The sequence below is a fragment of the Lampris incognitus genome, chromosome 17 (assembly GCF_029633865.1).
Source record: "Lampris incognitus isolate fLamInc1 chromosome 17, fLamInc1.hap2, whole genome shotgun sequence".
Classification (NCBI taxonomy): domain Eukaryota; kingdom Metazoa; phylum Chordata; class Actinopteri; order Lampriformes; family Lampridae; genus Lampris; species Lampris incognitus.
The window spans coordinates 5,023,358-5,154,529 of record NC_079227.1 but is presented as its reverse complement, the minus strand read 5'-3'; the positions used below and the strand labels follow the sequence as shown (position 1 = coordinate 5,154,529).

At 46.7% G+C, this 131,172-nt stretch overlaps 2 protein-coding genes across 2 annotated transcripts; both read left to right on the top strand.

Annotated features, from left to right (window-relative positions):
* The first annotated feature begins 19,867 nt into the window (after window positions 1-19,867).
* ercc4 (excision repair cross-complementation group 4) lies at window positions 19,868-41,243 on the top strand. Its single transcript, XM_056297497.1, has 11 exons — window positions 19,868-20,044; window positions 21,634-21,814; window positions 24,075-24,270; window positions 24,442-24,649; window positions 26,870-27,050; window positions 28,007-28,135; window positions 29,840-29,938; window positions 31,128-31,731; window positions 34,714-34,806; window positions 38,964-39,076; window positions 40,011-41,243. Exons 1-11 carry the CDS (start codon window positions 19,868-19,870, stop codon window positions 40,757-40,759), a joined length of 2,730 nt encoding a protein of 909 aa, XP_056153472.1. The 3' UTR covers window positions 40,760-41,243.
* A 10,436-nt stretch (window positions 41,244-51,679) lies between these two features.
* Window positions 51,680-110,133, top strand: mrtfba (myocardin related transcription factor Ba). Its single transcript, XM_056296873.1, has 16 exons — window positions 51,680-51,821; window positions 74,051-74,304; window positions 84,519-84,584; window positions 85,861-85,916; window positions 86,809-86,884; window positions 88,280-88,441; window positions 88,922-89,094; window positions 91,978-92,121; window positions 92,994-93,241; window positions 94,932-95,109; window positions 97,649-98,689; window positions 99,751-99,843; window positions 102,368-102,520; window positions 106,206-106,343; window positions 106,544-106,604; window positions 107,762-110,133. The coding sequence occupies exons 2-16, from the start codon at window positions 74,142-74,144 to the stop codon at window positions 108,277-108,279; spliced, it is 3,270 nt and encodes a 1,089-aa protein (XP_056152848.1). The 5' UTR covers window positions 51,680-51,821; window positions 74,051-74,141; the 3' UTR covers window positions 108,280-110,133.
* The last annotated feature ends 21,039 nt before the right edge of the window (window positions 110,134-131,172 follow it).

Below are 131,172 nucleotides of genomic sequence, written 5' to 3'. Positions count from 1 at the left end.
GGGGTCACTGGACCGGCCCTGTCGGGTTGTGTTTGTGCCGCTTGTTGTGTGCTGCTGCGCTAGTGCAGCATAGATAGGGTGTTATGTGCACCATGCTTGTTGATCTATTTGTTCTTATTTCTTCTTCATCTTTGATTTCTGTTGGTTTCTGTCTCTGTTTTCCTATCTTGTTAGTTTCTAGTTATTAGAGCGCGAGTGTCTGTCATAGAACCCAGTCTCCCCTCGGGGATGAATAAAGTGTCCTGATTCTGATTCTGATGACAAACAAAGTGTCCTGATTCTGATTCTGATTCTGATGACAAAGTGTCCTGATTCTGAATCTGATGACAAACAAAGTGTCCTGATTCTGATTCTGATTCTGATGACAAACAACGTGTCCTGATTCTGAATCTGATGACAAACAAAGTGTTCTGATTCTGAATCTGATGACAAAGTCTCCTGATTCTGATTCTGATTCTGATGACAAACAAAGTGTTCTGATTCTGATTCTGATGACAAACAAAGTGTCCTGATTCTGATTCTGATGACAAAGTCTCCTGATTCTGATTCTGATGACAAACAAAGTGTTCTGATTCTGATTCTGATGACAAACAATATGTCCTGATTCTGATTCTGAATCTGATGACAAACAAAGTGTCCTGATTCTGAATCTGATGACAAACAAAGTGTTCTGATTCTGATTCTGATGACAAACAATATGTCCTGATGTTGATTCTGATGACAAACAGTGTCCTGATTCTGATTCTGATGACAAACAACTTGTCCTGATTCTGATTCTGATGACAAACAATATGTCCTGATTCTGATTCTGAATCTGATGACAAAGTGTCCTGATTCTGAATCTGATGACAAACAAAGTGTTCTGATTCTGATGACAAACAATATGTCCTGATTCTGATTCTGATGACAAACAGTGTCCTGATTCTGATTCTGATGACAAACAACTTGTCCTGATTCTGATTCTGATGACAAACAATATGTCCTGATTCTGATTCTGAATCTGATGACAATTAACGTGTCCTGATTCCTGGTTACAGTCAAATCTGAAAACGGTTTCCGTCACGTGAAGTCAGTACAGTTTTCAGTTTTTGAACGTAGAGACGCCCGCCCAAGCCGAGCCGAGCCGAGCCGAACCGAGCCGAGCCGAACCGAGCCAGAGGTAACACGGGGATTCGAACCCGAGAGCTGCGTGTTGGTAGGCCGCGGAATAGACCGCTGTGCTGCCCAGACGCCCTGAAGTTACGTTTCCTACCGTAAATGGCAGATGGGTTTGGTCTGGGGGGGAGGTGGTGTTACTCTACGCCAGGAGGTGGTAGGCTACGTCACAGACGGGCTGTTTCTCCACGAGCCCTCGGCGGAGGCGGTGTCTGGTCCACACCTTGTTTTTGGGCAACACCTTTCAAATGAGATTGGTGTGAGGATCTCTGTTGTTGTGGGACTGAGTCATTTCTGGGTGACATTTACCCACGATGCCGTTCTTCACACCTGCACAGACTGAACCCCCACTCCCCCGAAGGGAGGTGGGGCGCTTGTTCACCATCTGTTCAAACTGACAACAACTTTTTCCTCCTTTTCCACCTTCAGCGAGCAACCGGCTGCGGCCTGCCGGTACCTGACTGGACTCCGCCGGAGTCCAGTCAGCTCGGGGGGGGGTGATGCTGGGGGGGGGCTGGGGGAGGGGGGGTCATGGCTTATAACGTGTCTTCAAGCATACCTGGAGATTAAAGCTACGGTCCGGTGATGTGAACAACCGCGCTTGTTGACCCTGTCCACGTTTGAGACAGCCGTTCACCCACCGAGGTCCACTTAATGGCCACTGTCTCGTGGACTTCACAGTGACATGAATTCTTCACCACAGCAGACAAACGAGGAAGAGGAGGGGAGTAAGCAGCCACTTTGAGGATAGAATCGTTGTGGCCGACCAGCCTCGGGTCTCAATATGTTTCGGTCTGATCTTCAGATGTGGATTTAATTCTGCTTCCTGTGTGTCTCGTTGTGTTTTGGTTGTCCTTCGGGCGCCCGGGTGGCGTGCCGGTCTATTCCGTTGCCTACCAACACGGGGGTCGCCAGTTCAAATCCCCTTGTTGCCTCCGGCTTAGGCGGGTATGTGTCCTGGTCGCTGCACTAGCGCCTCCTCTGATCGGTCGGGGCGCCTGTTCGGGAGGGGGGAGGGAGTAGCGTGATCCTCCCCTGCACTACGTCCCCCTGGTGAAACTCCTCACTGTCAGGTGAGAAGAAGCGGCTGGAGACTCCACATGTGTCGGAGGAGACTCGGTAGTCTGCAGCCCTCCTCGGCTCAGCAGAGGGGGTGGAGCAGGGGACGGCTCGGAAGAGTGGGGTAATTGGACAGGTACAACTGGGGAGAATGGGGGTGGGGTGGGGTGGGGGTGGGGGGGGTATGTTTACAGCATGGTGATGAGGAAACACCTTCTGACACGCCACCACAGGTCCTGACGGCTTCCATTAGCGGCCCGGTGGACTGCAGCTCGTCGGCGTTCTCGGCAGATTCACTGTTCAACGGAGGAGGAGGAGGAGAGTTCCTCCTACGGCCGCTGTCTCTCAGCGACGAAGGGATGGAAACCAATGGCACACACACACACACACACACACACACACACACATGCACACACACACTGCAGTGTGTGTGTTTTTAGCAGGAGTTAGGAACAATTTATTGTCATTTGTTTCGTGGATGACTTGTTGCCTCCAGTGAAGGAGTTCAAGTATCTCGGGGTCTTGTTCAGGAGTGACGGTAGGATGGAGCGCGAGATTGACAGGCGGATTGGTGCAGCATCAGAAGTAATGTGGACGTTGTACCGGACCGTTGTGGTGAAGAAGGAGCTGAACCGGAAGGCAAAGCTCTCAGTTTACCAGTCAGTCTTGGTTCCAGCCCTCACCTGTGGTCATGAGCTTTGGGTAGTGACCGAAAGGGGGAGATGGTGGATACAAGAGGCTGAAATGAGTTTCCTCCGTAGGGAGTCTGGGCTCAGCCTTAGAGATAGGGTGAGGAGCTCAGACATCCGGAGGGAGCTCGGAGTAGAGCTGCTGTAGAGCCGGAGTAGAGCCAGTTGAGGTGGTTCGGGCATCTGATCAGGATGCCTCCTGGGCTCCTTCCTTTGGAGGTTTACTGGGCACGTCCAACTGGGAGGGTAGACCCAGAACTCGCTGGAGGGACTACATGTCCAATCTGGTCTGGGAACGTCTTGGATCCCCCAGGAGGAGCTGGAGGGTGTTGCTGGGGAGAGGGACGTCTGGAGAGCCCTACTTAGCTTGCTGCCACTGTGACCCCACCCCGGAGAAGCTGCTGTGATGAGATGAGATGAGATGAACTTCTGTACACGGTTAACAACACAGTCCAAAACTTCCTCTGTCCAGGAGAAGGAACACCAGCCAGGAGGACTGTCAGAACCGCCGGTCTGCATGGGCTAGCAGTTAGCTTAGCCTGCCCCGCTTCCACGTCCTGTCAGGCCGCCCTCGTGTCTCCTCTCGGGCACAGCTCCAGGCAGGGCCGTGGTCCCTGGGCCCACAGGACGCAGCAGACCAGGCTCTCCCAGCAGATCCAGCACCAAGTCTCCCAGCAGATCCAGCACCAGCTCTCCCAGCAGATCCAACACCAGCTCTCCGAGCAGATCCAACACCAGCTGTCCCAACAGATCCAGCACCAGCTCTCCAGCAGATCCAACACCAGTTGTCCCAACAGATCCAGCACCAGCTCTCCCAGCAGATCCAGCACCAGCTCTCCCAGCAGATCCAGCACCAGATCTCTCAGCAGATCCAGCACCAGGTCTCCCAGCAGATCCAGCACCAGCTCTCCCAGCAGATCCAGCACCAGGTCTCCCAGCAGATCCAGCACCAGCTCTCCCAGCCGTCACACGAAGACACAACAAACACTGCAGGGACGGTACTGGGTGATACATGGTGTGCTATATGGACATATAAGAAAATACACACACACAGTTTTGCACATGCACAGACACACATACAGACACACGAGCATACAGTTTGACACACATTTAAACACAAACACACACACACTCAAACATACACGTGTACACACAAAACGCCTCGTCTGTAACAATTCTAATTAATCCGGATATCTTTTCCCACACAGGATATACCCCTTTCATCCCCTCCCCAATTAGACCGAACTTCCGCCTGTTGTGTTAGCGTTGTGTTAGCGTTGGGATTAGTGGGAATTACGGCGGAATGCCAGCTTCTGAAATCCTGCTCTGCCTTGGACCTGCTGCATCAGGCTCTTGACAGCCATCAGGGTTTTAATTGGTGTGTGTGTGTGTGTGTGTGTGTGTGTGTGTGTGTGTGTGTGTGTGTGTGTGTGTGTGTGTGTGTGTGTGTGTGTGTGTGTGTGCGTGCTGCTAAACCCTCCACTAACCCCACAGCAGATTCTCCTCTTCCTCTCTCCGCCTCTCTTCTCCCCCCTGCTGCGGTGGAAAGGGTCAAAGCAGGAGCGAGCGGCTCATCAGACGGGGTCTGTCCGCTCAGCGGCCCGATCTCGGGAGGGGGAGGTAAATAAAGCTCTCCGCTAGAAGTTCAGTCGGGAAGACTTTTCCTCACCCTCCGTTAACCCGCGGTTACCCTCTCTCCCACCAGAACCCAAGATGGCGGCCCGCTGGTTCCGATGAGAGCTGCTCACCCGGCCAGCACGTAAGGCTGGTGTGACCCCAGCCAAGGCGAAGGACACCTCCATTTTGGATTTTGTCAAAGTCATCCAAATTCGTAGGTCAAAGGTCAGCATAGATCAGCTTTGTGTAAAGACGGAGGGGCGAAGCTGCTTGAACTCTGGAGCTGGTGCTGTTCCTGCAGCCTGAGCGCGGGGTGGGAGGGTAGTAACCGGTAGGCGAAGCAACTTTTCACGGTTTCTGTAGACCAGTGTTTCTCGACCCAGTCCTCCAGGACCCCCTATCCTGCATGTTTTCTGTGCAACCCTGAATAGGTACCTGTTTGTAGTTATTCAACCAATCAGCGATGCATTTTGTCAGAGGCTGCACACCTTGCATAATTAAGTGCTGCGAGATGATTGGTCGAGTAAGTACAAGCAGGGCTACCTATGCAGGGTCACAATGAAGATCTGCAGGATAGGGGGGGTCCTTGAGGACTGGGTTGAGAACCACTGGTGTAGATGTAACCGGCCTGCGGCGGCGTCACCGGTGTTACCGCAGGGGACTCCCTATTTGTACGGCATCTTACCCGGATCACGCCACCCTAACCATTGCAGACCTCAACACGGGGATCGCCGGTTCGAATCCCCGTGTTACCTCCGGCTGGTTGGGCGTCCCTGCAGACACAGTTGGCTGTGTCTGCAGGTGGGAAGCCAGATGTGGGTATGTATCCTGGTCGCTGCACTCACTAGCGCCTCCTCTGGTCGGTCAGGCGCCTGTTCAGGAGGGGGAACTGGGGGGAATAGCGGGATCCTCTCACACGCTACGTCCCCCTGGTGAAACTCCTCACTGTCAGGTGAAAAGAAGCGGCTGGTGAGTCCACATGTGCTGGAGGAGGCATGTGGTAGTCTGCAGCCCTCCCCGGATCAGCAGAGGGGGTGGAGCAGAGACCGGGACGGCTCGGAAGAGTGGGGTAATTGGACAGGAACAGTTGGGGGGAAGAATGATAAAGAAAACCCCGTTGCGGACCTTATGACATCACCGTGACTCTCTGCTGGTGGATAACCGCCCCCTGTGACGCGTGCGGGGTTAGGATTCATGTGATTGACAGGTCGGTGGGTTTGGGGTGAGCGGGTCGTGATCCGAGAGGATGAGGGGCGGGGCAGCCCTGCACGCAGGTGACCTCTCCCGTCTTGATGCACGTCTCACCTGAGCGAAGGGGAGGAATCCGGACCGAGCCGTGTCCGACCCAAAGCGATGGCTGTGCAGCGACTGAGGCGTGAGCGAGGAACGCCGACCGAGAGGCGGGTTATTAAATTTACCCCTCGGGGCTTTCTTCTCCCTCCCCTACCGGTGTGGTGTCAGTTTCAGTCCTGCGTGTGAAACAGCTCCTACGTGTTGTGCGCCACTATGCTAATGGACCCTCAACTCTCAATGGGAGTCGCCTCCCACTGTGCGGCTACTGCTCTGTTCTTGGCAGTTCTCTGCCGCTCTCATCCCTCTGGTCTCTCTAACACACACACACACACGCACACGCACACACACACACACACACACACACACACACACACACACTGACACTCAGAATCTCACGTCAGAATCAGGAACACTTTGTTGTTTCATTTCATGCACATGAAATGAAAGGAAACGTGGCTCCCCCAGCCCACAGCAGTGCAACACAAAGACAACAACACACATCCAAAATCTCCCCAAAACGACACCACCAGAAACACACAACAACACAGAGAACAAAGCAAATAAATAAGCAAACACAGACCGTTAACAACACAGTCCAAACATTCCACTGTCCAGGAGAAGGAACGCCAGCCAGCATGACTGTCAGAACTGCCGGTCTGCATGGGCTAGCGGTTAGCTTAGCCTGCCCCGCTTCCGCATCCTGTCAGACCGCCTTCGAAGCTCCGGGCAGGGCTGTGGTCCCTGGGCCCACCGGATACAGCAGACCAGGCTCCCCCCCGGCCAATCCAATGCTAGCTCTCTCAGTCAGACACCTTCGACACACCTCCCCTTACTCCACACGACGACACCAAAAACACAGTCGACGCCAGGCGAGGCCGCCGCCAGACCGCCCTCGGTGTTATCGGAACTGGCGGTCTGCATGGGCTAGCGGTTAGCTTAGCCTGCCCCACTTCCGCGTCCTGTCAGACCGCCCTCTGTGCCTCCTCTTCGGGCTCAGCTCCAGGCAGGGCCGTGGTCCCTGGGCCCACAGGACGCAGCAGACCAGGCTCCCCCAGCTGATCCAGCTCCAGCTCTCCCAGCCATCAAACCAAGACACAAACTTAGACACAGACGTGGACAAAGACACTGCATGGAAGGTACCGGGTGAGGCCTCCGCAAACGTGAGTTCACGTCGCCATCTTCCCACCCAGGAAGTGGAAATGCTTGCTTGCACATGCAAATACCTTTGTACGTGCACACACTCATTTATACAAACACAAAACTGAAATACATGTGCACAGAAAAACACACAAACAGGCACGCACAGGCATACAAACAGCCCCATATACATACTTCACACACACACACACACACACTCTGAATGAGTATTCCTTCAAATGCATCATTGACACCAACTTCGTGCTTTAAATGGGCCTCTCATTGCCAGCAGTGAAAATGCCCTCCAGAACCTCCCGCCAGGCGGCCATATTGAATTATTCATCTAATATGCTCTTACACAAAGCTAGCTGCACACTCGTCCGCCAACATTACAGACACAGAGTGTTTATTTCTCTCCTTTTCCCACTCCCTCGGCCCCCCTACACTAGCCTCCTGTGTGTGTGTGCGTGTGTGTGTGTCCGTCTAATCTTTATTGCCATCCGGTGTCATGGTGATTTGCTAAAGTGGATGTGACAGGCAGGGAGCCTCGTTCGTGCCTCTTATAAAAGCCATACGTTTTGCTTTAATGGACTCTCCGTTGCCTTTGCCTCCTCTCTCACCTCCTGCTTCACGTACATTCTGTGTGTTAACCACAGCGAAGGACTATCCCTCCGTCTTCTGTCGTGTTTGTTTCCCTCGGTCGCCTGCAACATGTATTCACTTAGCAGATCTGGATGAAGTCGTCTCTGCAGGAGCGGCTTGACATGTTTGTGAAGTCAAATTCTGCCAATATGCTCCTCTTGCTCATCTATTTTTCAGACTGCACAGGGAGGACTGTCATGAGCTTGGTTTGTGCGTACACGGAGGCGACGGCCTGCCACTTCCAGGCCTCATAATCCTCACTCACATTCACATCACGTGCTGGGAGAAACCAGCCGACGCTCATCATGGATTGGGATGCAAACCACACAGCACCTGCACCAATGCATGCAGCACCATTTGTGCCTTTTTTCTTGTTGTGCGAGCAGTATGAATGGGAAAAGAGTCTAAAATCTCATTTCACACAAAGTTATCTTCAGAGTTCCTCTACATCTTCAGAGTTCTTCTACCTCTACATCTTCAGAGTTCTTCTGCATCTTCAGAGTCCCTCTACATCTTCAGAGTTGTTCTACCTCTTCAGAGTTCCTCTACATCTTCAAAGTTCTTCTGCATCTTCAGAGTCCCTCTACATCTTCAGAGTTCTTCTACCTCTTCAGAGTTCCCCTACATCTTCAGAGATCCTCCACATCTTCAGAGTTCTTCTACATCTTCAGAGTTCTTCTACCTCTTCAGAGTTCCCCTACATCTTCAGAGTTCCTCCACATCTTCAGAGTTCTTCTGCATCTTCAGAGTCCCTATACATCTTCAGAGTCCCTCTACATCTTCAGAGTTCCCCTACATCTTCAGAGTTCCCCTACATCTTCAGAGTTCCCCTACATCTTCAGAGTTCCCCTACATCTTCAGAGTTCCTCTACATCTTCAGAGTTCCTCTACATCTTCAGAGTTCCTCTACATCTTCAGAGTTCTTCTGCATCGTCAGAGTTCCCCTACATCTTCAGAGTTCTTCTGCATCTTCAGAGTCCCTCTACATCTTCAGAGTTCCTCTACATCTTCGGAGTTCTTCTACACCTTCAGAGTTCCTCTACTTCTTCAGAGTTCCTCTACATCTTCAGAGTTCCCCTACATCTTCAGAGTTCCTCTACATCTTCAGAGTCCCTCTACATCTTCAGAGTTCCTCTACATCTAACCGGTGAAAAGAGACCTCTGCAAGTCACGGAGTCCATTGTACTGAATGTCGTGTCTAACGGTGCCCTTTGGTTCTGGTTTGGGGTTGCAGGCTGGACCTGAAAAAAAAGTGTGTGCTGATATGGCTAACACAGTCAGACACACATAAGACCCTGCCGGATTTTCTTATTCCTCTTTCTGCTAATGAGATGTTGGAGTGAAGGCGCAGGCCGATAGCCGTTTCCTGCGAGATCTCTCTCTCCCTCTGCCTCCTCCGCTGCAGTCAGCAGGCAGCATTAAGTATCTCGTCTTATTTCAGCCCCCAGCCTGTCATCAATTTCAAGCTGTTCTCCTCTCATTTACAGCAGCGCCACACAATCCATAACGACACCAGGACGCACCACGGCATCAGCTGCCGAACACACACTTTGACTCATCTCCTTTACTCTGAGAGTATGTGTGTGCGTGTGCGTGCATACATACGAATGGCTCTTCTGTGTGTTGCTTCACACGCATGTCCCAGCCCACCGCCCACATCCATGGGGTCACGCTTCCTCGTCCAGGCATGTTTACGGGTCATTTGATTCAATTCCATGCACGATAAAAGTGCAATAAAGACGGAATCGATGATGTAGCAAGTGTTTTCCTCTCCTCTCAGCACTGATGGCGTCTAATAATATGACACACACACACACACCCCCGCCCGTCCTCCACCCTACTGCCTTCACACGTCACCTTTTCAATCCCGACCTCAAACTGCTGATCATCACGAGACACACCACGGATGTGCGGGTACACATTTGGACTCATTTGAGGTCACACAGCCAAAACCATGAGGCCGACTCCTGACTGACCCACGACAAGTCTCCCACAGCGCCCTACTGCCATCTGCAGCACGGCCCCGGCATGGCGTCAGTCAGACTGAGCCCCTCAGCCGATGCACCCCCAAACCTTTTAGTTTTCTCAGAATGAGGGAGATTCTCATTCCTGTGACTGTACTGCCGGGGTCTGTATTGCCAGGGTCTGTACTGCCAGGGTCTGTACTGCCGAGGTCTGTATTGCCAGGGTCTGTACTGCCAGGGTCTGTACTGCCAGGGTCTGTACTGCCGAGTTCTGTACTGCTGAGGTCTGTACTGCCGAGGTCTGTAGTGCCGGGGTCTGTACTGCCGGGGTCTGTACTGCAAGGGTCTGTACTGCCGGGGTCTGTACTGCCGGGGTCTGTACTGCCGAGGTCTGTACTGCCGGGGTCTGTAGTGCCGGGGTCTGTACTGCAAGGGTCTGTACTGCCGGGGTCTGTACTGCCGAGGTCTGTACTGCCGGGGTCTGTAGTGCCGGGGTCTGTACTGCAAGGGTCTGTACTGCCGGGGTCTGTACTGCCAGGGTCTGTACTGCCGGGGTCTGTACTGCCAGGGTCTGTACTGCCGGGGTCTGTACTGCCGGGGTCTGTACTGCCAAGCTCTGTACGGCCAAGGTCTGTACTGCCGAGGTCTGTACTGCCGGGGTCTGTACTGCCGGGGTCTGTACTGCCAGGGTCTGTACTGCCAGGGTCTGTACTGCCAGGGTCTGTACTGCCGAGGTCTGTACTGCCGGGGTCTGTACTGCCGGGGTCTGTACTGCCAAGCTCTGTACGGCCAAGGTCTGTACTGCCGAGGTCTGTACTGCCGGGGTCTGTACTGCCGGGGTCTGTACTACCGGGGTCTGTACTGCCGGGGTCTGTACGGCCAAGGTCTGTACGGCCAAGGTCTGTACTGCCGAGGTCTGTACTGCCGGGGTCTGTACTGCCGGGGTCTGTACTGCCGGGGTCTGTACTGCCAAGCTCTGTACGGCCGAGGTCTGTACTGCCGAGGTCTGTACTGCCGGGGTCTGTACTGCCGGGGTCTGTACTGCCAGGGTCTGTACTGCCGAGGTCTGTACTACCGGGGTCTGTACTGCCGGGGTCTGTACTGCCGGGGTCTGTACTGCCGGGGTCTGTACTGCCGGGGTCTGCCCTGCACCCAACACCATGTTGGTGGTGGAACATCAGGTTGCCGTAGGCTGGACTGTACAGCCCTGATGTGGGGATGCTGCTCCAGGCTGCTTTTCGGTGTAAGCTGGAGTTTAGAGACGAGGCCTGTGAAGACAGAAACCCCCCTGGCAGACATGTTGGTTGCTTTTTGGCCACAGGCAGCAATGTCTCTCTCTCTCTCACTGTCTTTGTCTCTGTCCGTCTGCCCCTCTGTCTCTCTCCCTCTCTCTGTCTGTCTCTCTCTCCCTCTGTCTGTCTCTCTCTCCCTCTCTCTGTCTGTCTCTCTCTCCCTCTCTCTGTCTGTCTCTCTCTCCCTCTCTCTGTCTCACCCTCTCTCTCCTCCCTCTCCCACTCTCTTCTTCTCTCTGTCTGTTTGTGTCTGTCTGTCTGCCTCTGTCTGTCTATCTGTCTCTCTCTGTCTCTCTCCCTCTCTCTCCCTCTCTCTCCCCCTCTCTCTGTATCTGTCTGTCTGTCTGTCTGTCTGTCTGTCTGTCTGTCTGTCTGTCTGTCTGTCTGTCTCCATCTCGCTCCCTCTCTCTCGCTCCCTCTCTCTCTCCCCCTCTCTCTGTCTCTCTGTCGCTGTCTGTCTGTTTGTCTCTGTTTCTCGCTCGCCCCCCCCCACTCTCTGTCTGTCTCTCTCCCTCTCTCTGTCTGTCTCTCTCTCCCTCTCTCTGTCTCACCCTCTCTCTCCTCCCTCTCCCACTCTCTCTCTTCTTCTCTCTGTCTGTCTGTGTCTGTCTGTCTGCCTCTGTCTGTCTATCTGTCTCTCTCCCTCTCTCTCCCCCTCCCCCTCTCTCTGTCTCTGTCTCTGTCTGTCTGTCTGTCTGTCTGTCTGTCTGTCTGTCTGTCTGTCTGTCTCCCTCTCGCTCCCTCTCTCTCTCCCCCTCTCTCTGTCTCTGTCTGTCTGTCTGTCTGTCTGTCTGTCTCCCTCTCGCTCCCTCTCTCTCTCCCCCTCCCTCTGTCTCCCTCTCGCTCCCTCTCTCTCTCCCCTCTCTCGGTCTCCCTCTCGCTCCCTCTCTCTCTCCCCCTCTCTCTGTCTCTCTGTCGCTGTCTGTCTGTTTGTCTCTGTTTCTCGCTCGCTCCCCCCCTCTCTGTCTCTCTCTCTCTCTCTCTCTCTCTCCTCAGAACACTGCATCATGTGGACACATCCTGCAGTTTGCTGTGAACCTCTGTGAGTGAGATGAAGTGAAGGGTGTGGCCACATATGAAACAAATTACACCCGGTTATTCTTGTTAACGAGCGGCTGTGGTGATTAACAGTCTAAGTAACAGGGTAATTATAAGCTCTTATAACACACTTGTAAAAATTAGCAGATGGTTTAAAAATGTCCATCTTATACCTTTTAAGTAAATATTAATCAGAGTTACAAACCTGAAGGTTAAGTTTAGACACCAAGTCCTAAATGGTTCAGTTCAGGACAGATCTGTCGGTCTTGACAGTCTAGTCTGGTAAACAGTTCAGGACAGATCTGTCGGTCTGGACAGTCTGGTCTGGTAAACAGTTCAGGACAGATCTGTCGGTCTGGACAGTCTGGTAAACAGTTCAGGACAGACCTGTCAGTCTGGACAGTCTGGTCTGGCAAACAGTTCAGGACAGATCTGTATGCCTGGACAGTCTGGTCCGGCAAACAGTTCAGGACAGATCTGTTGGTCTGGACAGTCTCTGGTCCGGCAAACAGTTCAGGACAGATCTGTTGGTCTGGACAGTCTGGTCTGGTAAACAGTTCAGGACAGATCTGTTTGTCTGGACAGTCTGGTCTGGTAAACAGTTCAGGACAGATCTGTTGGTCTGGACAGTCTGGTCCGGCAAACAGTTCAGGACAGATCCGTAGGTCTGGACAGTCTCTGGCCTGGTAAACAGTTCAGGACAGATCTGTTGGTCTGGACAGTCTGGTCTGGTAAACAGTTCAGGGAAGATCTGTTTGTCTGGACAGTCTGGTCTGGTAAACAGTTCAGGACAGATCTGTTGGTCTGGACAGTCTGGTCTGGTAAACAGTTCAGGACAGATCTGTTTGTCTGGACAGTCTGGTCTGGTAAACAGTTCAGGACAGACCTGTTGGTCTGGACAGTCTCTGGCCTGGTAAACAGTTCAGGACAGATCTGTTGGTCTGGACAGTCTGGTCTGGTAAACAGTTCAGGACAGATCTGTTTGTCTGGACAGTCTGGTCTGGCAAACAGTTCAGGACAGACCTGTTGGTCTGGACAGTCTCTGGCCTGGTAAACAGTTCAGGACAGATCTGTTGGTCTGGACAGTCTGGTCTGGTAAACAGTTCAGGACAGATCTGTTTGTCTGGACAGTCTGGTCTGGTAAACAGTTCAGGACAGACCTGTTGGTCTGGACAGTCTGGTCCGGTAAACAGTACAAGAAACAACACTTAAGGAATGTGGAGACTCAAATTCAGATTCAAAGACATTCAACAGCTGTTACAGCTCTGGAGACGTCAACTTGAATATGTGTGTACTTGAGCTTTACTTGTACTTTTAAATTTCTTTGACATTTTATAGTTTTTGCAAAACTATCACAGTAAGGCTGGTATGGTCCTATAATTGGAAAATGATTTTATTAATTTCTTAAAATTATTTTTATTTTATTATTATTCATTTATTTTAATAATATTTTATTATTTTTATGTTATTTATTTATTTATTTATTTGTATTCATTATTTTATTTTATTATTTTAATTATTTTATTACTTAATTCTGAAACTATATTGTACTAAATTGTCCCTAAGTGTGAATGTGTGTGTGTGAGTGTGTGTGTGTGTGTGTGTGTGTGTGTGTGTGTGTGTGTGTGTGTGTGTGTGTGTGTGTGTGTGGGCCCTGTGATGGTCTGGCGGCCTGTCCAGGGTGTCTCCCCGCCTGCCACCCAATGACTGCTGGGATAGGCTCCAGCATCCTCGTGGCCCTGAGAGCAGGATGAGCGGTTGGGATAATGGATGGATGGATGGATGGTGGATGGATGGATGGATGGATGGATGGATGGATGGATGGATGGATGGATGGGTGGATGGATGGATGGATGGATGGATGATGGATGGATGGATGGATAGATGAATGATGGATGGATGGATGGACATTCAAAGGTTTGATAAGCCAAATACTCAAAGCATGTCCAAACCATCTCCATCTTGTCTCTCTTGCTTTGTCTCCAAACCGTCCAACCTGAGCTGTCCCTCTAATATACTCCTCCCTAATCCTGTCCTTCTTCATCACTCCCAGTGAAAATCTCATCATCTTCATCTCTGCCACCTCCAGCTCCACCTCCTGTCTTTTCATCAGTGCCACTGTCTCCAAACCATATAACATAGCTGGTCTCACAACCATCTTGTAAACCTTCCCTTTAACTCTTGCTGGTACCCTTCTGTCACTCATCACTCCTGACACTCTTCTCCACCCACTCCACCCTGCCTGCACTCTCTTCTCCACCTCTCTTCTGCACTCCCCGTTACTTTGGACAGTTGACCCCAAGTATTTAAACTCATACGCCTTCATCACCTCTAATCTTTGCATCCTCACCATTCCACTGTCCTCCCTCTCTTTCATGTATATGTATTCCGTGTTGCTCCTACTGACTTTCATTCCTCTTCTCTCCAGTGCATACCTCCACCTCTCCAGGCTCTCCTCCACCTGCACGCTACTCTCACTACAGATCACAATGTCATCCGCAAACATCATAGTCCACAGAGACTCCTGCCTGATCTTGTCCGTCAACCTGTCCATCACCATTGCAAACAGGAAAGGGCTCAGAGCCGATCCTTGATGTAATCCCACCTCCACCTTGAACCCATCCGTCATTCCAACCACACCCCTCACCACTGTCACCCTTCCCTCATACATATCCTGCACCACTCCTACACAGAGCCGGCCCAAGGCTTTATGGGGCCCTAAGCAGGATTTGATTTGGGGGCCCCCCTCCGCCCACCCTCCAGGCTAAACCCACCTCCCACCACCGACAATATGATGTCCATGCCTGATCGTTACCATAGCAGTGTCATGACTTACTACTGCGCTGGAAAGTCTTAAAATAAACCAGCAGACAATGCACCTACTGAACAAGTTGACTATTTTAATTGCTTTTGAACTGCGGAAATGATTAAACCAGAAGCATTCATTTGACACTCTGTTAACAACATGATATCAAAATATTTAGTTTTACTACTGATATGATATATCACACATACAAAAATATATATATTTATCAACCTGTCGTGTTTGACATTTCAAGCGCCCTTGGGGGCTCCCTGCTGGCGCGGGGGCCCTAAGCGACCACTTAGTTCGCTTATGCCTTGGGCCGGCTCTGCTCCTACATACTTCTCTGCCATACGTTGGACCCTTCTCTGCCATACACTGTTTCTCAGAAACAACCAATAATGCCGATTTGACCAATAGGTTATGCTTTATCTCTTTTTTGCAGGCAGTGGTTCTGAGGTACAGCCCGCACCGTCCAGATGTCAAGTCTCCCCAAACCCCTCGTGGCTGGCTTGCCATTTAAAGGTGGGAGAATTTTCTTCTCAACACATTGTGAATCGAAGTCAATTAATCAAGGTTCAAGAGACAATAAATCGTTGTCCAATACTTACAAGTCTGATGTGTGCAGGTTTATTGTTAATAGTCCGCAAAGGGGTACAACAATATACCAAGCTGGTCCATGGAGCAACTGAACAACCTGTCTAAAGCACTCTCTCAGTGATGTGCAGGCAGGGGGGGGGCAGTGCCTCACCCAGGCTAATAAGGGAAAAAGAAGGAAATATTATGATAGTTACCAAAAAATATGTATTTATTTTTTATTTTAGTTTTAAAAAAATGATTTGAAAAACATGTAAAACTTGTTGATTTATCAATAAAAGGCATGCCTTAGTCAGGATGGCTTGCTCCCAAAGCCAGCATTCGTGAATGCAGGCTGCTGAGGGTCTGCAGAGTCTGCTTGTGCCTCTCTCTGGCACAAATATAGTATATAGTTCACTGCCTACCCAGCCATGGACCTCACCGCACGTTACTGCACTCTCTTCTATACCCTATTTAGCCCCCTCCTATTGTGGAGCTTAACTTTAGACCACACCTTTGATTTCAGATCATATATCCCCATGTTCCTGTACAACAGAAGAGCACTCGCATGCTCAAAAAATGCTTCATTGATAAGAACACAATTGAAACCTTTCAGAAAACCGTAAATGAGTTGTCGCCGTTCATGTCATCACAAACTGAGGATCTTGTGAACGACTTCAACTCAAACATACGGAATATCTTTGACAACATTGCACCTGTTAAAACTAAAAACACAGAAAAACAAGAAGCCCCCTGGAGAAGTGGAGTGGTTGTTAGGCTGCTTAAGAGAGACTGTCGCCAAGCAGAAGGACAGTGGAAAAGGCTAAACTTCAGGTTCACCATGACATTTACAAGGACAGACTGAACAAGTACTGCAAAGAAATGAAACGGGCCAGACAGTCTGTTTTCTCTAAAATCATTAATGAAAATATTAACAATAGTAAAGTGCTTCTCTCCACTATTTACCGACTTATTAATCCTCCATCTCCAAACCCATCAGAGATGCTGGCCACTCAAACATGTGAGCAATTCGCTGCATTCTTCAATAACACAATTACTGCCTTTAGACAGAACATTAGTGCCTCAAGATCCAGTAATGAACCTGCCCTCCAGTTCTCCAGAAATATCACTGGCGCCATGTCTCACTTTGACACTCGAGACCTTAAAAGTCTAGACAATGTTGTTAGGCGGCTCAGGTCGTCCACTTGCTGCTTTGATCCTCTCTCTACCACAGTTTTTAAAAATGTTTTTAATTGCTTAGCACATGGCGTTTTAGAAAGTATTAACTACTCTCTTCAGGCAGGTATATTTCCTGCAGCACTTGAGACAGCTGTCGTTAAACCACTTCTGAAGAAGAGTAATCTTGATGCGACAGTTATTGTCAACTACAGGCCCATCTCCAACTTACCATTCCTCAGCAAAATCCTTGAAAAAACAGTTTATTCTCAAGTTAATAACTATTTAATACCTAACAACCTTCTAGGCATTTGTCAGTCGGGTTTTCGATCTCACCATAGCACAGAAACAGCACCTATCAAAGTTGTGAACCATCTGCATATGAACTCTGATTCTAATAAATTGTCTGTTCTTGTGCTCCTATCTCAGTGCCGCTTTCGACACTGTTGATCATGATATTTTGCTAGAGAGATTAGAAAAATGGGTCGGCCTTTCTGGCCCGGTTCTCAACTGGTTTAGAACCTACCTTCAGGACAGGCGGTTCTTTGTGTCTATTGGAGACTTTTCCTCGGACAAAGTGGGTATAATGTGTGGGCTACCCCAAGGTTCGATTCTTGGACCACTACTATTCAATCCCTGTATGCTCCCACTTGCACATGTTATACAGAAACACAAAATAAATTACCACAATTATGCAGATGATTCACAACTGTACATATTTCTATCCTCTGATGACCTAGATCCCAAACGTTCCCTCATTCAGTGTATTGGTGATATTAATCTATAGATGTCAGAGAACTTTTTACAAGTGAACAAAGACAAGACAGAAATACCTATTTTTGGTGCAAAGACTCAGCGACAGAGACTTGCAGCTCATCTCAGCTCTCTGTCTCTGGAGTGCAAAGGTGAAGCTAGAAATCTGGGTGTAATCGTGGACAGTGATCTACATTTTCAGAGCCACATCAATCATCTCACAAGATCAGCCTTCTACCACCTTAAAAACATTTCAAAACTAAGGGGCTTTCTATCAATATCAGACTGTGAGAAATTAATCCATGCTTTTATAACAAGTAGACTAGACTACTGCGATGGACTATTCACCGGCCCCCTAAAATCAGTTGTGCACCAACTATAATTAATTCAAAATGCGGCAGCACGTGTTCTCACCAGAGCTAAAAAGTATGAACACATTACACCTGTTCTTACATCTCTCCATTGGCTCCTCGTTAAAACTTGAATTGATTTTAAAATTCTTTTAATTGTATACAAAGCGCTAAATGGCCTTGCACCACGCTATATAGAAGATATGTTAATTCCCTATAAACCAGCAAGACCTCTCAGATCCAATGGCAGTGGTCTTTTAACCATCCCTTGTGCAGGTCTAGAGCAGGGGAAGCTGCGTCTTCTATTACGCCCCAAGGATATGGAACGCCCTGCCTGAGGACCTGAGAGAGGCCCCCACACTGGACACCCTGCCTGAGGAGCTGAGAGAGGCCCCCACACTGGACGCCCTGCCTGAGGACCTGAGAGAGGCCCCCACACTGGACGCCCTGCCTGAGGACCTGAGAGAGGCCCCCACACTGGACACCTTTAAAAGCAGGTTAAAAACCTTACTTTTTAAAACAGCCTACAGCTAATTCATAGTGTGTGTGTGTGTGTGTGTGTGTTTTATATATTTTACTATTTTTATATATTCTGCTCTGTTGTTACTTTTAACTAATCAGTGTTTATGGCACTTTTACTTATTTATTTCACTAACTCGGTTTTAAACTTGTTTGTACTTTTCTAGAATTTGCCTTTACTTTTATTTATTTGTTTTTTGTAGGGGGGGGTTTATTGATTTTATTGTGTGAAACACTTTGTGTTACAGTTGTTTGTATGACAAGTGCCATACAAATAAAATCTGATGATTGATTGATACATTATTATTCTCTTGTTAAGACATTGTTCTGGGTTTCCAGTTCTACTGGTGTCTCAAATCTCCAAGCACTGAGGTCTGATGTGGCCTATTTCACAAACTGCTCTCTAGTGGTCTTGTCAGTATACTACAGTTCCTTTATTTTTTTCATTCATTCATTCATTCATTCATTCATTCATTCATTCATTCATTCATTCATTATCCAAACCGCTTATCCATCTTCATGGTCGCGAGGATGCTGGAGACTATCCCAGCAGTCCTTGGGTGGCATCACCATTATTTCCACAATTCACATATAGTTAATAAAAAATAATTGATTACCTATAATTATAATCAAGCGTTGATTCTTGATTAATAAAAATAATCACACATTGTATAAAATAAGCCTATTGATTGTAGATGCTTGAATTATTAAATTGAATTATTTCCCACAATAGTTAGCTAGCTAGCTAGATAAAAACAAATAGCAATTGAATGGCAAAGACATGTAGACACAATATAAAACCAAAACTTAAATATATGCAAAAAATATGACTATGAGGCACCTACATGGAACAAGATAAATACAAATCAAAATATCCACATGTGAAAAAGTAATATAAAATTATGTAAATACAACAAAAGATTAATGGAAAATAGAGTTCATCACTTTGTGATTATTGTACATATTTTCAAAACATGGTGAGGTAAGGCAAGATTATATAGATGGTCTATTTCACATGCAAAAGCAATTCAAAGTTCTTTACATAATAATAATAATAATAATTATTATTATTATGTACAAAGTACTTTTCTAAAAAATGTTACAAAGTGGTTCACAAAGAAATAAAACCAGACACATCAGGCAAAAAAGATAATAAATAAGAAGTACAGCACGAGATGGGAGGAAATTAAAAGAAATTAAAAGATATAAATGTAATAAGATAAATAGAAATTACAAAAAAAAGAACTCTAAATGGCTTCCGCATCTTTTCATATTCAAGCTGCTATACCCTTCCGCGCCTGCGGGCGACGCTGCCTCCTCTTTCGTTCACCCGGCTTCAGACACGGACGGTGTGATTTTTTTTTTTTTTAACTGCCTGGTTGGCTAGTACTCTGATTGGCTAGTACTCGTTGCCTCCGTTGGTTAGGTTGGTTTAGCCAATCAGAGCTAGAGTAGGGGCGGGTCTTATCGGAATGCGGGTGGGAACAACAATAACGGCTCCAACTCCAGGAAAACACGCCCCCCCTATTCCGCTTCTGATTGGCTAACCTTAATCTTAACCGAGTACTGACCAATCAGACGCAAAATAGGGCGGGTCTTCGCGAAATACGGGTGCGAACATAAGTCACGCGTTGTTCTTCCGTGTCATCTGACCGGATGTGCAAATTCAAAACATTTCATAACATGGCGCGTTAAGCTGCCGGCCGTTTTAACGATGTCTCCCGTGTTTAGGTAGCGTTTAACTCCGTCCGCCTCAAGCACCGCACGCTGTCGGAGTTGTTTGTTGCTCCGCTGTGGTTCCGACATGGCGGCCCCTCTGCTGGAGTTTGAGACCGAGATGTTTCTGGCTCTGTTCGGATCGGACGGGCTGCTGGTGGTGGCGGAGGGCATGGGCATCGACCGCATCCTGCTGCACTTCATGCGGGTTTACTCCGAGGAGGGCAGCCTGGTTCTGCTGCTCAACACGACCACTGCCGAACAGGTCAGCCTGCATGCAGGTCATCCATCCATTATCCGAACCCATCCTTCTCTCAGGGTCGCGGGGAGGCTGCAGCCTCTCCCAGCAGTCAAGTGTAGTATCATGCAGGTCACCTATAACGTCAAATACATAATACATTGAAGATAAACGGTGCGATTGTTCTGGCCGGTCATTCAGTATCGTCGTTTATCGCCCTCTAGTGGTGCTGCATTAGAATGACGTTTGCATATTGTTATGTCGTGATACAGTTTCGGTGTGTAAACTACTACTACTACTTTCGGCTGCTGCCGTTAGGGGTCGCCCTAGCGGATCACGATACAGTTTCGGTGTGTAAACTGACAATGAGAATCTGTGACCCAAAATTTCTCACAAGAAGAAGTCTGAAATATTTTAGGGAGTATTATCTGAAAATCAGTTTTGGTTTGATATTATAATGGGTAATATTATACTTTACCTACCAGTTCAATGTGATAAACCTCGGATGGATTCTTAAACATGGGGCTTTTGGATATGGCAGCAGATATTGTGGTTTGTATGTATAAATATCGATATTGTTTAAAAGTGAAAGTGCACAGATAAAAGGAGGGTAATGACAAAAAATGAAAATATTAAAGAAAAATAAGTGTATGCAGGGAAAATAAAACACTGTCACGAATCTCCATGAAAGCTCTAGTTACTTCGTTGTAGTGATGTACCAGTAACAACAGAGCAGAAACCACTACTGTACAGAAGCCCGACCCTCTGCCGGGGTGTGGTGGACTAAGCAGAAGTCAAGTCACGTCAATTTTATTTGCACAGCCCAATGTCAAAAATTACAAATTTGCCTCGGAGCTTTACGGCAACACAACATCCTGTCCTTAGACCCTCGCATCGGATAAGGAACAACTCCCTAAAAGCCTTGAACAGGAGAAAAAACAGGAAGAACCCTCAGGGAGAGCAACAGAGGAGGATCTCTCTCCCCCAAGACGCACAACGTGCAATTATGTTGTATTTACACAATTTACACAACACAACATTGAAAGAGGCTAACAGAATTTTAATGGAATCATAAAATTTATGAAGAATATGATGAGGAGGATGCCAAGCAGTGTCCAAACGCCACCGGAACAGCCCAGGGCCCAAACCACACGACCAGCATCACCATGTAAAAAAAAAAAAAAAATTAGTCACACATCTTCGTGAGGGAAGGATATAACATTGAAACAGGATAACAAAGTTAGCTTATGGATTTATGAGATATATAAAAAGAAAATGTGATGAGGGGAATGCCAGGCAGCATGTAGGTGGTGAACACCGTCACCACGGAGACCTGGGAGGAGAACCGACTGCACGTGCCCACAAAGGAGACTCACATGACCCCATTCACACACAGAAAAAGAGAAAGGAGAAGACATCGTTCAGAGAGAGAGAAAAGACATGTGAGACAAGACAACAGTTTGCAGTAGTCATTAGCTATAATCAATTAAGTCATCAATTAGTCATAATCTATACGCTATAATCTCGTCAGCAGAACAGTGCTTGGTAAATTCATTGAGACAGACCACTACAGACCCATCGTATATGCACGCTGACCCAGAAAAACCTCATTTCAGGAGTATCTTACGGAGCAGTTGCGGCTTGAGGGAGTGACCCACCTGCCCAGGACCGTCACCAGTGACGTCCAGAACACGGAGCGCTACCAGGTCTACACGCAGGGTGGCGTCCTCTTCGTCACCAGCAGGATCTTGGTCGTTGATTTTCTCACCGATCGCATCCCGGCTCATCTCATATCAGGTGAGTGGCCGCAGGACCAAGAGCTTTCCAAACCAGTGCTGCAACGAATATCTGTAGACCAGGGGTTCTCAGTTCAGGTGCTCGGTTAGCACCAGTGCTGTTCGTTTTCAGTTCTTCGGCTAGGTCATTACCTTCACCTGTTGTTACAGGTGTAAAACCTCTCTGATGGGAAGCTGAACAACGGGTGAATGTAATGAGCTACCTGGTGGAATAGAAAACCTGCCTTGATGGTGGTACCTGAGGACCGGATTGAGAACCCCCGCTAATCATAATGTGGTTGTTGTCATTCACTGAGGCAGATGTGTATCATTGGTCTTAGGAACTTTATTTATGCTCCTTGTAAATGTTCAACTACCACGAGTGTTTTAACAAATTCAGTTTAGATGTGCTGAAGGGGCCACATTCTGCAGTCATTACATATGCTGACTTAAATACAAACAAATGTTGTATTTGGCCGAGCTTTGTAGAATTTTGGGGCAGCCCAGCTCTACAGAAGGATTTGTTGTGAGCTGTGGGTCTAAGTGTAAAGACATTCTGAACATTGTGGATTAGGGAGAGCTCTGATCTTTAAATTCAGAGAGGAATAACTTTGCTTTCAAGCTTATTTTCGCCCCATTGAGAGCCCTTTTGGCATAGAGATCAATCAGTCAATCAAGCTGCATTTTATATAGCGCTTTTCTAGCTGCAACAGCCACTCAAAGCGCTGAATATTACTCATTAGTAGTCACAGTTATAGTTTTTGTGGACATTTCCATTTAAACCCTTGTCATTTTAAAGCTTCAGTCCTGGCTTTTTTAGCACCACAGATGTGATGTTTACTTTGAGAGTGTTGATGGAGAAGTATAGAGAAGGTCAGAAGGAGTCACATTGTATCTTTGTGGGTTTAGAGAAAGCATATGACAGGGTGCAAAGAGAGGAGGTGTGGTATTGTATGAGGAAGTCAGGAGTTGCAGAGAAGTATGTAGGAGTGGTGCAGGATATGTATGAAGGAAGTGTGACAGTGGTGAGGTGTGTGGTTGGAATGACGGATGGGTTCAAGGTGGAGGTGGGATTACATCAAGGATCGGCTCTGAGCCCTTTCTTGTTTGCAGTGGTGATGGACAGGTTGACGGACGAGATCAGGCAGGAGTCTCCGTGGACGGTGATGTTTGCGGATGACATTGGGATCTGTAGTGAGAGTAGGGTGCAGGTGGAGGAGAGCCTGGAGAGGTGGAGGTATGCACTGGAGAGAAGAGGAATGAAAGTCAGTAGGAGCAAGACAGAATACATATACATGAATGAGAGGGAGGACAGTGGAATGGTGAGGATGCAAGGAGTAGAGGTGACAATGGCGTATGAGCTAAATTACTTGGGGTCAACTGTCCAAAGTAACAGGGAGTGCAGAAGAGAGGTGAAGAAGAGAGTACAGGCAGGGTGGAGTGGGTGGAGAAGAGTGTCAGGAGTGATGTGTGACAGAAGGGTACCAGCAAGAGTTAAAGGGAAGGTTTACAAGATGGTAGTGAGACCAGCTATGTTGTATGGTTTGGAGACAGTGGCACTGATGAAGAGACAGGAGGAGGAGCTGGAGGTGGCAGAGATGAAGATGATAAGATTTCACTGGGACTGATGAAGAAGGACAGGATTAGGAACGAGTATATTAGAGGGACAGCTCAGGTTGGACGGTTTGGAGACAAAGCAAGAGAGACAAGATTGAGATGGTCTGGACATGTGTGGAGGAGAGATGCTGGGTATACTGGGAGAAGGATGCTGAATATGGAGCTGCCAGGGAAGAGGAGAAGAGGAAGGCCAAAGAGGAGGTTTATGGATGTGGTGAGGGAGGACATGCAGGTGGCTGGTGTGACAGAGGAAGATGCAGAGGACAGGAAGAGATGGAAACGGATGATCCGCAGTGGCGCCCCCTAACGGGAGCAGCCAAAAGTAGTGGTAGTAGTAGTAGTAGTCCTGGCTTTTTAGCAGTAAAGCTCACAATAGGTTGTCTCTGTTTGCTGTTGTAGACCTGTACAGTATTATAACAGGGCTGAACTACAACAATAGCAGGTGTTTTTTGTGTCACACTTACCGTGGCTCTGATTATTCTGATTTGTAGCATCATAAGCTATCACAATATACTGCATTGTAACACTTGTATCGTGATACAAGTCGTACCTCCAGCTTCTTAGGGTTAGGTTTAGGGTTAACCCTAACCCTAACCCTAACAAAACCCTACATGAAACTTCTCATATTGGATTCACACACTTCTCTTGTCCCGCCCCGTCCGCAGGCATCCTGGTTTTCCGGGCCCATAAGATAATCGATTCGTGCCAGGAGGCCTTCATCCTGCGTCTGTTCCGGCAGAAAAACAAGACAGGCTTCATTAAGGCCTTCACTGACAAAGCCAGTGCCTTCTCCTCCGGCTTCTGCCAGGTGGAGCGTGTCATGAGGAACCTGTTTGTTAAGAAGCTCTTCCTGTGGCCCAGGTAGAAAGGACAGGCTGGGCGAGGATCAGTATTCCTGATTTCTATGAGTTTTTTTTTTATTATTATCGTTTTCTAGAACCATAACAATACTATGTCGTCACCACCTGTATGTCACATTTACTGTTGTCAAGTCTCTCTCTCTCTCTCGCTCTTGCGCTCTCTCTCTCTCAGGTTCCAGGCGTCGGTAAACAGCGTTTTGGACAGACACAAGCCGGAGGTGGTGGAGCTCCTTGTGTCGTTGACGCCGGCCATGAGGGCCATCGAGAGCTCCATCCTGGAAATAATGGGCGCCTGCCTGAAGGAGCTGAAGCGCTACAACCCGACGCTGGAAGCCGAGGACCTGTCGCTGGAGAACACACTGGGCAGTGCCTTTGAGAAGGTCAGAGGGCGCTGTCGGCTTAGACCTCCACTGCGTCATCAACAGGAACGCACGTGAAGAGAGACTTAACGTCATAAGAGACCACTGTTTCATCCTCCTCCTCCATAATGACGTCCCTCACCTTATCCACAACATCCATAGTGTTCTGAGTGTGATGTTCATTACTGCCTACCAACGGGCTCAGAAGAGATGCCAGAAACTTAGAGATGCTGTAGGTCACTGAGTTAATCATACAAACAATAGGTCATAGTGGCACATCCTGTTTATGTATCTTAGGTGAACCATACACAGTAGGTGTAGCGCCCCCTGGCTATAATCTGTGGTACCAAATTCTGTCAGTAGCATTGTCCTGTTCTAACAGCTTCAGACAATCTATCACCTTTTTCTTGCGACCACTGCCCTGATCTGGTTTCAGGGGCTCCTAAGTATTCATGTCGCTAAGTAACGTCCTAACGTTCTCATGACAGTCTGTCTGCTTTAATACAACAGTGCATCTGCCTTTGTCTGCCAGAAGGAGGCTGATGTTATTGTCCTTACTGATGAGCGTTCCTCTCATCTCTACTGATGTTGGACGGCGGCGTCTTCGCATTGCTGAGGCAGACTGAACCTTTCGTCTGCACTTGTTCCGCTTGCGGGTCCACGACGTTGTTTTTACGGATCGCTGATGCCGTGGCTGTGATCGGTTCCACTAGCGGGATTTGCCTCGGTGTGACAGCAAAATTACGCCCCTTAGCAAGGATGTCTTTCTCCCCCTGGGGGAGTTGTCTGTCAGACAGATTGTTCACCCACTTGTCCACATCGTCGGCGTGTGTCTGGCGTCTGTCTCTCTGTCTGCCGATGTCTCTGGCGTGCAGCAAGTAGGTCGAATTTCTTTGGCTGCCTGCTTTTCGACTTTCTGTGTTGTGTTAGACGAGCCGTCTCGCTGGAAAGTGGTCTCGTCTAGACGTGAGGTGAGCCTCTGTTGGATCTGCTCCTCTTTGGCTTTCGAAGCGTTGATGGTAAAATTGGCTTGTCTCACCCGTTCGTTCAACAGCTGGGTGTGTCTTCTGGAGGATCTTGTTCGCTCAGTGACCCTTGACCGAAGATTTAATTTGCAGGCTCTTAGGTGTAATCCTGCTGTCTGCATCCGAGACTGGATCTCAGGTGGTTCCTGTAGTCTGCCATCTTGTGCGCCATTTGCTCGTACCCATGTAGAGGTTTAAGGCAGTCCTCGCCAAAATTAGTCTCTTACCTGGATTATTGAGCATGCATAAAGACGTGTTTCTTTGTACGTTCTGTGTCATTATAAAAACTCTCGTGATTTTTTTTATTCATCAGTAGTTTAGAACAGTGGTTCTCAACTTTTTTGAGCTGCGACCCCCCAGAATAATCATACTGAGGGCCAGCGCAGCATGCACCGCCTTTTATATTGTGACGGCAACGCAATTAAAGAGACAGTACACCTATTTTTCACATCGAGTGCGCAGTGGGTCTGGACAGTTCATGCTGGTTTTCTCCACAACCATCTGGCGACCCCTGGAATGTATCTCCTCCAGGGGAGATCTCTCTCTCTCTCTCATCATCAGCCACTTCTCCGGGGTCGGGTCGTGGTGGCAGCAAGCCAAGTAGGGCCCTCCAGACGTCCCTCTCCCCAGCAATACCCTCCAGCTTTTCCTGGGGGATCCCAAGGCGTTCCCAGGCCAGGACGGACATGTAGTCCCTCCAGTGAGTTCTAGGTCTACCCTGGGGTCTCCACCCAGCTGGTCCTCCTGGACCAGTCTGTGATGCTGGAAGTCAGCACACCACGGTCCCCGCCTTTGCCTGCTGCCTGGCCTGCATTGCACCCTACCCCAATGCTCATCCCTGTGGGTGGTGGGTCCACGGGGTCCTGGCGGGGATAATAACATATTTTAAGCAATTATTGACCAATATCAATGAGCTGACGAATACATTGTGCGCCGCTAGTGAGTGTTTTTTTTTTCTATCTTAGGCACTTGTTTCATCACCCCAAATACTCTCCAAATGAACTAAACCTAAACTAAGTAAAACTAAAGTCAACATTATCCCTTACCCCTCTCTCTGTTCAGAAACTCTCATATGTCCCCCGGACACGGTTCATTCCAGTGAACACTGCACATTTAGAAAATACTGAAGTTTGCAATTCGTATGGCAGCTGTGTTGTAAGTCTGTTGTGTTGTGTCTCTGACGTGTTGTTCACAATCTCCCCCTCCGCCCATCCAGACCATCCGTCACTACCTGGACCCCCTGTGGCACCAGCTGGGGGCCAAGACGAAAGCCCTGGTCCAGGACCTGAAGGTGCTGCGGGTCCTGTTGCTCTATCTCACCCAGTACGACTGCGTCACCTTCCTCAACCTCCTTGAGTCGCTGCGGTCCAGCCAGAAAAACTTCGGCTGCAACTCCGGTGAGGCCGAATCAAAGCTGCTCCTCCGCCTGCTGAAAACAGTCTCCAAAATATGAGACCAACTTCAGTGTTCCCACATGTCCTGAGAAATCTGAAATTTATAAACTGGAATTATCAAATTGGCCAAATCTCCCTGAAATATCAGAGGTCAGGAATTTGTGAAATTAGGTTGTAAAATCATGTTTATACTTGCTGAGATTTAATATGTGTAGTGTAATTCCCCCCCCCCCCCCTTTTGCTCCACCCCCTCTGCTGATCCGGGCAGGGCTGCAGACTACCACATGCCTCCTCCCATACATGTGGAGTCACCAGCTGCTTCTTTTCACCTGACAGTGAGGAGTTTCACCAGCGGGACGTAGTGTGTGGGAGGATCACGCTATTCCCCCAGTTCCCCCTCCCCCTTGAACAGATGCCCTGACCGACCAGAGTAGGCGCTAGTGCAGAGACCAGGACACATGCCCATATCCGGCTCCCACCCACAGACACGGCCAATTGTATCTGTAGGGACACCCGACCAAGCCGGACGTAACACGGGGACTCGAACCGTGTTGGTGGGCAACAGAATAGACCGCCGCGCCACCCGGGTGCCCCGTTTAGTGTAATTTTTAGCTGACATGATTTTTTCCTCCTTATGTTTGTGTTGAGATGTGACATCGGCGTGTGAAGTCTGGGTGGTATGTTCAGTCACACAGTCCATTTAGAGACTGTTGAGACTTCCCCTGATATTTAATGCTGAATAATATGACCTTCTGTCCACCATGCCTGGCATGGATGTAAAAGATAAGAGTCCTGGAAAGTCATAAAAATAAGTGGGAACACTGAACTTGCTGTGTGGATGTCTGAATGATATAAAACTGCTGGTACAAATCTGACGCATTCACATCTCCCATGAAGCAAACGTTATCTACTCGGCTCCTTCCTGTGTGAGTGACCTCCTTTGGGTTTTCCTCCATCAGCGTGGCTGTTCCTGGACTCCAGCACCTCCATGTTTGTGAACGCCAGGAGCCGAGTGTACCGCGTCGCCGAGAGCAGGAAGAAGAGGAAAATGGCAACTGAGTCTGGGAAGCAGCCTGTGTCTGCCACAGGTAAGGTTAATATGTCTAACGACCACAGTGACTTCAGATAACTTCCTGTATTCATCCATATCAGATATTCTGATGTTCTTCTAACAGCAGGACATCTTTAACCTGTGCTGTCGGCAGGCTTGGCATACAGCACAAGGGATTTGTACGCCGATGTGCTGTAGACAGAGTTCATCTGCAAGTGGAGTTCAGGTTCTCCACCTGCGAAGGCAGTCTTTATGAAAGCTAGGATAGGGAATTTACTGTAGTAGAATCTTTTTTTGTTGTTCTTATATTTGTTGAAACTGTCTTTACATCCTGACAGCAGTCAGTACTGGGTACAGACATCTGCTGATGCCCCTGGACACATCTTCAGTGATGTTCCTGGACTCATCAGGGGTTTCGGGTCTTTCAACATCATACACCCTACTCCAGGTGACCGAGCCGGGGCTGATCAGACCCCAGCTCGTGTCTAGATGGCTAGCTACTTATGACTCTGTGGCTCTCCTCTTTTGAGTCACAACCATCTTGAGGCCCTCTCTGCTGTATCGGTGGTACTGTGGATGGCTCTCCTCTTCCTCTTTCCCTCGACGCCCAAATCTCTGGAGGCTCTGATCACCTCTCATAGCTCAGAAGAGTGGGGTAATTGGCCGGATACAATTGGGGAGAAAAGGGGGGGTGGGGATCCAAAAAAAAAGAAAAGAATGAAAGAGATATAGAATAGAATGGAATATTCTTTATTAGTCATTGTGTACATACATACAAATAAGTATATTAGAGGGACAGCTCAGGTTGGACGGTTTGGAGACAAAGCAAGAGAGGCAAGATGGAGATGGTTTGGACATGTGTGGAGGAGAGATGCTGGGTATACTGGGAGAAGGATGCTGAATATGGAGCTGCCAGGGAAGAGGAGAAGAGGAAGGCTGAAGAGGAGGTTTATGGATGTGGTGAGGGAGGACATGCAGGTGGCTGGTGTGACAGAGGAAGATGCAGAGGACAGGAAGAGATGGAGACAGATGATCCGCTGTGGCGCCCCCTAACGGGAGCAGCCAAAAGTAGTAGTAGTAGTACATACATACAAATGAAATTTACTTTCTACATTTAACCCATCCTAGCTGTTTAGCTAGGAGCAGTAGGCAGCTGCCGTGCAGCACCCGGGGACCAACTCCAGTTATTTCTTCCTTTTGCCCTGTTCAGGGGCCCAGGCAGGAGTATTAACCCTCATATGCATGTCTTTTTGATGGTGGGAGGAAACTGGAGCACCCGGAGGAAACCCACGCAGACATGGGCAGAACATGCAAACTCCACACAGAAAGGACCTGGGATGGCCTGGGGTTCGAACCCAGGACCTTCTTGCTGTGAGGCAACAGTGCTAACCACTGGGCCACCGTGCCGTCCATAGACCCAGTTCATCAGTCTGTGTAAGATAGGTGTAGTTCCTATATAGCAAAGAAAGGTTTTCTTCTCCTTTACCTTCATTTGTGCTGTTGCTGTGTAACGATAAAGCTATGGGCCCACGTATCTGCACACAGAACTGAGAAACGGATAAGCATAAACAGAACATTGTGACGGACAAGAAGACAAAACTGAACGTAGAACATCTGAAAATCAAACATCCAGCGGGACAGTGAGTAATGAGAGAGCATAGAAAATCATTAAAAGCACACTTGTGTTTTAACGATCGTGTGTGTGTGTGTGTGTGTGTGTGTGTGTGTGTGTGTGTGTCAGAGCGGGAGCTAGTGCTGGAGAAGAGTCCTAAATGGGAGGCCCTGACGGAGGTGCTTCAGGAGATAGAGAAGGAGAACAAGGCCTCTCCGCTTGAACCAGGTGAGATGTTAAGGTCTTTTTTTCCCACTTTAAACTTGAAGCAGATTTGGTACAGAAGAGACCATTGGCAGAATAATAAGTGACACAGCAATCCACCAATCAGCACTTAGCAACTTGTCTTTACTTCCTCTGATGCTCAACTTCGACGCCCCACTGAAGGTATCACACAATGAAAATGTAAAGTGAGTCAGAATTTTATGTCATTACCACAACATAAATTTACACAAAAATTACACACGCTCTTTGAGATTATTATGATACATAACCACATCTCTAATGATGCCTATGTGACATCTTGATGTGATAATTGCATCCGGTTAGCATCGCGGTCTATTCCGTTGCCTACCAACACGGGGATCGCCAGTTCGAATCCCCGTGTTGCTTCCGGCTTGGTCGGGCATCCCAACAGACACAATTGGCCGTGTCTGCGGGTGGGAAGCCGGATGTGGATATGTGTGCTGGTCGCTGCACTAGCGCCTCCTGTGGTCAGTTGGGGTGCCTGTTCGGGGGGCAGGGGGAACTGGGGGCAACAGCATGATCCTCCCATGCGCTGCGTCCCCCTGGTGAAACTCCTCACTGTCAGGTGAAAAGAAGCGGCTGGTGACTCCACATGTATGGGAGGAGGCATGGGGTAGTCTGCAGCCCTCCCCGGATCAGCAGAGGGGGTGGAGCAGAGACCGGGACGGCTCGGAAGGGTGGGGTAATTGGCCAAGTGCAACTGGGGACAAAAGGGGGGGGGGGTTAAAAAAAAATTTGATATGATAATCTAGATGTCACGCTCATAGCAGCCAAATGAGGAAGAAGAAGGCAGGTGGTGTTGAGTTTGAAGAAGAGGTGAAGTTGTTGTGTCTGACGAAGCAGATATGACAGAACAAGCTGGTAGAAGACCTTTACCAACAGACGGTACAGCGTCAACAATTAAAATTCAAGTTCAACCAGGTTTTTTGGTTTGTTTCTTACACAACAGCCCTGCTGCTTCTCATTCATTCTGAATGGATTTCTGGTCTTTAGAGGGCTCAAACGGTTTCTGTAGATGTCAGTAATTTAAAACATAAACGATGACTTCCAGGATGTGGCGTTCAGATGACAGCAGCTCAAAAAATAATCCAGGGAACTGTTTCAACCACTGTGCAACTTTAGTAGCTATTATCATACGTCTGTCCATCTGCCGTGTGTGTGCCATCACCAGGTCGAGTGTTGATCTGTGCCAGCGACGACCGGACGTGTGCTCAGCTCCAGCAGTACATACGTAATGGGTCCGACTGGCTCCTCAACCGACTGTATACTCGCACTATCAGCAAACGGGATGCCGCTGCCACCGGAGTAGGAGGAGCAGCTTTGGGACTTGAACCAAACAAGCATGGCCACAAAAGTTGGGCGAAGAAGCGACCTGAGAAAGGGGCCAAGGGGAGGAAGGACACTCAGCAGACAACTAAACAGACCTCCAAATGTAAGAACAGACCATCTCTCACCCTGACTCAGATGGTGGGGAACGACAAGAAGGAGGAAGCAGACGGGATGGGCAGCAGTGGAGATGAAGATGGAGTGATGGAGGAAGACGAGGGTGAGGAGGAAGAGCCAGTGAAACTGGATTTGTCGTCGGACGCCTACTACGGTGTCCTGAAGGAGCCGCTGACCGTTCTTCACCCGCTGAAGGGCTGCAGCGACCCCTACAGCCTGACACGGGTACTGCATGAGGTGGAGCCAAGTTTTGTTGTGCTGTATGATGCCGAGCCCAGCTTTGTCCGCCAGCTGGAGATCTACAAAGCCAGCCGGCCCGGGAAGCCGCTCAGGTCAGTGGTTTTGCCTCCTGTTCCAAGGCATGGTAGTTTAGATTGGATGATGTCCTTTATTTTTAGTCCAACTGCATAATAAGACAACATTCAAAAAAGTCATCGATGGTATTGCAAAACCAGTTAAACTTAAATTTGCCATTTAAAACTGGTAAATTTCCAAGCAAAATGAAAATTGCAAAAGTTATACCATTATATAAAACTGGAGATAGACACCACAAATTATAGGCCTGTTTCTTTACTTGGCCAACTCTCCAAGATATTGGAAAAACTCCTTACTGACAGATTAGATTCATTGAGAAGCACAAATTGCTAATTGGCGCTAATTGAATTAATAGAAGAACTTACTAATTGCATAGAAAAAAAGAATGCAGTAGGAATATTTATAGATCTAAAAGAAAACCTTTTGATACCACTGATCACAATATATTACTTGATAAATTGGAAAGGTATGGTCAAGTCAATTTTAATTGTATAGCCCAGTATCACGAATTACAAATTTGCCTCAAGGCGCTTTACAGCAACACAACTAATGGTTTGAGAAGCTATTTAGTTTAGTTTAGATTGTTTATTAGCCACACGACCAAGGCCGGTGGAATTTATTTTCGGTACAGCATGTTAAACTCTGCAGCACAGTACATCCATGATCAACAGCAGACACTCCACATATTATCACGAACAATACAGTCACACAATAGCAGAAACAAATTTCCCACACAGCAATCAGGAGAATGGTGGTATTTATGCCAGTGGTGTGTGAGGAGGGGACTACAGGGAGGAATTCAGAGTTCTGATAGCTAGGGGAAAAAAATGTGAAGCATTTAGTCTTAGTGGACAGTGACCTGTAGTGCCTCCGTGAGGGAAGGAGCTGAAAGAGGTGATGAGCAGGATGTGAGGGGTCAGAGATGATCTTTGCTCGCTTTACAGTCCAGTGAGAATGTAGAGATTCAACTCAGGGGGGTGGGTTGCCTAGGATTTTGGATGCCTTGTTGATAATCCACTGCAGTTTTTTCCATGTTTGACCGTCCGTACCGCTGTACCATACTGTAATAGAAGATGTTATTATGGACTCGATAATGGCTGAGTAAAATAAAATGAGAAGTTGTTTGATTCGGTATTCTTCAAGCTGCCTAAGAAAGTTAAGTCATTGTTGGGCTTTTGCAATGATGTGTTCAGTGTTAATTTTCAATTTTCAACTTGCTGATGTATGTTCCAAGTAATTTAATTTAACAATAAAAGTTAAGAAACGGGCAAGAATTTGTGAAGATAAGGGAGCATAAATCAACATGCATGGATATTAATTATGGAGTCCCTCAGGGGTCAGTATTAGGCCCGTAATTGTTTATTCTGTACATAAATGCTATATACAGAGTATCAAAAATATTGAAATTTGTTCTATTTGCAGACAACACCAGTATTTTCTGTTCTGGGGAGAATTTACAGCAGCTTTTGGAGGTGATCCAGTGTTGTAGTCGAGTCACTAAACCTTGAGGTCGAGTCTCGAGTCCCCAGTGTTCGAGTCCAAGACCGACTCCCCAAAGAAGAGTCAGAGTCAAGTCCCCATTACCCGAGTCTGAGTCATCAAGGTTGAGTCTGAGTCGAGTTCCAAGATGGGCTCCAGTGCTCCACTCTGGCACCGTAAAAAAGCTGACATACAAATAAAAAAAGTCTACATTAAACAAAAATGACACAGCTGTCACCACTTCAGAGGGAGTTTATTTACTTTGTAACACAACGGCCAAACAAATGCACCCACAAGCATGTGCACACACAGCAGTGTTGCAGTCGAGTCACTAAACCTCGAGTCCAAGTCGAGTCACAAGTCCTGAAAATCAGGACTCAAGTCGGACTCGAGTCCGAGCCCTGGACTCGAGTACTACAAAACTGAGGTGATTATAACAGAAATGAGAAAATTAAAAATGTGATTTGATTAAATTTGAACAAAAATATTGTTGTCTGGAAATGGTAGCATAATCATTCAAATACAAATGATGATCGACATGATAGACAGTGTCAACACAGAGTATATGAAGATTCTAGGTTTGATAACAGACCACAAAATCTGCTGGAAACCTCATATGCGTGAGCAAAGCTGGCACAGAGCATTGCAGTCCTGGGAAAAACAAGGCACATTCTGGATCATAAAGCATTGTACACACTATGTTTTTCACTTGTATTGCCATATCCGAATTACTGTGTGGAGGTATGGGGTAGCACCTACAAAAGCAACCTACATCCAGTATGCATACTGCAAAAAAAGGGTCGTAGGTACAATTAACAATGTAGGATTATGCGAACACACTAACACACTGTTTTTAAAGTCATATACCCTGAAGTTCATTGATCTCGTAGAATTTAACACAGCACAAATAATGTATAAAGCAAGAAATTTACTACCAGTTAATATACAAAAATGTTATTCGATGGGGGGGGTTATAATTTGAGAGCAAAGTTTAGTTTAAAGAAACGCTGTGTTCGTACAACTATGAAGAGTATGTGTATTTTGATCTGTGGGGTGAATTTGTGGAATAGTTTGGACGTGGAACTTGAGCAAAATACGAACATTCAGTTCAAAAAGATGTACAAAAAAATTTAATTTTTAAGAGGTATAGGGATGAGGAAGGGTTGTGATAACTCTTAAGTTTTATATTATTGACACTGGGTGATATTTGGGTTGTACATAGAATTGGGATAATTGTCTATAAATTTTATGGAAGATAAAGATTATGAATTAATTGGTGAGTAGTGGAGAAGCCTAGTAATATACAAGTGTATACTTCCTCCTACTCCTTTTGAATTTTGAACATGCAATATTTAATTTGTGTTGTTTATTGAGTTTGATGTATAGGTTTATTGTTCATTTTATTGTTCATTTCAATTTAATATTATTGTTTAGCTTTTATCTGGTTTTTTGTTGTTTCTTTTTTTAAATGTTCAAAAGAAATCAAGTCATATCTAATTACCTTCTTTTGCCTCTCTCAGGGTGTACTTCCTCATCTATAGAGGCTCCACTGAGGAACAGAAGTATTTGACCACGCTTTCTAAGGAGAAGAAAGCCTTCGAACATCTCATCAGGTCAAACCACATTTCTTGTATCTTTTTTCACTTGCGTCTGAATTAGAGTTGAACATTTCCTCACTTTATTTTGTTGTCTTGATGCATGCTGAATAATCCTGGTGTAGAAACCCCAGAAAGTTGAGTCAGTTCAGTGGAAACGTTCATCACTCATCCAAATGACTTCGTCAGTCTCAGCTGACTGCAGTATCCCCAACCTTAAGGCTGTGACACGCCAGTCCGACGGCCGGTGTCGGGCTGTCAGTGAGCGTCTGTGGCCCTAGTTTTTGCGGTGGGTCTCGCACTGTTGGCGCTAGTCGAACCCCTGTCGGCAGCTTTTCGGCCGAGTCAGCATGTTGAATTGGCAGCGGAGCCCGTCGGTGAGAGAGATCACTCTGATTGGCTGTTCAGCTTAGCGAGTCGGTGCACGAGAAGAGAAACGGAAGTTACAAAAGCCAAGCAAACGACGAAGTCAAGAGGCCACACACACAGAAGGCTCTGAACAGGAAAGAGCCGAGCGAAACTTTTAAAATCGGAGGTTTCATTTATCTCCAGCTCTCGACACAGGTTCGGGAAAGCCCCTTGAGCCTGTCGCTGTAGTAGCCATGATTTCCCCCATTTAGTACGATTTGTCCTTATTTTTCACCCCCACCTCTTCCTTTCCTTTCCCACAAGCAAAAGACCAAGTGCTGACAACGCTAGTGCCATTTGCAGCTTTTTATCAGACGTGTTCTCCATTAGAAGTAGCTGTATTACCACACCGTCTGTAGTGAGCGAGAGTTGAGAGACAATGGTAAGCAAACACTGCTTTGTTTACAGTTCGTACATCCGCAGTGTCCTGGGTCTTCAGCTTTCACATTTTGGATGACGAATACAGACTGCCGCCACCTGCTGGTATGGAGAGTTGTTTCCTCTCACGCAGTGCAGAACATATATGCTAGTTGGCCGTTGGCTGAAGTCCTTGTGGTGTGTTCAAGTGCTACTTTTTGGCCCAGACGCAGGCGGCGTGAGGCGATGCAACAGTCGGCCTTCGTCGCCGCTAGTTTTCTTATGTCGGTTTGGTGTGTCTGGGCCCTTATAACCAGCACAGTTGCATAACGACCGAAACTGGCGATCTAACACAGGTTTCAATCGCTGTGACCATTAATTCGAGTTACAATGGCCACATGTACTGTTCACAGGGGATTGGGTAATAGCTGCAGTCACAGCGTTGTAAGATGGTGACAGATGAACTCTTAGCCCCACTTCTCGGTTCAGGGATGGTCGTTCCCTCTTCACATAGATGGCCTCTTTGACTCCCTGTTCAAACCAGCGTTCCTCTTTATCAAGGATATGCACGTCCTCATCGTGGCCACTGGCCTGTAGATGGTGTAGACTGTGGAGTCCTGGCCTGACGTGTTAGTTCTTCTGTGTTGTGCCATCCACTTCACCAGAGTCTGTTTGGTTTCCCTGATGTAAGTCACGGCAATCCTCCCAGTAGCATACAATATGTTTCTCTGTCTGTGCTGGGGAACCCGATCCTTGCGGGCCAACTTCTGGCGCAGCGTGTTTTTGGGTTTGAAAGCAACCGAGACACGGTGTTCGGGAAATATACATCTCAACTGTTCCGACACTCCCGCCACATACGGAATTAACACTGGGTTTCACAGCCGTTGTCCTTCTCCTGTCTCCGATCGGTTGGTGCACTGTTTGGGCGTCTTCCTGGCTTTGAGAAATGCCCAGTTGGGATAACCACACTTAACCAGGGCCTGTTTAATGTGGGATTTCTCCCCTTACCCGGCCGCTGTGTCGGTGGGGACATTGTCAGCTCGGTGGTGCAGCATGCTGATGACTGCTAGTTTGTGCTCCAGTGGATGATGAGAATCAAACCCTAAGTACGGATCAGTATGAGTTGCTTTGCAGTACAAATCAACTATCAAATGCCCCGGAAGGAAAACTAACCTGTCATTTTTCACATCGCCCCTGGGGAACTTGATGCAGTTGTCCACCAAGTTGATGTGGTCGGTGAAATGTGCTACATCCTGAGATTTAATTTTAACCTAGGTGTCGTCCACCAATCTGAACCGATGGCTAGGTGGTGTCCCTGGATAGGACGTCAGAGCCCTCTTTTCCATTTCCTCCATATGCAAGTTGGCCACTATAGGTGAAACTGGTGAACCCATGGGGCAGCCATGCTTCTGCCTATTATACTGCCCCCTGTATGTGAAGTACATGGACCGAAGACACAGCTTCAGGAGCAGACACACCTGATAAGTGTTAAGGGTGGTCCTATTGCTAAAGGTGGGGTCGCCCTTTAATTTCATACAGACTACCTCCACCGCTTCAGCAACGGGAACGCACATGAAGAGAGATGTGACATCATAAGGGCCCTGACACACTGTCGGCCAATGTCGGGCCGTTGGTGAGCGTCTGTGGCCCTAGTTTTTGCGGTGTGTCCTGCACCGTCAGCACTAGTCGCACCCGTCGGCAGCTTTTGGGCCGATTCAGCATGTTGAACCAGCGGAGCCCGTCGGTGAGAGAGATCACTCCGATTGGCTGTTCAGCTTAGCGAATCAGTGCAGAGCGTACATGCTAGTTGGCCGTCGGCTGTAGTCTTTGCAGTGTGTTCAAGTGCTACTTTTTGGCCCAGACGGCAGGCGATGCAGCGGTCGGCCTTCGTCACCACTAGTCGGTTTGATGAGTCTGGGCCCTAAGAGACCATCGTTTCATCCGTCTCCATGATGATGTCCCTCATTTTATCCACAAAATCTATAGTGTTTTGGATGTGATGTTCAGTACTGCCTACCAGCGGGTTAAGAACAGATGCCAGAAACTTGGTGTTTTAAGTCACTGAGTTAATCAGACTAGCAATGTCACATCTTACTTGGGTAAACCATACAGACTAGGTGTAGCTTGCCCTGTGTATAATCTGTTACAGAATTCTGTCCATAGCATTGGTGTGTTCCAACAGCTTCAGACAATCAATCACCTTTCTCTTGGAACCACTGCCTGGATCTCATTTCAGGGGCTCCTAAGTGTTTATGTCTCTAGGTAATGTCATACATTTCTCATGATAATCTATCTGGTTTAATAAAACAGCGCACCTACCTTTGTCTGCCGAAAGGATGATGATGTTATTGTCCTTACTGAGAGTGATGAGAGCATTCCTCTCATCTCTACTGATGTTGGACGGAAGTGGGTGTGCCTTGCTGAGGCACGCTGAACTTTAGTCTGCAGTTGCTCCGCTAACAGGTCTGTGATGTGGTCGTTTTGGACCGCTGACTCCTTTGCTGTAATCACTTGCCTTGGCATGACAACAAAATCCAGCCCCTTCACAAGGATGTCTGTCACTGCCTGGGTGAGCTGTCTGTCGGTCAGATCTTCACCCATTTCTCCACATTGCTGACGTATGTCTGGCGTCCGTCTGTCTACCTTTTAGGGTGCAGTCCGTCGCCTGGCCGTTGTAACGTTGTAAGTTGGACTGATGGTCACAGCAATTTGCATATGAAACCGTTGTTAGATCATCAGTTTCGGCAGTTACGCGACTGTGCGGTTTATCAGGTTGGGGATACCTGCAATCAGCTGAGACTGACGAAGTCACTTAGATGAGCGATCAATTCCAGATGAGTTCACGTCCAGATGAACTGATTAAACATTCTGGTATTTATTTATTTATTTATTTTTTTAGATTTCCCCCCCTTTTCTCCCAAATTGTACCCGGCCAATTACCCCACTCTTCCGAGCCGTCCTGGTCGCTGCTCCACCCCCTCTGCTGATCCGGGGAGGGCAGCAGACTACCACATGCCTCCTCCGATACATGTGGAGTCGCCAGCCACTTTTCACCTGACAGTGAGGAGTTTCACCAGGGGGCGTAGCACGTGGGAGGATCACGCTATTCCCCCCAGTCCCCCCCCGCCAAACAGGCGCCCCGACCGACCAGAGGTGGTGCTAGTGCAGGGACCAGGACACATACCCACATCCGGCTTCCCACCCGCAGACACGGCCAATTGTGTCTGTGGGGACACCCGACCAAGCCGGAGGTAACACGGGGATTCGAACCAGCGATTCCCGTGTTGGTAGGCAACGGAATAGACCGCTACACTACCTGGATGCCCTAGTATTTATTTTGTTGTATTGTGTTTTGGTAACGTGTGAGTTTTTCATGAAGGTGGGTGTGGTTTTTTTTTATCATTCTGCAGGGAAAAGGCCACAATGGTTGTCCCAGAGGAGAGAGAGGGGCGAGAGGACACCAACCTGGACCTGGCCAGAGGTCTGGAGCCCGCCAACGCCACCGTCAACACCCGCAAAGCAGGCAGGTCCATTATCGTCGTCATCGTACTCTGATGCTTTAGTGATGGCATGTTTGACCGTCATGGCTCCCCGCTTTTAACAAATATCGCTCTGGTCTGAGACTTTTTCAGATGGGAAACTCCTCATGAACCAATTCTAATTCACGCTCCCAAGCTAACATTTAGTCTGAGGTTTAGCTGCACCATCTGAGTAGATTTGGCAGAGGGGGCAACCCCTGCGAAAGACGTTTGAGTACATCTGAAAATATATGCTGTTGTAAGAATTTAGATGTGGCGCTTTTTTTAATTAATATTATAAACCTTATTGGTAGAAAAAAAAAAATTGGTAAAATCTTTTTTGTGGCGTCCGGGTAGCATCTATTTGGTCTATTTTGTTGCCTACCAACATGGGGATCGCCGGTTCGAATCCCCGTGTTACCTCCGGCTTGGTCGGGCGTCCCTACAGTCACAACTGGCCGTGTCTGCGGGTGGGAAGCCGGATGTGGGTATGTTTCCTGGTCGCTGCACTAGCGCCTCCTCTGGTCGGTCGGGGCGCCTTTTCAGGGGGGAGGGGGAACTGGGGGGAACAGCGTGATCCTCCCACGTGCTACGTCCCCCTGGCGAAACTCATCACTGTCAGGTGAAAAGAAGCCGCTGGCGACTCCACGTGTATGGGAGGAGGCGTGTAGTAGTCTGCAGCCCTCCCTGGATCAGCAGAGGGGGGGGGGGGGGCAGTGACCAGGACGGCTGGGAAGGGTGGGGTAATTGGCCAAGTACAATTGGGTTGAAAAAAGGGGACAAATCCAAAAAGAAAATATGCAATCAATACGAGACCTACTTCCAGTTACAAACTTAATGATCCCGTCTCATTTTGTTCACAACAAAGTCGCTCAACAGCTGTGATTCACATCCATGACACTGATCAGCTCACATCTGTATTTCCTGTGTGATAACCAGGCGGCCAGGAACAGCCCAAAGAGCCTATGCGGGTAGTCGTGGACATGCGAGAGTTTCGCAGTGAGCTCCCCTCATTGCTCCACCGGCGAGGCCTCGACATCGAACCTGTCACCCTGGAAGTCGGCGATTATATCCTGACCTCCGAGACCTGTGTGGAACGCAAAAGTGTCAGTGACCTGATTGGGTCGCTGCAAAGCGGCCGCCTCTATACCCAGTGCCTGTCCATGACAAGGTACTACAGGAAGCCCGTGCTGCTCATTGAGTTTGACCCGGCTAAACCCTTTTCCTTGGTGGCCCGGTCGGCTTTCCGTCAGGAGATTTCGGCCAATGATGTCACCTCAAAGCTCACCCTCCTCACCCTGCACTTCCCCCGGCTCCGTATTCTCTGGTGCCCCTCCCCCCACGTCACAGCCGAGCTTTTCGAGGAACTGAAGCGGGGCCGTCCTGAACCGGATGCGGCGGCAGCACAGGCCATCACAGCTGAATCGGACACGGTGGCCGAATCCGCTGACCTCTACAACCCCGGGCCATATGACTTCCTGTTAAAAATGCCCGGAGTCAACGCAAAGAACTACAGGGCTCTGGTAAACAATGCTGACAGCCTGGCAGACCTGGCAAAATTTAGCCAGGACAAGTTAGCACAGATACTTGGAAATCTGAGCAATGCTAAGAAGCTCTTTGAATTTCTGCATAATGTTTCTGACGTCCCTGCCCCTGTCCAAAAGGGAAGGCCGGTGCCACAGACATGAAAGTGGTGATTTGGACTCTTTTCCCATCTGGATTGGCTTTGCTTGGTGTAACTTGGTGAAAGCTCCCTTGGTGTGGAGTCCACTGACTTGACAGGCGTCTCCTCACTCGCAGCAGATATGAACAATTTTAATTATTTTTTTGTACAGAATTAATCGCAAAACTATTTTGCATTTGTGAAACTGTAGGCCTCATTTGCATGTTGTGAAAGTTTAAAATCAGCTTAATGTTAAACAATGAAATATTTTTGTCGTAGTAAAAAAAATTTTTAGGAATAAAGTATTTAAGAATAACCTGGAGGTTCCTTTTGGTAATTATCTTTAATTCTGAAGAATAAGAATTAATTATATACTCATCTGTTAAAAATGACTCGAAGAAGAAACCTTTCAGTCACACCAGAGCCCAGTGAAAGCAAATCTACTCCTCCATATAGCAAAGACAACAGAATGAGCTCATCTGGACACAAATAGTAATCACATAAACACATAAAACCACATAAAACACTTACAAAACATTTAATAACAACTGACAATCTGCACACAGTGCCTGATGGGTAAAACGGGATAATTGGCACAATTCTGACGGGGTAGCAACTTCGCTACAGTATGATGATTTACTTTGAACATGTTCACAGGCAGGATATAACATACAGATTAGCCAGAGCCAATAAATCTGAAGTGATTATTGAGGGTAGCGGATGTAAACAGGCTCAATAAGCTGATCCACAAGGCCGGTGACGTTGTGGGGGTGGAGCTGGATTCTCAGGCGGCGGTTTCTGAGAGGAGGACGCTGTTGAAATGACGTGCCATCATGGACAACGTCTCCCACCCACTCCATGACGTGCTGGTTGGGCACAGGAGTACTTTTAGTAATAGACTCATTCTGCCGAAAAGCACCACAGAGCACCACAGGACCTCCTCCCTGCCTGTGGCCGTCAAACTTTACACCTCCTCCCTCAGACTCAGACACTCGGGGTTAGGGGTCACTGGACCGGCCCTGTCGGGTTGTGTTTGTGCCACTTGTGTGCTGCGGTAGTAAAGTATAGATAGGGTGTTATGTCCACCATGCTTGTTGATCTATTTTGTTCTTCTTTCTATTTCTTATTTATCTTTTATTTCTATTTGTCTCTGTTTGTATTTTCTTATCTTGTGTCTTGTTAGTTTTTAGTTATTAGAGCGTGAGTGTCTGTAATAGAACCCAGTCTCCCCTCGGGGATGAATAAAGTGTTCTGATTCTGATTCTGATGATTGATCAACAAATCTCCATATACATCAGATTATTAGGGGGCGCCACAGCAGATCATCCGTTTCCATCTCTTCCTGTCCTCTGCGTCTTCCTCTGTCACACCAGCCACCTGCATGTCCTCCCTCACCACATCCATAAACCTCCTCTTTGGCCTTCCTCTTCCCTGGCAGCTCCATATTCAGCATCCTTCTCCCAGTATACCCAGCATCTCTCCTCCACACATAAAATACACAAAAATAGCAGGGCAATAATTGTTGTATACTGTTACTACCACTAGATGGCAGTCTAACAGGCCACATTATGCTACATTGCCTGAAAGGATTGAGACGCCGTTAGAATCTGGAAACCAAGACAACGTCTTGATAAGAAAATAATGGTGTATGGTGGGATGTGATCTAGAGTCAAAAGGTGTGGTCTAAGGTTAACCTCCACAATAGGTGGGGTTAAGTTACAGTGTAAACGAGTGTGCTTTGGACAGGGCACCAGCTCGGTATATTGTATCCTTTTGTGGATTATTAACTATAAACCTACTCACGTTAGACTTGTAGTGTTGGACATTGATTGATTGACTCTGGGACATTGATTGATTGACTTTGATCAACAGTGTATTGAGAAGAATGTCTCCCACACAGTTTCATATGCAAATAGACGTAACCATTAACCAGAGTTTCAGTGGCCATGTGTATTATTCACAGAGGGTTTGGGAATGTTTGCAGTCACAGCATTGTGAGATGGCGACAGATGTGCAGAATCCCCTCGGTTCAGGGATGGTCGTGCCCTCTTCACATAATGTCCTCTTTGACCCCCCCCCCTCCCCCCCGTTCAAACCAGTGTTCCTCCCTATCAAGACTGAAGAAGTCACTTAGATGAGTGATGAAACGTTTCCGTCAGTAAACCCTGTATCCAGATGAACTGATTCAGCTTTCTTTGACTTGCTTACCTGGATTATTGAATATGCATGAAGACACTACTTCATGAAGTAATACTATGATATGATTACTACTACTACTACTACCACTACTACTACTGCTACTTTCAGCTGCTCCCGTCAGGGGGCGCCACAGCGGACCATCTGTTTCCATCTCTTCCTGTCCTCTGAATCTTCCTGTCACACCAGCCACCTGCATGTCCTCCCTCACCACCTCCATAAACCTCCTCTTTGGCCTTCCTCTTCTCCTCTTCCCCAGCAGCTCCATATTCAGCATCCTTCTCCCAGTATACCCAGCATCTCTCCTCCTCCACGCATGTCCAAACCATCTCAATCTTGCCTCTCTTGCTTTGTCTCCAAACCGTCCAACCTGAGCTGTCCCTCTAATATACTCCTTCCTAATCCTGTCCTTCTTCATCACTCCCAGTGAAAATCTTATCATCTTCATCTCTGCCACCTCCAGCTCCTCCTGTCTTTTCATCAGTGCCACTGTCTCCAAACCATATAACATAGCTGGTCTCACAACCATCCTGTAAACTTTCCCTTTAACTCTTGCTGGTACCCTTCTGTCACACATCACTCCTGACACTCTTCTCCACCCGCTCCACCCTGCCTGTACTCTCTTCTTCACCTCTCTCCTGCACTCCCTGTTACTTTGGACAGTTGACCCCAAGTATTTAAACTCATCCACCTTCATCACCTCTACTCCTTGCATCCTCCCCATTCTGCTGTCCTCCCTCTCATTCATGTATATGTATTCTGTCTTGCTCCTACTGACTTTCATTCCTCTTCTCTCCAGTGCATACCTCCACCTCTCCAGGCTCTCCTCCACCTGCTCCCTACTCTCACTACAGATCACAATGTCATCCGCGAACATCATCGTCCATGGAGACTCCTGCCTGATCTCGTCCGTCAACCTGTCCATCACCACTGCAAACAAGAAAGGGCTCAGAGCCGATCCTTGATGTAATCCCACCTCCACCTTGAACCCATCTGTCACTCCAACCACACACCTCTCCACTGTCACACTTCCCTCATACGTATCCTGCACCACTCCTACATACTTCTCCTCCACTCCCGACTTCCTCATACAATACCACACCTCCTCCCTCGGCACCCTGTCATATGCTTTCTCTAAACCCACAAAGACACAAACTAACTCCTTCTGGTCTTCTCTGTACTTCTCCATCAACACTCTTAAAGTTAAACATCACATCTGTGGTGCTCTTTCCTGGCATGAACCCATACTGCTGCTGCTGATCATCACCTCTCCTCCTCTTAACCTAGCTTCTATTACTCTTTCATCATCACCACCTCTCCTCCTCTTAACCTAGCTTCTATTACTCTTTCATCATCATCACCTCTCCTCCTCTTAACCTAGCTTCTATTACTCTTTCATCATCATCACCTCTCCTCCTCCTAACCTAGCTTCTATTACTCTTTCATCATCATCACCTCTCCTCCTCTTAACCTAGCTTCTATTACTCTTTCATCATCACCACCTCTCCTCCTCTTAACCTAGCTTCTATTACTCTTTCATCATCATCACCTCTCCTCCTCCTAACCTAGCTTCTATTACTCTTTCATCATCGTCACCTCTCCTCCTCCTAACCTAGCTTCTATTACTCTTTCATCATCATCACCTCTCCTCCTCCTAACCTAGCTTCTATTACTCTTTCATCATCGTCACCTCTCCTCCTCCTAACCTAGCTTCTATTACTCTTTCATCATCACCACCTCTCCTCCTCCTAACCTAGCTTCTATTACTCTTTCATCACCATCACCTCTCCTCCTCCTAACCTAGCTTCTATTACTCTTTCATCATCACCTCTCCTCCTCTTAACCTAGCTTCTATTACTCTTTCATCATCATCACCTCTCCTCCTCTTAACCTAGCTTCTATTACTCTTTCATCATCACCACCTCTCCTCCTGTTAACCTAGCTTCTATTGCTCTTTCATCATCACCACCTCTCCTCCTCCTAACCTAGCTTCTATTACTCTTTCATCATCACCACCTCTCCTCCTCTTAACCTAGCTTCTATTACTCTTTCATCATCATCACCTCTCCTCCTCCTAACCTAGCTTCTATTACTCTTTCATCATCGTCACCTCTCCTCCTCCTAACCTAGCTTCTATTACTCTTTCATCATCACCACCTCTCCTCCTCTTAACCTAGCTTCTATTACTCTTTCATCATCATCACCTCTCCTCCTCTTAACCCAGCTTTTATTACTCTTTCATCATCATCACCTCTCCTCCTCCTAACCTAGCTTCTATTACTCTTTCATCACCACCTCTCCTCCTCCTAACCTAGCTTCTATTACTCTTTCATCACCATCACCTCTCCTCCTCCTAACCTAGCTTCTATTACTCTTTCATCATCACCTCTCCTCCTCTTAACCTAGCTTCTATTACTCTTTCATCATCATCACCTCTCCTCCTCTTAACCTAGCTTCTATTACTCTTTCATCATCACCACCTCTCCTCCTGTTAACCTAGCTTCTATTACTCTTTCATCATCACCACCTCTCCTCCTCCTAACCTAGCTTCTATTACTCTTTCATCATCACCACCTCTCCTCCTCTTAACCTAGCTTCTATTACTCTTTCATCATCATCACCTCTCCTCCTCTTAACCTAGCTTCTATTACTCTTTCATCATCATCACCTCTCCTCCTCTTAACCCAGCTTCTATTACTCTTTCATCATCATCACCTCTCCCCCTCCTAACCTAGCTTCTATTACTCTTTCATCATCGTCACCTCTCCTCCTCCTAACCTAGCTTCTATTACTCTTTCATCATCATCACCTCTCCTCCTCTTAACCCAGCTTTTATTACTCTTTCATCATCATCACCTCTCCTCCTCTTAACCCAGCTTCTATTACTCTTTCATCACCACCTCTCCTCCTCCTAACCTAGCTTCTATTACTCTTTCATCACCATCACCTCTCCTCCTCCTAACCTAGCTTCTATTACTCTTTCATCATCACCTCTCCTCCTCTTAACCTAGCTTCTATTACTCTTTCATCATCACCACCTCTCCTCCTCCTAACCTAGCTTCTATTACTCTTTCATCATCACCACCTCTCCTCCTCTTAACCTAGCTTCTATTACTCTTTCATCATCATCACCTCTCCTCCTCTTAACCTAGCTTCTATTACTCTTTCATCATCATCACCTCTCCTCCTCCTAACCTAGCTTCTATTACTCTTTCATCATCATCACCTCTCCTCCTCTTAACCCAGCTTCTATTACTCTTTCATCATCATCACCTCTCCCCCTCCTAACCTAGCTTCTATTACTCTTTCATCACCACCTCTCCTCCTCCTAACCTAGCTTCTATTACTCTTTCATCATCATCACCTCTCCTCCTCTTAACCTAGCTTCTATTACTCTTTCATCATCACCACCTCTCCTCCTGTTAACCTAGCTTCTATTACTCTTTCATCATCACCACCTCTCCTCCTCCTAACCTAGCTTCTATTACTCTTTCATCATCACCACCTCTCCTCCTCTTAACCTAGCTTCTATTACTCTTTCATCATCATCACCTCTCCTCCTCTTAACCTAGCTTCTATTACTCTTTCATCATCATCACCTCTCCTCCTCCTAACCTAGCTTCTATTACTCTTTCATCATCATCACCTCTCCTCCTCTTAACCCAGCTTCTATTACTCTTTCATCATCATCACCTCTCCCCCTCCTAACCTAGCTTCTATTACTCTTTCATCATCGTCACCTCTCCTCCTCCTAACCTAGCTTCTATTACTCTTTCATCATCATCACCTCTCCTCCTCTTAACCCAGCTTTTATTACTCTTTCATCATCATCACCTCTCCTCCTCTTAACCCAGCTTCTATTACTCTTTCATCACCACCTCTCCTCCTCCTAACCTAGCTTCTATTACTCTTTCATCACCATCACCTCTCCTCCTCCTAACCTAGCTTCTATTACTCTTTCATCATCACCTCTCCTCCTCTTAACCTAGCTTCTATTACTCTTTCATCATCATCACCTCTCCTCCTCTTAACCTAGCTTCTATTACTCTTTCATCATCACCTCTCCTCCTCCTAACCTAGCTTCTATTACTCTTTCATCATCACCTCTCCTCCTCCTAACCTAGCTTCTATTACTCTTTCATCATCACCTCTCCTCCTCCTAACCTAGCTTCTATTACTCTTTCATCACCACCTCTCCTCCTCCTAACCTAGCTTCTATTACTCTTTCCCAAATCTTCATGCTGTGGCTGATCAACTTTAACAAAACAACATACTGTAACAAAATACTGCTGTTACTTCATATAGTACTATGATATGATTACTATGTAACAAGTAATGCTACTACTTCATATAGTACTACTATATGATTACTATTTAGCAAATGTACTGCTACTTTTTGACATAGTAGTACTACTACGTTGCAATTACTATGTAACAAATATACCATTACAACTACTACTACGTCACATAGTACTAAGTGGCAAATGTACTACTGTTTCTACTTCATATTCTACTACTATGATGTGATTACTACATAGCACATGCACTGCTACTACCTCACAGTAACACCATATGATTACTGTATAGCAAATATACCACTACTACTATAGTACTATGTGGCAAATGTACTACTGTTTCTACTTCATATTCTGCTACTATGATGTGATTAGCACATGCACTGCTACTACTTCACAGTAATACTATATGATTACTATGTACCAAATATACCACTACTACTACTACTACTTCATATAGTACTATGTGGCAAATGTACTACTGTTTCTACTTCATATTCTACTACTATGATGTGATTAGCACATGCACTACTACTACTTCACAGTAATACTACATGATTACTATGTAGCAAATATACCACTACTACTACTACTTCATATAGTACTATGTGGCAAATGTACTACTGTTTCTACTTCGTATTCTGCTACTATGATGTGATTAGCACATGCACTGCTACTACTTCACAGTAATACTATATGATTACTATGTAGCAAATATACCACTACTACTACTACTTCATATAGTACTATGTGGCAAATGTACTACTGTTTCTACTTCGTATTCTGCTACTATGATGTGATTAGCACATGCACTGCTACTACTTCACAGTAATACTATATGATTACTATGTAGTAAAAATACCACTACTACCACTACTTCATATAGTACTATGTGGCAAATGTACTACTGTTTCTACTTCATATTCTGCTACTATGATGTGATTAGCACATGCACTGCTACTACTTCACAGTAATACTATATGGTTACTATGTAGCAAATATACCACTACTACTACTACTTCATATAGTACTATGTGGCAAATGTACTACTGTTTCTACTTCATATTCTGCTACTATGATGTGATTAGCACATGCACTGCTACTACTTCACAGTAATACTATATGGTTACTACGTAGCAAATATACCACTACTACTACTACTACTTCATATAGTACTATGTGGCAAATGTACTACTGTTTCTACTTCATATTCTGCTACTATGATGTGATTAGCACATGCACTGCTACTACTTCACAGTAATACTATATGATTACTACGTAGCAAATATACCACTACTACTACTACTTCATATAGTACTATGTGGCAAATGTACTACTGTTTCTACTTCATATTCTGCTACTATGATGTGATTAGCACATGCACTGCTACTACTTCACAGTAATAATATATGATTACTATGTAGCAAATATACCACTACTACTACTACTTCATATAGTACTATGTGGCAAATGTACTACTGTTTTACTTCATATTCTGCTACTATGATGTGATTAGTACATGCACTGCTACTACTTCACAGTAATACCATATGGTTACTATGTAGCAAATATACCACTACTACCACTACTTCATATAGTACTATGTGGCGAATGTACTACTGTTTCTACTTCATATTCTGCTACTATGATGTGATTAGCACATGCACTGCTACTACTTCACAGTAATACCATATGATTACTATGTAGCAAATATACCACTACTACTACTACTTCATATAGTACTATGTGGCAAATGTACTACTGTTTCTACTTCATATCCTGCTACTATGATGTGATTAGCACATGCACTGCTACTACTTCACAGTAATACCATATGGTTACTATGTAGCAAATATACCACTACTACTACTACTTCATATGGTACTATGTGGCAAATGTACTACTGTTTCTACTTCATATTCTGCTACTATGATGTGATTAGCACATGCACTGCTACTACTTCACAGTAATACTATATGATTACTATGTAGCAAATATACCACTACTACTACTACTTCATATAGTACTATGTGGCAAATGTACTACTGTTTCTACTTCATATTCTGCTACTATGATGTGATTAGCACATGCACTGCTACTACTTCACAGTAATACTATATGATTACTATGTAGCAAATATACCACTACTACTACTACTTCATATAGTACTATGTGGCAAATGTACTACTGTTTCTACTTCGTATTCTGCTACATGATGTGATTAGCACATGCACTGCTACTACTTCACAGTAATACCATATGGTTACTATGTAGCAAATATACCACTACTACTACTACTTCATATAGTACTATGTGGCAAATGTACTACTGTTTCTACTTCATATTCTGCTACTATGATGTGATTAGCACATGCACTGCTACTACTTCACAGTAATACTATATGGTTACTATGTAGCAAATATACCACTACTACTACTACTTCATATAGTACTATGTGGCAAATGTACTACTGTTTCTACTTCATATTCTGCTACTATGATGTGATTAGCACATGCACTGCTACTACTTCACAGTAATACTATATGGTTACTATGTAGCAAATATACCACTACTACTACTACTTCATATAGTACTATGTGGCAAATGTACTACTGTTTCTACTTCGTATTCTGCTACTATGATATGATTAGCACATGCACTGCTACTACTTCACAGTAATACTATATGATTACTACGTAGCAAATATACCACTACTACTACTACTACTTCATATAGTACTATGTGGCAAATGTACTACTGTTTCTACTTCATATTCTGCTACTATGATGTGATTAGCACATGCACTGCTACTACTTCACAGTAATACTATATGATTACTACGTAGCAAATATACCACTACTACTACTACTTCATATAGTACTATGTGGCAAATGTACTACTGTTTCTACTTCATATTCTGCTACTATGATGTGATTAGCACATGCACTGCTACTACTTCACAGTAATAATATATGATTACTATGTAGCAAATATACCACTACTACTACTACTTCATATAGTACTATGTGGCAAATGTACTACTGTTTTACTTCATATTCTGCTACTATGATGTGATTAGTACATGCACTGCTACTACTTCACAGTAATACCATATGGTTACTATGTAGCAAATATACCACTACTACCACTACTTCATATAGTACTATGTGGCGAATGTACTACTGTTTCTACTTCATATTCTGCTACTATGATGTGATTAGCACATGCACTGCTACTACTTCACAGTAATACCATATGATTACTATGTAGCAAATATACCACTACTACTACTACTTCATATAGTACTATGTGGCAAATGTACTACTGTTTCTACTTCATATCCTGCTACTATGATGTGATTAGCACATGCACTGCTACTACTTCACAGTAATACCATATGGTTACTATGTAGCAAATATACCACTACTACTACTACTTCATATGGTACTATGTGGCAAATGTACTACTGTTTCTACTTCATATTCTGCTACTATGATGTGATTAGCACATGCACTGCTACTACTTCACAGTAATACTATATGATTACTATGTAGCAAATATACCACTACTACTACTACTTCATATAGTACTATGTGGCAAATGTACTACTGTTTCTACTTCATATTCTGCTACTATGATGTGATTAGCACATGCACTGCTACTACTTCACAGTAATACTATATGATTACTATGTAGCAAATATACCACTACTACTACTACTTCATATAGTACTATGTGGCAAATGTACTACTGTTTCTACTTCGTATTCTGCTACATGATGTGATTAGCACATGCACTGCTACTACTTCACAGTAATACCATATGGTTACTATGTAGCAAATATACCACTACTACTACTACTTCATATAGTACTATGTGGCAAATGTACTACTGTTTCTACTTCATATTCTGCTACTATGATGTGATTAGTACATGCACTGCTACTACTTCACAGTAATACCATATGGTTACTATGTAGCAAATATACCACTACTACTACTACTTCATATAGTACTATGTGGCGAATGTACTACTGTTTCTACTTCATATTCTGCTACTATGATGTGATTAGCACATGCACTGCTACTACTTCACAGTAATACCATATGGTTACTATGTAGCAAATATACCACTACTACTACTACTTCATATAGTACTATGTGGCAAATGTACTACTGTTTCTACTTCATATTCTGCTACTATGATGTGATTAGCACATGCACTGCTACTACTTCACAGTAATACTATATGGTTACTATGTATCACTCGCCTGTTGGAGACACTTGAGTTCATTTGCTAATTGCTGACTATTCGCTTTGGACGAGGACTTCAGCTGAACGGGTCGACGTAAACGTAAACGTCCCCATGAACGTGCAGGAGACGCAGAGCGCCCCCTGCAGGCAGGGCCTGCTGTCCGAGAGCCGCGATGACGTCACTCGGCGCATCCGAAGGGGATCAGTCGCAGCCATTTTACTCGGCGGAATAAACTTCGGCGTTGGGAGAAAATAAAGACGACGTTTCCGCAGGCTGCTGCCGTCGTCGTGTTGCGGGGAACCGGAGCGCGACTGGCTCGGGGTTTTCGGTCCGTGTGATCGGGTAAGATCCGACAGCTCGGCGGGGGGTGTCTTGTTTTTAGCATGTTAGCCGGTTAGCTAAAGGCGAGCTATGCGCAGCGTGAAGGTTTCGGGAGACTGTTTAGCTTAGCCGAACCCCTCTCCGGCTTACCCGCCATCGTCCCCCTCACCGGCACCGCGGACCCGAACCTGTCCGGGTCTTCTGTCATGCCCGTCCTGCTGCCCTCTGGCCTGTCGGACTGCAGAAACCAGCTCACCTTGGCTTCTCCCACACCCACCTCCACCTTTCCGGCGCGTCAGTCAGGCTGCTGGGGGACGTGTGTTTGTGTTAAGATGCAACACAATGCGCTTCCGGTGAGGTGGAAGCGCACAGGTGAAACTCTCACAAACAGACGGACTAAAAAGCTGAGGTGTACAAATAGAGGGGCTTCATTTCTGCTGGAAGCCCCATTAAACCCAAGATTTCTCAGTGCTTACACGTTGTAAACCTGTGATTTGCAGACAGGCGAGGCCTGGTGGAGGCTGCCTCTGTTCAGCCTTGGGTCATTCTGCGGTACTGACTCGGTCGGTGTGAGTCTGGGGTACCAGCAGGACTGCTGCTGCTGCACCTCGCCAGGTGGCTCGTTACAAAGCTGCGTTACCCCAGCCTGCGGCACGGTGGCGCAGTGGTCGCCTCACAGCAACAAGGTTCTGGGGTAGTCCAGACTTGGGGGGTCGTCCCGGGTCGTCCTCTGTGTGGAGTTTGCATGTTGTCCCCACGTCTGCGTGGGTTTCCTCCCACAGCCCAAAGACATGGAGGTCAGGTGAATCGGCCCTACTACATTGCCCCTAGGTGTGTGTGTGTGTGTCTCTGTCTCTGTCTCGGCCCTGTGTGATGGCCTGGCGGCCTGTCCAGGGTGTCTCCCCGCCTGCCGCCCAATGACTGCTGGGATAGGCTCCAGCATCCCCGCGGCCCTGAGAGCAGGATAAGTGGTTGGATGGATGGGATGGATGTTATTCCAGCCTCCAGTTAGGGAGGCTTTAGCCCTGGAACAGCAGGTGAATCTAATGCACGAGCCGGTAGAATGGAGAACCAGAAATACTGGTACCTGTGGACCTGATTGAGAACCACGACCCGAGGCATCATTGTAAGTTGGCAGTACTGACGTCAGCTAGCTACTCACAGATCACTGACTAGGCATGTCTTTCATGTGTTCCTGGGACCAACCCTCATGTGAGCTCGCTGATGCGATGCTCAGTGCGAGCCGAGTGGAGAGTGATGCGGTACTGCAATAAATCTGACGTCTGTGTGAGTCACACCCAGACGGGATGAGGCGGTTTCAGAGGCGGCCCTATTCTAGAACTGGCCGTCATTGAAAAGCGTGAAATATTAGCGAAAAGTACGGCTGTGCCGATCTTGGGTAGACGGGAAAGCTATTACCCATAGGCTGTTTCCTCAGTGTGCTGTGTGCTTGTTGGGTCGGCTAATTTCAGCCTCCCAGCGCAGCATCACTTTACCGGCTTAGGGTCTGCCCACGCCAGCGTAGGTAAGTTTTTCCACTTCTCGTGCAGCCTAAAGTTGAATTACAGTGATGGAGTATCCAGAATGCTAATGCAGACGAAGTGTATTGGTGAAATGATTGCTAGCCAAGGTGCTGGCCCTCTTCGTGTCCTTCATCAGGTTGTTAAGTGTTGATTTGTGCCTGCGGTTGCAGTAAATGTGACGGATTGTTATGTTAGCGTCGTTGCAGGGGGCTTTTGGCAGCATTTCGATCAGTTTTGTCAAAAAAGGATTTGGTGTTTCGTCCTTAATTAACATTAAAAAAAAACCCTCTCTCGGCCATAGCACTAGGATGCACCTGAAAAGCTAGCCGACCTGTTTGGATCCCTGTTTACTTCAACCTATCTGCGTCACTCTCTCTGCTTTTGGGTCGGCAGTGCCTGACTTCTGTCCTCCGTCCAACACGGCGTTAGTTTCTAAGTGGTATGGTGGTCTCTGTAACGGTTGTCACTTTTATGCTCCCGTTCATTTTGTGTGTGCGTGTGCGTGTGCGTGCTGTCCTTTTGTTCTGTTGATTTTCAAAAGGTTCTTTCCAGCGAAGGCCCGTTCAGGCCAGTCAGGAAGGAAACAAGGCGACCTGTCTTGTGTTTAGGAGCTGTGTGGAACAGTAGCTCTGCTGAATGAGTCTCCGAAGTGACATCATCCCTGTCTTATCTGCACACAAAAGCAGTTGTTTTTACTGGACACGGCCTTGGTCTATTTCAGGCCCCACACTGTTGACACACATAGCTGGGCACTGAACAGTTCTCATACTGCTTGTGTGTGTGTGTGTGTGTGTGTGTGTGTGTGTGTGTGTGTGTGTGTGTGTGTGTGTGTGTGTGTGTGTGTGTGTGTGTGTGAGAAAGAGAGAGAATAATAAGATCGAAGGAGGGAGAGAGAGAAAGAGGGAGGGAGGGAGGCAGAGAGTGAGGAAAAAAGAGGGATGAAACCTAAAGATGATTTTTGTTTTCCCCTCCGGTATGTTTAAAGTTAAGCTGGGCACCACTACAGCGGGGCTTCTCAACCCGGTCGCCACGTCATTTCCGGGGGTCACCAGATGGTTGCGGAGAAAGCAAGCATGAAACTGTCCAGACCCACGGCCGACCTGATGCACAAAATAGGTGTACCGTCTCTTTAATTGCTGCGCTTGTGTTGTGTAGTTATGTTGGAGAAGAAGAGTTTGTTAGTGGGTTCGTGGAGGGGAGCACCGTTATTGTGATTGGGGGAGGAGGGATGGCGATGTTGGATTTTGGTTAAATAGTGCAGTGTGTGTGGAATATGTGTATTTTTTGTTGGATTTCTTTGATTTGGTGGGGGGTCTGTAGGCTGGAGGCCATGCCAAAGCCTACAGGTTACCTCACTATGCTCTGTTTTGTCTACCCGTGTTTTAAAATTAATTTTTTTTCCCCCCAATTGAACCCCCCCCTTTTTTTTTTCCTCTCCCCAATTGTATCTGGCCAATTACCCTGTTCTTTTTGAGCCCGGTCGCTGCTCTACCCCCTCTCTGCTGATCCGGGGGGGGGGGGCGCCCCGACCGACCAGAGGAGGCGCTAGTGCAGCGACCAGGACAAATACCCACATCCGACTTCCCACCCACAGACACGGCCAATTGTATCTGTAGGGACGCCCAACCAAGCCGGAGGTAACACGGGGATTCGACCCGGCGAGCCCGTGTTGGTAGGCAACGGACTAGACCGCTACTATCCGGTCGCCCCGTGTTTTAATTTCTAATTCTTATCCTGTTTGATTCTATGGAGTTCGATAGGTTTGTGAAATATTTTATCTCTCTATCGGTTTGATATATGTACGTTATATTTTTCTATAAAATATAAAGAGGACAAAAATGTGCGGCACTGCCATAGTACAAAAGGTGGTGCGCTCTGCGCTGGCCCTCAGTATACTTCAAGACTTCTTTGAGAGAGCAATGGTAGAGACAGTACAGTACTAAACATCTGTACGTTTAGTAGATAATAATAATAATAATCATTCTTCATATCTGGGTCAGCATGAAAAACATAGCAAGCGTTGAATCTTGCAGAAATTGAACATAAATCATTGTCACCTTGGAAAACTCATTCAAGTTACTGTTCACCTGAAGACATACGTCAGCAATAACCGCTTCCGTGCACATAATAGGGATGTGTTTTACGTGTCAACTTCTTAAGAGGACCCTGGGATCCAGCGGTCTTGGTGGCTGTTGTGCGTGGAGGAACGGTTGTGGAGAAAATCACGCTGGTTATTCTTGGGGGTTGTGACTCCAGAAGGTTGAGAACCATTGCACTAGAGCACTTTTCAGATCCTAACTGATATTGCAAATGGGAACAAATTTCGCAGATTTTCTCTTTTGGTCATCAGAACGCATGCAGTAGAGGACTGGGCAAACATGGCACATCACACACTTAACAACACATACCTCGCAATACCTCACACTTCAGGATTGTCCGGGAAGATAACCGGTTCAGTTCATCCTCAAATCGGAACCGCCTCGCCCAATTCTCAAGAGGGGCAAATGAGGCCGAAAATTGGCCTGAATATCCTGTAGTGTACCAGGCTTTACGTCAGATTGCAGTATGCAGGCACACACTCAACTCTCTCTCGCTCTCTCTCTCTCTCACACACACACAAACAGATGAAGTGTGTTTATTTGTGTTGACAGACACAACGCCTCACTGACTAAACATTGTTTACCAGCTGTGACTTCCACTAGTTCTCTCCGGCTGACTTGCGAATAAATCTGCGTGTGCGCTTGTGTGTGAGAATACTTGTACGCATTATCATTGTGAAGGCACCACAGCCAACCCTAGTAGTAGCTTAGCTTAGGTAACCTTTGACCTCTTCTCGTCAGTGTGTGTGGAACCTGGGAAGTGGTGGGTACTGGCTCCTCTACTGTCTCAGTTTGTTAAACTTCTGTTCACATGTCACTCTCTCTGTAATGCCACCTTGTTCCTATTCCAAATTCAAAGGATGGCTTTGTATTCACCAGCGGCTACTCCTTGTGATGACTGGGTTGCAAGTTGTCTGAAAAGTTTTGAGTCTCAAGTCTTCCCTCTGTTAGACGCAGTTGTCTTTTTCTAAGTGTCTGCATGAGGCTAGATCTTGTGTGTTTGATCCTATTGGCCTTGGAGTCTATGAGCAAGGTGCTATCAGGTGGAAAATCAAAGCCCCGTCGCAATGTTTAGCATTGGACTAGGCCTGTATATGACTATGAATAGAAAAGACTGGAGTCAGACACACCCAAACACATTCGTCAGGACACAAAACATTCTAAACATCACCTGACTGCAACTCTGATCTGCATGGTAAAACTATTCATCTGCATCAGGAGTATCAATGGCCTGTGTTTCATATTCCTGCAGCACAGCCTGAGGCCACTTTCTGTCAGTGCTCGGGTTTTGTCACAGTGATATCGCTCTGGCCTGTTCCTGCTGCATCCATCAGTGGAATTTTGGGTATTTAAGTCCCAAGTTCATCCCCAGCATTTGAGGATACGCAAACCAGTGCATTCTTAGTGCTAGTCCCAAGCCAGGACAAATAGGAGGGTTTCATCAGGAAGGGCATCCGGCGTAAAACCTCTGCCAAACCAAATATGCAAATCATAAATCAGATTTCCATACCGGATCGGTCGAGGCCCGGACTACCTACAACCGCCATTGGTACTGTTGGCCAGCAGGTTGCCGGTGGAAACTATGCTATTTTTGGGAGAAGGAGAGGGGGGAGGCATGTCCAGAGGCAGCGGGAGAGGAGGAAGGGTATAGGAGTATGGAGGTGAGAGTCGGAACTTTAAATGTTGGCACTATGACTGGTAAAGGGAGAGAGCTGGCTGATATGATGGGAGAAGGAAGGTAGATATAATGTGTGTGCAAGAGACCAGGTGGAAGGGGAGTAAGGCCAGGAGCATCAGAGAAGGGTTCAAACTCTTCTAAATTGGTGTGAAAGGGAGGAGAAATGGGGTAGGGGTAATTCTGAAGGAAGAGTATGTCAAGAGTGTGCTGGAGGTGAAGAGTGTCAGACAGAGTGATGAGTATGAAGCTGGAAATTGAAGTTGTGGTGATGAATGTTATCAGCGCATATGTCCCGCAAGTTGGGTGTGAGATGGAAGAGAAAGAAGAATTCTGGAGTGAGTTGGATGAAGTGGTGGAGAGTATACCCAAGGAGGAGAGAGTGGTGATTGGAGCAGATTTCAGTGGGCATGTTGGTGAAGGGAACAAAGGTGATGAGGTGATGGGTAGGTATGGTGTCAAGGAGAGGAATGTGGAAGGACAGATGATGGTGGATTTTGTGAAAAGGATGGAAATGGCTGTGGTGAATACATATTTTAAGAAGAAGGAGCAACGCAGGGTGATGTATAAGAGTGGAGGAAGGTGCACACAGGTGGACTATATCTTATGTAGGAAGTGCGATCTGAAAGAGATTGGACACTGCAAGGTGGGGACAGGGGAGAATGTAGCTAGGCAGCATCAGATGGTGGTCTGTAGGATGACTTTGGAGATCAAGAAGAGGCAGAGAGCGAAGGCAGTGCCAAGGATTAAATAGTGGAAGTTGAAGAAGGAAGGCTGTTGTGTGGAGTTGAGGGAGGAGGTAAAACAGACACTGGCTGGTAGTGAAGAGCTGTCGGATGGCTGGGCAACTACTGCAGAAATAGTGAGGGAGACAGCTAGGAAGGTACTTGGTGTGTCATCTGGACAGCAGAAGGAAGACAAGGAGACTTGGTGGTGGAATGAGGAAGTACAGGAGAGTTTACAGAGGAAGAGGTTGGCAAAGAAGAAGAGGAATGAAGTCAGAGAGATGATAGTAGACAGGAGTACAAGGAGATGTGGCTTAAGGTGAAGAGAGAGGTGGCGAAGTCAAAGGAAAAGATGTATAGTGAGTGAGTTGTATGAGAGGTTTCATACTAAGGAAGGAGAAAAGGACTTGTAGAAGACTTGACTTGAAGAGGATGAAGAGTGGAAAGGCGGTTGGTCCAGATAACATACCTGTGAAGACATGTAGATGTTAAGGGCAGATGGCAGTGGAGCTTTTAACTAGATTGTTTAACACAGTCTTGGAAAGTGAGAGGATGCCTGAGGAGTGGAGAAGAAGCATTCCGGTACCGATTTTCAAGAATAAGGGTGATGTGCAGAACTGTAGCAACTGCAGAGATAGAAAGTTGATCAGCCACAGCATGAAGATATGGGAAAGAGTGCTGAAGAGAGGTGAAGAAGAACATGCAGGCAGGGTGGAGCGGGTGAAAAAGAGTGCTAGGAGTGATTTGCAACAGAAGGGTACCAGCAAGAGATAAAGGGAAGGTTTACAAGATGGTAGTGAGACCAGCTATGTTGTATGGTTTGGAGACGGTAGTACTGGGGAAAAGACAGGAGACAGAGCTGGAGGTGGCAGAGTTGAAGATGCTAAGATTTTCTTTTAGAGAGACTACTCATAGAGGATAGGGGAATCCTGGTAATTTGCATATGAAACTGATCGTTGGTTTCGGTTGATATGCCACTGTGCTGTTTATAAGGGTGGGGATACCTGCAGTCAGTTGAGGCTGAAGAACTCACTTAGATGATGATGAAACATTTCTCTAAATGAATGTTGTGTCCAGATGAATTGATTCAACTTTCAGTGGTTTCTCTTACCTGGATTATTGAGCATGCATGAAGACATAGGGACGGTGGAAGATGCAGAGGACATGAAGCGATGGAAATGAATGATCTGCTGTGGCTAACCCTAATGGGAACAGCGGAAAGAAGAAAAGTCCCAAGTTCCTGTATTCATCTTCGCTAATCAGTAGTAATGTAACACCGGTGTCAATGCACTTGGGAAGGGCCACTGTTCAGAAATGATGTATTAACAGGACTTTCAAACCGAGGTCGCCTAGCTTGGTCCAAGATAGCAACACTGCAGTTGATCGCAACATACTACTGTCCACAGTTTTATCACTTAAATTCAGCATAAAACATTGAAAGGGACCTTGCATTTATTTTAAGCATTCAGAAAATCAATTCTAAGGTTCTTAAATTGCTGATGTGCACTTTTTGTTTTGAATGTTTCCCCCTTTTCTCCCCAATTGTATCTGGCCAATTACCCCACTCTTCCGAGCCATCCCGGTCGCTGCTCCATCCCCTCTGCTGATCCGGGGAGGGCTGCAGACTACCTACCACATGCCTCCTCCCATACATGTGGAGTCACCAGCCGCTTCTTTTCACCTGACAGTGAGGAGTTTCACCAGGGGGGCGTAGCGTGTGGGAGGATCACGCTATTCCCCCCTGGAACAGGCGCCCTGACTGACCAGAGGAGGCACTAGTGCAGCGACCAGGACACATACCCACATCCGGCTTCCCACCCGCAGACACAGCCATTTGTGTCTGTAGGGACGCCCGACCAAGCCGGAGGTAACGCGGGGATTCGAACTGGCGATCCCCATGCTGGTAGGCAACAGAATAGACCGCTGCGCTACCCAGGCGCCCAACCGATGTGCACTCTTTTCAGTAGTGGACTTGCATCAGTTTCTTTGGGGGCTGTACTAGTCCATCACTCCAGCAGGATGTGGGTTCAGAGATGGGTGGAGCATCTGGACCCCCAGTACCAACGCTAAGAAAGTGAGAGTAGTCCTCCGATGGTTCGTGACAGGTTGTCTGACCGATCTCTACAACAGCAGCAGTACTGCCCAATGTACTTGTAACTTCTTACTGTCGGGATCTGTTCTGCGTTTGTGTTCTTTGACCCGAGGTGTAAAATCAGTCAAGATCAGGGGAGGTATGAGTCACTCCTCTCATCCACCCAGCCCAACAAACACCACCCACATCGCAGACAACGCCACACCAAATCCTAATTTGCACCAAAAATCCTGTTATTGAAAGCGCATGCTAAAACATGTTAACTTTGAACGTAAACACATGTGGCCTTATCTCCCATCTATCCCGTCGAGCATACTATGTTTTTAGCTTGCTGTGTGTGTGTGTGTGTGTGTGTGTGTGTGTGTGTGTGTGTGTGTGTGTGTGTGTGTGTGTGTGTGTCTGTCTCACTGTTTGATGAAACGCATGGTATTTGTTGCAAGTGCCGTTAGGGCTTAACATCTGGACCCGCTCTTTGATTCTGGTGGGCCAGTTTCTGTTTACCTCACAGTGCTTAGTTAGCTGTGACTGGAGTTTCCCCCCCCCCGCCACCTCTCTCTCTCTGTCTCGCTCTCTCGCTCTCTCACTCTCTCTTTCACTCACCCACGCTTGCTGTTTTTAGCTCATTCTTTTGCTCTCTGCACAGTTTCTCTCACACAGACATGCAGCGTTCAACATAGGGTGGGATTCTCTGTACACATTAACTTGTGATCTCTCTCTCTCTCTCTCTCTCTCTCTCTCTCTCTCTCTCTCTCTGTCTGTCTCTCTCTGAAAATTCGATTCTGGCGTCTGGGTAGCATGGTGGTCTATTCCGTTGCCTACCAACACGGGGATCGCCGGTTCAAATCCCCGTGTTGCCTCCGGCTTGGTCGGGCGCCCCGACACATAATTGGCCGTGTCTGCGGTTGGGAGCCAGATTGTAGGTGTGTGTCCTGGTCGCTGCAGTAGCGCCTCCTCTGGCTGTTCAGGGGGGGGAACAGGGGGGAATAGCGTGATCCTGCCACGCGCTACGTCCCCCTGGTGAAACTCCTCACTGTCAGGTGAAAAGAAGCGGCTGGTGACTCCACATGTATCGTAGGAGGCATGTGGTAGTCTGCAGCCCTCCCTGGATCGGCAGAGGGGGAGGAGCAGCGACCAGGACGGCTCGGAAGAGTGGGGCAATTGGCCGGATACAATTGGGGGGGAAAGAGGGAGGAAAACCCACAACAACGAAAAAATCAAATTCAAAATGGCTTCGTTGGCATGGCGTAACACTGTACATATTACCAAAGCAGATGTTTAAAAGCGGAACAGTAGAAGTTGTTTTTGGTTTGTTGGTGGTCAGTTTCAGTCGTGCCTCCTCTGCTGTTTGTCTGAATACATTGTTAATATTGTTTACTGCTAGATTTAGGCTTTCTTTACTGTAGGAGTATGTGAAATCGCGCGGCACGGTGGCACAGTGGTTAGCGCCGTCGCCTCACAGCAAGAAGGCCCTGGGTTCGAACCCCGGGGTTGTCCAACCTTGGAGGTTGTCCCGGGTTGTCCTCTGTGTGGAGTTTGCATGTTCTCCCCGTGTCTGTGGTGGGGTTTCTCCGGGTGCTCCGGTTTCCCCCACCATCAGAAAGACATGCATGTTAGGGTTAATACTCCTGTCCGTGTCCCTGACCGAGGCATGGTAAGACCACCTGGAGGTGGTCCCCGGGTGCTGCATGGCGGCTGCCCACTGCTCCTCGCTACACAGCTAGGATGGGTTAAATGCAGAGCGTAATTCCCCTGTGGGGATCAGTAGAGTATTTTTTTTTTTTTAAAAAGGAAAATTCAGGAAGTTCTCTAAAAGTGTTTGGGTTTTTGGGGTATCACTTGCTTTGTGGTGGTGTTCTGCACTGTTTTGGTCCCATCTGGATGACTTTCTGATGTTGTACAGCTTGCTGGGTTGTGTGGGTGCCATTTTAACATCTGATCTTTTAATAAACAGGGTAATTTGGCCGTGATCAGACAGAGGGGTCAGTGGTTTGACAGTGAATGAGCTGAGACAGGAAGGGTCAAGGTCTGTGATTATGTAATCTACAGTAGCTACCCAGACTGTCCCCCCATATCCTACCGTTAAATACAGACTGAGGCTGTGACAGAGCTGCAGGAGGTCTCTTCGGCTCTTGTTGATGACCTGGTCACTATTGTTCCTGAGGGGGAGAGTGAAAGGGTGAGAGATATTTTCATTGGAGATGTAAATGTCCCCTTGTAGATCTGTGAAGTCAGCAAGTGTTCCTGTGTGTGCGTTGGTGTCTCCACATATGAGCACATTTCCCTGGGCCTGGAAATGGCACGTCTCTGTCTCAAGGGTGGGGAAGATGTCCTTTGTGAAGTAGTGGGATTCGGAAGGGGGATATATATTGCATAGATTCTTCTTCTTCTTCTTTTTTTTTTCCTCTTTGTTCTCCCCAACTGTATCCGGCAAATTACCCCACTCTTCCGAGCCATCCTGGTCTCTGCTCCTCCCCCTCTGCCGTTCCGGGGAGGGCTGCAGACTACCACATGCCTCCTCCGATACATGTGGAGTCGCCAGCCACTTTCTTTTCACCTGACAGTGAGGAGTTTCACCAGGGGGACGCAGCGCGTGGGAGGATCACGCTATTCCCCCCCAGTTCCCCCTCCCCCTCAAACAGGTGCCCCGACCGACCAGAGGAGGCACAAGTGCAGCAAGAAGGATGCATACCCATGTCCGGCTTCCCACCCGCAGACACAGCCAATTGTGTCTGTAGGGACGGCCGACCAAGCCGGAGGTAACACAGGGATTCGAACCAAAGATCCCTGTGTTGGTAGGCGACGAAATAGACCACTACGCTACCCGGACACCCTTATATTTCATAGATTAACACATCCTTTTCTGTTAATAGGAGCTCTTTCTGTAGTTTTAAACATATGTAATATTTGCCCATTTATAGGGGGTCAATTTGATTATGTAGCTCAGATTTATACCAAACGATTAATCGTCCGGATTCCCTACCTCTGTTGGTGTTGCTGTGTTTCTGAGATGGTACTATTATTTCTCTATAACTGCTGGGACAGTGGGTGACAATGTTAGCTTTGCACCATGTCTACTGTAGAATGAAGATGTCTTCCGGGGCTAAACTTTTCAGCCCAAGGGCTGAAAAGTTTAGGCCCTGGATATTCCACATGTATACTGAGAGGGATTTCATTGCAAAAGAGAGGTGGCGCGGGTAAAATGGATAAAACAGTAACTGTTGGATTGTCAAGAGAGGTATGAACATTGACCTGTATAAATACTGTATTTTGTAAGTGTGTATCTGTGTGCACGTGTGTTTCATTATGACACTAGTTCAGTTTAGTGCTGATGTACTGGAGGAGCTGTTTAATCTCACTCATACCTTTAGAGTCCACTTGTCCTTGCAAGACCGCTGTGTAGCTGCGTGGGGCCTGGTGTGGTTCTGCATGCTGTTGTTGTGGGCTGGGCAGGGGCCAAGGGCCATGCTCTTGGTTCTGGTAGAGTCTCTGGTTCGGTGGGGGGTAGTAGCTAGGACCTGTCTGGCTGTGCTGTTGGAGGTGGTGCTGTTCTGGTTGGGGCTGGGGGGGGGGGGCTGTGAGGTGTTCCGGGTCTGGGTGGATGTCTGAGAGGTCTTTGGCTCCTGATGGAGTCTGGGGCATAGTAGGGGTCCCTGGGAGGTCCTCCGGCTGTTGTGAGATGGAGGCTTTGACGGCCCAGTGCCACATCCTTCAGTGTTTTGGTAAACATGCCCACTACCTGCTTTTTTAAGTGGGAGTGGCCATACAGGTGCTCGGGAGTTATGGATGGATAGATGTGCAACGTGCACATTAGGGATTGAGGCACACCCTCTGGTGATGTCAGTGTTCAAGTCAAGTCAAGTCAATTTTATTTGTGTAGCCCAATATCACTAATTACAAATTTGCCTCAATGGACTTTACAACAACACAACATACTGTCCTCAGACCCTCACATCGGATAAGGAACAACTCCCTAAAAAAAAAAAAAAACCTTTAACAGGGAGAAAAAATAGGAAGAAACATGCAATGGATGTTGTGTTTACACAATTTACACAATACAACATTGAAAGAGGATAACAGAACTATAATGGAATTATAACATTTATGAAGAATATGATGCACTGCAGGGTGCCAAGCAGTGTCCAGACGCCACCGGAACAGCCCAGGACTCGAGCCACGTGACCAGCATCATTGTGTAAGAAAATAAAAAAAATCACCTAACCTTCACTCTCTTTGGCCTGTTCCACAGGGAGCTCTGCATCCCGTGGCATATGGCTGGGTCAATGTTCATATCCAAGAGTATGGTAAAGAGTTTGAGTGGGATGATGGAGTTGAAGGCCGAACTAAAGTCTATGAACAGGATGCGCGCGTAGGTGTTTGGTGATTCCAGGTGTTGCAGGGCATGGTGCAGGGCTATGCTAACTGCATCCTCAACGGACTGGTTGGTTTGATAGGCAAATTGATATGGGTCCATCATTGGGGAGGTGCAAGATTTCATGTATGATAGAATGATACACTCAAATGCTTTCATGGCCACAGATGTCAGGGCAACTGGTCTGAATTCACTGAGGTGGGTTGTCTTAGAGGACTTTGGCACAGGAATGATGGCAGAAAGTTTGAAGCACTGTGGGGCTGTTCACTGGCTTAAGAGCGGTGTTAAATATGGTGGCAAATATTGGGGCCAGTTGTGCTGCACAGTGGCTCAACAAAGCAGGACTGATGCCGTCTGGCCCTGCTGCTTTCTTAATGTTCAGCTTCTTGAATGTAGCTCTCCCCTCATCCTCCTGGATGCAGATGGGGAGCATTGGAGTGGTTGTAGGGGGGGATGGCTGGTGGAATAGGTTTTTCAAACCTTGCATAAAACTCATTTAATTTATCTGGGAGGTTATTGTCATTATTTGGAAGGGAGCAGGGGTGTTTTTTTTTGTAATCTGTCATTTCCTTAAGTTTTTTCCATATTGATCTGGAGTTACTCGATGAGAATTCTTTTTCCAGTTTTGTTGCTTTCTTATTGCAGCATGCAACTTATACTTGGCTGCTCTGTAATGATCCCCTGTTTCCGTTTTTGTATGCCCAGTTCTTTTCTCTGTGTAGGCGGTGTAAATCTTTGGAGAACCAGGGTTTATTGCCATACAGTGTCACTGTTTTGGTAGGGATGCACATTTCCTCACAGAACTTGATGTATGACATCACTGTGTCAGTGAGTTCATCGAGGGAGTTGCAAGCTGCAGTAAATAAATTCCAATTAGTGCATTCAAAGCACCCTTGAAGCATTTCAATGGCATCCATGGACCAGGACCTGACAGATTTGGATGTTTTCTTGATGGATTTAAGCTTTTGTTTGTATTTTGGGATGAGGAGTAACACAGCGTGGTCGGACTTTCCCATTGGAGCCCTCGGAAATGCACGGTAAGCGTTCGAAATTGTGATGTAGCAGTGATCCGATGTTTGATTTTCTCTGCTGTGGCAAGTGACTTTAGTTGGGGAGTTCAAGGGACAGGTTCGTATGGTTGAAATCACCTAACACGATGACAGACGTGTCAGGGTTGGGGTTCTCAACAGAGGAAATATGTTGCGAGAGTGGCTGATGGCTGTGTTAGCATTAGCTTGTGGTTGAACGTAAACGCCAACTAATTCAGTTGAAGTGAATTCTCTCGGAAGGTAATATGGTCTGCATTTCAAGCTGAGGAATTCAAGTTCATAAGAGCAGTAGCAATGAGGGATTGTTGAGTTGTTACACCAGCGCTGGTTGATCCTGAGACAAATACGCCCACCTTTTGACTTGTGAGATAGTGACTGACCTGTTGGCTCTGAAGATAGTGAAGCGGGAGGGGGGTTACCGCTTGGTGAGGGACCAATTGATCTAGCCATGTCTCGGTAAAACAGAAGGCTGAGAAGTCTCTGTAGTCTTTGTCGGGTTGTGTTAAAGACAAAAGTTCGTCCATTTTATTTTCGAGGGCTCACACGTTGGATAAGATCAGTGCTGGTAGTGGGGGCTGATAGGGCCGTCTCTTGAACCTGGAGAGCACCCCTGTTTTCCGGCTCCCTGTGCTAGGTGTATTTCCCCAGGGTGGTGATCCAGTGTTGTTTACAACCAGTCTATCCTCTGGAATGCTGGCAGATAGTCCCAAATCGCCAGATATAGTCCTCCTGATGTACAGCAACTCCTCACGGTTGTATTTCCATAGACATGATACTTTTCTGACATAAACCATAGACAAAAATGCAAGACACAGTAGCAGAGCAGGAACCAGGGCAAGCCTCACAACGGCCATCTTGAAATCGAGGAGCTGGCAAAATTAAATTTGCCAGATGTCCATACAAATCCAACCTCATCCAAATCAGCCTATCCGATTCCCTCTTTTCTTCTATGACTTCCTCTTGTAGCTCCCTGTCCAGGATTATTCCCACACCAATCCTTTTACTGTCTATCCCATGGTAGTATATCTTATAATCTCCTCCAATCCCTCTTGCCTTGTTTCCTTTCCACTTTGTCTCCTGAACACACATCACTTGTATTCTTCTGCTGTTCATGATGTCTGCTGTTTCTCTCCCTCTGCTTGTCAGTGTCCCAACATTAAGTGTGGCCATTCTAAAGTCTTTCTTCTGCGGTCATCTCTTATCTTTTCTGTCTTGCTTGTACCCCTCCTCTCCTCTGTCTTTTCCTACATTCCCCAACGGGTGCATAGTTTCCATTAGTATCCCATGAGGGCACAGCATCAATAGTGGTCGTTGTTAACCCAGGCCTCGACCAAGCCGGTATGTCATTCCTGGTTTTATCAATCCACATAATGATTTGGCAGAATTTTACATCAGATGCCCCTCCTGACACAACCACGAACCCTATGGACAGGGGCACATGTGAAGCGCTGGATACCATCCCAGTATTCATGGACTTATGCCCATGCCTGTTGCCAGTTTTTCAATTAGTGATTTGCAAAAAGTTGTACATGATTTTATCTACTCTCAGCTGGATTATTGACACTCGGGTACAGGGTCCGAAATTAACACTCGCCACCCGCCAAATGAGAGTAGCTTTTCTGATTGGCCAGTAAATCTCAGAAGCCTACCCGCCACATGGCGAGTAACAAAAAAAGTGAAATCCAACCACTTAATCCCCCTCCATCTCTCTCGTTCTCTTGCCCTCCCTCTCTCTCTCCTTAGCAACAGCAATAACATAGCAACAACAATAACAGAAATTAACCAACCAAAGTGCATTAGAACAATAACATAGCAACAGCAATAACAGAAATGAACTAATCAAAGTGCATTAGAATGTTGTTAGATGCTACTGGCGGGTAACATTACACACACACTCGAGAGGAACAACGACAGCAGTACCCATCAAATTCCGTACTGGCCTACTCTATTCTTTTAACTAACGTTAGCTAGCAACACCAGTTATGTGGCGATATTTAGAAGGCACAAAACCACCATCAAAGAGACAACCATGCCCTGGAGAGGAGGAAGAAGCCACCATCACCACCAAACCAAACAAAAGAATGTTTAGTGAAAAGTGGAGGTATGGCGATAAAGGAGGTGCGAGAGGCTGACTGGAGTATAATGCACAGCCCGTGATAAGGAGTTGCTCCGTCTGTCGCCAGGAGGCCAAAACCCGTAGCAGTTCATGTGTCATCTGTAACAACATAATGAAGGTAGAAAAGATCAAGGAACATGAGACCTCCAGACGTCACATTACCTGTATGAAGGCCTCTCGGGCTCAGTCGGAGCCTGTCCTCACAACATCCTCCGTAAAGGCGCTAATAGCCATGTCCGAGCAGACCAGCAGGAAAATGCGGAACATGTTTAGGACTGTGCAGGCCATTGGCAAGAAGGCGAGACCACTCTCCGACTTCGAACGGATGTGCGAGTAAGTGAATTTAGTTGTCATCACAAAATATCCTTATACAGCATAAACAAAGTGCTGGCTGTAGCTAGCGTTAGCCAGTTAGCACTAGTATGTGACACCTAGCTTGCACTAACGTTAGCTGTGTGCTAGCTTCAACACCATGAAACAGGTTAATACTGATTGGTGGTCCAACCTCAACTCAGACACACTCTGGGATCTACTGATGGTGCAGCTGTCATCTCCCGGGATCAGGGAGTATGACCCAACCAGTGCTGTTGATCTGTGGCACCAAGACTCTGTCAGGAGCAGGAGGCCAGACTTCTGGATGGTGCAAAGAGAGTGGCTGCTGTAGAATGAGAAGTAGTCTTGTGAGACTAGGGATGGGCATGTGGAGCACTCGAGGAGTTACAATAATACTGCAAATAAAACATGAAATCATACTTTTAACATTTTATCTTTTAACTACTGACTAATTTTACATAAAAATATTTTTGCTTCAGATCTGCTCTTGTCACATTTTTACAAGCTTTTATTCAACACAACACCTTATTCTCTCATTGATATGTACTGAAAATGTATATATGTGGCACAAAAAATGCTACTAATTATTTTGGCCGGTAAAAAATGTGCTTGGCCGGTAGATTTTTTTTTTCATCTACCAGTCCCCTTGGCCGGTAAGCCAAACAGTTAATTTCGGACCCTGCTCGGTTATAAGGAAGGGCTCCCTCCACCGTCTGCAGTTACGAAACGCTGCTGCTCGGCTCATTACTGGGACAAGGAGGCATGACCATATCACTCCTCACGCCTCCCTACACTGGTTCCCTGTTATATTTTGGATTGATTTTAAAATTTTATTGCTCACTTTTAAAGCCTTAAACAGTCTTTCTCCTACTTACATTTCCAATTTATTGACCTGGTATACACCCTCTCGACCATTAAGACCTGCAGATGGAGCCCGGCTGGTTATTCCCAGGTCTGGGTTTGTTAAAAAGGGTGATGGGGCTTTTGCTGTTAGAGCCTCCACACTATGGATCTCTCTTCCTGTTGAATCAAGACAAACCAAGTCTCTAGCTTCTTTTAAATCTCGTCTTAAAACTTTTCTTTTTATGAAAGCTTTTACAAATTTGTTTTTATTTATATATACTGTTTTTATTTTTACTCTTGTTTTTGTAACTGTTTCAGTTAACAAATTGCTTTCCTCCCTCTTGTTCTTATTTTATGGTTTTATTTGCGAGTGCTTTTTATTTTATTAAAAAATGTTTTGGCAAGTGTGTCATTTTTAACAGTTTTATCCTGTTCTGTGAAGCACTTTGTAGCCTTGTTTAGAAAAGTGCTACATAACTAAAGTTTATTATTATTATTATTATTACTATAGCACCAAAATCAATGATCAAATAAGAGATTTGAGTATAAAACTTATGGTGACAGGCGTTGGCGCAAGTCCATGAATACTGGGACGGCATCCAGCGCTTCACCTGTGCCCCCGTCCATAGGGTTAGTGGTTGTGTCAGGAAGGGCATCCGACGTAAAATTTTGCCAAATGTGTATGTGGATTGACAAGACCATCCCGGATCAGTCGAGGCCCGGGTTAACAACGGCTGCAATCGGTACTGTGCCCTCACAGGGGACTAATGGAAACAGTAAAATCCGCTGTGGCGACCGCTTAGAAACAGGGAACAAACTGAATGAAGAAGAAGAGTATAAAACTTGAACAAAACAGTACAACAATGTCTCATCATAACACAGTCTACAAATACACAAACTAATGTCACCAAAATAGCACCAAAATCATCTCCCCAGTATCAAGTACATCAAAATGTGAGAAGAAAATGAAAAATCAACATGAGTGACGGTGGCCATGTGAGTTTATTTACCAATACCAAGTTTGTAGCCTTCATTGTTGAGGTAGAATTTGTGTGGCGAGCTTGTTGCAGCTAAAGTAGCATGTCGCGGTGGTTGAATGGGGGATCTCGTCTGTGCAAGTATGAGACGGTTAGAAAATGGTGACCGGTGGCGTGGTTTCTGTGTTTGTGATTTCAACACAGATTCGTTGTTCACAATGTCGACTTATCAGGGGGAAAGGGTGCGTACCCTGGATGCATCGATAGCGAGTTTACTGTCCTTTTGGATTTTAATGCATCGCTGCTCTCTCTCTCGCTCTCTCTATCTCATCATCTAACTCTTGGTCTGTTGCCATTGAAGCTCATATGGAATCTCCATGTGCAGCTGATTGAATCCCCTCCTTGTCCACAATGTGGTGTCACAGCCCCTTGCTCAGTAGGGACAAGAGGCACTTGAGCTCGTCCTGCCATTGTCTCCGTGTGGAGTTTATACCTCCATCGTCATATGGACTGCTGCAGGTTTCCTCGGCAACCCAAGAGCCCAGCGCAGCCCTTATTCAAGGCTAGTGTTATTCAGGCATCCTCGAGTGTTTCTTCATCTGACATTTTCAAACGCCTCTATTCACGGAGGGCAGACACCTGCCTCCTCCTCAGAATATCTCCCAGAGGTGTTGCGCTCGTGTGCTTGCATGTTACTATTTTATGGAGTGTTTTGTGTCTCAACCCTGTTGTCCGATTCTTAAATTTCTCATTTTTATATGGAGTCAGTATTGCTTATTTTCTGGGCTCCATGCTTGTTTGTCATTTTTGCAGTTTGTCCATGCATGTCTGAGATTTTATCTCTTCGTTTTGGACACGCATGGCATAAAGGCACTTGTGTCTGGGAATAGGCCCAAAATTCTCTCTCTCTCTCGTGCTGTCCCTCCTCTCCTATGCCGCTACAGGTAAACGCCGACTAGCTTCATCAGTAAATGAAGTAATTGACAGGCGACAGTGGCTTGGGGGTAGAGCAAGTCATCTCGTAACCAGAGGGTTGCCGAGTGGATCCTCGGCTCCTCCTTGCAAAAATGTGGAGGTGTCCGATGAGCTGGTTGTTACACCGCCGTCAGTGTACAAGTGTGTGTGTGCATGGGTGAATGTGAGCCAGTCATTGGTCGTAAAGCAGTTTGATTGGCAGCTGCAGCTAGAAAAGCCCTTTATAAATGCAATCCATTACAGCTATCTCCTCGCCTTCCAGTGGTCTCGGCATGCACATGGTGAAGCGTGCACGCACCCGCACGCACTCAGATACTTGTGGTGCTTTTGCACACCCAGACCAAACGGTTCGGTGACGAATATCTAAGCCGATAATTGGCCATACTGGTAATCGGTCAATTCCTGGCACTGATCCTGTAGCGTGTACTGAAATCACAACCAACAACCGTTGTCTTTTTCCATCAGAAAACCAAACTAAATTAAAATGTGTGAATCCGTGTCATGGTCGGTGGAGGAGACGCATCACCTATGCATCATGTGGATGGATGCTGTTGAATTGCGTCATTTGTTGTTGTCATTGTCGTTCTTCTGTGGGACCTCCTAGCCCTTATTTAAGCGCAGACAGTAATGGAAGAACAAACAAAGACCAAGCGTATGACTCCTCGCTGACACGGAATACCATAGTTACAGCCTTAATGGGCAAAAGGTATTGGAGTTTAAATTGCTTCATTAAAAAGTGTGATTTTTATTTTTGTCCAGTTCGTACTGGAAAAAGTGCTTTACAAAAGCGTGAAGGTATTGTGACTAACCTGGTCTGGCTCTCAGGGCAAACAGTCGGGTGAGATCAGTTCAGTTTGTGTGAAGTAAACAGTGCCTGGTATAAATGACTGCATCTTGTGAACCCAGTTTAAAAAAGAGAGGATATTAATCCGTCTATTTTCTTTGAGATGATGCATTTTAGTGCTGCATTTGGGGCCAGTTGCAGCCAGAGGAGATATAACACCTGAGTGGGTCTCTCTCTCCTCTATGTGAGACAGAGGGGAAGGGGAGATGGGACTGTGGCGGTGAGCTGAACCCGAGACCCGGTCAGACAGCGTAAGATTTCCTCTCGGCATGTAGAAGGCAACTGGTGAAAGATGAGCCGAGACTCATGACAAATGCATGGGGGGGGGGGGGGGTCACAGAATTTAGAGTGCTGTTCACTTGGTGTTTCCACGTCAGGTTTTGATTTGACCAGGGTGGTGGTTATGGACAGTAGCAGGGTGGAGGATCCACTGTGGGGGGTTTTGACGGAGCCATGGTGTTAAAGCAGTGTAATGAACTTCACTGGTGTGGAATCGCAGTTAGCATCTATCTCCAGCTTTTACCTCGCCTCTTCAGAAATGATGGTTCTGATGGATCCCTAATAACAGAATATGACTGTTCGTATTTGTGGAGCATAAATACAAACAGGCATTCTTGGCTTTGGTCTTGTACACATTTCTTTTATTTTGATTTGATTTTGATATACTTTATTAATCCACATGGGGGAAATTCAGCTCTGCATTTAACCCATCCTAGCTGTGTAGCTAGGAGCGGTGGGCAGCCGCTGTGCAGCACCCGGGGACCAACTCCACTTCGTCTTGCAACGCCTTGCTCAGGGGCACAGACAGGAGTATTAACCCTACGGGCCCCAATCGTTGGCCAATGTCGGGCCGACGGTGAGCGTCTGTGACCCTAGTTTTTGCGGTGTGTCCCACACTAGTCGGACCCCTGTTGGCAGCTTTTCAGCCGATTCAGCTTGTTGAATCGGCGGAGCCCGTCAGTGAGAGAGATCACTCTGATTGGCTGTTCAGCTTAGCGAGTCAGTGTTAAGCTAGCGAATCAGGGCCATCGGCTGTAGTCTTTGTGGTGTGTTCAAGTGCTGCTTTTTGGCACAGATGGCAGGTGATGTGAGGTGATGCAACGGTCGGCCTTCGTCACCGCTAGTCGGTTCGCTCTGTCTGGGCCCTAACATGCATGTCTTTTTGATGGTGGGGGAAACCAGAGCACCCGGAGAAAACCCACCGCAGACACGGGGAGAACATGCAAACTCCACACAGAGGACGACCTGGGATGACCCCCCAAGGTTGGACAACCCTGGGGTTCGAACCCAGAACCTTCTTGCTGTGAGGCAACAGCGCTAACTACTGGGCCACCGTGCCAGCCATGTCACCGTGTCATATCTTAAATCTAGATTCAGGATAGTGTAAACTGATCATTAAGACCGAGCAACAGATGACTCATAGTGGAGGGGGTCCAGGTCTAGATTCGGCTAATCGCCCTGCTTTACTTTTATAGATTATGATCACATTTGGAAAACTCTCCAGACCTCGCATACTGCCAAAAACGTGAGACGTGTCGGGCCATAAAACTTAAGGGAAATAATGAAAAATGCTGTGCTCCAAAAGAAAACACCTTCCCACCAAAAGGTCTGGGCTGTGTGCCGTCACCTGCTGACACGATGACGAAAGCCTGTAGCCTCTGATGATATACTACTTCATAACCTTCTCTATAAATATATTATAAACTTGCATTTTCACAGAGAGAAGGGTGCGTTTTTATATCATTCTCTTAAAGATGGTGGTTGTGTAGCAGAGGAGCTAGACTCAGAAGAAGCTGGCTAACAGGAGCCCAACATCGCTGACTCAGGGGAGGGTTGAGGTTCGTGTGCTTTATGGTTTCATTTTGGACATCAGCATTCTGTCACAGTTGTTCATAAAGTCTGGACGTTTCACGACCTGAATTTATGTCCACAGCGTCCTGCTCCCTCTCCTCCCTTGTCTTCGGTTCTCCAAGATCCCTGGCACTTTGAGACTGTGTGTGTGTGTGTGGGGGGGGGGGGCATGGCATGGTTCGTAGCCAACAGTAATACATTAGGGTCGGCAGTAATGGCTACTTAGACCCTGGCCTGGCTGGCTGTGGGCTGAATGACGTCCATGTTTTGAATGTCAGCAATCCCTCATCTACTGGTTACGGGCGTATTTGGAAGCCATGGATACTGAACTGTTTGTTTTGCTCCCCCAAATTGTTTCCTTCCCCACTGTTTGAAGCTGCCACGGCGACGTCATGCTCCAGATTATGAGGGCTGTTTGAACACAGGAAACATTCATCCACAGACTGGCGTTGTTTCTCGGGGCCAGCGGTTTTTGAAACGATTATTTCATGTAATGGCCGAACCAGCTTGGTTAATGAGTGATCCGAACAGCGATTGAGCCCTTCCAGATGGATGAAATGAAATGCCACCCCAAGCATCTAACCAGTTTTTGTGAAGCAGTCATGCCAACATGGTGATGACTGTTATTCTGTAATACTGGAGGCTCTGAAGATTCCACAAAACAGCCTGGAGCTATGGATCACTGTTGTATCCCTCCACCAAACACTGGCAGGTTTTTCTCTCAAGATGTGATCCAACAGCTCTCTCTATCTCTCTCTCTGTCTCTTTTCTGTGTGCAGGTATCACTGAGTGACACTGGTCTACATCCCTACTGGTTCCCTGGACACCTCTGACACCCTCCTTCCCCCACTCCCACCGCTCAGAGGCGGGATGGAGGCCCAGGCTTCTCAGGGGCTGCTGGGAGCAGAGGGGGATCGTGGGATGTCGAGCCTGCTGGTACCCAGCCCACAGAGCGAGGCGATGACCCATGAGATGGAGGAGCTGTCTCTGCAGCCCACGCAGAACCTGCCACCGCTCAACGAACGGAAGAACGGTGAGTAAAAAAATCAGAAACACTTTATTTATTGTTTCACCTGAAATGAAAGAAAACATGGTTTCCCCCAGCCCACAGCAGTGCAACACAAAGACAAAAACACATATCCAAAAACTGCAAGAATTACAAGAACACATACACTCACCGGCCACTTTATTAGGTACACCTTGCTAGTACCGGGTTGGACCCCCTTTTGCCTTCAGAACTGCCTTAATCCTTCGTGGCATAGATTCAACAAGGTACTGGAAACATTCCTCAGAGAGTTTGGTCCATATTGACATGATAGCATCACGCAGTTGCTGCAGATTTGTCGGCTGCACATCCATGATGCGAATCTCCCGGTCCACCACATCCCAAAGGTGCTCTATTGGATTGAGATCTGGTGACTGTGGAGGCCATTTGAGTACAGTGAACTCATTGTCATGTTCAAGAAACCAGTCTGAGATGATTCGAGCTTTATGACATGGCGCGTTATCCTGCTGGAAGTAGCCATCAGAAGATGGGAACACTGTGGTCATAAAGGGATGGACATGGTCAGCAACAATACTCAGGTAGGCTGTGGCGTTGACACGATGCTCAATTGGTACTAAGGGGCCCAAAGTGTGCCAAGAAAATATCCCCCACACCATTACACCACCACCACCAGCCTGAACCGTTGATACAAGGCAGGATGGATCCATGCTTTCATGTTGTTGACGCCAAATTCTGACCCTACCATCCGAATGTCGCAGCAGAAATCGAGACTCATCAGACCAGGCAACGTTTTTCCAATCTTCTATTGTCCAATTTTGGTGAGCCTGTGCGAATTGTAGCCTCAGTTTCCTGTTCTTAGCTGACAGGAGTGGCACCCGGTGTGGTCTTCTGCTGCTGTAGCCCATCTGCCTCAAGGTTCGACGTGTTGTGCGTTCAGAGATGCTCTTCTGCATACCTCGGTTGTAATGAGTGGTTATTTGAGTTACTGTTGTCTTTCTATCAGCTCGAACCAGTCTGGCCATTCTCCTCTGACCTCTGGCATCAACAAGGCATTTTCGCCCGCAGAACTGCCGCTCACTGGATATTTTCTCTTTTTCGGACCATTCTCTGTAAACCCTAGAGATGGTTGTGCGTGAAAATCCCAGTAGATCAGCAGTTTCTGAAATACTCAGACCAGCCCGTCTGGCACCAACAACCATGCCACGTTCAAAGTCACTTAAATCACCTTTCTTCCCCATTCTGATGCTCGGTTTGAACTGCAGCACATCGTCTTGACCATGTCTACATGCCTAAATGCATTGAGTTGCTGCCATGTGATTGGCTGATTAGAAATTTATGTTAACGAGCAGTTGGACAGGTGTGCCTAATAAAGTGGCCGGTGAGTGTATAAACCTATGCTACAGGGGCTTGCGGTTTTTATGGTTGGAACACCACCATGTTTTGACCCACAGCCAAAGCAGGGTTTGGAACATTGGTTCCCTCTTTATTATATAATAACAGAGAAAATGTCTCATTGCTATTTAATAGAAGGTAGATTATGCGACTGAGGAGGTATGGTGACGATGGCTGCGTGCGTGCATGCGTCTTATGTTATGTTTGACAGTTACACAACCTTGTTTCTTTGAAAACAAAAATAGAAATTGTTTTTTTCCTACCTTTATTGCTAAAAAACAGAAAATACCTCATTTTTGTTCAGTGTGTTAAGGGCTTCAGTTTTTCAACATGTTGGTACTGGTCCAGCTTTATGACATGTCACTCAGAATCACTGGCACCCACTAGCAGAGCAAAATATTTTATGACAGCTGTCAAACTGCCCGAGCTAAAAGCCAAAAGCAGAGAATCGCACATTTTTATTAATGCATTCATGCATGATGCACCCAGGCATACTTACATATTCACTCAAATTGCACACTGGCACGTAACCCCCTGAGCCAATCAATCAGTTACAGAGCCTCGTAAAATGGATTCTTCAAGTCCCAACGTTCCACAGCACATCTTCTACAAAGCACACAAAGAAAATTACACCCTGTCCATCTAGCTAGCTCACACGCCACCTCCTCATCGCTCTCACAATACCCTTGCTGTTTTGGCAAGCCTGTGTGGATCCCGATGGAGACACTGATGGATGAGCATGCTATTTAGTGGGGCTTTAGAAGTGGGTCAGAACCACCACCGGGATTGCCAGTTCCTAAACACAGCGTGGATGGCGTAGGGAGGTCTCTCGGCCAGATCTGTTCAGTGTCGGCGATGTTGTTCACGCTTCATGATCCGCGGTCATCTCCGATCCATCAGCTTAAGTCTGATCAGATGCGTGGTGTATACAGCTGGAGACGAGTTATCCCGGCATTCAGGTCAGACAGGCTTTGGAAAACTGGGTTTCTGCTGGTTCTCTGGGCGTCGCCGGTGCTTTCACAAAAGCAGAATCAAAACTTTGGCAGTGGAAAGATTCTGTGGAATGACAACAGTAGTAGCGCCTGAGCATCTGACAGCTTTGGTCATTTCCCCCTTTGGCAAGATTCACACACACACACACACACACACACACACACTTTTAGAACATACCTAATATTTTCCACCCCTTGAGCCCCTTCCCAGCCCTTTGCCAAATGCCAAATCCCTCCTGTCGTATCAAGTTTTAGCTTGTAGGTGTTTATTTGTGCGACTGAGATAGGCCTGGTATTGTTGGACCTCTATCAAGTCAGTTGTCTGGAGCAGGAGGTACAAGCCTGAGGGAGTCTAAGAGAAAGAGGCAGGGAACCAGGACTCTGATGGTAGTCTCTTAGCAGAAACTCGGTGGTGTGGCTTATCGATGACGATCATGAGCAGATAAACACGAGAGAGTGGATTAAGATGTTGAGAAATAGGTCACTTAAAATTAGTTTGTTTGCTTTTCTTTTCCACTCCATGAAATTTCTCCAATTTGTCTGAAAAATATGTTGATGGAAAATATTAGTTCATTCAGTAAGAAATTAGCAATCAGCAGTCCCCCCCCCCCCAAAAAAAAAATCTATGTAATTTTCTCAATTTGAACAAAGTAGTACACAGCTACGACATAAAGGTAAAGAAGTTCACCATGCCCGGGTGAACGGTCAAAAAGCCGAACACTTTTAAGTCACGTACGCCTCATTCCTATCACAGAGCTTTATATCCCGGGGAATAGACCTAACTATTATGAAGGCCTTTAGTCAGAATAAAGGTACTGCTAAGGACCCCCATAGATATTTGAATACCTGTCAGGGGTCCGGGGTGGAGGCCAGAGTTCTGCTGATAGATCTGACTAAAAAAAAAAATACACAAATGGTGATATGTCCCATATCCTCATCTCATCTCATCTCATCTCATCTCATCTTCAGCAGCTTCTCCGGGGTGGGGTCGCGGTGGCAGCAAGCTAACTAGGCACTCCAGATGTCCCTCTCCCTAGCAATGCCCCCCAGCTCCTTCTTGGGGATCCCAAGGTGTTCCCAGGCCAGATTGGACCTGTAGTCCCTCCAGCGAGTTCTGGGTGTACCCCGGGGGGGTGGGGGGGGGGGGGGGGGAGGGGGGGGGGGGGGGGGGGGGGGGGGGGGGGGGGGGGGGGGGGGGGGGGGGTGGGGGGGGGTGGGGGGGGGGGGGGGGTGGGGGGGGGGGGGGGGGGGGGGGGGGGGGGGGGGGGGGGGGGGGGGGGGGGGGGGGGGGGTGGGGGGGGGGGGGGGGGGGGGGGGGGGGGAGGGGGGGGGGGGGGGGGGGGGGGGGGGGGGGGGGGGGGGGGGGGGGGGGGGGGGGGGGGTGGGGGGGGGGGGGGGGGGGGGGGGGGGGGGGGGGGGGGGGGGGGGGGGGGGGGGGGGGGGGGGGGGGGGGTTCACCACAACGGTCCGGTACAACGTCCACATTACTGCTGATGCTGCACCAATCCACCTGTCAATCTCCCATATTGTTCAGTGTCCTCATCACATGATTACTTTAAAAATGAGGGGAAAAAAGATGAGCTGAGCTGTGGCAGAGCAGCAGTCTGTCCTCAGGTCGACCTTCAGCTAGGATATCTTCCTCGGGTTTTTTGTCATTTCTTAACCCTACTAGGAGTTTTTACAAGGAACCGAAGCCATCCGACAATCAAATAATTAGGTCAGGTCATAAGCAGATGAACTCACCCCCTTTCATGGCTCACATCCAGGCATCAGGAGCCCAGCAGCTATAGAACTGTGTTGTACGGCAGAGGAGGGTCAGATATGTCGTTCCTCATCACAATGTGTCAGTACAACACACACACACACACACACACACACACACACACACATATGCTGCATACTGACCTGCTGTTGAGGTCAGTGATGATGTGAGTGTTAGCGACAAGGTGGCAAATTAAAACCAACACACACTGGGAGGTTTTAGGAACAGCAGGTAACTAATCCACTTGTTTACTTACTTTAAGGATAATTCTGATTTTTTTTTTTTTACAACCAGGGTTTTATTTTTCTATTTGTTTTCCATTGTACATATCAGTTATTATGCGGCACGGTGGCGCAGTGGTTCGCGCGGTTGCCTCACAGCAAGAAGGTTCTGGGTTCGAGTCCCAGGGTAGTCCAACCTTGGGGGTCGTCCTCTGTGTGGAGTTTGCATGTTCTCCCCGTGTCTGCGTGGGTTTCTTCCGGGGGCTCCAGTTTCCTCCCACAGTCCAAATACATGTAGGTCAGGTTAATCGGCTGTACTAAATTGTCCCTAGGTGTGTGTGGTGTGTGTGTGTGTGTGTGTGTGTGTGTGTGTGTGTGTGTGTGTGTGTGTGTGTGTGTGTGTGTGTGTCAGCCTGTCCAGGGTGTCTCCCCACCTGCCGCCCAGTGACTGCTGGGATAGGCTCCAGCATCCCTGCAACCCTGAGAGCAGGATAAGCGGTTTGGATAATGGATGGATGAATATCAGTTATTTTCTCATTTTACTCACCGGCTTCATTCAGTAGATGTTGGACGCTGACCACGGCTGGACTCAGCTTTACAGCGGTGACCTTATGGGACAAGTGGACAGCAGTCTTTAAACAACAACAACCCCCCCCCCCCTGCCTCCAGTGTCTCAGTCAGACTGTGTCCATGACTGTCCATTATCTATGACTTCTCTATTGTGCTGGCTGGCTAGTTCATGGATCAGTAAGTACAGGCTGCTACGTCCTGCAGGCTGAACCAGGAAGTAGATCAGCAACGTCATCCACCATTTATAATATGGGACATTTCAGGTGATTTTTTTTTTCAGCCTACATCACATGACGCTTCAGCAACCCTAACTGATAATAGATGATGGGGGGAAAAAACTATGAAAACCCAGGATGTAAAAAAAAGAAAAAAAGAAAAGGAAATTTCCTTTAAGTACAGTGGAGGCTGACATGCAGCCATCTATGTCAGAAGTACAGTTGTGTTCAAAATAATAGCAGTCCAACATCACTAAGCAGATCAATTACTGTTTTTGGTAGAAATTATATGTCTACATGGCACATAACGTACTAGTAGGTGTAGTAGAGTAATAGAAAACCAACAGACCCAACAATCATGACATGCATGCTGCTGATTCTGTGTAATTGAATCATTAATTGAAAGGGACGTGTTCAAAACAATAGCAGTGTGGTGTTCAATCAGCTGTGAAAAACAGGTGTCAAACAGGGGCCCTTATTTAAGGACAAAGGCAGTAAGTGTTGTACTTGCTGGTTCTGGTGCATTTCTCTGAAAATCTGAGTAAAATGGGTCGTTCCAGACATTGTTCAGAAGAACAGCGTACTTTGATTAAAAAGTTGATTGGAGAGGGGAAAACATATAAAGACGTGCAGAAAATGATAGGCTGCTCAGCTAAAATGATCTCAAATGCCTTAAAATGGCAACCAAAACCTGAAAGACGTGGAAGAAGACGGAAAACTACCATTGGAATGGATCGAAGAATAGCCAGAATGGCAAAGACTCAGCCGGCGATCAGCTCCAGGGAGATCAGAGAAGGTCTAACGTTTCCTGTGAGTACCGTAACAATGAGAAGACGCCTACGTGAAGCCAAGCGTTGGGCAAGAAGCCCCCTGCAAAGTCCCACTGGTGAAAAAACGACATGCGCTGAAGAGGTTACAATGTGTCAAAGAACACATCGACTGGCCTAACGAGAAATGGTGCAGCATTTTGTGGACTGGTGAAAGCAAGATTGTTCTTTTTGGGTCTCGGGGCCGCAGACAGTTTGTCAGACGACCCCCAAACTCTGACTTCAAGCAGCAGTACACCGTGAAGACGGTGAAGCATGGTGGTGCAAGCGTCATGATATGGGGATGTTTCTCATACTATGGTGTCGGGCCTATTTATCACATAACAGGGATCATGGATCAGTTTAAATACATCAGAATACTTGAGGGAGCCATGTTGCCTTGTGCCGAAGAGGAAATGCCCTTGAGATGGGCGTTTCAACAAGACAATGACCCCAAACACACCAGTAAGCGAGCGGCATCTTGGTTCCAGACCAACAAGATTAACATTATGGGGTGGCCAGCACAATCCCCGGACCTTAACCCAATAGGGAATAACACATTTGATAGTTTCTTTGTTCACGTTTTGATTCGGAATAGGATGTGCAGTGTTCCCAGTATGTTCCCAGTATGGAAATAAAAGCCATTATAAGGATTTTGAGCTTTACTCACTTTTTAACACACACTGCTATTATTTTGAACACAACTGTAAGTGTGGTGAGTCAAAATCTTCTTGAGGAAAGCTGCGAGGTTGTTGCTGGACTAGTGGTTAACGGGTTTATCTACAGCATGAATCACACGAGACCGGAGCTGTGTCAGTGTGTGTCTGTGGGAGAGCTGGCTTTCAGCAAATCATTTGCCTTTCAGAATCCCAGTGGGTGGACATGCACCAGCGTACATCTGCTGCGATGTGTGTGTGTGTGTGTGTGTAAGTAAGCCAGTTGTGTCAGCGGCTAATCTCCCCAGTGTGTGTCGGTCAGAGGTCAGAGGTCAGAGGTGTGTGTTTTCAGCGTTTCCCGGAGGGGTCAAAGAGAGCGGGGCGACTGACTGGAAGTCTGCGTGAAGTCATCGTAGACAAACAGACCCGTATGTCACTCAAACACTGCTGTTCCCACTGTTTCCCACTGCTTGCTTTTACTGCTTTACTGCAGGCCGTGTTTGTCATCGGCTGCAGAGACGTGCAGTCTGACGTGGAGCCGTGCTGGTTCTGTTAGAGGATGATGTTATTCTGTACATGTGGGTGTTATTGTACTGTTTCCAGGTGAGAGATCCATAATTGAAAGAAAGCATCAGCTACTCTGACAAGATGAGGTTCGGCACAAACTTACAAACAGTACTGCACTTACTGAAGTGAGCCAGGCCACTAAAGGAGATCCTCTGTCTTGTGGAGATATCCAGTATCAAGACTGCTCAGTTCCCCGTCCAGGTAGCGTAGCGCTCTATTCCGTTGCCTACCAACACAGGGATCGCCGGATCGAATCCCTGTGTTACCTCGGGCTTGATCGGCGTCCCTACAGACAAAATTGGCCGTGTCTGCGGGTGGGAAGCCCGATGTGGGTATGTGTCCTGGTCGCGGCACTAGCGCCTCCTCTGGTCAGTCGGGGCACCTATTCGGAGGGGGGGACTGGGGGGAATAACGTGATCCTCCCATGTACTGCGTCCCCCTGGCGAAACGCCTCACTGTCAGGTGAAAAGAAGCGGCTGGCGACTCCACGTGTATGGGAGGAGGCATGTGGTAGTCTGCAGCCCTCCCCGGGTCAGCAGAGGGGGTGGAGCAGAGACCGGGACGGCTTGGAAGAGTGGGGTAATTGGCCGGATACAATTGGGGGGAAAAAAATCGAAACTAAAAAAACTGCTTGGCTCTGTATATCAGTTTGTAAATTAAAATAAATGGGTACCTTTTTTAAACGAGCTTTTGCTACCACAGGCCTGTCCAATTAGAGTGCAGAGGTGATGAGGAGAAGGAAGGGGGTGAACCTTCACCACCGGGGTCGGTAGGTGGCACCAAGTCAGACTAAGTGTCTGGAGATAACAGGAGCTAGTCTGGTCCTCTACGTCTGGTGGCACTACAGGCAAACACTCCCGTCCAAACTGACAGACAGACAGACAGAGAGAGAGAAGAAGAGAAAGGAGGGGGGTGGGGAGGGTGCTCTGGTCATGTGGCTGAAAAACAAGAGGGAGAGAAGATATGGCCAGCTGCCCTCCTGGGGAATTCTCAGAAGTATTACAGCTCCGTCCATTGACTCTGTGCAAACCGACACAACATGCATTTAGACTCACGTCCACAGGGGGCAGAACAGTTGCCAGTTATTTTGAGTGCAAATAGCCCAAGGGTCTAAAAAAGGGCGGCACAGTGGCGCGCAGCACGGTCGCCTCACAGCAAGAAGGTCCTGGGTTCGAGCCCCGGGGTAGTCCAACCTTGGGGGTCGTCCCAGGTCATCCTCTGTGTGGAGTTTGCATGTTCTCCCCGTGTCTGTGTGGGTTTCCTCCGACAATCCAAAGACCTGTAGGTCAGGTGACTCGGCCGTACTAAATTGTCGCTAGGTATGAGTGTGTGTGTGTGTGTGTGTGTGTGTGTGTGGGCCCCTAGATGGACTGGCGGCCTGTCCAGGATGTCTCCCTGCCTGCTGCCCAATGACTGCTGGGATAGGCTCCAGCATCCCCGCAGTTTGCGGTCTTTAGGCCTGTGAGTTGGCTGTTGAAATCCCAGACTAGGATTCTATGAATGGTTAACCTTTTACGCTTGCTTGACAGTAACTACTGAGGTGCCCTTAAGCAAGGCAACTTGGACCAGTCCTTCCCCCTCCCTGCGCTTGTTTGAGTGTTTTGTATAATTGTGTGGCTGTAGAGCGAGGCCTTGGCTGGAGAAAACGTGCTCAGTCTACCTTCCCTGGTTGGATGAAGGTAAAGAAAAACAATGATGACTGCTGTCAGTTTTCACTGCTACCCTCCAGCAGCGGTTTGTGTTTCTGCTGTGTCCCTCAGTGATGACATCACACCCATCACTCACCTGAAGCCATTCCAGATAAGAGTGTTACCAACATGGGGATCACAGGTTTGAATCCATGTGTCACCTCCAGCTTAGTTTGGCGTCCCTACAGACACAATTGGCCGTGTCTACGGGTGGGAAGCCGGATGTGGATATGTGTCCTGGTCGCTGCACTAGCACCTCCTCTGGTCAGTCGGGGCACCTGTTTGGGGAGAGGGGGAACTGGGGGAACAGCATGATCCTCCCACGTGCTATGTCCCCCTGGTGAAACTCCTCACTGTCAGGTGAAAAGAAGCAGCTGGTGACTCCACATGTATCAGAGGAGACATGTGGTAGTCTTTAGCCCTCCCTGGATTGGCAGAGGGAGTGGAGCAGAGACCGGGACGGCTCGAAAGAGTGGAGTAATTGGACAGGTACAACTGAGGAGAAAAAGGGAGAGAAAAATCCCCCCAAAAAAAAGTCCAGATAATAGTGCTACTGTGTCCCTCAGTGATGACATCACACCCATCACTCACCTGAAGCCATTCCAGATAAGTGCTACAGTGTCCCTCAGTGATGACATCACACCCATCACTCACCTGAAGCCGTTCCAGATGAGAGTGTTACTGTGTCCCTCAGTGATGACATCACACCCATCACTCGCCTGAAGCCGTTCCAGATGAGAGTGTTACTGTGTCCCTCAGTGATGACATCACACCCATCACTCACCTGAAGCCATTCCAGATGAGAGTGTTACTGTGTCCCTCAGTGATGACATCACTCCCCTGAAGCCGTTCCAGATGAGAGTGCCGTTAAAATGCCCAGATGGTTAAACCAAAATGAAAATGTGGCTGATCTCTGCCTTGTGAAGGCTTGTTTATGGAGAGAGACGTGGAGAATGGACTTTGATTATTGAGGATGTGTATATTTCCAGAGAGGGATTGGTGTGTGAGATGGTGGAGGCTGTGTGGTGTATTGAGTCAGTGGGGTGGCGGACGGTACTCAGAGGGAGAATGTACCACAACCATGTGGAGGATGAGCTTGAGAGGAAGCATGGTGACTGGAAGAAGAGAGGATCTGGACGCTGCGTGTCTTCACATGGCAGGCAACATGACCGAATTCGTGTTCTGCTTTTTATTCTCCCAACTACCCTCTCCTCTTCCTCTTTCCTCTTCTTCCTGCCCCTCTCGCCCGCCTTTCTTTTCTGCTATTGTTTCCTCTTTTACTTATTTCCTCTTTCATTCCACTTTTCCGATTTTCTCCATCCATAAATGGCTGCCAGTACAACTCCAACTCTGTCTTTCCTCTCGCCCACAGTTTTACAGTTGAGGCTGCAGCAGAGACGTACCCGCGAACAGCTGGTGGAGCAGGGTATCATGCCACGTGAGTACCGCCACCACCACAGCTGCATCAGCTGACACACCTGTCACTGAATGCAGACGAGACGCGCCGGTGACTGACAACTGACAGTAGATGTGTTAAGAACAAGTAACAATCATTTACAGTGGAAACAGCTTATCGTGGTCAAAAGTCAGCACTGCTTCACTCATGCTGTTTAAATAATCTAGTCATGTGACCAGTGGTCTGCTTTAACTGATCGGTTTGGGTCTTTCATACATGGGAAATAAAAACAATTGAAAACCAAGGTATTTTAGGAAATGTAAGGTTAAGATGTTTTTGCTTACTTCCGTGATACTGGACAGTGCTACCTCCATGCCCGGAATTCAAAAATGTGCCTCTGAAATCACCAGATAGTCTAGAAGTGGTCTAGGCTTATTTTCAATCTTTGGCCTTGGCCTACTGTTATTAAAAGTGTACTTTAGACGGACGTCCGGGTAGCGTAGAGGTCTATTTCGTTGCCTGCCAACACGGGGATCGCCGGTTCGACTCCCTGTGTTACCTGCGGCTTGGTCGGGCATTCCTACAGACACTATTGGCCGTGTCTGTAGGGTACATACCTACATACCCTTGTGGGTATGTGTCCTGGTCATTGCACTAGCGCCTCCTCTGGTTGGTCGGGGCGCCTGTTCGGCAGGGAGGGGGAACTGGGGGGAATAGCATGATCCTCTCACGTGCAATGTCCCCTTGGCGAAACTCCTCACTGTCAGGTGAAAAGAAGCGGCTGGTGACTCCACATGTATGGGAGGAGGCATGTGGTAGTCTGCAGCCCTCCCCAGATCAGCAGAGCGGGTCGAGCAGCGACTGGGACGGCTCGGAAGAGTGGGGTAAGGATACAATTGGGGAGAAAAAGGAAACCCCCCCCGCCTCCGCCCCAAAAAAAGTACTTCAGACAATGCTAAGCCATGTGACTGTATTCTGTAGCCCATTTTTAATTTCCTGTTGGAAGCAGCTGACATTGTGTTACACTGCAGCAGATGATAGTAGACCCCTCACTGTCTTTCAGGCAATTAAAGCCAGTAAAATAGAGACGTTGACTGTTTCATTATATCATATTTATGTAATCGTTGACACATTTCAGTTACATTGTAATAATGGGACTGCTGGTATTCAGATGGTAATCAGGCCTCTTTTACTGGGTGGATGTGATCTGTAATTGGTTTCTGCTGTATTTGAGAGGACATATTTGTGGATCTCATGGTCTGATAACACCATGTCTGGAAGTGTGCACTGATGAGACCGTTGTTGTGTTTGGATGCAGCTCTGAAGAGCCCCGCTGCTTTCCATGGACAGATCCGCAGCCTGGAGAGAGCCAGGGTAAGGCACTCATTGAAAATAGTTGTGAACTTTAAAAACTACTTGACACAATTTATACTGTACTTTTAAAACGGGCTGCAAGGCTCTAGGTAGCATGAAATTGGGTCATAAAGAAAAGTAGAGTAAAGTAAGCTTAAGACAGCAGAATATGATGGTAAAAGTAATAACAGTAAAACAAAGTGGCTTCAAACAAACAAAATGCTGTTATTACAGATACTTTAAGCTTAGCTATATGTTCATTTCTGTAGTTTTATTTTGTGTGGGTAGATCTTTGGGGGGTGGCACGGTGGTTAGCACGGCCACCACACAGCAAGAAGGTGCTGGGTTCGAGCCCCGGGGTAGTCCAACCCGGGGGGTTGTCCCGGATCGTCCTCTGTGTGGAGTTTGCATGTTCTCCCCGTGTCTGTGTGGGTTTCCTCCGGGTGCTCCGGTTTCCTCCCACAGTCCAAAGACATGTAAGTCAGGTGAATCAGCCGTATAAAATTGTCCCTAGGTGTGAATGTGTGTGTATATGTCGGCCCTGTGATGGCCTGGCGGCTTGTCCAGGCTGTCTCCCCGCCTGCCGCCCAATGACTGCTGGGATAGGCTCCCGCGACCCCGAGAGCAGGGTAAGCGGTTCGGGTAATGGATGGATGGATATTTGGGATGAGACAAACAAAGCGAGGCTGAACTCGGTAGATCAGACTATGAAGACTCAGTGGCTGACTTGCATTTAAAGACGGGGGTTTCTTCAGCCAGTAGGAAAAAAAGGGGGCCGTCACACTGAGTAACCATGTAGTCAGTATGGAGGCTGTGGGTTTATAGCAACTCCTCTTCAGCTCAAGTTTTGATACAAAACTGATGTGATTGAAACTGTTTCTCTGACCAGGCTTGTCTCTCTCCCCTTGTCCAGACGGAGAACTTCCTGAAGCATAAAATCCGCAGTCGTCCAGAGAGGGCAGAGCTGGTTAGGATGCACATCCTCCAAGGTATGGATATTTATCTAACCCACTACATTCCCCTGTAAATGTAGAGGTCATCCCACGCCATTACAACCACAATCCAGCACTAGGGTGTTGCCTTGTGTACTGAGAAATGTAGCCAGTGATTCATGGGAACTGTTCCTTCAGAGTAAACCCCCTTTTTTAAGGGAAACAGTATATTATTACACACGTTTCACTGCTTCCTAATGTAGAAGCAAAATAAGGTTCAGCCTGTGCCGCACACGAAAATAAATTTAATGAAACAACTCCAAAAGCAAGTTGGTGTGGCAGTCTATTCCGTTGCCTACCAGCGCGGGGATCGCCGGTTCGAATCCCCGTGTTGCCTCCGGCTTGGTCGGGCGTCCCTACAGATGTAGTTGGCCGGGTCTGCGGGTGGGAAGCCAGATGTGGGTATGTGTCTAGGTCGCTGCACTAGTGCCTCCTCTGGTCGGTAAGGGTGCCTGTTGAGGGGGGAGGGGGAATAGTGTGATCCTCCCATGCGCTACATCCCCCTGGTGAAACTCCTCACTGTCAGATGAAAATAAGCGGCTGACGACTCCACATGTTGGGGAGGAGGCATGTGGTAGTCTGCAGCCCTCCCCGGATTGGCAGAGGGGGTGGAGCATTAACCGGGACAGCTCAGAAGAGTGGGCTAATCAGCTCTCTGCATAACTGTAGTGCGCTGACTGAGGATGAGGATATGGCTATGAGGATATGGATTGGATGAGGATATGGATATCAGAATCAGAATACTTTATTCATCCCTGAGGGGAAATATGATGAGCATATGAGGATGGGGATACTCGTCCTCATATTTGTGGACGTAACTTAATATGTACAACTTGAAACTTTTCACCTGTTTGCTGGTAGGTGCAGGGACAGTTGTGTGCATGTGGTTAACATTTATCCATGGTAAATCTTGCAGGCATTGCGAAAAATATGCCATTGTCAATAGCACACGCCAACAAACAGGAAACTGGTATGACCACTTCAGTAGAAACGGGAAGTCAGTGGACTACAGTTATGCACAGAGCCAATTGGCTGGATACAGTTGGGGAGAAAAAAGGGGGAAATCCACAAAAAAAAGAGAAGAAGATGGAGCAAGTTTTACTGTATTTCTGTGTGGCTGCATGGGTTTAGGCACTAACTGTCAGGCTTAGGGGTCGCATTTCCATCTGGAACTACCTATATGAAAAACATTGCAAACGTTGTTATACCCGAATGACTCTCAGCTGTGAAATTATTTTCTGCCATAGAACAAAGTGTGCATTGGATCAAAGTGTGCACCAATGGTATATGTATGTAAAGCCAACACAGAATGGCCTGTAGCAAATAACAATAACCAACAAACTGCGTTGTCTCACCTCACGTCTATGATGTAAAAAAAAAATTTTCCTTCAGAGACGGGCGCAGAGCCCTCACTCCAAGCCACCCAGATGAAGCTGAAGAGGGCCAGGCTGGCTGACAATCTGAACGAGAAAATCGCTCAGCGCCCCGGCCCCATGGAGCTGGTGGAGAAGAACATCCTGCCCGTGGACTCCAGCCTCAAAGAGGCCATCATCGGTGAGAGAGGGGGAGCCAAATAAGGGAAGGCACACTGGCAAAGCTCGTAGATACTTACTGCTGCCAGTGGGGATTGAGAAGTGTTGGAGGTCATGGATAAAGAAGGACTATTTGAGAAAGTTTTGAGACTTAAAAGAAGGAATTAGAGTAATAGCATGACAGCCGTGCTGTTTCTCTCAACAGCGATAACATAGAGAGTAAAGGTGCAAGCCTGTGACTTGAAAGTCCCCCATCTGAAACCCGTGACTAGCTGACAAGTACTACCCAAGGTGCTTTTGAGCAAGGTATTCAAAGGCCAGCAGTTCCAATGGATCACAGGAAGCTGATCACAGGCATGAGAATATGAAGCAGGGCAGAATTTTACAACTTCCTCTGGATAAGCCAATGTTAACAATTAAAAGCACAGAAGTACAAATAATCATACTGAAAACTACAGTATGACTCACTCTCCCTCTCTCCTCTACTTTGGTTGTCCGGCAGAGGGTCAGGTGAATTACCCCAAGGTGTTGGATGAGGACAGCGGAGATGCCTTCTCCCCTGAGCAACCGGCCAGCCAGGAGTCCCAGAACTCGGCTCCCTCACCGAGTGAGAGCAGGGTGCCAGAGACCCCCTCTCCAGCCCCGGCCACACTGCCACTACCCAAAACCATGCAGGTATGTCTTGATGTATGCTCGATAATCCAGGTTAGGAAATCCCAGAAAGTTGAATCACTTCATCTAAACGCAATGTTTAGGGGGAGAAACATTTCATTACTCATCCAAGTGACTTCGTCAAGTCTCAGCTGACTGCTGACCATGTATCAGTTGCTTTCAAACCCCAAAATACAGTGTTAGAAGCACAAACAGAGCAATATAGTGTGTGCTATTAAGTGCCAGGAGGATTGCCGTGACTTGTACAATTGGGAAACCAGTCAGACGCTGGCCGAGAGGATGGCACAACACAGAAGTGCTGACGCATCAGGCCAGGACTCCACAGTCTACAGGCCAGTGGCCATTCTTTCAAGGATGAGGATGTGCACATCCTTGATAGGGAGGAACGCTGGTTTGAACGGGGAGTCAAAGAGGCCATCTATGTGAAGAGGGAACGACCATCCCTGAACTGAAGGGGGGGGCGGGAGCTAAGAGTACATCTGTCCCCATCTTCACCTCACCTATCCCATAACCCCTCGAGAGGTCGTTGGGGCACCGCTGTTGAATCCACAACCAGTACTCGCCAATCCCTTGATGAATTGTCTGTCTAGTATTAAACAATGGATGAGTGAAAACTTTCTCAGATTGAACGAAGACAAGACAGAAATTCTCATTATAGGCACCAATGCACAGAGAGAAATGATATCAAGTAGAATGGAAAGTCTGGCTGTACAGAATAAGACTGTAGTAAAAAACCTGGGTGTCATCATTGACTCTGAGCTGGATTTTAAATCACATATCAACAATGTTACAAAGAGTGCCTTTTTTCACCTAAAAAATATTGCTAGAATTAGACCCTACCTCTCCTTGGAAGATGCCAAAAAGGTAACACATGCTTTTATCTCTTCGCGTCTAGACTATTGCAATGCACTTCTTACTGGTTTACCCAAAAAAAGTATCGATAGGCTGCAACTAGTGCAGAACACGGCAGCAAGGGTTGTAACAAAAACCAGGATGAGGGATCACATTACCCCAGTTTGAGCATCTTTACACTGGCTTCCTGTAGCACTGAGGATTGATTTTTAAATTCTTTTACTCGTGTTTAAAGCGCTACATGGTTTAGCACCCTCATACCTATCTGATGGTGTTCCAAGCCGCTCTCTTAGATCCTCTGGTGCTGGCCTGCTCAATGTCCATAGAATGAACTACAAAAAGTATGGTGAAGCAGCGTTTTGTTTTTATGCACCGACAGCTAGGAATAAATTCCCCAAACAAATAAGAGAAGCAACGTCCATAGATAGTTACAAGAATCTGCTCAAGACCCATTTTTATGCTCTTGCTTTTAATTAATTCCACTTTATATTTCTTTTACTCTTATTTTTTTTTTATCTTGTACTGTGGTTTTATTTCTTGCCTCGTTTTATGTTTTTTGCCTAGGTCTGTGTTTTATTACTTTTAACTTATTTTATCTTTATTGTTGTTGAGTTTTATTGTTTCCCTTGTTTTTAATGTGAAGCACTTTGAGCTGCATTTTATGTATGAAAGGTGCTATACAAATAAAGTTTATTATTATTATTATCTCTCTCTGTCCTCAACTGCCCTCTGTAAGCTGGCAAAGTCGAGGCCTGTCCACTCTCTGATGTTACATAGCCATCGCTTCTTCTGTCTACCTCGTCTTGGCCCGCCCCTCACTGTGCCTTGCAGGAGGGTCTTGGCAAGGCCGGAACTTCTCGGGATGTGACCGTACCATTTCAGTTTTCTCTTCTTGACGATTGTCAACCAGTCTTCATGTGTTCCAATGGCTTGTGTAATCCTTCTCCTCACCTCTTCATTCGTGACATGGTCTCTATATGAGATGCCTAGGGTCTTCCTGCAGCACCTCATCTCCATTGCACTTACTCTTCTTTGGAGATCTGCTGTGAGTGTCAAAGTTTTACATGCATATAAAAAGATGGAGATGACTAGTGAGCACATCAGTCTGACTGTAGACCCGGTACTGATGTTTTTGTCTTTCCAGATTGGTTTTAACCTTGTGAGTGCCACAGTCGCTTGTGTAATGCAGTAAAGGACCTCCTTCGTCTGTGATGAAGGCCCCAAGATATTTAAATTTGTTGACTGTCAAGAGTGTCTGACCATTATGCCATTGGTGTTATTAGTCATTAGTTTGGGTTTTTTCGGTACTGATCGCCATGCCATATGCTTTTGATGTCTTGTCGCCATCTTACAATGCTGTGATTGCAGCTATTTCCCAAATCCTCTGTGAATACTGCACATGGCCATTGTAACTCTAGTTAATCGTCAGCAATTTGCATATGAGACTGATCGTTGGTTTGGGATACCTGCAGTCAAATGAGATTGACGAAGTCACTTAGGCGAATGATGAAACGTTTCTCCCACTAAACGTTGTGTCCAGATGAACTGATTCAGCTTCCTGTGACCCTGCGGGGATCCTACAGATATGATCGCAATATTATGTTGGAGTGATATTCTGCATTTGTGTCGCATTGAAAAGTTGTTAGGCTTGTTGGAAAATAATGCTTTTGTAGGGCTGCATGATTATGGTAGCCATACCATGGCTACCATAATCATGATACCATGCATTACACCAATATTTTGATAAACTGAGATCAAAAATGGTGATTAAAGGAAACAAAATGACTTTATTATTCATTTGTAACATGTAACATATCACTATCTTTTTTGGAAAACATTTGATGCTGGGCTCTTTATTTTGCAACATTTCCCATAAACGTTACCAGGACAACGGTTGCATTATATCCATCTGGATTTCCATCTGGTTGAAGTTTCTGAGAACATTGTTAAATGTTGCACTTAAGCTATAATTAATCAGTGTTGTTCAACCACTGCAGCTGTAAAATGTTGTTTCTGTTTGCTACACCTCCCTAGCCCCTTCACCTAGTCACCCAGACAGCTGCAGACTTCATGAAAGTGCTCTCCACCAATGAGAAGCCAGCTTGCCGCCTGGCCGCCATCCCTGTACAGCCCATCACCGCAGTGGCTCCCTCAAAACCCGCCCCTACACTGGTGAAAGTAAGGAAAAAAGAACGAGTGTTTTTGAGGTTTTTTTTGTACTTCAGACATCTGTTGCTTACATTTGGACTAAGTTACGGTAGGTGCAGCAGTGGAATTAGCTTCGCTGCTTTGATCAGCAACCTTATAGCCTACACCCTGTGTGGCTCCCCAGTCGACACCGTGGAATCCTTCCGCTTCCTGGGCACCATCATCACCTCCTTCCTGGGCACCTCTCATCAGCTCTTGGTCTCTTCAAAACACTCCCCTCTGGCAAGTGGCTAAGGTCTATAAAAACCAGAACCTTGCACCACATAAACGACTTCTGCCCTACAGCAGTAGGCCTTTCCAATAAGTCCCCAGACAACTGCCCCCACCCCACCCCCTTTGACCCTCTCTCCACACCAAGACAACATGCACACATACACACACATGCACAAACACGGTGCAGTATATCTATCTGCCCTACTGTGCCCTCTGTACATGGACACTTTGCATAAAGCCCACACTGCCCTGTAAATAACTCTTATTCTGTAAATAACTTCATATTTAAAATATTCTCATTTAACATTTTGTTGATAGAGTACTTGCTATATTCCCAGTGTTTCCCCATTATTGCAGCTTATTACACCTTTTTATTTCATCTTGTGTATATATGTTTTATTATTCTTTTAACTTCTATCTTTACAATTTACTTTTAACTTTTCTCTCTTGCAGTAACATAACAAGACAAAGTGATTGTATGTTCTTGAACTACTTGGCAATAAATTTGACTCTGACTCTGATTCTGATTCTACAGACAACTGTACAAAACTCTACAATGTCCTTCCTCATGATCATCATGAATATGATCATCATCTAATCCTGCCTGTGTTCTCCTCCTCTCACCATAGCAAAGCCAGCCAAAGCAGCCGTCAGAGAAAAGCCGCAGCAAGAAGGGCAAGGAGGCCAAGCCCAGGGTGAAAAAGCTCAAGTACCACCAGTACGTTCCCCCAGACCAGAAGCAGGAGGCCAGCGAAGCTCCCATGGACTCCTCCTACGCTCGACTTCTGCAGCAACAGCAGCTGTTTCTGCAGCTGCAGATCCTCAGCCAGCAACAGCAACACTACAACTACCAGACTATCCTACCTGCACCACTAAAGTATGTTTAAAAACTACAACTACCAGACTATCCTACCTGCACCCCTAAAGTATGTTTAAAACTACAACTACCAGACTATCCTACCTGCACCACTAAAGTATGTTTAAAACTACAACTACCAGACTATCCTACCTGCACCACTAAAGTATGTTTAAAACTACAACTACCAGACTATCCTACCTGCACCACTAAAGTATGTTTAAAACTACAACTACCAGACTATCCTACCTGCACCACTAAAGTATGTTTAAAACTACAACTACCAGACTATCCTACCTGCACCACTAAAGTATGTTTAAAACTACAACTACCAGACTATCCTACCTGCACCACTAAAGTATGTTTAAAAAAAAAGAAAGAAAAAACTGAAACTACCGGATTATAGTATCTGCACCTTTAAATTATATTAAGAAATCTACAACTGGGGCGTCCGGGTGGTGTAGCGGTCTATTCCGTTGCCTACCGACATGAGGATCGGCGGTTTGAATCCCCGTGTTACCTCTGGCTTGATCAGGAGTCCCTACAGACACAATTGGCTGTGTCTGCAGGTGGGAAGTTGAATGTGGGTATGTGTCCTGGTCGCTGCACTAGCACCTCCTGTGGTCGGTCAGGGCCCCTGTTTGGGGGGAAGGGGGAACTGTGGGACCCCACGCGCTATGTCCCCCTGGCGAAATTCCTCACTGTCAGGTGAAAAGAAGCAGCTGGCAACTCCACATGTATCAGAGGAGGCATGTGGTAGTCTGCAGCCTTCCCCAGATTGGCAGAGGGGGTGGAGCAGCAACCGGGATGGCTCGGAAGAGTGGGGTAATTGGCCAGGTACAATTGGGGAGAAAAGGGAGGGAAAAAAGCCACATAAAAAAGAAGAAAAATCTACAACTACCATTATCTTACCTGCACCATTTAAAACTACAACTGCTAGACTACCTGCACTGCTGAAGTATGTTCAAAAACCATCAGTCATACTTTCCATTATGGCAAAAAAAAAAAAATTTACATCCTACATTTTTCCTTACATGAAAGTATTGAAACAGTTGAGGCGTAGGCTGGGGAGGCTGGGGTTAACGTCCTTCATGATGATTACATTCACATTATTTCTGCACTGTTAGCTAGTTTCCATTAACAACCCTCTATCTAATGATACCATAACCCAACAGGAAGCTGTTCCCCAGCTGATGATTTCAGCAGCTGGGGAACAGCTGTTGGGTTAACCGGCTTTGTTGGTGAGGCACAGAGCACATGGAAGGTTCCATTCACGATCGCAGCAGGAATTCCTTCCACTTATTCTCTCTCTCTCTCTTTCCCCTTTGCTGCTTTGGTTAAGGCGGCAATGGTTCAGGCATTAGAGCAGGTCGTTTGCTGGTTTGATCCTCGGCTACTCCTTGCAAAAATGTCGATGTTCCTGAGCAAGACGCCTAACCCCTAACTGCTCCATGAGCTGGTTGCTACCTTGCATGGTTGACACCGCCATCAGTGTGGGTGTGTGTGGGTGTTGGTGAAGTATTCATTAATTGTAAAGCGCTTTGAGTCGCTGTCACAGCTAGAAAAGCACTGTCCATTGCAGTCCATTTACCCTCTCTCTCGCTCTCTCTCTCTCTCTCTCTCTCCCTCTCTCTCTCTCTCTCTCTCTCTCTCTCTCTCTCTCTCTCTCTCTCTCTCTCTCTCTCTCTCTCTCTCTCTCTCTCTCTCTCAGACCCGTGGCAGAGGGTCAAAGCAGTAGTGCCAGCAGCCTGCCAACTTCTATTGTGGTATCTCTGCCCACGGTGCCTCCTCCTCCCCCCCTCCCACAAGCTCCAACTCCAGCTCGACCCAACAACACCCTGTCCAGCCGCAAGCCAGGGGTCCTGCCTATCAACTTGGAGGAGATGAAGGTATCAGTATTGTTAGGCTAACAAAGGAATAGTCCAAAACACATACACCCAACTGTCAAGTTTGCTAAAATTTCTCCCACTGCTGGGAGTGGAAGTCTGCTGGAAGTGGGAGAGAACCCCTCCAGTCGGGGGTTCAAACCCCGGTTGGGACGAGTCTCCAGTAAGAGTCCGTGGCTTAGATTCCTAATGCTATACAAGCCAACTACCTCTCAGATATACAAACCCCAATTCCAATGAAGTTGGGACGTTGTGTAAAACGTAAATAAAAACAGAATATAATGATTTGCAAATCCTTTTCCACCTATATTCAATGAATACACTACAAAGACAAGATATTTAATGTTCAAACTGGTAAACTTTATTGTTTTTTCTTTGTTTTTTTGTTGTTGTAAATATTCACTCATTTTGAATTTGATGTCTGCAACACGTTCCAAAGAAGCTGGGATGGGGGCATGTTCACCACTGTGTTACACCACCTTTCCTTTTAACAACACTCAATAAGCGTTTGGGAACTGAGGACACTACTTGTTGAAGCTTTGGAGGTGGAATTCTTTCCCATTCTTGCTGATGTACGACTTCAGTTGCTAAACAGTCCGGGGTCTCCGTTGTGGTATTTTGCGCTTCATAATGCGCCACACATGTTTAGTGGGAGACAGGTCTGGACTGCAGGCCAGTCCAGTCCAGTACCCGCACTCTTTTACTACAAAGCCCCGCTGTTGTAACACGTGCAGAATGTGGCTTGGCATTGTCTTGCTGACATAAGCAGGGACGTCCCTGAAAAAGACGTCGCTTGGATGGCAGCATATGTTGCTCCAAAACCTTTATGTACCTTTCAGCATTAATGGTGCCTTCACAGATGTGCAAGTTACCCATGATGCCATGGGCACTAACACCCCCCCATACCATCACAGGTGCTGGCTTTTGGACTCTGGGCTGATAACAATCTGGATGGTCCTTTTCCTCTTTAGCCCGGAGGACACGACGTCCATGATTTCCAAAAACAATGTGAAATGTGGACTCGTCAGACCACAGCACACTTCTCCACTTTGCATCAGTCCATCTCAGATGAGCTCGGGCCAGAGAAGCCGGCGGGTGGTGTTTCTGGGTGGTGTTGATATATGGCTTTGGCTTTGCATGGTAGAGTTTAACTTGCACTTGTAGATGTAGCGACCAACTGTGTTAACTGACGATGGTTTTCCCAAGTGCTCCTGAGCCCACGTGGTCATATCCTTTACAGAATGATGTCGGTTTTTAATGCCGCGCCGCCTGAGGGGTCAGAGGTCACGGGCATTCAATGTTGGTTTTCGGCCTTGCCGCTTAGATGCAGAGATCTGTTTGGATTCTCTGAATCTTGTGATGATATTATGGACTGGAGGTGAGGAAATCCCTAAATTCCTTGAAATTGTAGGTTGAGTAACGTTGTTCTTAAACTGCTGGACTATTTGCTCACGCAGTTGTTCACAAAGTGGTGAACCTCGCCCCACCTTTGCTTGTGAACGACTGAGCCTTTCAGGGATGCTCCTTTTATACCCAATCATGACCCTCCCCTGTTCCCAGTGAACCTGTTCACCTGTGGAATGTTCCACACAGGTGTTTTTTGAGCATTCCTCAACTTCCCCAGTCTTTTGTTGCCCCTGTCCCAGCTTCTTTGGAACGTGTTGCAGACATCAAATTCAAAATGAGTGAATATTTACAAAAAAGAATAAAGTTTATCAGTCTGAACATTAAATATCTTGTCTTTGTAGTGTATTCAATTGAATATAGGTGGGAAAGGATTTGCAAATCATTGTATTCTGTTTTTATTCACGTTTTACACAACGTCCCAACTTCATTGGAATTGAGTTTTGTATGTGACTTTGGATAAAAGCATCTGCTAAATGTAATTGTAATGAGTTGCTGCTGCTATGTCTGACAGACTTAAAAGATATAAATAGATCAGCGTCCGGGTAGTGTAGCAGTTTATTCTGTTGCCTGCCAACACGGGGATCACCGGTTCGAATCCCAGTGTTACCTCCAGCTTGGTCTGGCGTCCCTACAGACACAATTGGCCGTGTCTGCGGGTGGGAAGCCGGATGTGGGTGTGTCCTGGTCGCTACACTAGCGCGTCCTCTGGTCGGTTGGGGCGCCTGTTCAGGGTAACTTAGATCTGAAAAGATGCACGTTCCCGTTGAGAGTTTTTTAACAAGTTTGGTTTTCCATAACAATTATACCATAAAAGGCTCTTTTGAAGGTAAGGTTTGGCTTTGGGAAAAAGGTTAAACACGCATCCATATGCTTTCCAGTTACTTGACATATCACCTTTTCACCACTGTCCTTCTCTTCATCTCCGTCTTTTTAATAATCTAGCATTGTCCACAGTACATTGCATTAAAGCTGCTCTCCGTAGTCAGGTGTTAGTTAGTGTCGGCGGGACTACAGGGCTGAGCATTAATTGGTGGATAGCTGTGTTGGTCCTTAATAAACTGTCTGCTGTTCTGACCTTGAAGCCATCCCAACCATCCAGCATTGACGGAATTGATCTGTACTTCTGTCTTTCAAGGTGGCTGAATTAAAGATGGAGCTTAAGCTTCGAGGCCTCCCCGTGTCAGGAACAAAAACCGATCTGATTGAGAGACTAAAGCCCTTCCAGGAACCCTCCGTCACCCCAGCTCCCACCTCCACCGCTGCACCTTCATCCCTCGCATCTGTCCCCATGGAGGTCACCACCACTACCAACAACACCCCGACCATACTCCTACCTGCCCAGCAGGGGACCCCAGATAACAGGAGCTTCACTCCTCCAGTCTCGCCCATGCCCGCAGAGTCCTCCATCTACCAACAGGATGTTGGCATGTCTGAGGCTCCCCCCGACCCACAGGCGGTGAGCCCAGGCCGCGCAGGTGCTGTGTCCTCCCCCATCAGTGTGGGACGAGTCCCAGAGGAAAAGGACAGGAGGCTCCATGAGAAGGAGCGGCAGATTGTGGAGCTAATGAGGAAGCTGGAGCAGGAGCAGAGGCTGGTGGAAGAACTGAAGATGCAGCTGGAGGTGGAGAAGAGAAGCCAAGGAGGGCCCGTTACTGACCATGCCTCTGTGTCCTCCACCCTCACTTCTGCCTCAAACGCCATGAACTCAAATGTGGTCAAAATGGAGGGCAGGCTCCTCTCAAACTGTTTATCCACCATCCCTTCTGTCCCAAACTCTGTGTTCGGCTCTCAGGCTGTCACCAACCATCTACCGGCCATGGTAAAGCTGGAGGATGTGACAGTGTCTTCAGCTAAGCCACAGAGTCAGGTCCAGATTCTTTCCCAGATCCAGGCTCAGACCAAGTCCCAAGGAAACTCCAACCCACATGTAGTCCCCCAGACCCAGCTACTATCACAGTCCCAGAGGACTCTCAAACTCCAGGCCCAGACTCAGCAGGCAGCCCCTGGCTTGCAGCAGTTCTTCATCAGCCACCAGGGCCGGGTGTCCCAGGTACTGGGCCAGCCGCAGACTCTACTGACCACTACTGGGCAGCCTGGAGCACAGATCCTCGTCCCAGTATCACTGCCCAGTAATGCTACCACCATCCAGCTGCCCACCTCAACTGTCAGCCTCCAGGTATGAATGAACAAATAATTAATTAATTAATGTGAGAAAAGACTCACAGCAATGTGACATCTGTTGTAATTTTGTCAAAGTGACACAATTCTGACATTTTTGTTGAGTTGGTGTGAGGAGTGCTCTGTAGTAATTGACCTATGAATGGCGTAGTGTAACCGATGTCCGTCAAACTTCACAAAGTAAGTGACTGACATAGTAAAGCTTGTGGAACAACGGAACAGTTACTTTCAGAGTCGGGGTTCACAGTGAACAGCCCCATTCAAACTTCCCCCTGCACATGTAGAAACCCTGACACTTCTTAATGAAAACACAGACTCAACGATTTGGTTCGCTTACTTCTGTGATTTCATGCAGTTAAAGCTCATTTGTATTTACATGTTTTTCCTCGAACCTTCGTCACATCAGTTATGTTTTCATTTATTTAAGTGAATGTCAGTTTAAAAAAGGACATGAGTGTCCATGTCATGCTTTTGGTCGTGCTAACAGACTGAACTTTTTATTAATATGGGGCATAACCACTGGGATAGAACTGAATGTGTGGGGTGTCCGGGTGGCGTAGCGGTCTATTCCGTTGCCTACCAACATGGGGCTCTCCGGTTCAAATCCCCATGTTACCTCCGGCTTGGTCGGGCGTCCCTACAGACACAATTGGTCGTGTCTACAGGTGGGGAGCCGAATGTGGGTATGTGTCCTGGCCGCTGCACTAGCGCCTCCTCTGGTCAGTTGGGGCGCCTGTTCGGGGAGGAGGGGGAACTGAGGGGAACAGCGTGATCCTCCCACGCACTACGTCCCCCTGGTGAAAGTCCTCCCTGTCAGGTGAAAAGAAGCGGCTGGTGACTCCACATGTATGGGAGGAGGCATGTGGTAGTCTGCAGCCCTCCCCTCGGCAGAGGGGGTGGAGCAGCGACCAGGACGGCTCGGAAGAGTGGAGTAATTGGCCGGGTATAACTGGGGAGAAAAACGGGGGAATATCCGAAAAAGAAAAAGAACTGAATGTGTACATGCAGAGTTGTCTCACAGACGTCCCCTAATAATGTCTCGTCCCCCCCTGACCCCAGCCCATGCTCCAGGCCGCCATGCCCCAGCTGCACACCTCGAAGATGGAAAGGGGCTCCACCCAGCCGCTAGCCAACCACAACCACATGCTACAGGTCAGCTACACACATCTCTAGTTACTACTCTGGGCATGGATGCATTACTGAACGGGACCCACGGGGTCAGGGGGCCCCTAAACCAGAACCTGTGTGTGAAGTTGCTGTTATGAACTCGCCATTTCTGTCCACAAGGTTGCATTACTCAGTCATGTGTTGATAGTGGCTTGTGGCTGTCCCTGTTCACATTAAAGCATTCACTGGTGTCATAGTGGGGTTTGAGAATGGGGTATTGTGTTCATGGGCTGTGTACCTGTCACGATGGTGGTCGGGGGCTTCTTGTCTTGTGATCTGTGGGGTCGTTCAGCAGCTGTCTAATGCTCCATTGTGTATGTCAGAAGTGTGTGTCTGTAATGGTAAAAGATGAACCCTGACTTTCTTGGCGTAGCATAAAGCACCACTACTCAGGCCCTCCAGGATTTCGCGGGCTTTTCTTTTTTTGGGATTGTTGCGGCCTAAAATGCCTGATGTCACGGCAGCTTTTCTAAAATATTGCAATGCATGTTGAAATGTTTTTAGCTGTTGTTTTTTTTTTTTTGCAGTGAAGTTGCCGGAGCAAGGGAAAACTGCAAAAGTAGTTGCGATTTTTTGGGGGGGGGGGGGTAAAATTCATTAAAAATCGAAGGCAAATTGTTCCTGTGAGAGTAAAATCGCACTGTTCTGAGTGTTAAAAGTAACCTTACCAAAAAAGGCTCAGGGTTACACAAATTCTAACAAAATATGCTTTATTCATAAATGAAGAAGTGCACCTAGGGGGTATTCCACACAGCAGCAAACAGGCTGAAAAGTTAAAATGCACAGGACCTCACCACTAACCATGCATACTGAATCCATCCATCCATCCATTATCCCAACCGCTTATCCTGCTCTCAGGGTCGCAGGGATGCTGGAGCCTATCCCAGCAGTCATTGGGTGGCAGGCGGGGAGACACCCTGGACAGGCCGCCAGACCGTCAGAGGGCCGACACACACACACATTCACACTGAGACAATTTAGTACAGCGGATTCACCTGACCTACATGTCTTTGGACTGTGGGAGGAAACCAGAGCACCGGAAGGAAACCCACGCAGACACAGGGAGAACATGCAAACTCCACATAGAGGACGAACCCCAAGGTTGGGCTACCCCAGGGCTCGAACCCAGAACCTTCTTGCTGTGAGGCGACCGCACTATCCACTGCGCCACCGTGCCACCATATTGAATCTAACTGACCTTGATTCTTTCCGCGCTTGCAATAGATCTGGATGCGACAGCCTCCGTTGTGGTGATTTGTCTTGTCTGTCGTCCACGTGTTTCAGCCATTCTCCAGGTGTGTTTTACAGTAGGAAAGTGATTGTCAGTCGTTGATTTTCGTTCGTGTTCCACCACAACGCTGCACGTGGTGCGAAACAGTTTACCCCCGTTCTCGTGGGGAACATCAGGGACTGGCCTTGCACCATCTTTGGCAGTAATTTCAGTTGGTTAATGTGAGACGTTCACATGTCTGCATCTTCACAACCAGAAACAAGGAAGTGAGTTTGGCGAGTATGGCTGAGTGCAGTGGTTTGCACGGGGGACTGCTGTGATTGGTGAAACTCACGGGAAACTACGATGATTGGTTAAATTTGCAGGAAAGTTGCGGTGATTGGGCAAAATTGCAAGGTCGTGCAGAATTCACAGGGATTGGCTGAGTTTGCGTTAATTGTTGAGATCGCGACATTGCGAAATCCCGGAGGCGCTGATGACAGTATGTTTACCATGTTAACAGATTTCAGCAAGGGTACACTTTTTTTACACAAGTGGTACTCAATTGTGTAACATTTTAAGCCATGTTTACTGTCTATTTAAGGAATATAAACTCCACTGACAGCTTGTTCACTCACACAAGTTACGTGGACATTTAACCTTCACATGATGAACCAGACTTTTTAAAATGATCACGTTGGTATGACTGCATTCATGGGATGCTACATGCCAACATATACTCACATCATCTGGAATAAATACTACCATGCCACCATATACTCACATCATCTGGAATAAATACTACCATGCCACCATATACTCACATCATCTGGAATAAATACTACCATGCCAACATATACTCACATCATCTGGAATAAATACTACCATGCCACCATATACTCACATCATCTGGAATAAATACTACCATGCCACCATATACTCACATCATCTGGAATAAATACTACCATGCCACGATATACTCACATCATCTGGAATAAATACTACCATGCCAACATATACTCACGTCATCTGGAATAAACACTACCATGCCCCCATATACTCACATCATCTGGAATAAATACTACCATGCCACCATATACTCACATCATCTGGAATAAATACTACCGTGCCACCATATACTCATGTCATTTGGAATAAATACTGTGTATTTCTGCATTTTGAAAAACCTGGAAAGGCGTTTTGTTCCTTTTTCACGTTGTCTGTTGTATTGTCGGAACAATTCTCGGGCTGCGTTTTATGCGGAGGTTTAAATCCTGCTGTGTGTGTGTGTCCTGACAGACTCTGGCGGTGTGTAGTAATCCTCCTACCAACTTGGAGAACCAGAGTCGGCCTGAACTGAATCCTCAGTACTTCCTTAGCAGATCCCCAGAGAACAGGGTCTCTCCGCGGGCTTCGCCCAACAATGCTGTCTCCAACGGGCCCGTCAGTAAGGTAGAAAGATATGGTGTCGTACTCACGCATGATAATAATTGTGTTGATCACCTGTCTCCTGAGTCCAGCATGTCTGAGTCCAGCATGTCTGCCAGTTTGAAAAGTCTTAAAATGCCTCCAAGCATTACATATAAATTCCATGAAAGGTTTTGACTGGAGATGACTCAGCAGTGTAGCTCTGCATGTACTGTAACTCTACATGTAGCTCTGCATGTAGCTCTTTAGTCGCTCTGCATGTAGTGTAACTCTACATGTAGCTCTGCATGTAGTGTAACTCTACATGTTGCTCTGCATGTAGTGTAACTCTACATGTTGCTCTACATGTAGCTCTGCATGTAGTGTAACTCTACATGTCGCTCTGCATGTAGTGTAACTCTACATGTCGCTCTACATGTTGCTCTGCATGTAGTGTAACTCTACATGTCGCTCTGCATGTAGTGTGACTCTACATGTAGTGTGACTCTACATGTCGCTCTGCATGTAGTGTGACTCTACATGTAGTGTGACTCTACATGTCGCTCTACATATAGTGTAACTCTACATGTAGTGTGACTCTACATGTAGTGTGACTCTACATGTAGCTCTGCATGTAGTGTAACTCTACATGTAGTGTGACTCTACATGTAGCTCTGCATGTAGTGTGACTCTACATGTTGCTCTGCATATAGTGTAACTCTACATGTAGCTCTGTATGTAGTGTGACTCTACATGTAGCTCTGCATATAGTGTAACTCTACATGTAGCTCTGTATGTAGTGTGACTCTACATGTAGCTCTGCATATAGTGTAACTCTACATGTAGCTCTGCATGTAGTGTAACTCTACATGTAGCTCTGTATGTAGTGTGACTCTACATGTAGCTCTGCATATAGTGTAACTCTACATGTAGCTCTGTATGTAGTGTGACTCTACATGTAGCTCTGCATATAGTGTAACTCTACATGTAGCTCTGCATGTAGTGTAACTCTACATGTAGTGTGACTCTACATGTAGCTCTGCATGTAGTGTGACTCTACATGTAGCTCTGCATATAGTGTAACTCTACATGTAGCTCTGCATGTAGTGTAACTCTACATGTAGTGTGACTCTACATGTAGCTCTGCATGTAGTGTGACTCTACATGTAGCTCTGCATATAGTGTAACTCTACATGTAGTGTGACTCTACATGTAGCTCTGCATATAGTGTAACTCTACATGTAGCTCTGTATGTAGTGTAACTCTACATGTAGCTCTGTATGTAGTGTAACTCTACATGTAGCTCTGTATGTAGTGTAACTCTACATGTAGCTCTACATGTAGCTCTGCATGTAGTGTGACTCTACATGTAGCTCTGCATATAGTGTAACTCTACATGTAGCTCTGTATGTAGTGTAACTCTACATGTAGCTCTGTATGTAGTGTAACTCTACATGTAGCTCTGCATGTAGTGTGACTCTACATGTAGCTCTGCATGTAGTGTGACTCTACATGTAGCTCTGCATGTATTGTGACTCTACATGTAGCTCTGCATGTAGTGTGACTACATGTAGCTCTGCATGTAGTGTGACTCTACATGTAGCTCTGCATGTAGTGTGACTCTACATGTAGCTCTGCATGTAGTGTGACTACATGTAGCTCTGCATGTAGTGTGACTCTACATGTAGCTCTGCATGTAGTGTGACTCCACATGTAGCTCTGCATGTATTGTGACTCTACATGTAGCTCTGCATGTAGTGTGACTACATGTAGCTCTGCATGTAGTGTGACTACATGTAGCTCTGCATATAGTGTAATTCTGCATGTAGCGCTACATGTAGCTCTGCATGTAGTGTGACTCTACATGTAGCCCTGCATGTAGTGTGACTCTACATGTAGCTCTGCATGTATTGTGACTCTACATGTAGCTCTGCATGTAGTGTGACTACATGTAGCTCTGCATGTAGTGTGACTACATGTAGCTCTGCATATAGTGTAATTCTGCATGTAGCGCTACATGTAGCTCTGCATGTAGTGTGACTCTACATGTAGCTCTGCATGTAGTGTGACTCCACATGTAGCTCTGCATGTATTGTGACTCTACATGTAGCTCTGCATGTAGTGTGACTACATGTAGCTCTGCATGTAGTGTGACTCTACATGTAGCTCTGCATGTAGTGTGACTACATGTAGCTCTGCATATAGTGTAATTCTGCATGTAGCGCTACATGTAGCTCTGCATGTAGTGTGACTCTACATGTAGCCCTGCATGTAGCGTTACATGTAGCTCTACATGTAGTGTAGCTCTACATGTAGTGTAACTCTACATGTGCAGTGTTACATATAGCTCTACACGTGGAGCTACATGTAACTCTACATGCAGCGTTGCATGTACCATTACATGCAGCATTACATGCAGTGGTACATGCAGTGTTACATGTGGAGCTACATGTAACTACATGCAGTGGTACATGCAGCTCTACAGGTCTTGGGGAGACTGTGGTATTTTAGAGCGTTCTTTATCTCAACAGAAATCTGGCAGCTCACTCAAACCTACAGTACATTCAGATTTTGAGCATTACCATTTCAACAAATCATCAGTAGGGGGGGTGTCCGGGTATCGTAGCGGTCTATTCCGTTGCCTACCAACACAGAGATCATAGGTTCAAATCCCCGTGTTACCTCCGGCTTGGTCGGGCGTCCCTACAGACACCATTGGCCGTATCTGCGAGTGGGAAGCCAGATGTGGGTATGTGTCCTGGTCGCTGCACTAGCGCCTCCTCTGGTCAGTCGAGGTGCCTATTCGGGGGTGGGAGAGGGGGAACTGGGGGGATTAGCGTGATCCTCACACACACTACGTCCCCCTGGTGAAACTCACTGTCAGGTGAAAAGAAGCGGCTGGTGACTCCACATGTATTGGAGGAGGCATGTGGTAGTCTGCAGCCCTCCCTGGATCAGCAGAGGGGGGTGGAGCAGAGACTGGGACAGCTCAGGAGAGAGGGGTAATTGGCCGAATACAATTGGGGAGAAAAGGAGGGGGGGTCATCAGTAGGGTGAAACTAAGTGACAACGAAAGCAAGAGACGGCCTCTTTTAGCATCATACGTCATTCTTTTTTTTAACCCCCCCCCCCCCCCCCCCCCCCATTCTTCCGAGCCATCCCAGTCTCTGCTCCACCCCTCTGCCGATCCGGGGAGGGCTGCAGACTACCACATGCCTCCTCCCAATACATGTGGAGTCACCAGCCGCTTCTTTTCACTGTCCACCAAGGGGATGTAGCGCATGGGAGGATCACACTATTCCCCCCAGTTCCCCCTTCCCTCCCGAACAGGTACCCCAACCAACCAGAGGAGGCGCTAGTGCAGCAACCAGGACACATACCCACATCTGGCTTCTCACCCTCACACATGGCCAATTGTGTCTGTAGGGACGCCCGACCAAGCCGGAGGTAACACGGGGATTCGAACCGGCGAGCCCCGTGTTGGTAGGCAACAGAATAGACCGCTACGCCACCCAGACGCCCCATACATCATTCTTTGATAGAAGGGCTTGAAATGGTTGTGAATTTAACTTGATGAAATTTAGAAGATCTTGGTTATTTGGAAGAGGTCTGACTTGTGTTGAAGTTCTTGCAACAGGTTTGGTTCTCATGGCTCTTTTTGTGCTCTGTCGCCCCCTGTCTGCCTGCCATTCTCTCGGGCTTTCTCTCTGTCTGTCTGTTCTCCTTCTAGTCACCCTCCCCGTCCCATCCTGCCTTCATCCTCCAGCCCTCCCCCCTGGTCCCGCAGCCCCCCAAGACCAAAGAGCCCCCGCGCTATGAGGAGGCCGTCAAACAGAAACGCAACCTGCATATCAACAACATGTCACAGGTCTCACACACACAAACACACAAACACACACAAGGTTCAAAATCTGGTGTGGTTTTTTTTTTCTAAACTGGCAGATCTTTCAGAAAAGTGTGATGTCAATAAAAGCCTGAGGCTGTTCTCAGCTGATGCCCTTCAGACATCATCTTGCTCTGCTATTGGTCACAACAACCCACTTGTCTTATCTTATTGGCTGTTCTCAGGTTTCCACAGCAACCAGCCAGCAGATGGATGACTTGTTCGACATCCTGATCGAGAGCGGGGGTAAGACAGTAGATACTGGCTAACATGCACACACACAATCAGAAGACTGGGCTGTTGATTTCTATGTTGGAGTCCAACTTAGTTATGTGGTATAGTTTGTACACTAAACAAAAGGTATTTTACATAAGAGTAAGTTAAACTATTTTACAGAAGAGTAAGTTAAAATATTTTACATAAGAGTAAGTTAAAATATTTTACAAAAGAGTAAGTTAAAATATTTTACACAAGAGTAAGTTAAAATATTTTACACAAGAGTAAGTTAAACTATTTTACAGAAGAGTAAATTAAAATATTTTACAGAAGAGTAAGTTAAAATATTTTACATAAGAGTAAGTTAAAATATTTTACTGAAGAGTAAGTTAAAATATTTTACTGAAGAGTAAGTTAAAATATTTTACAGAAGAGTAAGTGAAAATATTTTACAGAAGAGTAAGTGAAACTATTTTACAGAAGAGTAAGTTAAACTATTTTACATAAGAGTAAGTTAAAATATTTTACAGAAGAGTAAGTGAAACTATTTTACAGAAGAGTAAGTTAAAATATTTTACTGAAGAGTAAGTTAAAATATTTTACAGAAGAGTAAGTTACATTTTGACAAAAGCAAAAGATGAGGTAAAGCTGGAGAAAAAGATAACAGGCCACAGATAAATATCAGAGAATTCATCCATCCATCCATTATCCAAACCGCTTATCCTGCTCTCATAGTCACGGGGATGCTGGAGCCTATCCCAGCAGTCATTGAGCAGCAGGTGGGGAGACACCCTGGACAAGCCGCCAGGCCATCACAGGGCCCTATATCAGAGAATAGTCAATCAAATTATGAAGAATGTTTGATAAACTTTAGTAATGACTGTTAATGTTTAAGGTATAAATACATGAGAGATATAAATACATGAGGGGCAGCACGGTGGTGCAGTGGTTAGCACAGTCGCCCACCCAATGATTGCTGGGATAGGCTCCAGCATCCCCGCGACCCTGAGTAAGGATAAGCGGTTTGGATAATGGATGGATGGCTGAGTACATGAGAGAGGAAGTAGAAATGTTGAGAGTAATTTTGAACTTTTCTTCATAGATGTTCAGAACGGTGTTTTGCATGCAGTCCTGTAAACTTGACAGTAACCCACCCTGTCACACCACATGTCCTGTTTCCTCTCCAGAGATCACCCCGTTCATCCAGCAGGACCCACTGGCCTCACTCCCCAAAACGGTCCCAGTGATGGCCAACGTCACCACTCTACCAGTCAGCACAGTCCTCTCCAGACCCCCACCAAGGGTCCAGCTTGCCCCCCCACCCACCCTGAGCCCAGTGGCTGACCCCAGCCTGCTCAGCCTGTCCTCCCTGGCCACGGACAATCAGCTGGAGGCCTTCCTGGAAGGGACCCTGGGAGGAACGTCCCCAGTGTCGGATCCCCGTACCCTGGGCCTGATGGAGGAGCTGCAAGCCCAGCTGATGGACCAGCAGCCCTACTCTCCCATGGACACGTCAGAGCTGTCCTTCTGCGACTCCTCCTCTCCCCCCTCCTCGCTTAACATGGGCCTGTCTGACCCAGCCCTGGACAACATGGAGTGGCTGGACCTAACCATGCCTCCGGGCCCAGGTGCAGGGCTCACACCACTGGGAATCCCCTCGGACCTCCTGGATGCACATGACCTGCAGCTGCATCACTGGGACTGAGAGTTGGACGGCAAGCAGATGAAATGCAAGGTGGATGTACAGAGTAATCATCGGAAGGTGAAAGAAAGGGTGGAGGAAAGGCTAATAAACTGCAGCAGGATGAACAGAGTAGGAGAGGAAACTAATGAGAGGGAGGTTTCCGGAGGAAGCCGAGTGGCGGACCGGGTGATATGTAAAGTTTGGCGAGATAAGAAAAAGAGGATTTTTCTTTGCCGTTTGAGAAAGAAGAGTTTGAGGTCTCCAGCACCAGGGATGGGGCTTGAGTCCTGCGTAATATCCATCTCTCATTCTTCCTCTCCCCAGTGCCATGTCACTCTTCACAGAACATCTCCGCCATGTGTTATCTTTTCACAATACAGCAGTACAGGCACTGCATCAAACTGACCTACAAGCGAGGATTTGCACAGCTTTAGTTGAGAGAAAGCTTTTAGTGCGGCCGGAGGACCGCTGGACGTCATCACCACCGTGATGGAGGTCGTGTGTTTGCGATAAAGGGATTTCAAACAAAGTGCAGACTTGTACGGTGATTTCTAAGTGATCGGGAGACAGAGCCAAATGAATACTGGTGGCATCGACTGTGTACATAAATAGTATATAAACCACACATTCTAAACATACTGACTGTTATAGTGGAGGTTAGACTGGGATTCACACGCTGGTCCCACACAGCAGCACATTTTGGCTGAGCTGGACCGAACTGAACCTGTTACCATGGTAACCAGCGTGCACCTTGAAATTCTCGGCAGTGTTTCAGCGTCTGGACCAATTTGAAAGCTTGAAACGTGCTGTGCCATACCTGGTTCTGAACACTGGTTTACTGAAGCGATTCTGTGCCATTCTCAACGACGTTTCCGCGCCGCGGATGAAGCCCAGCTCTTCCTTTAGGAAACCGTTTTGAACGGAGGCTGTTTTTCCTGAGAAGATGCCTTCCGGTCAGTGATCTGGCCTAATCTCCGCGTGGGATAGCGGACCTGGATGTACTGTAAGAAACACAAACCTGCTGACGGGCAGGTGTGAAAACACAGCAAAACTCGAGTCCTGAAGTTTTCATATCCTTCGGCACGCTGCCCGACATGCCAGAAGAGAGAGACTGAGCGGGTCTGCAGTCTGGAGGACTGTACATTTCATTCTGTTTATACGCTGAGGCCAGGCGAGCTCACTCAGCATCCGTTTTTTGGGTGAAAAGGGTTTTTGTTTTTTTTACATAATGCTTTTGAGCTGAAAAAGGTTTCGGCCTTGTGTTCACACTGGTCCTCTTCCTGCAGCAGACAGTCCACACGGTCTCTGGCGTTTTCCTGACCAGTCTGATGACGTTTTATCAGATTTACCTTTGACCCATCGCAACCTGCCAGTCAACCTGACAGAACAGCGAACGGACCTTTAAGAACGAAGATCACAAATGGAGGCTCCCCCTGGCTCCTCCTGCTCCGACAGAACTGTGCACTACACGAGAGGAGGAGCCGTTTGTCGATGTGCTCCTCACAACAAGGAAATGTGAACTATTGAGAATCCTGTGGCGGTCGGTCGCCATGACGAAATGATCAACGCGATTGTGATCCACGTCACGATCGTACCGTCATTACACATGTGGTCAGTCGCTGGCTCCTCCTCCTCCTCCTCCTCCTGTATCGGAGCTCCTGCAGCTGTTGTTCATGTCTATGGTTTTGTGAATGTAAACCTCAGAAGTGACTGTATTTACAACACCGGCAGCTTTTTCTTAGGGTAGAAAACCGACGTACAATCACGACAAGGGAACAATTATCATCGGACGAAGCGTGCAGGAAGACAGGTGCACCGGGTCTGTCCTGCTGTGCGTGACCCCTGCAGATGATTTGTGTGTCCGCGCGTGTGTGTGTGTGTGTGTGTGTGTGTGCGTGTGAGGGAATTTGTCTTCCTGTCTCTTTCTGCATGTCCGTCTGTAGGTGTCTGTGTGCATGACCACGTTAATGTTTAATGTCGGGCTGTTTTCCAGCTCTTCCATCGACCCTCCCCCAAAACCTGCCGCAAGATATTTGGTAAAGTTTCAGTCCCTGTAAAACCAAAATCAGTTGCGATAAAGGTTCCATCCATCCTCCGAACCGCTCGTCCTGCTCTCAGGGCCGCGGGGATGCTGGAGCCTGTCCCAGCAGGCATTGGGCAGCAGGCAGGGCGACACCCTGGACAGGCCGCCAGGCCACCACACAGGGCCCACACACACAGGGCCCACACACACACACACACACACACACACACCGAGGAACCATGTGGTACGGCCGATTCAACTGACCTACATGTCTTTGGACTGTGGGGGGAAACCGGAGCCCCCGGAGGAAACCCACACACATGTGGGTCAGGTGACTCGGCCGTACTAAATTGTCCCTAGGTGTGAATATGTGTGTGTGTGTGTGTGTGTGTGCTGCGACCCTGAGGGCAGGATAAGCAGTTCGGATAATGGATGGATGGCCTCTCGGTGACTCGTTTTACTTGGTTCGTGTTAGTTTAATAAGTAAACGCACATACGACCTCAACGTGAGACCTACACAGTTGGGGTGTCCGAGTTAAAGGGAGCATGGCGTCTGGCTTAACTGTGACACGGTGTAGGTGTTCATTTACCATGGATTGTACCTTTAAACTTACCCCTAATGGGTCCCACCTGCCATGTCATGTCAGACCTTAATATTATCTAAGTCCAAATACTACAGTACTTTGAATCACTTTATAGGATGGCTGCAGATTTACTGTACAGCACTTTGTCTTTTGAAGTTGTCTTTTTTTTCTTTCCCTAAACTATACTTACTCTTAGGTGAAGTCCTATCTATGTGTCGGGGTATCTTGAGGTATGTTGTTTGTGTTCGTGGCCACTAGATGGCGACATCCTCTGCTGTTTATCTTGGTTTCATTTCATACCATTGACTTGTACGTCATTATTTACAACCACAACAGGTTAAATTGGGTTTGTTTCTCAGCATTTGAAATGTTTTCTTTCAGCCTGTGAAATACGAACTTGCTGCTTGCGTTGGCAGTCCTGTGGGGATGCATGAGGCTACGTAGTCCTTTACTGTCTGGCTGAAATGTGGTGCTCTTTGACCTTCTTTAGAAACACTCAGAAGCTGGAAGGGGGACGCATCCTGATGAATTGGGGGAATGTCGGCACCCATCACACGTTTATGCAAACCAATGAAAGTCAAAGTGCACATCAGTGGATTAATGACCACAGTTGAATTTTTGGGTTGTCACTGTCACAACCCATTTGGGTTGTGACAGTTGGTTGCTCTGTGGCACAGTGGTTAGTGCGATCGCCTCACAGCAAGAAGGTCCTGGGTTCGAGCCCCGGGGTAGTCCAACCTTGGGGGTCGTCCTCTGTGTGGAGTTTGCATGTTCTCCCCGTGTCTGTGGGGGTTTCCTCCGAGGGCCCCGGTTTCCTCCCACAGTCCAAAGACCTGTAGGTCAGGTGAATCATCCATCCATTATCCAAACCGCTTATCCTGCTCTCAGGGTCACGGGGATGCTGGAGCCTATCCCAGCAGTCACTGGGTGGCAGGCGGGGAGACACCCTGGACAGGCCGCCAGGCCATCAGACAGGGCCAACACACACACACACACACACACAAACTTTCATACCTAGGGACAATTTAGTACGGCCGAGTCACCTGACCTGGACTGTGGGAGGAAACCCACACAGGACGATCCAGGACGACTGCCAAGGTTGGACGACCCCGGGGCTCGAACCCAGAACCTTCTTGCTGTGAGGCGACCGTGCTAACCACTGCGCCACCGTGCCGCCGGTCAGGTGAGTCGGCCATACTAAATTGTCCCTAGGTGAGAATGTGTGTGTGTGGGCCCTGTGATGGTCTGGCGGCCTGTCCAGGGTGTCTCCCCGCCTGCCGCCCAATGACTGCTGGGATAGGCTCCAGCATCCCCGTGACCCTGAGAGCAGGATAAGTGCTTTGGATAATGGATGGTTTGTTGTTCTCAAACCTAACAGTTCCAAATTGCAGGTTACCCACAATTCTTTTACAAATCATAAGGTGATGTTAATACATTACATGGACTTCATGTATTTCTGACTGGCGGAGCCTCCCCCACCACCCTTCTGACTCGCTCTCCCAGGACGCCGCTGGTGAAGCGAGAACAGACTGCAGTCGATCAGCGCCTGCTGCACCGTGGGGTCGAACCACAGAATTGCATCCATTTATTTGTGGGTTTTTTTTTCCAATATGTATCGGTGATAATTACTGCAGTGAAAGAACAATGCCAAAAAAACAACAAAAACCCTGCACATAGCATACAGCATGTACTACCAAACGCTCGTGTTGTTACCAAATACTTCTGTCCTTCGTGTTCTTCTCCATTTCCCTTTTTGTTTGGGGGATTTTTTTAGTGTGTGTGTGGGTTTTCTTTTTTTCATTGCCGTAAGGGTCTTCGTCTTGAGTCAGTAACTGTACTGATCCATATGACTTGGTTTGGTCTTTCAGTGCCCCCCCCCCCCGGTAGTATGTCAGCTTCAGGGCGGTGACTTCATAGTGATGCCAATAAGGCATCAGAACATATTAACCCCTGAACATGGTTTGTTTTCTGTGTCATGCTGTTTTTATATTTCTGTCTGCTCGGGGACGACCAGGGGTTCATAACAAACATGACTTCATCGTTTCTGAGCACCTGTAAAAGAAAGTATCATCTGTATATTTTTGGTTTTTAGAATAGTTTTCTTCCTGTTTACTTTGCATATCAGACCTATGTCAACCTCATGGCCACAGAGCCATACAGGTGTGCTGGATCATGTGACCCCCACCTCTGATTGGCCACCTGGTCCAGTGTAACTGTCACTGACTGGCCAGAGAGGGAACGCGCAGAGCAATAAGTCTAGCGGCTGATCTCCCCTGAGTTGTTGTATCGTGTGTCGGAGCCTGCCTTGATTTTAAATTCAAAGCCTTTAATGGAGTAGTACACTTGATTTTGTAACGATCCCCGTAGGAAAATTACGCTAACCCATCCCAGCTGTGTAGCTGGGATGGGTTGGTCCACTTGGTAGACCAGCTGTGTACTGGGGCTTCTTCTAAGAGTCAATAAGGGTCAAGAAGCTGCTTGGAGTTGGTTAAATGGAGAATAAAGGAGGCTGCATATCTTAGTTTCACGTTTGCACCATCAGGATTCCCCAACCACATTTCATGAGGGAAACTTCACAGAACCCCTTTAGTTTACAAGCCGATGAAGCCCTGAATGTTTCCTGAAGCCCGTTTTCATTGTTGGAGTAGAAGGAGTGGATTAATGTTGACTTGGGCTTCATCGTATTCACCACAGTAACTAGTATCTAAGGTTCCTCTGGACCACATCCTCATACTTCCCATTCGGTGAAGCACAATTTGTCGGTAGTAGTAGCTGTGCACAGGCATCAGACGAAGAACTGATTTCAGAACCAAGCTGAATAGGTTTTTCTCTGTAAATCAGAACTACAGATTCATAAGAGGGTAACAACAGCCGGAGATGAGGCGTCGAGGTCTTTCCATCTTCATCCAGTTTGGTTGATATTTGTCACACTGGAGTTCCCTCCTTTTCCATTAGGCCACTCCTGCCACGCCTCTCATTGTTTGTACGCCATATGTTTTGCACATTGTGTACATATTTATATAGATGTAATGCATATTTTTATACATGTGTAACATCCATGGGCTCTTATCTATTTTGTAAATAATTCTCAAAGATGTATATAAGTACTGTATGCCTTTATGTGTCAATAAATTTGGTGTACTGTGAGACGTTCTGTGGGACTTGTTTTTCCAAATAAGCTGGTTGTTCTGCGTCCGGGTAGCATGGCGGTCTATTCTGTTGCCTACCACACGGGTATCACCAGTTCGAATCTCCGTGTTACCTCCGGCTTGGTCGGGCGTCCCAACAAACACAACTGGCCGTGTCTGTGGGTGGGAAGCCGGATGTGGGTATGTGTCCTGGTCGCTGCACTAGCGCCTCCTCTGGTCAGTCGGGGCACCTGTTCAGGGGGAGGGGGAACTGGGGAGAACAGCGTGATCCTTCCAAATGCTACATCCCCCTGGTGAAACTCCTCACTGTCAGGAGAAAAGAAGCAGCTGGTGACTCCACATGTATGGGAGGAGGCATGTGGTAGTCTGCAGCCCTCCCGGGATCGGCAGAGGGGGTGGAGCAGCAACCAGGACGGCTGGGAAGAGTGGGGTGATTGGCCAAGTACAATTGGGGGAGAAAGGAATAAAAGCATTGTAAAAAACATGTTGAGTGAGTGGGAGAAGTTTGCATGTTGCCAGCGGAGTCATCTGAGGTAATGTTGGCTGATATGGAAAATATTACCATAGGGAATTTCACAAATCAATACACATCACAAGCTCTGCTTCCATGTGTAAAAACACCCTGCTGAGGTTCATCACATTGAATTGTTATGTAAAGTATATCAAACCAAAACTAGTTCCCAGATAATACTGCCTCAAATATTTCCCTAATCTTTTGAGGAATTAAAAGGTAAATTTGAGCTCCAGTAAAATTGTATATCATGTTATGACAATATCTGAATTTCATGATACAACACCACTGAAAGATGAATTATTTATTTGAATTACTACCCAGACTTTATCTAAGTAGAGAACCACTGCTGGCACCACAAACAAATAAAAAGTAAAAGTTACAGTGCAGTGCAAGATAAAAGCTTCTAATTTTATTTTAATTGTAGGTGGCGGCAAACAGGAAAGACTTCAGCCTTGATTTAAAAGAACTGAGTTGCAGAAGACCTGCAGTTTCCTGGGAGTTTGTTCCAGATATGTGCTGCATCACAACTGAAAGCTGCCTCTCCGTGTTTAGTTTTGAGACAGAAAGCAGACCTGTCCCAGAGGATCTGACAGGTCTGGATGATTCGGTGTCGCAGTAGATCAGAAATGTATTTTGGCTCTAAACTACTCAGTGCTTCATAAACCAAGAGCAGCGTTTTAAAATAAATTCTTTGGCAGGAAGCCAGAGTAAAGGCCTCAGAACTGGAGTGATGTGATTCACTTTTTTGGTCTTGGCAAGGACTCGAGCAGCAACTTTCTGAATCTGCAGCTGTTTAGTAGTTTGTTTTTTTTAGAAAGACCTATAAAAGACACCGTTACAGTAGTCGAGTTGACTGAAGATAAATGCAAGGACAAGTTTTTCCAAATCCTGCTGAGACATAAATCCTTTAATTCTTAATATATTCCTCAGGTGATAGTAGGCTGCTGACTTTGTAATTGTTTTAATGTGGCTATCTAAATTCAGGTTATGGTTATGTAAATCTGTGTGTCATCTGCATAATTATGGTAACATTTTGTTGGCTCACAACTGGTACCACCTACCTGCTTTCCAAAACAGAAGACACCAAAAACCCTAAAAACTATCGTCCCATCACATGACAAGATCTTAACATCCATCATCACCGGGAGAGTTTACAAACACCTGGAAGAAAACAACCTACTTCCCATAGAATAAAAAGGGTGTCGACAAGGGAGCTATGGCTGCAAAGACTAGCTTTTAATAAACAAGGAAGTAAAAACGAGGAAGAAAAATCTGACAACAGCCTGGATAGACTATAAGAAGGCGTTCGACTCTGCACCCCATGACTGGATACTAAAATGTCTTGACATCTACAAAATATCACCAATCCTTATCCAGTTCCTAACAGCAAATACGGACCAGTGGAAAACAACCCTTGTTCTAAAATACACTGACGGGACGCTACATTCAAGGCAGAGCAACATCAATAGCAGCATATTTCAAGGCGACTCTCTTTCTCCTCTCCTGTTTTGCTTAGCTCTTACTCCACTACATCTTCAAACTGCCAACAAGATATTCTCTGTGAAATATTACAATTATTATACAGGATTGTTAGATTGGGAACAGATGTTCAGTTTATGTGCACACCAGCTCATGTAGGTATTATAGGAAATGAAACAGTGGACCAACTGACCAAAAACGGATTGAAAGCAAGTGATTTAGAACTGTCAGTACCAATCAGCAAGTCAGAAACAAAATAATTTATAAGACACAAAATCAAGGCACAATAGCAGGAATTATGGGAATATAATCGAAAAGGAAGACATCTGTACTGGATCCAACAGGAAGTAAAAGTAGGAAGGACTTGAGGGAAGAGCAGAAGAGAACAGAACATCATGAGCAGGTTAAGATTAGACGATGCAAGACTGAATTCCTCATTGCAACTCATCGGGAAACATCAAACTGGGAACTGTGATGTCTGCCACCAACCAGAGACTATAGAATATGTATTTGTATTTGCCCAACATGTGCAAGATAGAGATTCATACTACAAACTATACTGGAACAAAAAAGAATTATGCACATGGACCTAAAATCAATTTTCACAAGGAACACTGGGAATGATAAATATATCTCCACCTTTCTCAAGGATACTGGACTGATGGGAAGGATATAATTTAAGGACTCTTTAATGTAACAGTAGGTGGCTGTAATGCTCCATCTGGTTGCAATTCTCCAATAATACAGAAGAAGAAGTTCATTAGCCAGGCGTGAACTCCATGAAAATGAAGACAAAGGAGCATAATACTTAAGTAAGAGACAAAGTGATTAAAATGCAGAAGGTGGGGGAGGGATACAAAACAGCATCCAAGTGTTTGGATGTCCCACGGAACACTGTTGGATCCACTGTGGGAAAGTGGAAGCTGTATCACACCACCCAGACGCTTTGTAGGACAGGCCGTCCCTCAAAGCTAAGTGTCCAAAGCAAGACGTGGGCTGGTGAGGAAAGCCACAGATGATCCTACAATCACTTCGAAGGAGCTCCAGAGGTCAGTGGCCGAAACTGGGGTAAATATGCACGAGTCAACCATATCATGGGCTCTTCATAAAACTGACCTGTATGGGAGGGTGGCAAGAAAGAAGCCGTTGCTCAAAACTATGCATATAAAAGCACGCTTGGAGTTTGCTACCAAGCATGAGAGAGACCCAGTTAGGATGTGGGTAAAGGTTTTGTGGTCAGATGAGACGAAAGTTGGGCTTTTTGGCCAAAACTCAAAGTGTTGTGTGTGGCGCAAATATAACACTGCTCATGACCTAAAAAACACCCTCCCTAAAGTGAAGCATGGCGGCGGCAGCATAATGCTATGGGGCTGCTTTTCAGCTGCAGACACTGGGAACCTTGTTCAAACTGAGGGGAGAATGGATGGAGCTAAATACAGGAAAATATTGGGGGGGGGGGGGACTGTTGCAGTCTGCGATAAAACTGAAGCTTGGGAGAAGGTTCACCTTCCAACAGGACAATGATCCAAAGCACAAGGCTAAAGCAACAATGGCATGGCTCAGCAACAAAAAGGTGAACGTTTTGGAGTGGCCAAGTCAAAGTCCGGACCTCAACCCCATTGAAAATCTGTGGCACAGACTGAAAATCTTAGTCCAGAGGTGCCATCCCACCAACCTGCAAGACCTGTACAAATTCTGCCAAGAAGATTGGGCAAAAATTACTCCAAAAGAATGTGCAAAGCTTCCACATATTTACCCAAAGACAATCATGGTTGTTACTGCAGCAAAGGGTTACTCTACAAAGTACTGATATGTAGTGGTTGAATATGCAAGCACTTCTATTTTAGTTTTTAATTTATTTTAAAAAAGTCAGTGAAACATAACTTATTTTGGCTTTGGGAACATGCTGTTAGAGCTGATGGGTTCATAACAATAACAACAATTGTTCAGGAACCGATGTGTGAGTATCTATTATAATCCAGAAATTAGTGAGGACTGTCAAGGGGAGTGAATACTTTTGCAAGGCACTGTAGATGTTAAACAGAAGCAGCCCCAGAACTGAGCATTGGTCATTTTTATACGCTCAGATTTGTAATACCTATAGACACAAAGTAGTCCCTGTCCTTTAAGTAGGATTCAAACCAGCTTAATAATGTGCCAGAAAGTCCCACCCAGTTTTCCAATCAGTCTGGCAAAATGTTGTAGTTGACTGTGTCAAATGCAGCACTGAGATCCAATAATACCAGGACTGAGATTCTGCCACTGTCTATGTTTAAGCGGATGTCATTAAAGACCTGAACAAGAGCAGTCTCAGTGCTGTGGTGTGGTTGAAATCCTGACTGGAAGACATTGAAATTGTTGTTTCGTGCCAAAACGTTATTCAGCTGCTAGAAAACGGCTTTTTCAATGATTTTACTTAGAAACGGGAGGTCTGATATGGGCCTAAAATTGCTCATTACCAATCAGTCAATCAATCAGACTATTTGTATAGCACTTTTCATACAAACAAATGGAACACAAAGTGCTTCACACAATAAAACAATAAAATCTACCCCCCACAAAAAAACAATGGTCAGGTTAAAAAAAAAGAAAGTACAGGCAAATTTAATAAAAGTTAAAACCGAGTTAGTAAAATAAATACAAGTGCAATAAACACTGCTTAATTAGAAGTAACAACAGAGCAGAATTTATAAAAAATAGCAAAATATATAAAACACACACACACACACACACACACACACACACACACACTATGAATTTAGCTGTAGGCTGTTTTAAAAAGTAAGGTTTTCAACCTGCTTTTAAAAATGTGTCCAGCGTGGGGGCCTCTCTCAGGTCCTCAGGCAGGGCGTTCCATCTGCTTTGGGCATAGATAGAAAATGCAGCTTCCCCTGCTCTAGACCTAGCAGGAGGGATGGTTAAAAGACCACTGCCATTGGACCTGAGAGGTCTTGCTGGTTTGTAAGGAATTAACATATCTTTTATATAGTGTGGTGCAAGACCATTTAGCACTTTCTGTACAATTAACACAATTTTAAAATGGATTCTAGTGTTGACGGGGAGTCAATGCAGAGATGCAAGAACAGGTGTAATGTGTTCATACTTTTTAGTTGTGGTGAGAGCATGTACTGTCGCATTTTGAATTAACTGTAGTTGGCGCACAACTGGTTTTGGGAGGCTGGTGAATGGTCCATCACAGTAGTCTAGTTCACTTGTTATAAATGCACTGAGTAATTTCTCACAGTCTGATTTTGATAGAAAGCCCCTTAGTTCTGAACTGTTTTTAAGATGGTAGAAGGCTGATCCTGTGAGATAATTGATATGGCTTTTAAAATTTAGATCACTGTCTATGATTACACCCAGATTTACAGCTTCACTTTTCCCTCCAGAGGAGGCGCGAGTGCAGCGACCAGGACACATACCCACATCCGGCTTCCCACCCGCAGACACAGCCAATTGTGTCTGTAGGGACGCCCGACCAAGCCGGTGGTAACACAAGGATTCGAACCAGAGATCCCCGTGTTTGCAGGCAACGGAATAGACCGCCACGCCACCCGGATGCCCCTCATTATCAAGGCAGCAGGAGGAGGAGTTCTGCTGTTGCATAATGTCCTCCAAGTTTTATGGATGACGGTTATGCTAAATGAATTGATTTTAGGTGGACACAGGGACAACACATACCCTGTACCTAGTACCGAGGCACTGATGCCAGTCTAATTTTCTGAATTTTGTCACTGAATGAGGCAAATTCATTGCAGGTCCTGGTAGATAGAAATTCAGAGGCTACTGCCACAGGACGGTTTGTTAGCCTATCGACAGTAGCAAACAAGGCACGTACATTATTATTGTTCTTGGCAATGATGCCAGAGAAGTGGGACTGCTTTGCATTTCTCGGTTCCAAATTCTAAATGTGCAGTCTCTCTTTATAGGTCTCATAATGAACAATACAGCTTGTTTTTCGCCTCCTGCATTCAGTTCAGCTTTGCGACACTTTTTCGTCTATTCTGACCAGCATGGCACATCTCCATGGAGCTCTTGTCTTACCAGTGACCACCTTCACCTTAGTGGGTGCAATGGCCTCAATAATATCTCTAACCTTAGAATTAAAACCATCTACAAGCTCATTGACTGAGACCTGAGAGAGGGCGGGTGTGGAAGAGAAAGCCTCAATACACATTTCACTGGTGTTTTCAGAGACATGCCGTTTTATGATTACCTCTGAATACTTGTGTGCACGGAAATAGTACTGTCAACGAAAACACAGGAATGATCAGAGCAACATCAGTCACCACAAGCTTAGAAATGTTCAGACCCTTGGAGATAATTGAGTCCAGAGTGCGCCCCTTGTTGTGTGTGGGTTTCGCTACATGCTGACTCAGTCCATAGTTATTAAGAACACAACACAGTTCTCTAGTTCCTCTGTCCTGGGGGTTGTCAGCAAGAACTAAACTGTCAAATTCAATACAGATTATAGACAGCAGTTCAGCTCAGTCATCAGAAATTTTTGCATTGTTTTTAGGTGGCCTATAGATATTTAGAAATATACCTCGAGAAGAAGACTTCAACCGAAGAGCCACATATTCAAAAGAAGCAAAATTTCCACAAGATATCTTATTGCACTGGAGCGAATCAAACAAAGGGGCAACTCCACCTCCTTTCTTATGCTTTCTGGTTATGCTCATGAAACTAGTTGGCAGGGGTTGACTCAATAACAACAGTTCCACTGTTGTCTTGGTGTAACCAAGTTTCAGTTGAAAACATAAAATTGAGATTGTGCTTGATGGTAAAATCATTGATTAAAAATGTTTTCCTGCCAAAGACCTGATATACCAATATTCGTCTATTTATATATCATGTTGTCTCAGACATTTCCATAACGTCAAGATAATAATCATTCCCAAATGTATTTCTATTGTGTTCAGGAAAACTGGAGCTCACCTGTCTACTGTCATCTCTGTATGCCGAGCTTTACTTTCTTCAAGTGTAGTGTTAGCAGTGGAATAATAATGGAAGTGGTGAGGTGTTTCTGCTAGTCATAACCACTGGAATCAAGTCAAAAGTAGAAACGCCACCAAATAGATAACACCTTAACCTTGAACGCTAAGGTGTTACTTATTCTCTTTCTTCTATTCTCTGCTCATTATGAGGCTGGTTGTACAAAGGTAAGTTAGACTGAACTAAAGCGTTAGACGAGTCCCAGTTTTGCTCTTAGACTAGTCTAATGTGAGTTAGACAACACTACAAGAATAACTGACCAATTTACTGACTAAAAAGTTAGCTACCCTGCCGCTAGGCTAGCTGAGAGGTGTTTCAAAGCTGTTTCCATGGTAACAATAAATGACACCCCCTGAAACAACTGACATAAAAGGAGAACATGGCTCATCACGTTCAGGAGGTCTAGAACAGGGATGGGCAGTCTTATCCAGAAAGTGCCGGTGTGGGTGCAGGTTCTTGTTCCAACCAAGCAGTTACACACCTGTGTCTCCTAATCAAGTTCCTCAGCAAAGACTCTTCTGGTTGATTCGAGGGATCAGGTGTGTAACTGCTTGGTTGGAACAAAAACCTGCACCCACACCGGCACTTTCTGGATAAGATTGCCCACCCCTGGTCTAGAAGCTGCAGCCATTCACCCATACACATCAATGAGGTGGAAGTGGAGCTCGTCTCCAGCTTTAAATTCCTTGGAGTCCACATCAGCGAGGACCTTTCCTGGACATCAAACACCTAGGCCCTTGTGAAAAAGGCCCTACAAGGCCTGCATTTCCTGAGGAGGCTGAGGAGCGCCCGTCTATCCCCCAAAATTCTCCCCAACTTCTACCACTGCACCATAGAGAGCATCCTGACCAGCTGCATCTCAGTGTGGTACGGCAACTGCACCTCAGACCAGAAAGCTCTGCAGCGGGTCGTCAAGGCGGCCCAGCGTATCACCGGTACCCAGCTCCCAGCCATAAAAGACATTTATCACAAACGCTGCCTTCGAAGGGGTCTGAGCATCAGCAGAGATCCCACCCACCCCAACCATAGACTGTTCTCCCCCCTGCGCTCTGGGAGGCGCTACAGGAGCCTCAGAGCCCGCACTACCAGGCTCAAAAACAGCTTCTTTCCCCAAGCCGTTGCCCACCTGAACCCGGCTACCCACTGAATGTCTGTAGATATTTTAAAATATTTTGTGCTCGTGCTCTTTTTTAACTTATTTTTAGCTTTTGGTCTTCATCTGTGTGTGTATCTTATACTGTGTTTGTCTATGTCTGTCCTGCACTGTTTGGTGAGGCCGCAGCCCATATTTCATTTTTAACATGTGCCTGCACATCGTTTTTAATGACAGTAAATGGAATCGAGTTGAATGTGTGGTTTGCTACCAGCATTATGGAGCGAGCAATGAGAAAGGAAATGTCCCCATAACTGTTATATTCTCCTAGAAGGCACAGGTTTTCTGCTGGAGTGAATGGACCTCGGTGGCTTAGTCGGCCATTTTTTGCTCGAAAACGAACCTAAATCTACCCAGAATACATAGCGAATTAGCCCTCTTTAGGACGATTGTCCCTAGCCGATCCGTACCGGAAACCCAATTTGTTTTCATTTCAACCTCAACCTGAATAGAACCACGCTTACCTTGCACAGGCGCGAGCCAATAACCACATGGCAGATACGTAGAACAACCCGGGTTTCCGGTAAGGATCGGGGTGTTACAACAGTCAAGAATAGACATGTTTCACAAACGTGGCCGGCGAACTTCTGCTTCTTCAGAGTAATTAATGATCTCCCCATTGCCCGCAATGTGAAAAAGCCAACTTTCTGTTGCCTTCAGTTGTCTGTGATCACTTGTTCTGTGCTTCAGCTCACCGCATGAGGCGCTGTCGCTGACATGTCCTTCTCTGTCGTCACAACACTGCACGTCTGTAAAACGGTCATTTGACGATCAAGGGTCACAAAATGCTAAGAGCCCTGAAATGACCGTTAGCCTTGATTAGCCGGTTAGCATTCTGTGGGCCGCTTGAGTTGGTGGCACAAGAGCTGGACAGCGTGACATCAGAGATGATGCTGTAAACTACTAATAAGACACATTAGCCCCCATTTACTTGCCCGGTGCGGGATTCGATACAGCGTGTACTGCGCCACAAGGCGACGTCACTAACCGCTCGGCTAAAGGGTCAGCAGAACCGTTAGCTAGGGGGGCTAACGGGTCTTATTAGTAGTTTACATTCGTCACCCTCCCCGGAAGCGCGCCCTCCGAAGAGACTTCTGAGGATCTGCACACTTCCGGATCCCGCCGCTGCCACCAATGTAACCGAGGGTTTGCAGATGTCGCCTATATACTGTATGAAACTATAAAATAACAAATACAGAGGTTCCACTTTCACACGAGGCCAACTTTATTTGGATTCTTCCCCCAACAGAACTCCACAGCAACAACACGGCGTACAGCACTTCCGCTCTCTCTTCAGCCTTCAAAATAAGAGCTCAAGGCGTATACTCTGGCAACAGCTTATAACAGGAGCTTAAAATCACTAACAGGCAAATCCAGAAAAATAGGTTACAGTACTATGTGATGGCAGCCTGAAGTAGTTCTCAAGAGTCAAAAATTCACGACTCAATACTGTAGCTAATTCGGGGGACAACGCAACCACAGGAAGTGCCGCGGCCTGGACGAGAACCCGCATCACCCGCACCGCGGGAGGCATCGCTGCCCGCTCGACTACAGGGTCAGGCCCGCGAGCCGGCGGCCAGCGTGTCTTGTTATCCATGCACCTTACACTACCTTAATGCCATACAGCTTAGTTATTAGGAATTTACCTCAGCGTGCTCACGACAGACCAGCAAACATTCACCATTGCTAATTTTGGCAGCTTGGCAAATCGTTACAGAAAGAGTTTGGACTTACGTTACTCACACGCGCGGCTACTCGTGGTCTCCACGCGCCGCTGAATCAAGCTGGTAGCACGTGCTTTCCACAGAATAATGCGGTCCCGGTAATCACGCATGCTTTCCACCTCCGCTTCATATCCCTCATTCGGGGTTCCCTCCGCGATGCCCTGGCCCGAGCCGATTCAAGTTGCCTCCTCCGTGGGCAGCACCGACGCAGCCTGGGTCCACAGTCCGGCTCTTCGTCCCTCATCTCCTCTGTAGCCTGGGTCCACAGCTCCGTCCCTCATCTCCTCTGCAGCCTGGGTCCACAGCTCCGTCCCTCATCTCCTCTGCAGCCTGGGTCCACAGCTCCGTCCCTCATCTCCTCTGCAGCCTGGGTCCACAGCTCCGTCCCTCATCTCCTCTGCAGCCTGGGTCCACAGCTCCGTCCCTCATCTCCTCTGCAGCCTGGGTCCACAGCTCCGTCGCAGACGCGCGCATAGCAGCACGTTTCCGTATCGCTCAGCCACGTCTACCGGTTCGCTTCCGGCTTCTTCCGGTCAGCAGTTAAAATTCCTTCACCAAAAATGTAGTGGAAGGTACTAATAATTACTGCATGGGCAACTGTTGAACGTTCCTACAGGAACTTCACTGACTCTTCAGCTGCACATTAAAACAAGGTTTTAACACGAACTATTCAACCTTCATTTTTCCCCTCTAACCGTATCGCCACAAGTCACTCACTCAAGGGCAACTCAAACCGGAAGTAGTATTCTGGCAGAGACGCGCTTCAAAATACAGCAGGGAATTCTCAAGTAAATATGCTTGTCAGACATAAGCATATTTTAATTAACTTATTTACTTATTCATGTTAACTTATTCACCATTTTAATTCACAACACCCTTAAACCAATTCTTAAAACAGGCAGATCAAGAATGACATTATAAAGGCCAAACTCAAATATACTCCAATATAAGAAGCAGGGGTTTAGCAACATAGAATAGAATGATACATTTTATTTGTCATTTGTACATATATATATATACACACGCACATGTATATATGTGTGTATGTGTGTGTGTGTGTATATATAGTATATAAACAACAAAATGAACGCTATGCTTTTAACCCATCCTAGCTGTGTAGCTAGGAGCAGTGGGCAGCCGCTGTGCAGCACCCAGGGTCCAACTCTAGTTAGTTCTTCTTATTGCCTTGCTCAGGGGCACAGACAAGAGTATCAACCCTAACATACATGTCTTTATTTTTTGATGGTGAGAGGAAACCGGAGTGCCCGAAGGAAACCCACGCAGACACAGGGAGAACTTGCAAACGCCACACAGAAAGGATCTGGGATTGCCTGGGGTTCGAACCCAGGACCTTCTTGCTGTGAGGCAACAGTGCTAACCACTGGGCCACTGTGTCCCATGCAGCACATGAACACAAAACAACCCTTTCATAAAGTAAGAACACTAGCTGGTAATAAAGCAACTCAAGATCACTCCACAGTGACAGACCCCACCACCTTTGCCAACACTGAACATCTTCTATGCACGGTTTGACATCCACAACCACTCTGCTGCCTGTGAAGAGCTGCTTAGTGCCCTCCCCTCTCACGAGCCCACAAACCCACCCTTCACAATGGACGATGTCCAAAAGCATCTGGGCAGGTGCAAACCTGGCAAGGCACCAGGGCCAGACGGCATCCCGGCTAGGGTGCTCAAGCTCCGTGCCATGGATCTTGCCCCCGTCCTCTACTCCATCTTCTGTGAATTCTATTGGACAGCATCAATTCCTACCCTCTGGAAAACATCCACCATTACAACAGTACCCGAGAAACCCCAGCTCTATCAACCCAACTACTAGTAACCAGTTGCACTCACCCCAATAGCCATGAAATACCTGGAAAAACTGATCCTGCGCACCATCCTACCAGCTGTCAGTCTACAACTGGACCCATATCAATTTGCCAACGGGGCCAAACAGGGGACAGAGGATGCTGTGGCATATCTCCTCCACTCCATCATCCAACATCTGGACTCACCTAGCAACTTTGCTGCAACTCTCTTTATCTACTTCAGCTCTGCATTCAATACAATTCTAAACTATCAGATGATCAAGAAACTGCACAACTTCAACATCCCTCCACCCTTCATCCACTGGATCCACAACTTCCTTAGCAACAGACCACAGGTTGTAAGAATAGGCACAGTAACATCATCAACCATCATCACCAACACCGGAGCCCCTCAGTGCTGTCCTCAGTCCTTTCTTCTACACTCTCTACAGAAACAACTGCATCAGCCCTTCACCCATCAGCACTTACTACAAATTCTCTGATGATACCCCATATTGGGCTTACTTAATGACAATAACTCCATCACAACCTACCAACATACTTTTTCTCATTTTACACAATGGTACACAGACAATTACCTCGAACTTAATGTGGACAAGACAAAAGAACTAGTCATTAACATACCAAACACACCCGTCACTGGACTGAACCCCATCTCCATCTACGCCAAGACAGTAGAACAGGTTAACTACTTCAAACATCTTGGACTAACTTTAGACAGTAAACACAGCTTTGATCAACACATCACTGATATCCATCAACGATCCAGCAGACTCCACGCCATCCACAAGCTCAGAGCACTTCCTGTTGCCACCCACCTCCTTTTCTTACTTTACAAAAGCATAATCTAACCCATCCTGCTGTACTGTGCCCCGTTTCTATATCATTCTGACCATTTCAAACAAAAACAAACTTACAAGAATCACACATGCCACTTCCAAGATCATTCACTCTCCTACACCCAACCTCTCAGACAAGAACGACAGAGCCATCACACACCTTGCACTCACAACAGTGAATGACACTGATCACCCCTCAATTCATATCTCACACTACTACCTCCAGGCCACTGATGCAGAACTCTGAAATGGAGAAGAGCTCGCTTTGGCAGAAGTTTTGTCCCTTCTGCCATAGTAGCACTAAACAAACTGCCTCGCTGACCTAGCATAGAGCCAGATTTATCTGTGAGTGTGAGTGAATGTTATGCGTTTATTAATGTTATGTGTTTATGTAACTGTATGTATATCTTTAAGTCGCAGTGTGGTTATCTGTATGTTTCTGTACATGTACTGGCTGTGAAAACAAATTTCCTGCAGGACAATAAATACCTAACCCTAACCCTAACCTACCTACCTACCTACCTACACTGGACCATGTTTACAGGAACATTGCTGAGGCTTTCAAATTCACTCACCTCCCCCACCTGGGACAGTTGGATCACATCTCACTGTCCTTGCTCCCCACTCATCAAACTTGTGAGGCAATCAGTGAGGACTGTTGAAGTGTAGCCTGAGGCAGCTGACTCTTCACTTCAGCACCAGTTCCAGCACACTGACTGGACCAAGTTTGCTACCCAGGCCACCCAGGACTCCCATGCGGACACTGACCATTATACTGCTTCTGTGCTGTACTACATCAACAGATGTGTGGAAAATGTCACCACCCTCAAACAAATAAAAAAAATTACCCAATCAGAAGCCTTGGATGAATGGAGAGGTCCACCTACTGCTGAAGGCACACAATGCTGTGTTCAGGACTGGTAACGTGGAGGCCTACAATTCAACCAGAGCTAACCTGAAGAAGCGCACCAAGAGAACCAAATATGCCTAAAACTGTGGATTGAGAAGCACTTTGACAACTCTGGCCCTCGATTCATGTGGCAAGGCATCCAGGCTCTCAAAGACTACAAACCCCTAAAACACTGCCCCACAACCAGTGGCATCTCCCTCCCCGACAAGCTCAACCAATTCTATGCTTGGTTCAATCCGGACAACAGTTTTAATTTTAAAACTAGGAAACAAAGATTAAATAACCTCCCTTACCTGAACAATCACAAAGACTCTGTAGAAAATCTTAACAACAAAGAAAGGTCAACAAGTCCAAAATAGCACATAACATCCTTAAAAAACAAATGTAAATTTACCAGAAAGGAGTTAAGGATGTGAGATTGATTGGCTTACTTCTCTGAATTGATCTCTTGAAATAACCACAATCCTAAATTTTTCTTTAGGGTAACTGATTCTGTTATTAATGATCCCTCCACTTCTTTTTCTGAACCCAATGTTGAGCTGTCCGAAAAGTTTCTCGCTCATTTTGTAAATAAGGTGGCGAATATTAGGTCCTGAATCCAGCCTGATCCTTGCATTCTTTCTATTCCCCATGTTAATTCTGCCTCTTTTACTCAGTTTCAACCCATCACAATTTCAGTGTTCGAGTGTACAGTCTCTAATATGAAGTCCTCCCCCATCATCTCAGACATCATCCCCCTAAGCTGCTCAATTAGTTATTTTCCACTGTTAACCCTGTTATTTTTCAATTTTTTTAATAATTCTCTGGCCTCTGGTTCTTTACCACAGGTTTAAGCATGCCATTGTTCACCCATTGCTAAAACCTAATTGATTCCCCTGTCCTTAAGTAACTACGGAACAATCTCCAAATTGTCTTTTTTATACAAGGTTCTGGAGAAAGTAATTTCATCTCAACTGATTTCTTTTATTTCTTTTAGACTAAGTGCTACCTTTGACACAGTTGATAACAGTATCGTCTTACATCGCTTGGAGACATGGGTAGGCATCACGGACTCTGCTCTTTGTTGATCACGCTCATACCTCTCCAACAGAACTTTTTCTGTTGTTCTGGGTAACTTTACTTCCTCAATGGCTCAGTTGAGTTGCGGTGTCCCTCAAGCCTCAGTTCTTGGCCCCCCTTCTTTTTTTTTATATACATACTACCTCTTTGTCAGATTAAATCATGATGCGTTTTACCATTTTTATGCTGACGACACTCAGTTATACATGTCAGTAAAACCCACATATTCCTAGCAGCCTAGCAAATCTTATAACTTGCCTCTCTGATATCAAATCTTGGATGTCTAAAAATTTTCTTAAAATTAATGATGACAAGTCTGGGGTCCTTCTGTTCAGTCCCCCAAATTCCATCAGCCCTTTTGGTAATAATCTTGGTGGTCTGTCAAATAGCATAAAGCAGGCTGCTAGCAATCTGCAGCCCTCCCCGGATCGGCAGAGGGGGTGGAGCAGACAGCGGGACGGCTCAGAAGAGTGGGGTAATCAGCCAGATACAAGTGGGGAGAGAAAGGGGGGTAAATGGGGTAAATGGGAAAAATCCCCCCCCCAAAAAAATTAACATCACGTGCACACATCTACACCCTGACGTCCCAACATCCTAACAACTTCAAAGCATCTGCTTAAATACTCCTGGAGACAATCAGCAGCACCTGAGTTTAGGCTGCACCACTGTGGCAGATAATGTTGAAAATGCCTTCACTTAACCTACCAGATAACGAAAGATTTGCAAACTTACCTACAAATCATAAATCAACATAAAACGTCTAATAAACCAACTGACCTCCCCAAATACCTGGTCTAATCCTGTGACGTCACTAATGATGTCCCCTAGTGTATGAATAAAGGGCGTGTGTTAGCACCTCCCTTGGCACCTCCTCCTTTTGTCCCTGGAACACATGGAGGTGGTAAGTAACAAAGACAGAAAAGTATTAACTTATGTAACTGAACCAATAAACAACCAAATTTAACAATACTTGTCTTCGTTTTGATCTAACCAGAAATAACGATGTATGTGAACTAGAATCAAACATAATGTAAAACACAAACAAACCCGGGATAGTATGTGTAATGTGGCTAAATCAAACAAGCAGGGTCAAATCTTTTTAACTTATATGGTAATGACTGAGATGGTGGGACACATGGTGTGTTCTCACCCACTTTGTCACAGCAAGTCAAAGAAGGTTGAATCAGTTCATCTGGAGACAACGTTTATCGACTCTGCGCATAACTGTAGTCCACTGACTTCCGGTTTCCACTGCAGCGGTCACACCAGTTTCCTGTTTGTTGGCGTGTGCTATTGACAATGGTGTATTTTTCGCGATACCTGCGAGATTTACCATGGATAAATGTCAACCACATGCACACAACTGTCCACACACTTTCACCTGCACCTACCAGCCAACGGATGAAATATGTCAAGTTGTACATATCAAGTTACGTCCACAATTCCGTCCGTCAGCTCGTCCCCATAATTGTAGTAGAAACCGGAAGTCAGTGGACGACCGACATCAATGATTAGTTTCATATGCAAATATGGGTGTGACCATTAACTAGAGTTATTCACAGGGCATTGGGGAACAGTTGCAATCACAGCATTGTAAGATGGCGACAGATGTGCTCTTAGACCCCCCCCCCCCCGATCAGGGATGGTTGTTCTCTCCTCACATAGATGACATCTTTGACTCCCCCGTTCAAACCATCACTGAGCATGCATCAAGACACCAGAAGGAAGGTAACAGCAAGACTTCAGATGAGAAGATGCAACAGTATCAGCCAGAAACAACTGTTCTTACGAACGGCAGACAGCATTGCATCATAACACCATCTGCAACTGCTAAACGACTGTGGTTTGTCATTTAAACCCAGTTACAGTTTATCTGGAAATGAAATGAGTAACTTGGCAGTGAAAAACATCTTCAAACTGTAAAATTTGGCAAACTGGCCTCGTTTGACCTGAGCTAGCCGCCTGAGCTGCCGTCAAAAAAAGGCTGGAGCCACTTTATGACCTGAGTTGAACACATAATGTCTGACCTATATTCCTCATACACAAACACACACACACACACACACACACACACACACACACAAAATCACCTATTGCAGGTTTTCATAATAATGCAATAACAGACAGGCAATGAGGTGACAGCTGCAGTCACCTGTGCACAGATAAGGTTGTGTTTTGTTTCATAACTCTTATCTCTCGGCCTCATTCTGTTTTATTGACACGCCCTTTTCATATAAGACGAAGCGATTGCCTTTATTGTCCCTTATTTGACGTAAGGCGAGGTCGGTATCTGGGTCACTGAACTCTGAACAAACACACTTTTTGTTACACTGATAATCACGCCAAGATACAGAACATCTCATTTCCCTGCCCCGGAAAATCAGAGGTACACGATGCCTCCATAAAGCTTTCATTCACTTATGTGACACACCCTACATGCATTTGCACCACAGAGTATGAAATTCCACTTTTGGTTGTTCGTGAAAGTGTACCTGACACGAAGACGACGATAACAACAACAACAACAACAACAACAACAATAATAATGTAGTGAGAGAATAAAAAGTCAGGTGTTGTTCCAGCAGCTCGCCACTAGATGTAAGGCTTTTATTCTGAAATTCCATGTCGGCTCGATGGCTTCCGCCTACACGGTGAC

What these genes read in the sequence shown, in the direction of transcription:
- mrtfba (XM_056296873.1), top strand. Translation starts at nt 74,142, where the DNA reads ATGGAGGCCCAGGCTTCTCAGGGGCTGCTGGGAGCAGAGGGGGATCGT. An exon ending in GCTCAACGAACGGAAGAACG is followed by an intron (nt 74,305 to 84,518) that starts GTGAGTAAAAAA and finishes TCTCGCCCACAG; the next exon opens with TTTTACAGTTGAGGCTGCAG. An exon ending in CCTCAACTGTCAGCCTCCAG is followed by an intron (nt 98,690 to 99,750) that starts GTATGAATGAAC and finishes CCCTGACCCCAG; the next exon opens with CCCATGCTCCAGGCCGCCAT.
- ercc4 (XM_056297497.1), top strand. Translation starts at nt 19,868, where the DNA reads ATGGCGGCCCCTCTGCTGGAGTTTGAGACCGAGATGTTTCTGGCTCTG. An exon ending in AAGCTCTTCCTGTGGCCCAG is followed by an intron (nt 24,271 to 24,441) that starts GTAGAAAGGACA and finishes TCTCTCTCTCAG; the next exon opens with GTTCCAGGCGTCGGTAAACA. An exon ending in GCCTTCGAACATCTCATCAG is followed by an intron (nt 34,807 to 38,963) that starts GTCAAACCACAT and finishes ATCATTCTGCAG; the next exon opens with GGAAAAGGCCACAATGGTTG.